The sequence below is a fragment of the Protomyctophum parallelum genome (genome assembly GCF_964188405.1).
Source record: "Protomyctophum parallelum genome assembly, chromosome: 4".
Lineage (NCBI taxonomy): Eukaryota > Metazoa > Chordata > Actinopteri > Myctophiformes > Myctophidae > Protomyctophum > Protomyctophum parallelum.
In genome coordinates this window covers 10303762-10447940 of record NC_139700.1, presented here as the reverse complement: position 1 = coordinate 10447940, position 144179 = coordinate 10303762, and the positions used below count along the sequence as shown (strand labels likewise).

Genomic DNA, 144179 nt, shown 5'->3' with positions numbered 1-144179 from the left:
CCGAAAAGTGTTTTTACCTCTAACTGCACGGATCTGTGGATAACTTTGTATGCCAACTCCCTAGAGGCCAAGGAAAAACCTTTGCCTGGAATTTTTCACATATGCTCTTTATAGCGCCACCAGGAGGCCGACATATGTAAAACACATTTTCTATTATTACTCCTTCAGATTTTATCCAAATTTCACGCAAATCGGTACACATGATCTCCATAGTCATGTGATCAAGACAGGTTTGTTTGATTTCTCATATTCCATCCTGATTGGCCACGATTGGCTCCTACAGTTTTCAGGAGTACCCCGCTTTGTACAAATCGCCACAACTCCTCAACGCAGCGTCCGATTGCGATGAAACTGTGCACGCATATTCCCACTAGGCTGAGGAAGAGATGCCACTTCACAGTTTTCAACAGCCTGATGGTGGCGCTACAACAAGCCAAGTCGCGTCATGCGTCATTTGTGTTGCCCTGCTACCCAACCACCAGATGAAGGCAAGCTGCAATGTCCTACATTCCTATCCTCCTGGTGGAGACCTGTGCCCAGAAGGGCACTTTTTCTAGTTTGTCCTGCATTCTTGCTTGTTTTATTTAAGAAAGAAAGGTAGAGAGAGAGGGAGATGATCGGACTGTTTCTATTTTTATGGTGTCTCTACACCAGATGGGAATGATTGTATAGGGCGTATACATCTGTCTACTTTATTGTCTCCACCAGGCCGAAGGCATGGGGGAGAGTCTGGTTTGCACTCCGTCTGTCCGTCCGTGTGTCCGTCCGTCTGTTACCAGCTAATCTCCGGCACCGTTAACCCGGTCGATGCCAAACTTTGCACACACATTCCTTGGATGCCAACGACAAACCTCTGCCCCAAATTCTCCAGAACGGCCTGTTATAGCGCCACCAGGAGGCCGAATTTTCTCAAACTAAAATCCTGCAAATCGTTACACAGTATCTCTATACTCATGTGCTCAATTAAATATAATTAGTTACTCATCTAATCTGCTCTAATTTACAGATTGGAATTTAACACTTCGGGTGTGTGATTTATGATTGGATCACTTGATTGTTTTGTTCTATTGAGTGGTTCGAGTAGAATAGTACCTCTCAGGATACGTCCCAGTTGGATCCAAGCGATGTTATTTTCGTCCTGAATCTGTGCGTTTCTCGTTTCTTTAGCTTCCAGTTCTGGACAGAGAAAAACTTTGATAATTGATTGCACTTTATCATATCATATGATACATCTTGAGCGGAGATAATCCCAATTAAATCATTTCTAAAAGATGACTGTAGTTTATATTTTTATTGATTGTTTATTTATTTCCGTGTCCTGCCCAACCCTCATGGGTTTATAAGACACCATTTTACAGTTGCATTTACAGCATGTTTACATTACATAATTCAATATATTACAACTCAGATTTATACAGAGTACTCTGTCTTCTTTCCCAAGCTTGACAAATAAAATCTGCCTCAACAAAAGTCCCTTTGGCAAAACATATCTCCATTTTTACATAGTCATTTAAATCTAGGAAATCCCCACAGATATAAGAAATCTTATTAACCAAAATATCCCTTAAGTCGTCATATTTAGAGCAGTAAAACAAAAAGTGAACTTCGTTTTCAATTTAATCAAGATCACAGAACAGGCAAGATCTCTCTTCTTCAGGAGTGGCATTATAAACCTGCCAGTCTCCAGTGCTAATGGTAATGTTCTTGACCTTATTTGTGCACAGAGAGATCGTTGTCTTTTGTTTAAATTATACTATGTATATTATATACATATGTACTGTATGTATATAATATAATGTATCTTAAGAGTAACGAATGAAGCGGTAGAACATGAAAGAAACAGAGGGTGAGCTGAGGATGAAGGAGGGCGAGTTGGAGAAGTAAACATTGCACCGTATGGGCATGAGAAGAGATACCCTGAATGAGGAATACAGCAGCGGGGGCAGACATGAGGAATTGAAGGAGACACCCTCTAGCATGCGTCATAATACACGAGTGAGGCGGCATAGAATATGTGGGGATGTTGGCTGATATCATTCCCTGCTCCCCAGGCGGAGGAGGTTTGAGGGAACACTTCTTTCTATACACAGAATGACGTAGGGATCGAATCCAAACATAGGGCGGGGATTGGAAGCTGGGGGTGGCAGGTATGGAAGGGAAATCATGAACCCAAGTAGACCATGGTCTTGAAATAGGATGGACTGCAGGCTACAGTATTACGCAATTATTGTGAGGTATTGCACCAGGCAGCTATGCAGAAAATCATCTGAAGAGGCAACCCTCAGCCCACACAGACACAGGATCCTGGAAATGAAGGTGCTTACTGTAGTTCCCAGCGATAGTGCCATGGTGAGAGAACCCCTGACTAGTTTTCGGAATCTATTTCATAATACGTCCAATACACGCCCAGCATGAAGCAAAATACTGTACTGGTGCTTGTCACATTAAAAACAACAGACGCATTTAAAAAGAGTCAGACATAATATAGAGGGAGTGCCAATATTGTTCTCATCCAGAGACTTATATAATATAAGTGCACAATAAAAGTATAGTTGCACCTCTCAGTTCGCACTGGTGTGATTTCTTTTAGAGTGGTACAGACGACACAAACACAATTTAGTAAAACCCACCTTTTCAGACTCCATCATGGCCCATAGCACTTACCCTACCCCCTTAGATAGCATTTCTGTAGACTTAGATAGCATTTGATAGACTTATAGCATGTTATGTAGACAGCACTATAATTGCATTGTATGTAGTCATAGCACGCCATAGTACATATGTATAGCATAGTAGTATATATGTATAGTTTATATGTATAGTTTCATTATATAGATATTCCACTGTTACTTTCTTAGCTTACGCATGTTTCATGATAAATGCTTTTATGTGATGTATTCCCATGCTTTTTGTTCTTGCTTAATGTAAGTCGCTCTGGATTAAGAGCGTCTGCTAAATGCCTAAATTGTAAATTGTAAATTGTTTGGCGCAGTAGCAGATGCGTACATCCTCCCAGGAAGAGAGAAGACAGGCGAATGAAAGCTAGAAGAACCAGTGTTGATTTCGTCCACTTAACCTATTGACTAAAAAGTAAAAACGTTTGTTGACTACCTTTTTTCACTGACGAAAACTAAATACAAAACTAAAGCTATGATGACTAAAATTAAGATTTATTATAGTGACAATTTCATCAACAAATAAAAACTAGGCTATGTTAGGGAGGGACAAGAGATCCATTGGAACTAAAACACAAGTAATTTTATGCTTGGTTGCATGCTGATAGATCTAGTTGAATCTACAAGCTCACAACGCATCGTATCTGTGAGCTTGTAGATCGGTTATTTTCAGCATGCAACAAAGTATAAAATCAGGCATTATGACGCCATCAAGGCCCACACAAATATTTATTTTGTCGACTATATATCAACGACATTTCAGATGACTAAAATATGACTAAATGGACTAAACAAAGACTATGAATAAAATGAAATCATAATTAGCTGTGAAAATTAATACTAACTAGAACTAAATCTAATCAATATAAAAATGTATTAAACCACAAATTATTTTATCTTGTTTTTATTTTCATTTTCATTTGTTTCTTTGTTTGATTTTTGCTCTCGCCTTTTTCATGGAGGGACAGACAGTAGGCTGACAGGAAATGGGGAGAGAGATGGGGAGGGGGAGGGGGTGACATGTAGTAAGGCCGTCGGGATCGATCACTGCCAGACTGGATTACCAGCCAAGGTGCCTGGACCACTGAGCCATGGCCATTTGTTTGATATTTTTAACCCATTTTGAGTGGGAACCCCTTTTGGTGGTTACATACATTATGTTATTGCGAACGCAGTGAGCCACTTACTATGACAGCAAGGGCTGAATGTCTGTGTGTGTGTGTGTGTGTGTGTGTGTGTGTGTGTGTCACGCTGTTACACCACCGGCCCGCCACCAGAGGGCGCAGCTGTAGCACACACACACACACACACACACACACACACACACACACACACACACACACACACACACACACACACACACACACACAGGGCGCAGCTGTAGCACACACACACACACACACACACAACCACACACACACGAGCTGCGTTCGCTTCACGCGTTTGCGCGTCTTACTTGTAATTTAGCTATTGAAAAAAATAGCAGATCTACAAGCTCATATGAACTTGTAGGTCTGCTATTTTTGAAAAATCGTTAAAATGTGCCTCAAATCTTTCGGAAAATTGTCATGATTTAGAAAACTTTTTCTTTTTTTTCGACGTCAGGCCTGAATGATGCTGCTGGATACAATCAACTTAAAGTGAAACATTCATTTGTATATAAATATTTGTATAAAAAACAAACCAAATCTGTTACAGGGTTGACGTTGCACACAAATCACGTACCAACGTCTAATGCCAGAACCTGTGCCTTTATCAAACACCTGACATTTAGAATCTGATGTCTCACCTAACTTAGATGATGTTCTCAGTTGGCGGCAGGGTGGTCTAGCTGCATAGAAAGTAAGGGCTAGCCAGAGGATATGTCATGCATGGGGTCACGACAATCAATAGGTCACCATCCTCTGTGGCACATCCAGCCTTCATCGTCTCTCTTCTCACCACCTCAGATAATATAACACTTAATTGAGGCGGGAGAACGTAAGAATGAGAACACAATTTCTATTCACATTCTCACCTACTACTATCAGACCTCTTTAGTAGTGCTGGGGTGCCTGGAGGCTCAGCCATTTAATGCAACAGAGACCATTATCGTGCTCTTCCTATACACTCTCATGTCTCTGCTCTGTCTCTGCCCTTTTTGGTTTTTGGTGTCCTGTCATCTACACAATTGTGAAAAATAAATCTCAAAGGGAAAGAAGAGGTGTAGTACGTAGGTGTATTTGCAGGTCTTATTTGGGAAAGCATGCATGCACGGTGGATGGCTTGTGAATTGCCGTCTTCGCCCCGAGCCCCGTTGACAGGTGAAAAAGGGAGGGAGTTTCTCACCGGCTGGGTTATGTAAGATATTAGTCATCGACGGGAACGATTTACTCCCTAGTTTTCTCCCCCTTCCTCCCGTTCTCCCCCTTCCTGCTGCTATCCCCTGCTTTCATCCGTTTCCTCCATTAATATCCCTTAATCTTTGTCTCCCCACCTCACTCTCCATCTCTTTAACATAACTCTCTCTCTCTCACGCCAACTCATTCTTAAATTGGCTTGTATGAGGGATGCCAGAGGCTGTTCTTTCTCCTGTCGGTGGAGGAAGGGTAGAGTCTGGGCCAAGAGAATTTAAACTTTTCTTTCAACAAAGGTTCATGTTTTAGGTTATTGGAGAAAGTAAAAGATGAGTGTTGTTTTATTTTTTCATTTGCTGCATTCTTTCGTTTTAACTATTTTTGACAGGGGGGCGGGGCATTCCAACAAGTGGCTAAACATGTCATTTTTACAAAATATTCAGGCAATTTTCCTTATTATTATTATTATTATTATTACAGTAATATTATTATTATTACAGTAATATTATTATTATTACAGTAATATTATTATTATATTATATATTATTATTATTATTATTATATTATATTATTTATTATTTTTATTATATATATATATTATATTATTACTATTATGATTATGATTATTATTTACTACAGTCCTACTAGACCCCAGGAAATTACATCTGGTCTCAAAAGATCACAGGATCTACTGAATGTGAAGGGGAAGTGCATAGTTCACATAGCTCAATCACACAAATCCACATAAGGAAGTATTAACGTAATGTTGAGGGAAGGTAGTCCAGCATAAAGGAAAGGTAGACTCATTTAGAATATTGTGACAAGTTCTGTCATGTGCTTAAACGATATTGATTTTCATGAGAGGTGAATTGTTGTCAATGCTGCATGCCTCAAATCTATACTATATTGCAGTAATATAACTGTAACCTTAGCTGAAGTGTTACCATTAGGGCTGGACATATTCTCCTGAGCCATGATGAGGTGCTGAGTGTCTATTCTGCACTGCTCCTTCACGTCTGGCATTTTGATCATGGTTACTGACACTTGCAATGTTTTCGACTGAGAGTTTGGACAACAGCAGGCGTACATGAACATGTATATTCATGCTTGAATTGTACTTTTTCTCAAAGACAAAGCCGATCTTCACTTTTGAGATAAAGCGTGATAAACCTATAATTTCCCTATACTGGATATTGATCCTGTGATGTAGGAGAGGAATGGTGAACTTGAATCAATCTTTTCTCCAAGGACTATTTTAGGTCGGACTTTGTAAATCAATCTGTGCAACATACGTTTGACAAATCACGGCACCATACAATGTAAATCATTGTGCCTATTTTTCACTACTTAATTATTATATTTTTTCATTCATGGAATTCCTTCAATTGTGTGTTTGTTTGTTCTTAAAATTTACACAATTATTGTACGTGTTTATAAAAACACTTTTCAAATATACATACTTTTTTAATTACATTTTTGAGTGGTGCAACCACTCCAAGGAACAGCAATGTCCGTGACTCTGTGTCCGCTTATGTGACGTTAGCCTATGTGACGTTAATGAGCACGAGTATGACTATTAGTACCAGTAGGAGCGCTGTTGTGCCAGAAACAGAGAGAGAGATAGTGCTGTACTGTTGCCTGCTAATGAGAGAGAGAGAGAGGAAGAGAGAGATGGGGGGGGGGGGGGGGGAGGGGAGAGGGGAGTTGCACCACTCAGTTCACATGGGTGTGATTTTACTCTAGTCGTGACCCATGGAAATGGGTGTTTGGTAAACCAGTGCACTCTACAGTACGGCGCTCCGTCTGAGTCACAGTGAACACAGTGGGGTTTCCACTAAAGCGCAGTGCAGTGTACCACTACTACCAGTGGGGTTTCCACTAAAGCGCAGTGCAGTGCACCACTACTACCAGTGGGGTTTCCACTAAAGCGCAGTGCAGTGTACCACTACTACCAGTGGGGTTTCCACTAAAGTGCAGTGCAGTGTATCACTACTACCAGTGGGGTTTCCACGAAAGCGCAGTGCAGTGCACCACTACTACCAGTAAACACAGTGGGGTTTTCACTAAGGCGCAGTGCAGTGCACCACTACTACCAGTGAACACAGTGGGGTTTTCACTAAGGCGCAGTGCAGTGCACCACTACTACCAGTGAACACAGTGGGGTTTTCACTAAGGCGCAGTGCACCACTACTACCAGTGCTACTATAGCAAATGCTCACTGAATGCTGATTGTGCTGCTGCACCCCCCCGCCCCGCCCCACCCCTCCCCTCCCCTGACCACAATGCTCTGCATCCCTCTCTCTCTCTCTCTCTCTCTCTCTCTGCTACCACCCTGACATCATCATCATCATCATCATCATCACTCTGTGACATAACCCCTCTCTCTCTCTCTCTCTCTCTCTCTCTCTCTCTCTCTCTCTCTCTCTCTCCTCTTCGCTCCCATTCTGATGTAACAGAGCACCGCCTGCCGTGGGCCAGCGGGGGCATCTGAATGGAGAGGAAATTATTATGAATGAATCCACAGTCATTCTTAATCGCACCTCGCCTGAATTGCCATCCCCCCCCTCTTTCTCTCTCTCTCTTTCTCTCTCTCTCTCTCTCTCTCTCCCTTTCTCTTTGTTTGTGTGCATGGTCTCTTTCTCCCTTGCACACAGTTGTTTCTCTCGTGATCTGACCGTTTCATTTTCTCTCTTAAGCACTCCCTCTCTGTATCTCTCTCTCTCTCTCCCCGTCTTTCTAGTCTAGATCAAGTTCTATCACTGTGGCTTTTTATGTTCCCTCTATGGCTTTTTCTTAATTCCATCATCTCTCTGTTGTTCATTCACTGTTCCCCTGTCTCTCATGCTTCCATCACTCCATTCTCACCCTCCATGTCTCTCTCTCTCTCTCTCTCTCTCTCTCTCTCTCTCTCTCCCACACATCCCCTGGCTGTGGTGTGGAGAGGGGGTTGTTGCTGTGCAGATTATGGGCTGTATAATCCTCAAGATGTGTATGTGTGTGTGTGTGTGTGTGTGTGTGTGTGTGTGTGTGTGTGTGTGTGTGTGTGCGCGCGCGTACACATTATGTATCTGCATTCTGCAGCATATGCAGATCAGCAAATGTACATCCATGTACTGTATGTGTGTGCCTTCTTATTTATACACGTGCATCTATATATTATGCAGGTGTGTGTGTGTGTGTGTGTGTGTGTGTGTGTGTGTGTGTGTGTGTGTGTGTGTGTGTGTGTGTGTGTGTGTGTGTGTGTGTGTGTGTGTGTGTGTGTGTGTGTGTGTGTGTGTGTGTGTGTGTGTGTGTGTGTGTGTGTGCGCGCGTGTGCGTGCGTGCGTGCATGCGTCTTCACACAGGCCGGATGTTCCTGGTTGGTTTTATGTCATGGCAACAGCATCAGCTCTTACATAACGAACCCCTCCATCCTGACTCTCCATCATCTTCATCCTAGCATCATTTCCAGGCCAAATGACGGACGGGTACAGGCCAGGGTTACAGCACATGTGTACCAGCTGACAGAGAGAGAGAGAGAGAGAGAGAGAGAGAGAGACATCTGACGAGAATGATGAGCTCTGGGAGAGGGCACGGAGGCTGTGCAGGAGACATGCCGTCATCGCCATGCTGGTCTGTTCAGTCGGAATAACAGCTAACCTAGGATGAGACAGGAAGAGGAAATGAGAAAACCAATCGTGCTAAATATGCATGTGTATCTCCATACAAAATAAGGTTGTATAAAAGTACCACAGACTAACAACAGTCTAAGTCCAAATTTCATTCTGACCCCTCCACGAAAAGGCCTCGTTGTCCTGAACCCTTATCTATCATTTTTATACATTATGGATCAATAGTGTGGACTTAGACAGTTTTTCGTCTGTGCCATTATATTGCTCTGTACATTTACGGATTGACTGATTTCCTTGCTCCATATGATCACATTCCTGCCTGTTACGGCAGAATCTTTGCATTTTATAGTCTGGTTTGGGCTCATATGGGACACATTGCACCTCTGAGGCATGCATATTGTGGGTTTGATGGGACCATTTTGTATTGCTCATTGTACATTTTGATGTACCATTAGTTTCTTTCTCTACAAATGGTGTTCTACAATGTAGGTTTTATAGGAAGAAAAAATAAAATAAAAACTTCCAGAATCACAGATATCTTTATGTTTGACATCCTTAGCTACTATGCACATACATAGTTGCATGCCGGCAACAAAAAATACTGATCTACAAGTTATCATTGCATCGCGCTTCAAGTTTGGTCCGCCCCACTTCAAAAATGCCATCTGCACCCTTGCCGCTGCATGGCAGTGGATTGGGTCATGATGAAGCAATCTACGCGGAAACGGCAGAAAAAATAGATGGGCATACAGTGGACGATATGGACGCAGCTCGTCCGGGCCTCTGTGACTGCGGCTTCGCAGATGACCTCGGTGACTACTACTAGTGCGGAAAGGAAAGGTACTATGTTTACCCAGGGTAACTGGACTAAGCTCAAGAACTTGTTTACAGCCAGGCCCTGCTCATAGAACATTTCATGGTAGGGGTTCAATGCCTTGTCCAAGGGCACTTCAGCGGTGGTAATTTTAACGTGCCAGTCCGGGGATACGAACTAGCGACCTTCCGATATCAAGACCGCTCCGCAAACCGTTCGGCCACCGCTGCGGCTTCGCTGATGACCTGCGCTCTACTCTCTCTTACACCCAGCAGTGGACGCAGAAAAGGACGAGCTCCATGACAGCCAACTCGGCTCACTCACTGATGTGAACCCTCGCTATGAGTCTGGCCGCGCCAGGCTAGGTCTTATAACATCCACAGAGGGAAGAGCAACGTCCTGAAAGTCAGCGCTGCCACCACGTCGTCGCCCATCACGCTGGAAGGCAAAGCACCGGAGCTCACCTACCTTGGCAGCATTGTCAACAAGCAAGGGGGGAGCTGATGTGAGAGTCAGGACTGGCAAGGCCATACATTTGAGAGGGAGAGACAGGGCAGGGAGAGAATTGATTTTTCACCATGGACAATGCATTATACTGCACTCCTCCATGTGTTTATACATTTTTGTGTGGGTGAGAGAGAGTGTAAGTGTGTGTATTGACTGCTGGGCTATTATGCATAGAGAGAGAATGAACAGGAACTGGAATGACCTGATTTTTGTGTGTGGACATAAGCTGTCTACATAACTACTCACTGCACACTAACACACGCGCACGCACGCACGCATGCACGCACGCACGCACACACACACACAAACAAATCAACCTAACAAGAGAATCAAGAGAAATTTATTTGTCAGGTAGACTGTCAAGCGAGACTGTGCTAACGCATAAATGGCAGTAATACTGGATGTAATGAAGTAAATCAAAATAGACAAGATAGAAATAAAGTTAAGTTAATAAAGAACAGGACAGGACACGGGTAGAATGATTGATATAGGTATGATATACCTCTGTAGATGGGTATACAATATCTTTCAGCAGCAAGTGCAGAAGGCATCTGTTTGTACTGTACATGTTTTGCAGCATTGTCAAGTATGCAAAGAAGCAGAATACATATCACAATTACTTGCCTGTGTATTGTACATGTAACAAGTAACATTTTGAGCAGCCGTATAGCAGTATTCTTACAGTTGTTTTGTTTTTGTAATCTTTTGTTGTTTTGTGGTTTTTCCACCTCATTCAGGGCATAAAGTTTGCATAAAGTGTGATGTGATGCCTCTGGAACTATGACTGGTGGCCTTCTGTTGGCATTGTTTCTTTATTGTCAATGTACTGTGTGATCTGTTTGTTTCCATATGTTTTATGTATATCCTGATGACTGCTGTGCACAAAACAAATTTCCGAAAGGACAAATAAAGTATCTATCATATCTATCATCTATCATTTGACAGTCACAGGGGGAAAGAATGGCATAATGGCACACAATTTTCTACTAAGCTGGTGTTACCTGTTTCTTTATAATATCTTTGTTTTTGCAATTTCAGCTTTCTAAAGCTAAGCAATTATGCAAAGCAAACTGTGTGTACATTCACCCAGGTGAAGTGCATCAACACCCCGACAACACCTCCAATCACCATCGATGGAGAGAATGTGTTGAAGCTTTCTAAGCAGCACTTTTAAAGTGGAACGCAAAAAGACATCAAGACGCGTTTCAACAAAGCAAGAGGTGCTTTCAGCCAACTTCGCAACATCTGGAAGTCTAAACAATATATCCTCCAAACCAAACTCAAGCTCTACAACAGCAATGTTGAGGCTGTCCTGCTATATGGCTCTGAGTGCTGGAGAGTAGGCTTTATGAAAGAGGATATGAAGAAAGTTTGACGTCTTCCATAATAGCTGCTTACGTAAAATCTGCAACATCTTTTGGCCGAATAGAATCTCAAATGAGGAACTTTGTAGGAAGACGGGCAGCTGCAGCTTGCATAATATGTCCCTTGAGATGAAGCAATGCAGGTTAAGATGGCCCGGTCATGTATTGAGAATAACCAATGGCAATGATCAATTTCTTTTCCTTGTTTATTTTATTTAAATTTAAATTTGTATCTCTATTGTTTGTCTGCTTTTAATGAATGTAGGTGATTTATAATTTAGTCTTAAAAAAACAAAGGGACGCTACAATGTAATGATGACAAGCACATGTGTGTGTATACTGTAAATCTATTTAATTAACACATACGGTGTTATGTTCGTTATGTTCGTTGGGCTATGTTATGTTATGTTGATGTAGATAGTTACAGCTATCTAAAATAAATAAATAATCATAATCTTTTAATTAATTATGTAGGCCTATGACTTATTCAATCTTAGTGTTAGGCAATCCTCCAATAATAAGCATTACATCCCATATAGACGACACTCAACAAACATGCTGACTTGGAGGCTGTTACTATAGACCATGCCACTAGAGGGAACTGTTGACTCTTGACTGAATATTATGTTCTGTCAGAATGTCATTGGATTTTCTCACTAACAATGTAAATGGTCAATGATTTATTACTGTTATTATTACACACCCAAACATTAATAAACACGCAAACATTATACAAACTCTACAGAATGAAATCACATACATACAGTAGCCTACTATAATATTATACTACCAGTCCAGTTCTACCAGTGCTCAAATGTGGGTGGTCAGCCAGGTCAGGACGTCGGAAGTAAATAGCCTCAGCCTGTAGTAAATAGTTTTCTTTTACTGTTCATTGGTTTGACTGAGTGATGGCACACTGTCTAAATCCAGAGCAATATTTGGTGAGCATGAGCAACAAATATGTTGTGTCGGGTTATTGACCATGATTCGATACTCCCACACAGTCTGTCTGACTTTTAGAACAAAACCCTGTCGTTCGAGAGAGAGACAGACTTTTCTCTTATAACTACCTTCAAACTTTAACAGTTATTTTGTAGTAATGTAACTATTCTTTAAATGCATGGTAGCGTGATATGTCCCATTTCCTTTGTCGACCATGTGTCATACACTACTCACTACTGTGTACTGTAGGCTACAGCAAGACATCACACTAAGAAGCTCAAGCTTATACTGCCATCTAGTGGAGAGTTACCAGGCAGCATGGTGGCCTCGTGAACTCTTGCAAAAAGACAGGAATAGAGATGTAAATCAGAATAACCAGCGTTATTTGGCATATTATGCATTCAGTTTCACACGCACGCACACACACGCACGCGCGTGCACACGCGCACACAGGATAAATCCGTTTGTCAGTGACTATAGAATGCAGTCTATGACAATGAGAGCAATATCTGTGCAGCATGTTGTAAGTGAGGTTGAGCATACATACTGTTTCACCATAGTGAACAGAGACAGGGGCGGCACCGTCAAAAGATTTCTTAGATTTGGTATTATACTGTCTATGACCATTCTTACCATGCTATATTACTAATGATGAAACTACGATAATGATTCAATTATTATGTTATCAATCAATGCGAAACATTACTCTTGCCTTGGGCGGCGGCCCAGTGTCAGTTTGAACTCGGGCTCCCCCAGAGTTAGTGTCGAAGTGTCCTTGAGCAAGACTCTGAACCTCTAATTGCTCCTGATGTGCTGGTTGGTGCCTTGCATGGTTTCCAACGCCATCGGTGTATGTGTGTGTGAATGGGTGAATGTAATGCACAATCTATATGTAAAGCACCTTGGATAAAGGCGTTATATAAATGCACCATTTACCATTTACTCAAGATATTTCTTGCGACACATTTCTAAATTCCTCCGGGAACATGCCAGGGTTTGTCTGGGTAATTACATGCAAAACATTGTGTCTGCCAGGTAAAGACATTTCTTTCCAAAAATGGATCCATAATGGTCTTCAACCGCAACATGTTACTAATGTAACAGTCTTCTGATAAATGTTAAACTCCTCCCAGCACAGTCAAATGCAGTGTGTCTGACTGAGAGCGTAAAAATGCACCATCACTGGGTCCATTTTTTACACTGAGTTAAATTAAAGCTGCAATCCAGAATTATTATATAACACAGGGATTGCGTCTTGGATGAGCGAGTATATACTGTAGACATTTTGGCTGTGCAGGGTAATAAATTGACAGATTGCAGCTTTAGCACTAGCTGGATCATGCCATGATGATCCAGAGACAAGACTGTATCTTATATCTTCCTCACGCCACTGTGCTCCACTGATCCTAAGTGATCACTGCGGTCTTGTCCATTGATAACAGTCGAAACGGGTGATATGGATCCACACAAGGAGGAAGAGGTGAAAAGGTGACAGGACCTCAGAACATCAGCATGATCAGCACTGCAGCAGTGGCCCAGATGACTGATACTGCTGGTCGACTACAAATTATGAGACAGACAGATGGGAGAGGAGAGAGAGAGAGAGACAGAGAGAGAGCCTTCTGATTGGTCCCTGACTGACTAACCAGCAGGATGTCTCTGCCTTGTTCCGCCATGGTTCCGCCTTGTTTATGTTGAATCTGCTAAAAATCTTTTTGGGAAAAAAACTATGATATGCCCAGTCACCATGCTGCACCTGTGATGTTCCTTTTTACTGACACCAAGTTTAAAATAAGAATTGAGTGCACAGAATATCAATATGAAGCAACTGAAAAACATGTTATTTCAATGGTAGTGGATGGAGACTGGAGAGAGAGGATTTTTGTCCAACCACGAAACAGCAACCAATGGGTTGCCGGGGGCACAACCAAGGGGCACAACCACGGGTGGGACTTGACAAAGGGTGACACAAAAACTTGTCACAAATTTGAACTTGGCACGGCAGCTGATCTACAAGCTCACAACATGTCACATCATGTGTTGTGAGCTTATAGATCTGTCATTGGTTTGTGGCATGTTCAGGCTTAAAGATATTAAGATAATTTAAGTAGGCTTATCTCAAATATGTGGGAGTCCACAATAAACTGTGAGAACAGCTTCAATTTATCTTTCTCTCCAAATACAGCATCTGACTGAAACCGTAGGTGGGAAATTAATCTGACACAGTATAGGCCTATAATTGGTGGGGAAAATGACACCATTTCAATCACAGTAAATTCCATCTTTGCAGTATTGTGTAATGGCACTGCACTGGAAACGTGAAGGTCTGGTGGCTGGGAAGTGCACAGTTCACGGTTAATAACGCATTTCCATCCTTGTCAACCCATTCAAACAGATAGAGGCATTGTCATTCTGGAATAGACATCACCACATGAATTACTCGCTTAAGACGAAAGTGGACAGTCAGACTGGTTTGGTATATTGCATACAAATCCAAAGATGCTGGATGGATCTAAACCATGTCATAAAATTTAAATTACACATTCCACCTCATGGGCCTATTTTAGTTCAAATTAGAAATTTCAATTCAAAATAGGCAGCCCTTCATAGTGTCATTTGCCTACAAAGGTTGTGTTTGGCTACTCTTAACATTTCCAGGTATTAAATTCACAACCATACAACATATTTTAAATATTAAAAAGAAAATCTAAATATAAACTGTAACCTACTATACAGTATGTCACAGAATATGCAATTCTAGTTCAAACTAATTATTTAGAAACATTTCAACAATGTCATATGTCATAGAAATAACTTTAACCTTTTATGTTATTAGAAAATAATAGCTTAATACTTCATAATACATAATTGATGTCAAAAGTAAAATGTGACAAAAAAAGAGAATCATACAATGTTGTCATTAAGGCATCAATACCACAGTTCCTCCATCACAATATGAAACATACCATACAGCACACACACACGCACACGCACACGCGTACCAGGGAGTTGCATGCACATTGCACACACACGCTGCACAGCTGCCAATAATTAGGCCTAATTACCATCAGACCGGCTGAAGTGACCGTGTATCATGGGTTGAGATTGGTATGTTTCCTACTTTCCTTCAATGCATTTTGAAATAACACGTGGACTTTGTGGGTTTCAACAACATATCTGTTATTCTTAAATAAGTTAATGTTAAGGTTTGTCACCCGTCGCTCTGCAGTAGCAGTAGGCTACTGTCTTAGCCTATGTCTGGCACGCCTGTTTTAGACTTGGAACGGGAGGCATACTTTGGTTTGTAGTCAAATTAACGTTACTATTTTGAAATTCGGTCGGTGCGGTACCGTACCGGGGTAGGCTCATAGAGTATATATACTCTAAGGGTAGGCTACGGTAGACTATCGCCTTCCCTAGGGTGTTTCCTCCGAGATAGGTGTAGTGGGAAAGCCTGTGACGCGAGGTTTGGCAAAGTGCCATGATATGATCAAACACAATATATTTAATTGTCTTTTTAAGGACTTTAGTTTGCACCCAACATGTGGACATGACATAGCATATGATTATGTGTAGTATAGTACAATGTTTTTATTGGTATTATATTAAACAGAATGGAGGGGCCCATTAAAAATATTGTGAGTGAAATTAAATGAAAATTCAGTGTGTCAGGCTGTCCTGATGTGGAAGACATTTTAAAATAATGAAAATTGTTATATTTATGGGCACTCAAAATCTGTAAATATTTTATTTTGTTGTGTCATTAAACTTAATGTTGACAGTCACATGGCACTGACTATCTAGACGTCCCCTGTCAGTTCAGAGTTTGAAACTTTGAATGAACAATGATGTGCATAATGTAATTAGCCTACTAGTCCTTACCCATTCATATGAACACCAAATTATGTACAGTGTGGGCCTGTGGGTACAGGCTAGCGATGTAACAGATCCTATTGTTGATGTAGGCTATGTATTTTGAGGTAGGCTGTTGTATAATCAGTCTGCTGTCAGAGGCAGTTGCCTGGGGTGCATGCATATTGCATACGTTGGTTAGAAATACTCCTACATAGTCCGGCAGTCGTGGACGGGTGGGAAATTTGTTATATAGTCTTTTTTATTGGCCTAAAAATATTCTCTATATAGCCTACATATATTCATGAATCCACTTGCTGACCAGCTGTCGGTATTGGGCAATTTCTTTATAGGGGTTTCTTGTGACCCTACCATGCGGGCCTGCGGCAGACAAAATATGTAAAACTTTCCTTTTGCTTTAAGTAGCATGTAACATGTCAAGCTAGAGGGTTTTCATGGTTCTGAATCCATTCCAAGCATTGCACAAAATACACTCCTTGGGCTAAAAACAGCCATAACCACAATGCTTGGAATGGATTCAGAATGATGAAACCCCCCTAGTTTAACATGTCACATGCTACTTAAAGCATAAGGAAAGTTTGATATTTTTGACAATTTTGCCTGCCATAGGGTGTTAATGAAAGAAAATGTGCCCAATAGTGACAGCAAGTGGATTCATGAATGTATGTTATAGACAATAAATATTTTTTTCGCCTCGCTCAGCGGTGCCTCACGTGGCTCAAGGCCACCAGAGATGGCGCACCTCTGTCATGGTCACAAAAAGCAAACGCTCCCATAGTTTCACTGGGTTTCCCCAGTATGTTGATTATCACAGACCGGATGTATTTTCTAAGGTGCTGATCACGAACATTCTCTTGATTCAGGGGTGATGACATCCGAAGCGGGTGCGGCAATGGCCTATATGGACGCACCGGCGCTGTGTGGAGGACACCAGTATAGGTGAGTTGAAAACTACAGCACCTGTTAGCAATTACTCAAGCTCATTAGCTATAGGCCCAATATCCTATAGTTATTACATGGTATGTGTTTTATTGTTGTAGTGTTGAATTTAAATAAAGTTTTACAACAAATGCAAGATTTTGCATTGACAGCATGGCAGGTGCATTGATGTTGTCGTTTCATACAACATAAGGAAGCAAGCCCAAATAAACAACTACAATTTAGAAACAAAAAAATGCAACCCGCAACATACTGTACGTTGTGCACTGCACGTATGTGTTTCACTAAAACATAAACTAAAACATAATACTTTATCTGGTTCCCAAACACTGGGTCACGGACCAATTTCTATGGGACTTGATCATGACTCAAGTAAAAATCCCATTTTCTTTTCCTTTTATTTACAACAAACAAACAAACTCATCAAACACCGCACCATGACAGTTATGAAGTATTCACCCAATATGCAGCAGCCAATGCTATGTCTTATATAACAACAAGTAGATTCACTGATAGTTGCTGTGGAAGTTAAATACTATGTCAGCACAAATTAATTTGTGTGTATGCAAATGTGTGTGTGTATGTGTATTGAGTAGCACCGTGTAACCTAACAGTTTTAGTGTTTGTGAAGTCAACAACACTCTTCAATCTTGTGTTGCCTGATAAAATGGACAGAACTTAAAACGGCTTTGGTAAATTATAGAAATGCAGACCGTGACCGTTGCCCGTCTCAGCCTCAAGCAGGTGATTGATATAGTAAGTGAGGATAAAAGGAGGACTGTTCGGAACACAGCTTGGTCCAACATGGCCTTCTTTTGTTCATGGCTTCCCTGTAGTGGGGAACATGCAAAGAGAAACTGTACAAGGTTCTTTTATATAGTTCTCTGTAGTAAATGTGCCCTCATCTGAAAAAAAAGAGTCAATTCTTTCAAGTTGTCTCAGCGGTGTAATCCCTTTCAGTTTCTTTATCCCTTTTGATTCTCTGATTCTCTCAAACTCTTTTGCAAGGAGCGAAGGATTTTTCTCAAGTGAATTTTATGTAATTCTCTCTGTAAATTCGCTCAGAGGTTGCATGAATGCATACTGTATTATGTTGGTTTTGTCTGAGTAAAGAGACGTTTGATTTTTTTTAATAAGCATCCATTAAGCAACCACCTCTTTTCCCCCATCAGAAGAGCATTATCCTTCATACTAGTTGAATTCACATATTTATTTTCTGTCAAGTTTCCTCATAGTTACCTTGGGCACAGTTACATTATTTATTCATTTAACACCCATTTTGGGCAGGAACCCCTTTTGGTGTTAGCATTATGTTATGCTTTAGCTATTGAAAAATAGCAGATCTACAAGCTCATAGCGCGCCACCGAGTGGCACGCTACGAGCTTGTAGGTCTGCTATTTTTGAAAAATCGTGAAGAATCTTTGAATATATATTCTTTGATTCTGGAGGGTACCTGGAACAACATATTTTCAGATGGGGGTCGGTGGCCAATTACATATAATTTATTGGGGTCAGAAAGATGTGGTTTTCCAGAAAAGAAATACATTTTAAAAAGACATTTAAAAAAATTCGACGTCAGGCCTAAATGGGTTAAAAAGCTGACCCAATGTTATATGCCAGCAGGTGATAAGCAGACCACCTGACATTTGTTATTGCTCTTGGTATCCAACCGTTTACAGTATATACTATAAATACATACATTCTCAGAACACTGTATTACCATGAGATGTTGCTGCAGTGTATCATAAGGCAGCCACGCTATACACAAAGAACTGTATTCACGTGAATACACATGTGTGTGCGTGTGTGTGTGTGTGTGTGAGGTGTGAGCACTACTCACGTGAACTTGGTGGCCATGGCCTTTCATTCCAAATAAATGAACAATAATGTGAAAGTCAACACATAAACATTGTATTCATAAATACATAAACTGTGACCTGTCTGACATTAAGAAAAGAGGAACAAAAATACCTGCTTTACAAATAAATAAATTGTATTCATATCAGTGCCATGCAGTCACATTTGTCTGTCAATATCCATGGCTGCCTGTCCTCGCAACTATACAACTCCCACTCCCACTACCTTCATCTACAATGGAAAACACAATATGGGAATAGAGCCCAAATATACAGTATAGCCTTAGAATGGATATCCATATACAGCCACAGAACACTCGATACCATTTTTTGTGGAGGGATTTGTTGCACTTCTGTGTGTAACTCACCCAATAATTGACCTCGGATTCCAGGCTTTTCTCAGAAAGAAAGCCTTGGTGTTGAAGTGAAAAGTGGATTGAAAGAAGGGGTCTGGGCCAGTGTTGACATGTCTGCTTATTATAAGTGACTTTAATTATTAATTATTTAATTATTTAATTAAAATTAAACCCTAAACGATTGCATTGCACCAGACAGTCAGGGAGACAAACTGATAGTTGTAAAATATTAAAACAACTCTGGTTTTCGGGACAAACGTGACAGGATTCCCCGTGCCGTCCCGAGTTCTTCGGGATGTCTGGTCATCCTATTAAGCCATGGCCAGTTGTAATACACACACATTGTGCACTGAGCCTGAGTCAAACCAATGTGATTAGCTGGGTGTGACTGCACTTCAGGTGTGGTTGAGATCCATATCCATCACTGTTATAACATTTCATATTTGTCATATTTTGTAGTTTTGCTTCATACCGATAATGATTGTAATATTGATAATGATAATAATACAGATAATGATGGTGATGTCCTCATTTTACATTCTCATCTCAGCTGTCTGGTGACAGCTCCTCCTTCACAGCTGTCTTTTTCATGTCCCGTGCAGACATCAGGGCTTCGACAGACATGTGAGCTTCATATGATCTCCCATATCAAATCTCCATTTTCCAAACCAAAAGCACCTGAAGCATCGCTTCGACTTCCAGTCCCAACACTACCTATTCTCAATGGCCAGCCCTCTCATGACAAGCCCTCCATTTACCGTGACATGGGAGTGGATGGATTTCACGTTACCCTGCTTTGCTTGCAAATGGTTTCACGTTTGGTATGTGGAACACTCTTCAGCTGATCTTGAAGATCCTACAGTGTTTATTTTATCAAGTTCCCAGAGTATGTCAGATTCCCCGAGCATATATATTACAGTAAGAGTACAGCAAGAATGTCCCATCAGAACTGCCCCTGCCGTTTTTGTCCTGGACTGATTTCAGATTATATTTCTAGCAAGATATGCTTTGTACAGGAGCCTGCGTAAAAACTAAAGGGGCATTTCAGTTCAATTTTACGAAAGTATCAAATCACAACAAGTCGTCTCACCCTTGCAATCGGCCCCGGGAACAGGCCCGCAAAGTCCCGTAGACAAAACAGGAAAGGGCCTAAGGCAGTAAATGAGTAAAAATGAGAAAAAGGCTGCACACTCGTAGCCACGATGCTGTATATTTTTATTGACAAGAATCCAACGTTTCGACCTAGGAGGTCTTCTTCAGGGAATTCCCTGAAGAAGTACTACTATAAGAAGAAACTATTATGGCCAGTCTCTACACACACAGGTGGTGTTTTTAAGTTTAGTTTTTTAGTTTGAAAAAATCACCAGAAAATAGAGGGTGGTAGAGAAAGCAAAACAGCCCTGTAGCCAGCTGTGTACACAGCTCCTGCTGTTGAGCCTTCTAAAAACCAATGAACAACATAATTTCATTCACTGTAAACAAACAGAAGACATCTGCTGGTTGAAGTTCAAAGCATTTCATCATAGCAAGGCCAATAGAAGGGTAAGATAATTTCCTCACTGATGAAGACCAACGGTGTGATAGTGGAGAAACGTGACTTTTTAAAACAAGTGAATTATCTCCCTATAAATTGTACCACGAAATGTCCCTGAACATTAGATAGATAGATAGATAGAATACTTTATTGGCAGTTTAAGAAAATTACAGAAATTGACATAATTTTTTTAAAACGCCAAATGGACTTAGACACAAAAAAGCCTTTGCTTGTTTCCATTGTGGTCCACTTTGAAACATGAAACTATACACATACATACTGTACAGACAAAAACAACCATGGAACATATAATAAATAATCCTTATATATAAGGCTGGGAGCTATATACATAGGACAAGAGGTACCCTGAGAGAATAGTCCTGAGCATGGGAGATGGGCTATCCAGGGTCGGAAGCTAACTATGACCAGTGAGTGTGTAGATGGAGCCATGATTTCAGGTCTTTCCTAAATATTGCAATAGAATTTAGGGATTTCAGGGCTTGAAGACACAATGAGAGCTGAGATACTCTCTCCTCCACCCTTAGCCATCCCAGGCTACTAAAGTGGGCAGAGGTAAGATGAGACCTGGGGTTCAATTTTAGCAGTAACCTCACAAGCTTGTTTTGGGAGGTCTGCAGCCTTGTTTTCAAAAGCTTGGAGATACCTCTGTACCATGAAGTACACGCATAGTCAAAGTGGCACTGGATGAGGGCACCGGCCAAGGTCCTCATATGTAGCTCTGCTGTTGACATAAGGGGATATCCTGCCCAAGAAACGAGTTCTCTGGTTGACCTTTGAGATCACTTTCATTGCCATCTTTTCACCCGTGAGTTTGTTATCTAGTATAAAACCCAAGTAAGTGACCTCTTCCCTATTTGTGACCACACTGTCACCCACTCTAACTGAGAAGCCCAGGGACTTGTTGAGGTTATGACTTGAACCAAACAAAATAGACTCAAATAGACACATTTCGTTGGTACAAGATCCTGCCAACATTACAGAGCTGCATGACATGACTGCTTTCATTCCATGTGCAGAGCTCAACCCCTTCCCCTGAGTTCCAAATTGTACACACAGACACTCGCAGACAGGGCCGGATTTACCCTCCAATGCTCCCCGGGCTAGACAACATCTCAGGGCCCCCCTGGGCTTCGCGGTGCGTTTCGATCGCGTGGCCGGAAAATAATGTGGGTAATTTGTTATCATTTCGCTGTAATTTTGGGGTACCCAGCCCCCCCCCCCCAAAAAAAAAGAGGCAGGCAGGCAGACAGACAGACAGACAGACAGACAGACAGACAGACAGACAGACAGACTAGTCACTGAAAGAATGCAGCCACTAGTAGCCAGTAGTGCACTAATGCAGTTTTACAGCAAAATATTTCACAATAAAATCACAGTAAGAGAGATGAGCAATAAAGAAAGAGTAAAGCCACTAATAGTGCACTAATGCAGTTGCCAGTTTTACAGCAAAATTGGGGGTATATTGGGGGTATTTTAATTTTGGGAGACAGACAGACAGACAGACAGACAGACAGACATGGCAGGCTTTAGGGCTTTCCAGAGCTACCCCACAACACAGCCCACTGTTTGCAGTGCAGACAGCAGAAGCTCTCAATGTTTTCATTATAATACTAAATATACAATAACTAAACATAAATCTCACATGAATTGGATTGCAATACTTTACAATTTCAAATAATTTCTGATGTCTGATGTACGAGCCCTTGGTCAAAGGAGTGCTGATACGTTTGACACTTGCTTTGGCAATGTAGTAAACGTATGTTTTCTCATACCAATAGAGCTCCTTTGAATTGAATTGATAAAAGATGCTGCCCAACTAAAATATAAAATGATCAGATCTACATGGAATGGCCAGGTCTCTGCAATGTCTGCCTTGGGTGATGCAAACCCATACAGCCTTGGGCAGAGGTTATACAATATAGAGGCCAAAGATGTTATGAAAAATGTCAAGCAAGTTATAACGTTAAGAATACAAATGATAAGGTGTCACCGTTACTGGTGGAAGGAGTACCACAGCAAGGGCACTGGATATAATATATGAACTGCCTATATACGCTATTTCAACAACCTTCGAAACTCCATTTCTTCAGAATACAAGGACAAAGAACGGAGGAAGTATGCAGAACGAACAATGGCGAGCCACTCACGGAGATGTGTATTTGGATGGAGGTGGGATGATCTTGACACCCTCCTGGACAAGCTGATCCTGAGGAGAAGAACATCCCTGCCCACAGTGGGTAAGAAAACAGACCTACTGTACCTTCCACTACATCTGTGAACATCCTGGATGTACCCAGGGACCCATACACCTCAACATTATCAAAATCATTCTCAAACATTCTCAAATTCTATTCTATCTATCTATCCATCTATCCATCTATCCATCTATCTATCTATCTATATTACTCACTCGCAAATATTACAGCGGCCTACACTGAATGTCAAATAATACACCAGCAGCAAATGGGCATTTAATTGCTGAAAAATCCCATCCATTCTCCCTCAATATCTTTTTGCCCACCCCTATGAATAGTTATATCAATCAGCATGGGCACACACTGATGACATTAGGGAACTCCATATGGGAATAAAAAGTAATTTTCGTAATTTGGCCATATCGTCACATCGGCGGGGGCACGTAGGTGTCGAACTCTAGCTGTGGCCCGAACGTGTGGGCTGGTGCAACACCGGCTGATAGGAGAAACCGTTTTTTCCATGAAAGGCATGAATAAAAGTACTTTTTTTTCACCAGCTACGGAAACATGTGTATGTCAATACGTGACATGCTGAGCCGGGAAAGATATCTTTCCACGGGATTATAGAGCATGTGCAGACTCCAGTCGAACTGCATGCAGCATTCCACATCGGCTTACATTTAGCCTTTCCTTTAGTTAGGCCTAAGTAAGCCTTGCCGAGCCATGAAGCCCGTAGGGCAGGAGCCTATCTCCTGTTTCTGTAGAGTGAGGCAGCTTTGATGTACAAGTACACCCCCTGGACATGACGCTTTTATGACACTAGACATGACACTGGAAATGTAAGAAATGATGAGGGGACATTGCCCATTAACTGCTTTATATACTGTATACCGGTACTTCAGTGTGTGATGGATAGTGAAAATGTCTGAGATTGTAGATTGTAGAACAGCCAGCGCCAGATCAAAGGTTGTGGGCTCTTGCTGTTGTATTTTATGCTTCAGTGATTGCTCCAGCTTGCATGTCATGTGTGGGAATGAAACTTATAGACCATGTAGTTATTAGTGTGGCAATAAAAATCAGTTTGTATTGCATCTATTGTATTCTAATCAGTATCCTTGCATGCCACTATAAAAAACTGCAGATATTTGAGTGTTCTTGGGTATGGGTGGGTATGCATTTTGTGTAAAGTGCCTGCAGGGTGCAAAGGGAATTCTTATTTCCCGTCCCTGGAAGGGTAGGGTAGTCTTGAAGAGTGAAATCAGGACATTATCAAATCCCATTAGCATGGACAAGTACCCGACTTCACCCTCGGCTCAGGGCGTGAGGCTTAAGGGTTGTGTCAGAGGTCATGTAGGATGACAGTAAGGATTTAGACAGCTCAGTGTGACTGAGGACAAGAGCAACTGTCTCTTAGAGCAGGGGTTCTCAACCTGTGGGTCGCCAAAATATTTTGGGGTGTCCCCCCCAAAAAAAAAGAAAAAAAAAAAAAGATAATTTTTATTTTTTTGTAACTGAATGGCTGAAAAAAGGAAATTAAGAGTTTACATATAGTACACATAGTACATGCATACACCTTCCCTAATGTATATCTGGTTTCAGTATTTATTTATGGTGTATTGTCTCTATTATTAAGGTTATTGTAGCAGGCAATATTGGGTGTCGGGAGGGGGCCAAGGCCAAAGCATTTCCGGGGGTCCCCGGCCAAAAACGTTGCCTCTGTAGCGTGAGGCAGCTTGATGTACAAGTACACCCCCTGGACATGACGCTAGTATATCGCAGGGACTTACCCGCAATCCAACCCTTGATGCTGAGTGTCAAGCAGGGAGGCACTGGGTCCCATTTTTAGAGTCTTTGGTATGACCCAGGCCGGGGATTGAACCCCGACCTCCCAGCTTCATGGCGGACACTCTAACCACAATGCCACTGAGCTGCCTTCACAGAGCTCTTCCACTTTTCACGGTCAGCTTCTGAAGTCCTCACTCGAGTCACACGCCTCCTGGTGGTCTTTGGTCTTCCTTTTCTTCGTTTTTCCCACCACGTATGTCAATCATTCATTGCTATGTTGTGGCCATTGTTGTGGTCCGGTCGTATTTTGTGTTCAATCATCTTCCATCTATGCAGCTTCGCTTCCTCACTCAGCGGCTTCACCTCGGCTCTTACAAGCAGGGCTTTAGTACTGTGACATGGTCTTGCCAATGTATACGGAGTATTCTTCGTAGGCATCTGTTATGGAACACATCGACCGCCTTCGTTACTACCGGATACACAAATATTAAAGTGCCAAAAGAATGGCTGGGAGGTGCTCTTTGGTGGGAGAGAAATCATAAGCCGAAATACACTCTAGTAGTCAAAATCCCTTCATATGTTCACAATGGAACAATTCAGAAAGCTCTGGAGCGTACATTGACTTTGCAAGGGCACTTGAACTTTTACTTTAGACCCAAAGAAGGTGGTCTTTCGGAGTGGGGTAATGATTTGACAAGGTTGCTGAATGGAGGATTGGAGGTGAAAAGTTGGAAGATGCCACAACAGCCCATAAGTATGACATGTCGACATCAATTAATCACTGTATTTTCAGAGTTCAAAACAAATTAGGTGCTGGTATACTGTAGCCGGTAATGCTTAATTTGAGCAGGTTAGGCATCACATAATGCTCTATCAATAGCTTCTCTTTCTGGCTGACCTCTCTTGTGATGTGTGTGTGTGAGCCTTTTTGTGTCCGAGTTGAAAATTGGTTGAAAATTAATTATGGTGTTGTTGCAACTCTCCGACAGACTCGCATTCCAAGACATACTGCAGGAATCTGCAGAGCATGCAGAGGCGTCTCCATCACAATGAAAACGAGAACGGTAAATACCTATTTTTATTGAAACAAAATATGTACATTTTGTGAAGACAAAAAAAAGCCAATTTATACTTGCATTATACCGTACTATACTTATGTCGCATGTCAAAAACAACTGTTGGGAGGGGGTGAGCAGATTTAAAAAATGCGAAGGGTGTTTCAAGTAGCCTAATCCGACTGGACGGTGCATGGACAATGGATCACTGAGTATTAGGAGGAGACCGGAATCAGGCAGATTGTGACAACATGCTTTAGAAAAGAGGAAAACATGAACAGCTGGTGCATGCACATATAGTCATATACAGTACTGCAGGGGTACTCAACGTGTGTGTGTGTGTGTGTGTGTGTGTGTGTGTGTGTGTGTGTGTGTGTGTGTGTGTGTGTGTGTGCAGCTGGTCCAGCTAGTGCTCGTTGATGGTTAATGTCATGGGCAATTATGTTTATGCACTGTCTAATATGTCTACATCTATTCTAAGGTAGCATATACCTATTATAATTATTATCCTGCTCATTACGGTGCACAAATGTATTATATACATACATCTTCGTGTTTGAGCACAAAATGCATTTTGAGAACCCCAAAATGTTCTGTGGGGACACATTTTTTTAATCTGATCTCAGGTCAGAATGGGTTAAGAGGAAAAACTTCAGAAAGACCTGTACCTGAATTCCATCCATGCCATCTTGTGTTTGCACTGAGCTTCAAAAGTAGTCCAGGAGGAAATCATCTTCCTAATCTCATTTTGGAATTTCTTTATGAAGTTGATTACATTCCTGAGAGGAAAGTTACTGACACTGTAACAATGTATCTTGTTGAAAGTTGTCCATTTCACAACTGTCAGTGCCATGTTTTGCACAGATTACAAAGCAATATACACGACTAAATGATGTAACTTGTTGAGAGAGGCTGACATATTGTAGATTAATTGATAGTATATTGCATGTGACGTGCACTCATCTCAACCCATGGGCTCTTTCGTCACACTTGATGAGACATATGACCGCTAAGGTCTTTCACTCGCTCGGCAGCAGAGAGAGACGACAGACCTTCGAGGGCTGGAGGGAAATGAGAGAATAACTTTTACCATCCAGTAAGCTTTTGGTTACCCTGGCAACGTGAAAATGCGACGTGATGACGTGACGACGTGACCCGGCCAATCACACTCTTGTCTAAAGTCCCTGTGTGGCCCTCTCCAACTTTCAACATCAGTGGGCGTGTGTGTGTGTGTGTGTGTGTGTGTGTGTGTGTGCGCGTGCGTCCACTCTCTTCCAGAGAAGTCCTTGGGTGCCACGGTAACCACCACCACCAACTGCATGTGTCTTACTGGAGTGAGCCGCTATGCATCACTCCGCGGATCAGAAAATTGAGCTGGGTCACAGAGACAGTCAAGGGACAGTGAACCCTGCATTTGGGGTAAGTGCCATGTCATGCTCATCCTTAGATAGGGACTTCTGTTACCTGCATAGCTTGGGCACGTTGCACAGGGGAACCGGCTAGCCCTGTTTCAGAATGGACTCGATCCAGACCAGAACAGACACCCTGTGTTTGTAAAAATGAAATATTGTGTATTGTTGTGTTTATTTACTGGCTTTTTGTACTGACATGTGAGGCAAATGGAGATTATGTAGTAGCCTGCAAAAGCACAGTAAAAGCTAAAAGTAAGCTGTTGTGGAATGTGATTTGTTTGACCGGTGCTCTATAAGAGAATGTATGTGGCCAGAATTAGAAAGCTTCTCTTTTCTATAACATGAAAGAATCTGCGACCAAAATAATCAAAAGGTTATTGAGTGAATGAAATGAAGTTGTGACATGACATTGGTATTTAGAAGGGTTGCTGGCTAAACAGTATGAGACCAAGAAGTACAGTATACACAGCTGAGGTGCAGGGCTGCTTTGCTTTCTCAACCACCCTCTATTTTCTGGTGACATTATTTTCATTCATGGAACAGAAACAAATATGCCAAACGTAAACACCACCTGTATGAACAAGATGGGAACAAAACCTCCACATCCTTTTTCCATGTTGACATGAACTTTACATAGGTTTTTTCCAAATACAGTAAAGCAGCTTCTTTTGTCATTCATGTCAACTTTTCTTCAATCACAGCAAGGCATGGCTTAGATTTGGCAGTAGGCTACAGACAGACGTCTCACTAGATCTTTTAATAAATGGTATTGCTTGCTTTTCTTTTATACATTGAGTAATGATTCAAAAGCATATACACCACAGCCAGGGCTTGGATTTGGCTGTAGCACATTCACACATTCATGCAAGTCATGTATTTCCCTTTATAACATCAGTTCCATTCACACTACAAAGTTCCTTATGAAATACATGTGACTGGGCCCAGTCACAGTATGAATGCAATGCTAATGCTAATCTAAAGCATAACGTTTACATTTTACAACTTCAAAATGACTGAATTTCTCTTCCTATACTGTAGATCACCAATTACAGCTTTTATACAATCGCAAGATTGAATAGATCTCCAGCATAAAGTACATGTAGCCTATAAAACTGAAATCTTGAAAAGCGAGGGTCAGAGACATACAGTAAGGTATTGGCATAATTTGTTACCATGATCTGAGAATAATAGTGAAAGAAGAACCGAGACAGAAGGAATGAGACAAAAACGTCTCAATGACAACGACAATGTGACAATGTGTAAATCACTGCAATGATGTAAGGCACCTTTAGGTATTTTAGTTGTACGTACAGTAAGACAATTGAAATGTCTTCTTTGTAGAGCAGTTTCCATTAGTTCAAGGATCTTTCTGGGAGAAAGGAATGTCAAGAAATACAGCATAGAACTCCATTTGTGTTAGCATAAAGTTAACTTCTATAGTTCTAGACAACACATTCAACTTCTGCATGTTGGAATCAGGGTTTGAATGTATGACAAAAACAAATAGTATTTCTTTGACAAATGTTGTACAATAGACTCACTTTAGATTATATTATTTTATTTAACCTTTATTTAACCAGTAAAAACACATTGCGACTGCGTCTCTTTTACAAGTGGGAACTGGCCAAGAGGCAGAAATAAAATGTCACTTCAATACCACATCATAAATGCCACATTTTGGAACAGCAAATAAAACATCCATAATACACCTCAAAGTAGCCATGAAATAAATACAACAAATCACCAAAGTCCAATTTTTTTAGTAGCAGGGCAAAATACACAATATACAAAATCTAAACCAAAATAATAAATATATAGGCATGATCATAGGCTAGTACATATCCAAACGGGGTGCATACTTAGTTTAGAACTTTAGAGTCATTGGTTAGACATGGGTTAAGGTTAGGTTTAGGTGTGCTGCCCCGTGGGAGGTTAGGGTCAGGGTGAGGGTTTGAGATAGGTTGTAGTTGTAGGACTAATGACTGGTCAAACTAAACCAAAAACTGTCTAAACTAAGTACTGCACCCATCCAAACATGTGCAGATGTTGGACTGTACATCTAAGATGATCCTTTTGAAACTTCTCAAGGGAACTTGAAGCCAATTTTAGTCTGGACTGTAGGTCGTTCTATGACCAAGGGCCTTTACGGAGATAATTACATTATTTTGTTGACAAACATCCTAAATTGGATTCACTACTTATTTTTAATGTGGTTTATGCCTTCATAATTAATGATCTGCAGAGTGCAGAACCAGCAGTGAATTGTGTGCCTGAGATTCAACGCACACAGCCTATCCAAACCACGGTGAGTGTGTAGAATGCAACACACTGTAATCTATTTATGTGATGTGTGCTTTCAAGGAGAATTCCACCTTTCTTCTCACCTTTCTTTGTAGTCGTTACGTCCCCACCAAAGAGGTCCAGGTGTTTTTTTGTGCAAAAACTCCTTATTGGCTATTTCCCCTACAGTACATAAGCCCTCAATGAATTGAATGGGGCTATGGGGTGTTGTGCTAATTCACTTATTTCAAAATATATATAATTTTGAGTGATGGAAATAAGATAATTAGCACAACGCCCCATTCAATTCCCATTCAATCATTTAGGGCTTATGGTAGGGGAAATAGCCCATAAGGAGCTTTTGCACAAAATAACACCTGGACCTCTTTGGTGGGGACGTAACAACTACAGAGAAAGGTAAGAAAGCCTTTTAGTATGGAATTCTCCTTTAAGCTGCCCCTTTTCGTCATAGTTTTTGTTTTTAGTTTTAGTTAATTTTTTTATTCTACCACTGAGCTTATACCTGCTTGCTTGGGGAACAATTCCATTTTGGCCTTCAGGTAAAAAAATGTGTCAATCCAGAAACAGGATCGTGTTAAAGGTCATGTCATGTAAAGTAAATGTAGACGAGCAGGTAGACCAAATATAACCACCCCAATTGTATATGTTATTGCATTAAAATACTTTACCATACAGGACATAATGGACAAAATTATTTAAACATTCATGTGATAGTCGCACGCACGCACGCATATATATATATATATATATATATATATATATATATATAAATGCTTCCTTTGTTTTCACTGCCCTGTGGTTTGGATGGAGACTCATTAGTGTCATAATGTACTGTAGCTTTTGAGTGCAGGAAATGGGCTGAAATGACCAGGTTCAGGCCGAACCCTCATGGTAATTTCAGCCCATAAATGGGTTTCAGGTGGCAGTTGAGGCTTAAGGTGAGTGACGCCTCCAAATACTGTACAGATTCTTCTGCAGAAAAAGATTGCAGGTTAGGCAAAGCTTCTGTGTCTGCAAGCAAGCAGTACAACAGTACAGTACATTTCTCCTCTGGCTGAAGGTTGAAGTGTATTGGAGATTATTATTATTATTAGCTTTTTAGATTCAAATTATTCTTGTTTTTGGTGCCGCAGGACATTATTTTGACGGTTTTATATTTGGCTCCTGCGATTATTATGTTATTAATCTTATGTAATAGGCTTATGGTTATAATAGTCTGACTGCACAACAGAGTGTATCTATCTCTATACAGTAAATCTGCAAAAGAGTGACAGAAAATATTGTGTAGAATGACTGACTTAATCACCTTGAGCTGAAGGGACATATAACCTTTTAGAATTAGATTATGCTGATGTGAGTCCGTTTCGGCTAGACCTTCCGTACAGCTTGACCATGTGAAAGTTTATGTTGTACAATTGTGATAAAACCGCTAAAGCCCTTTACTTGGAACCTGAGCTAGCACGGGGCTGTTGATTTCATTTGACTTGTTGGTGAGAGGAGGGGGTTCAAGAGGGGCCAGTGCATCTCATTAGTTTGTGGGCCTACACTATACAGTATAGTATACGGTTAAAGGCTCAAATAGGTTGAAACATTCACTGCAGTGTGCATGAAATCACCCATGAATTTCTAAGCTAGAAAACACAATATAGGCCTATAAATTATTACCCAGTGTAGGGCACGGGCTGCCCCGTGACAGAGAGGACATTTTGTCCAAAGGTGGGTGGTCCGCCGATGTTGGATCTCAACAGTCCCCTCTGGAGTCTGATTTAGTGCCAAAGCCAGCCTGTGTCCCTCTTTTCTTACAAATTACCATTCCCTTAGGGGGAATGGTAATCCATGGAATCCATGTAGAACAAAACTCAAAAAGTGATGTTTTTCCAAAATGGTACTGGGTAACACCTTAATGGCTCTCTTAAACAGTTGCTCTATGGGTTTGATGGTTGTGGCACCAGTCTGTGAAACAGTACTCTATATGAGATGGGATCATTGTGATTTGTTCAACCTATTTAGGCCACATATTTTATAGACCTTTTTTTAATAGAAATTATGTGTCCACAAGATGATCGCATATTTTGGCAGGTCACCAATTACACCGTCATGCTGGAGTGAGCGACTGAGCGAGTGGACGAGAGGTATCAGGATTTAAGTTTAATAGTAATGGTGTAACATTCCTCAGGAGCCTTATAGTTAGCCAGGTTTGAGTTTGGTTATGCATTACTGACTAGGGGATGGTTTGTCCTATCTGTTCAGCACCGTCGCTACGTATAAAGCGCATTATGTATGTAGGGCAACATGCCGAGGGGGGCAACAAAATGTGCCAACAAGTGCCAAGCCGACCTTCATAATAACACTTTTCTCTGCGACTCCGTGGTGTCATAATGCGCGCCTGTGTGCGTCCTCTCACACGGATGTAGCCCATCTGCATAGGAAGGAAAGCGCTCTTGTCGGGAGGGGGGCTGCACAAATACAGTAGGCCGAGTAGGGCAACCAAATGGTCAGTGACACGTCCCTGTACCTGTTTAAGAGCAGGCATGCTCTAAATTAGTTTTTATAATATGCCTTGTGTTGTCGAGTGCTGTTGGTAATTTATGCATCGTTGTTACATGCTGTGTGTCTGTGAAAGTAACTAAAATTTGGCATATTTACATTTGCTAATGTGTATGTATTATACGTGTCTTGTGTTCCTCAAAAAAACTGTCCTGACCGAGGGATAAATACATTAAAGTTTCAGAATTTATAAATTTAATTCATGTACACCTATAATGATAACCGATAATTAATTAGTTAATAATAAGACGCCTAAGGGCGAAAAGCGACCCGGCAGACTGCTGGGCGAGCGCTGGCGCTTTGGCATGGGGGGTCAGATCAACATGGAATGAATTCTGTTACTGGCCATATAAGGAGCATGTCTTGAGTGTACAGGTTTTGATGAGGTCAGAACAGGTCAGCTCCATATATGGAGATCTAAGGGTGGTCGGCCCAGGTAGGGCCGGGCCTTAATTTTCGCCGGCTGCCGGGCACGGCTGCACTAATAACTTTGGGGCAGGCCCGTCTAGAGTTCTAATGGACAGGTATCAGTTAAAAGGGAGACATTGAAGAGGAAGGATGGATGGCGAAGGATCAACATATGGAACATGCAGAACAGGTTCTGACATATATCCATATATGGAGATCTAAGGGTTCGAAGTTTGAGGTCAGATGTAGAGTTGCTGGCCAATGTTGATGACATCAGGGATCTCCATATATGGGCTTAATTGCAACAGCATGTCACATTTACTATGACATCAGGGAGGTCCCTGATGATGGCACCATATATGGGGGGCATTCCTATGTGAGTGACTGACGGGAAATGTACCATTTCATAGTAAATGCGACTTGCAGTCGCAATAATATTATCTGGGACTTACATTATATAGTGCTTTTCGTAGTACTCAAGACACTTTACATGTGTGGGGGCCAGGAGAGGGAACATAAAAAGGACAACTTTAAGAAACAAGTCAAATAAGAATTAAAACCAGTAATACAGTACATGTAACAAGTTAAAAACAGGTCAGCTTGGGAAGGCTATACTGTAAAAAAATGTATGGATAAATGAAAACATCACTTTGTGTTCTCATATTGAAATGACGATGGTGAATGTAATGTTACTGACCCCTGGGGGACACCAGGTGTAAATACAATTACCGGCATATCATCATCGTTTCTGAGCAGGGGAAGTTCATATGATCTTCTCCCTACGCTTAAGGGGGGGACATAAATGTGTTATAGGCCTATTATGCAGCCACTACTTAGTGGAATGCCGTCCCTTCAGTCCTGAAATCACTAAATTCCCCCAGCTGTTTTTTTTTTAAATGACCTTAAATCATGCCTTCAGTGCATAGCCCACTCCTCTGACGGCATTGGATTAATCTCTTAGTGTACCACTTGGCCTATATGCAATGTTCTAACTTTATATACTGGTAGAAGGATTGCATTTTCTTTGTTTTAACCCATTTTGACCTGAGATCAGATTCTAAAAATGTCTTCTACATCCTGACAGTTTTCTGAAAAAGCTAAGTTTCTATGTCAGTCGTTCTTCGATTTTTCAAAAATAGCAGACCTACAAGCTCGTAGCACGCCACTCTGTGGCGCGCTATGAGCTTGTAGATCTGCTATTTTTCAATAGCTAAAGCATAACATAATGCTAACACCAACGCCTGTTGCGTTTTGTTCTATGTCTCAAAGTGGACCACAATGGAAACAAGCTTTGGCCTTTTTTTGCAGGGGTGGAAAAAGTACTCAAATGTTTTACTTAAGTAAAAGTATAAATACTGCAACGTACTGATTGTAGATGTGCTCCATTACAAGTCCCGTATAAAAAAATCTAAATGTGTACAAAACCTTTTGAATAAGTAAATCTACTTAAAGGACAACTTTAGTTTTTTTCAACCAAGGTTCATGTTTTAGTTTGTTATTAGATAAAGTAAAAGATGAGTGTTAATCTTTTTTCATTTGCTGCTTTCTTTTGTTTTAGGGATTTTAGCTGTTTTTGACAGGGGGGTGGGGGCATTCGAGCATGGGGCTAAATATGTATTTTTTAACACAATTTTATGGTGATTTCTTTTTTTATGGTTTACTATAGTCCTAATAAACGCCAGGAAATTACATCTGGCCACAGAAGCTCACAGGATCTACTGAATGTGAAGGTAGCCTACTGGGGGAAGGCTTATACTGTGTGTATAGGCTCAATATGTCAGTTTGTCACATTCAATAGATCCCGTGATCTTTTGTGGCCAGATGTAATTTCCTGGCGTTTATTAGGACTATAGTAAACCATAAAAAAATAAATCACCATAAAATTGTGTTAAAAAATACATATTTAGCCCCATGCTCGAATGCCCCCGCCCCCCTGTCAAAAACTGCTAAAATCCCTAACACGAAAGAAAGCAGCAAATGAAAGAAAATAACACTCACCTTTTAGTTTCTCTAATAACAACCTAAAACATGAACCTTGGTTGAAAAAAACTAAAGTTGTCCTTTAAGGCGAGACACCCCAGGTGAATAGGGAAAAAAAGTTACCGGTAAATAATAGCTATCACAATGAAACTTCTCCATTTGATTACTTATATTAAAACTAAGATATTTTGTATTACAAGTTTTCTGAAATTATGTTTAAAAATGCAAATGAGGCATTATATGCGCTAATTTGCATACATTTCGGGACGATAAATCTGAAGATCGGATAAAGCCAGGTTCAAAATGATCATTTCATTTTGTTGACACATTAGAGACAAAGAAAATTACAGATGGGATTTTTGATATCTCTAATTATCACTCCACAAATCAGAAAATAGTGTCAACAGGCATAAAAAACCCAATTTTCGGCATGTTTTTAGGTATAAAATGTGATGTAAATCAGGCTGTGAATGATATCAACAAATCCATCTGTAAATGTCTGCGGAATATAGTTATGAATAAGACTGGAACGTTTGGTGTATGTGAGTTCAACTGAAGTGGAGATTCTTTGTCCCAGGTATGAGGAAAACTCATTTTGAGAAAACGGCCTTTAAAGATTTGTATTGTAAAATTCCAAAACGTTTTATTTGAAGCCACTATTTTGAGACAAAATATCTCATATATCATTGGAAAGGTCTGGACCTCGAGCTGACTGTGGTCTGATCCAAATATGGTCACTTCCTTTGTACCAACAACCAATAATGAAAATAGAGATGGTGGATTTTCACCCAGAAAAACGAGCTGTCGTTGGCTAAAATAAACTATCAAAATAAACATCTAAATCTGTATTTTTTATGTGTATTTTGCTTTAGTTTGAAAGAAAACATGTTTAGGAAGCAAAATAGCAAAAAGAAAATGCACCTGTAGTGTCTCGCCTTAAGTAAATCTACTTAATGGGTTTTTCAGAAAATTGTCATGATTTAGAAGACATTTTTAAAATGTTGACGTCAGGCCTGCCAATAAAAGTATTTTAACGATTCTGACAAGACCCACCCAATCACAGTGGGTTCTGACACGATTCTGACAAGACCCACCCAATCACAGTGGGTTCTGACACGATTCTGACAAGACCCACCCAATCACAGTGGGTTCTGACACGATTCTGACAAGACCCACCCAATCACAGTGGGTTCTGACACGATTCTGACAAGACCCACCCAATCACAGTGGGTGACAGAATGAAGGCACATCCAACGCAGCCAACACAAGCCATATCCTGTATTATGCAGTGTTGTTTTTGGCAGCAAATTTCTATTTTAGTTTTGGACTGAAACTTAATTTAGTTTTAGTCACATTTTAGTCACCTGGAATGTCTTGGTGTTAGTCTAGTTTTAGTCGACTAAATGTCATAAGATTTTAGTCGACTAAATCTACAGTTGATTTAGTCGACTAAAATGTATTTTGGCGGGCCTTGATGCCGTCTTAATGAGTGTTTTTACACTTGCTGAAAATAGCCGAACTACAAGCTCACAACGCGTCGCAATGCGTTGTGAGCTTGTAGATCGGCTATTTTCAGCATGCAACCAAGTGTAAAATAACTTATACTGGATCTCTGGTCCACTAGTCCCTTCCTAACAGTTTAGTCTAGTTTTTGTTTGTAGAGGAAATCGTCAGTATATTTAGTCTTAGTAGTTTTAGTCATCGTAGCTTAGTTTTCATTTAGTTTCCATTCGTTTTTGTCAGTGAAAAAAGGTAGTCGACGAGCATTTTTCGTCTTAGTTTTAGTTGACGAAAACAACACTGGTATTATTATGCTGCTAAGCCAAACAACGGAGCAATAATATTGACTGAGTGGTTTTGTCCATACTTTGAACTTCCTCATGCTAGGAAAAACCTTAGAGATGGAGTACTTTTTCCTCTTATGTACCTGTACACAGATATGTAACAAAAGTACAACCTTGAACATTGAACCTTATTATTGCACAGAGAGTGACATACGCAGAGCTACCAACCTGCACACATTTTGTGTACCAACCACGCAATTCTAGGTGTCTATACGCCTAGAATTGCGTGGTTGGTACACAAAATGTGTGCAGGTTGGTAGCTCTGCATACGGTACATACACACGTACGCATGCATGCACTCTCAGTGAGACGGATCTCGTTACAATATCGTTTTGCAATCTCATCACAGCTATAATAACAAGGAAATGCTCAAGTTATTTTTCTCGGCCACAGCTAAGGAATGTGTGGTCACTGGGTGCATAGGCGTGCGTGCGTGTGCGTGTGCGTGTGCGTGTGTGTGTGCGTGTGCGTGTGTGTGTGTGTGTGTGTGTGTGTGAAATAAAGCCATATACAATCCAGGAATAAGCAACCCGCTATGAATGTCAATGTCATGGTGGGTTGCACACAGCATGTTCCCACAGTGACCAGGGTGAGGAAATCAGTTATATCTACCTTGCCCCAGACAGTGTGTGCCGTGTTGCACATCACTGTAATCCATGCTGTAAGATATAATGTATCTTTCTTCCTAACAATTATGCCGCTTGTTTACATAATGACAAAGCAAATGAGTTATGTATCCTTGAATAACTACTCTAGTGGCTCTAAGAGGACTAAAGCAGAGCCAAAGTGAAGCAAAGTTCTAAACTTTACTTTCAGGCAGATGCCCAATATAGATCCCTTGGGACTTAAGGGTTTAAGTTATTAAGTCAGTCCAAAAGGTTGAACTTCAGGTGCATAACCAGCAGATGGCAGGAAATGACCAGTGTATGATGCAGAAACATCAGCAGTTTAAATATCCTCTCCTATGGTGATTCCTTCAAAACAAAATATTATGACTATGACAATGGGTTGATTAAAAATCCCCCTTTTTCCCACAAATGTAATTGTTTTGTTTTCTGAATGACAACAAAATATATTTTAAGAAAATTGTGAAAATAGCCGATCTACAAGCTCAGTTGCAATGCAATCCATCATTGTGTGTAGCCCCCAGCCAAGACCCAGCCCGCAACAGCCCTGCCAATCGGGCTCAGCCCTATTGGCACGGTAGGTTGTGCGTTGGTCTGGCGAGTGGGAGCCCTGGGTGAAGGTGAAGAATTGAAAGTGTTCTGACTGGAAGTTTCACTGGCTGGTTTGGAAGCTGTTCTGCTCTCAACCGCTCTGCAATGGAGAGGGTGGTGCTGACAGCACAGAACATCTGTGGGTGTGAGCTTCCCTCCATCCAGAATGTCGTGACACAGCAGCCGCACCTGATCAAATACAAGCCTCTCTAAACCAGTGGTTCCCAAACAATGGGTTGATTAAATATCCCCCTTTTTTTCCCAACGATTGAATTGTTTTATTTTCTGAATGAAAACGAAAAAGTATTTTAAGACAATTGTGAAAATAGCCCATCTACAAGCTCAGTTGCAATGCAATCCATCATTGTGAGCATGCAGATGGGCAATTTTCACTCTTAAATAGGGCTTAAGTAGTTAATTCATAATGGATTTTTGATTGATGTTTTTTGAGCCAATGCTCTTACTAGAGTCTAGACCAGGGGTCAATGTTTTTCAGGCCAAGGACCTCTTAGCTGAGAGAGAGACGAAGTAGAGACCCCCACTATATTGTATAAAATTGTGTTGCATACAATTTTGAGAAATCTTTATAAGAGGCATTCAAAGCTATCTTACCGTATTTTGTTGATTGTGTCACCAATGTCCCAAAACAAACTGTTCAGGCTACTACTTGGCCTCACTCCCCGAACCCACCTCACCCCTGCCCATTTTGATGGGGTGGAATGACTTAATTAGGGTTGACGATAGAGTAGCCTACAGCATCTTGCAATGGGTCTGGTCCACAAGATTCGCTACTCCAACAAGATACCTAAATACTTCCTTAATGTCCACACCAACAACACCAGGGGATTCGACTCAAACAAGATACTAAATTAATTTTGCTTATTTGTCTGATAACCTCAAATAAAATGTGTATATAAAATATGTCCAGCATTACTTTTGTCAACACATATACATAAAAAAACGATTTATATCATTTTTATTGAATTTTTACTAGGCTATTGAGTTGCATTTAGAGCTGGATTATAGTGTCGGCTGACTCAGCCAAACTTTCACGTAATGATGAAAATAACATGCCTAACATGCCTAATGCCTCCATTGTGTCATGGTATTAATTTATAATACTGTAGGCTATACTGTATATTGATCACATAATAGCCTAATAAGTCTTACAATCTGATGAGGAAACAGTGGATGAAATCTGACTAGCTGTTCCGACATAGAACTGTGATTAATCCAAAAGATGCATTTCCCTCGGTAATCAATAAAGCTCTGGTACGGTATGGATGAAATCTTGCCATGTACATTAGTCCATTTTCTAATTCCGATGTAGTGGGACAGTGGAGGATATGTTCATCCGAATCGCCTCAGTAATCATAATCAATAAAGCTACTGATAAAAATATATAGGCTATCTGATATCCCTTTGCCTCTGCAAAGTGAGTGAGCAGCAATTGTTCAAAGGGCTTTTATATTATCCTTTTTATTAATCACTCAATCTTTATTTGTCACATACATATTTAAAAAAGTACTATCTTTAAAATGCAGTGAAAAGTACGTAGGTCAGCCCCACAGAGCAGTGAGCAGTAAAACAGGACAATAGGACTAAAAGCTACAAATAAAATCTACCATTTAAAGCACTTCCAACCCTAAAAACAGGGTCAGTATAGACTATACTTTATTAACGTCCAGTGGATCCATCGTGACGCAAAGCTGATCTATACAAGTTGTTATGTTGTGGTACGGTATGGTACCCAAGCGTTGGTACCTGGTAGATCTGACCATTTTGAAACGTGACGACGTTTATTGTGACTGCTCGCAGTTTACTATGAAAACCTGCATTTCATGTCAGTCAGTCTGTCACGCCTTGTGACACAGAAATTATAATGTTGCAAGCCATTAAAAATCAGCATCCTTAATACTATCTCTTCTCCCCATTGCCCCACTTGCATGCATGTCTACATTCTACAAACGCAAAACATTGTCATCAGATGCCCCCCAGACCGCCACGCACAGAAAGATCATCATCTGTATCCACGGCTGACATGTTTCTTGTAAATGTGGTGAAATCCTGCCTCTTATTGACACCTATTGAGGATAATTACTGCTATTATATGTAATTGCTAATCATTGACACATTGGTTAGTACTCACTCAACGCTTTGCGGCCATTGGCACTGCTCTGTAATGAGTGTGGTCATGGAACAAGTAGTTTCATTTGAGCTTTCCAACTGTGTATAGCAGCTGCCAGATACCCATAAATCACAATTATTTATAGGTTTATTTTGCTGATACAGAACAGAGCACACTGTGGTAGACTTCAGAAGTCTTTTGTTCTTGTTCTTGTTGCTGTTCTTTTGTTACTCATTGTTGCGGCGGTTTAAAGGCCGCCGTGAGGAGCTAAACATGAGAGTAAAGAGACGCTTGTATGACGCAATGAATTCAGGTCCATTCCAGCTGTAGGTTTTATAGTTTATTCAGTCACCACACGTAAGTCACAACAGTTCCCAGGCGTTTAGCTATAACTAAACGTGGTTGTTAAGGTGATAAAAGGTCTGTTTGATGCGGTCAACAGAAATGTCTTCTCCCACGCTCACCTCCTCTCTCTGTCCAACTTCCCTCACCCATATGACAGGTAAACGCCATGAAACTAGAGTGACAGCGCCCCAGCCCCGGTGACACGCCCATTACCTGTGCAGTGCCCATTAAAGTGACATACATTACGTCAATCACAGTAGCACATTAGAATGCAAACACATTACGGCTCCTACACTCATGTTACGACTGCCAGTTGAGTACTTACTGGGAACTCCTCTTAAGATTTCCCAAGGAAGTTCCAAGTTCCTATGAGTCCAGATCTCTGGTGATCTCAGGTTGCCCAACCACGTCTCTTATCACCTCAGGCAGCTAAAGAAATTTGGCATGGGATTCTGGGATACTATTGAAAGTGAAACAAAATTAATTTCACCCTTTTCTTTTTACTGTAAAGCATATTAAAGTCCTCCCATGATCACTGCTGCTCTCAATCAGTTTCTTCATGATTATTATTAGTATTCTGGGAATGGGTCAAAAAGTGATGCTGGCCAGTAATTTGAGAAGATGTGCACTTGCTGTCCGCTATCTAGGGTGTATAGAATTGTGGTCCCCTGCGGGCAATGATAACGGTTTTGCCAGTTATTTTGGAGCCCACTAATCAAATCACTGCCCTATACATATATACCATTTAAATAAAGTAGTGTTACCAAATAAATAATCAGTGACTCCCTTGAAACGCTCAGTTAACACCACAGAATACTTGAAGGCCTTCCACTGTAAACACAGTTACACTTCAAACAGTCACGTCCACAAAAGGGTTTGCACAAAGCTTATGGAAAGGGATCCGTCCCATGGGGCACGTGTTAACTCATTTTGGGCGGGAACCCCTTTTGATGTTGGCATTACATTATGCTTTAGCTATTGAAAAATAGCAGATCTACAAGCTCATAGCGCGCCACCGAGTGGCGCGCTACGAGCTTGTAGGTCTGCTATTTTTGAAAAATCGAAGAGCGACTGACATAGAAGACATTTTTAGAATCTGATCTCAGGTCAGAATGGAAAACTGTCAGGATGTAGAAGATTTTTTTTTTAAAATCTGATCTCAGGTCAGAATGTGTTAAGAGGCACCTGACCTCTTTGCATTTGAAGACAGCGCCTGTTCTCGTATATCAATAAAGCTCCGCGGGCCATTAGGCCCTGTTTACTGTTGATGCAAAGCTACAGTACCACGGCCGCCCACACACATCGGGCCCCATTCCCTTTCCCGTTATTGTCCCCGGCTATCGTTTTGCCCCCCAGAGGACTTTTATGTTTTTCTTCCTTTTGAGGCGTTGATCATTCCAAAACGTTGTTACCTCAAAAAATCTAGAAAAACAAGAATTGATGAACATCAACAATAATCACCAGCTGCTGCCTTATATGTCCAGAACTGTGCTATGAAATGTAAATATCTGCATCTATGTGTAGGATAACAGGATCTGTCCGGATGACTTTCATAACAATGAACTCTGAGACTGTAGAAATGGACTGTTATGGGTCCATTTCGTTGTATTTGTACACTCTCAGGTAGCCCATTCTCCAAACCATTATATATCGCATCTCACGCACAGCTGTCGTTTGTAGTGGTGACATTGGCTTTGCAGCTATAAAGAACATCCGTCATATGTGTCAAAATCGCGGCGGTCCGCGGTAATCTGCATGGCGGTCCGCGGGTACAGTGGGGGTCCCCGCGGAGGTCGGCGCGGGGGTCCGCGGTAGTCTGCGTGGGGGTCCGAGGGTACAGCGGGGGTCCCCGCGGAAGTCGACGAGGTAGTCTGCGTGGGGGTCCACGGTAGTCTGCGTGGGGGTCCGCGGGTACAGTGACTGAGACTCAAATGTGTTACTGTTACCCATTAAATCAGCGGGTGTGCATGTGCTCAACTGCTCATGCAGGTCTGCTCACTGTTTAGCTGCGCTGCACTGTTATGCTCAAAGTAGTTACCCTAAAGAATTCTGAGGCAACATGGCGGCCCACGAGGCAGCCAATCAGGACGCCAGGTCCTAAGTACGGCATCCAATGAGATTTTGGTCGCGGAAGCCTTCCCGAGAGGATATAAGCCCAGTTTGCTCTTCAAGCAGCTGGCAAAAAAACCCCTCAAATTATTGCTTTCTTCATTGAAGGTACCTGCATTGGTGTAGCTTCATTATATCAGAAATAATGGTATTATTTGATTAAATAATGTGCCTAATTTGTTTCCTAGTGGGGATGGTATCCTCCTTTGTCCTCGACAAAATAGTGACGTTGTTAAAGGACCACTTCACCTCTTTTCAACCTATCTTCATATAATAGGTCCTCACTAATAATCATAAAAAATGGCACGATTCTTTTCTACTCAGTCTGTGTCTCATAAGACGGCTGTGGGCAGTTTAGAAACCGTCTTCCAGTGACATCATCATTAGGCAGATTAGGCACAACTTTTCAGGACTAGAAAGCCTGACGTTTCTATTAGCTTGTATTCCCCATCAATGATGTCACTGGAAGACGGTTTCTGAACTGCCCACAGCCCTCGTATGAGACACAGACCGAGTAGAAACAAATCGCACAATGTTTTTCATGATTATTAGTGAGGACCTATTATATGAAGATAGGTTGAAAAGTGGTGAAGTGGTCCTTTAACGGCGTGTGAGAGTGCCTCTTGTTTTTGTAGTGAATAGTGGTGCCCCTGGAGGCCAGACAAAAATGTTGCATTACTCACCTGTGCACAGTGGTGACTGCATGCATTTACAGTATAACAAGAAAGGTGTGCTCAGGAGGCACGCCCTCCTGCCCCCATCTTTCTGTGTGTGGGCGGAATCTGGCGACAATGTGTTGTGGACGTTTTATGAAAAGGCACAGACAGGGGTAGTAGAGGCCAAAGGCTATATATAATGCTGTTAATGCATTGGGAACACAAATCAACCCGGGAATGTGAATGACAGTGGCCTCCGACATCATTCCAGATTTACATAAAAAATATGCAGATAAAAGCATGAAGACAAAGTGTGTCAAGCAGCTGATCAGTCTATGGAAGAATCTCTCAGCCTAGAAAAACTTGTTTCAGGGAGCTGGAGCAGCTGGCCTCAGCCCTGTTTCCAGTTGTAGAAACATGGATAATAACGAATGACCAAACTGTCAGATTTGCCCTATACTACAATAGTTTCTGCAATATAATTATTACTATTTTTACCAGTAAGACGCAATAAAGGGCGAGGTCGTGTGCACGCATCAGCATGGGTGCATGGCAGAAGGCAGACTGCTGGGCGAGCACTGGCGCTTTATCATGGTGAGGGGTCAGATCAACATACTGTATGGAATGAATTCTGTACTGGCCATACAGTATATGGAGCGTGTCTTGAGTGTACAGGGTTTGATGAGGTCAGATCAACATATGGAATGTCAGAACAGGAAGGACGGGTGGGGAGGTTCAACATACAGTGTGGGATGAACAGGTCAGCTCCATATATGGAGATCTAAGGGTCTGAGGTTTGAGGTCAGATGTAGAGTTGCTGATGGCTCCATATATGCAGATCTAGTTGATGTCTCCATGTATGGTTATCCTGGGTTAGATGAGGTCAGTGTCGTGATCTTCATATTGGCCATATATGGTGGCGTGACGTGTCACAAGGTGTGATGTCACGAGGCGTGACCATATATGGAGGCGTGATGAATATTATAAAACTTGTAAAGCATCTGTGTCATTGTCTCCACCAGCCGCAGATATGGGGGAGAGTATGTTTTGCACTCCGTCCGTTTGTGTGTCCGTCTGTGGACAGCTAATCTTGTGTGTGTGTGTGTGTGTGTGTGTGTGTGTGGTGTGGTGTGGTGTGGTGTGTGTGTGCCCCAGGTGTAGACATAGTCAAGGATGTCTATAAGGACTCATTTTATCTAAGTGATATGTGGCAAAAGGCTATATAAAGACCTCTTTGCGTGTGAGATAGAGATGAGTTAAAGGACCGCTGACACGCCCCGAAATGAATATGGGTGGTACAGCACATCACGTGGTCTGACTGAAAACAGTTTGAAACAGTTTGAAACAGGGCTACGGCGCGCTAGCAACAAGTGGCTGCTAGCTCAGGCTAGCGTTTTTGACGGTACATTTAGGTCATATTTGCTATAAATGTAATTGAAAAAAAAAAAGAATCGCTCGAAAATCCTCGTTACAATGACATTGAGTTGACGTGTAAGTTTTAGGGTAAACTGTTGCATAATCGCAATTTCACGTGACGAGTTCCATGCTCTCCGTCTCCCCCCGCTAGACAGGCAGTGGTAACCTGTGAAGCTCCGTGCTGCGGAGCCCTGTTCAGCACTTAGCCGTGTTTGAGGCCATGTCAGCGGGGGGAGACGGAGAGCATGGAACTCGTCACGCGAAATTGCGATTATGCAACAGTTTACCCTAAAACGTACACGTCAACTCAATGTCATTGTAACGAGGATTTTCGAGCGATTCTTTTTTTTTTTTCAATTACATTTATAGCAATTATGACTCTAAATGTGACACCAAAATAGTAGCATAAGTTGCTATGCTACTACGGCCACCAAGCCCAGCGAGCCCGCATAGAAGTCGATGGGGAAAACTTGTCACACTCTGACGTCAGAATCATGATAGCATTGTTTGATAGCCGTTCTTATCTCCCGAGGGGCGTGTCAGCGGGCCTTTAAGAAAATGTCATCGTGATCTAAATGGTGCATTTACAAAAGGTGAGAGATGGGTAGCCATTTATCCCTCCTTGAATGGAAGTCGTATGTTTCCTGGTGGGACACCATGTATTGATAAAAGTTAGGCAGAACTTTTTAAACATATACCTGTAATCTACAGTACTTTGTGCCATAGAAGATTATCGAGGAAAACTCTTTAATGGAGGTAGAATGGACGACGCCAGATGTTCCAGCTCATGCGTGAAGGAGCACGAGAGGTTTTTAATCTCCTGTGTGTATTACAGCAGTTATTGGTCATCATAACCCTGCCTTTTTTGTTTCTGTCCGTGCAAATTACAGAGAAGTGCTCGGCTTGAGTTAATAACGCTAATCTATTCCATACACGATAGCATGAACGATAAGTGAATTATTACTGTATTTATAGTTCAAGACCTGCAGAGTGGGCAAACGTGGCTCCTGCAGTGCCTTTGAAACTATATATGGAAACCGGAACTGTCGGTAAAACAACATAGTCTGAGTGTCTGACCCTTTTTTTCCTCCTTTCATTCCTCATTTAACAGAAGCCATATCTGTGCTCAGTTGCTACAGTATGGACATCGTGCTGTATGGCTCATTTTGGAGCAGTTTCCCTGCAGCTGGCTCTCTTTTCCCTCAGAACAACGTGAATTATCTGGCAATAGTTTATTATGGTCATAAACAGTATAGTCCATAAAATTAACTCATTGTACATATACATACGTACATATATTAACGATAATATCCCTTGCCGTGTCCAATATTCAGCTACTGTATATGACATCTAAAGGAAGGGAAAAGTATACCCACAGTTATTGGATCTTAGGCTATGTGATATTTTTTAGTCTGATATTATGACGACACAGTTTGTTTGGTTCTAAATAAAAACGTCTGGGTTTCTGAGGCTAATCGCCAGAGGCATATATTTAACCCAATATAGGGACACGGAATTACGTTAATGTCTCCTTTGTTTGTTTTTATATCACTTTGCTGTGTGTGTGTGTGTGTGTGTGTGTGTGTGTGTGTGTGTGTGTGTGTGTGTGTGTGTGTGTGTGTGTGTGTGTGTGTGTGTGTGTGGTGTCACCCAATCAATCAATCAATAACGTAAGTTAGACAGGTCCTGACAGGAACCGATAAAGAGAACCGAAATTGAAAAAGGGCCTTTCTCGGCCCCACCCCTCTCCCATTCGTTTATATTGTATTTAGGATCCAAGATGGCCGCAGCACCAGGAGGGGGTGGGGCGGAGGTGAGTGGGCGGGGTTGACATATGACCTTACTGGGCTGCATTCAAGACACTTGCCTTGTGTCCGACACATGACATGTGTCTGAACACAGCTTTGATGGATGTGTTCTGCCCCCCTTCCCCCCCCCCATATCAAACAAAATGTTTGGTCAAACGATATGGGCTTCCATTGGAAATGCATTGGAGCGGCCATTAAACACAGACACAAGACAAACACAAGAAAGGTGTCTTGAATGTGTGAACGCAGCCCAGTTGGGCATATGTCCGCCCCACCCCCTCCTGGTGCTGCGGCCATCTTGGATCCTAAACACAATATAAACAAATGGGAGAGAAAGGCCCTTATTAGTGTAACGGCTACCCAAGGATGTTCGGTTCGGTACCAGATTGGTCCCGAGGTTCGGGACCCAGCCCTAATTTCAACTGACTGCTAGCAAGAGACTAGTCTGTATAAGAAGTTTTAACACTCTCAGCAGGGAGACAGCTACCATTGTGACTCAAAACCTTGAGGCTTGTGTAGGTTCAAACCTAATCGCATTATATCTATTGTCTTGTATGGCTTCCTGGACCGCACCTCTGAGACACCTATGCATAGCAGATGATTATTTTGATCTGTATGTAAAATCGGTATAATCCACTCAGTCTGAAGGTAAAAGGTAAAAGGTAAAGCTTTACCTTTTCAGAGGGGCCAATTAAGCAACCCCACCCCATGTATTCACCTCTGTTCTGTGAAAGTATACATTTTCATTGTAACTGTGAAAAGAGTTCAGTCTAGCATCCTTATCAGAGCCTCTGGCCGGAGGGCGCACCATTGTCTCTGTACTTTGAAATAAATGCTTTAATACTCTGTTTTTAGCTTAAGGAAGAACTGTAAATATACCACATCAAATCAAATCGAACAAGACAAGTATATCTCATGTTGCAGTCAATCATTGGACTTGAGAGTATAAGGAAAACGTTGGATTCGTTCTGTTGTGGCTGTAAGTGTGTATTCAGTGATGGAAGAACAAATCACATTTTGGGAACAATATCCAGTGTTGTCCCTGAACGCGTTCAACCCTTTCATATTTTGGGTGTACGTGAACTGAACGTACACGTATGCCTGTTCAAAGTTTGCATTTTCTTTTTGTTTCCTTTATAAGATTTGTTTTTGGCTTTGATAGTTACAGTTACAGTGAAGACGGACATGGTAGATGTCCTCTACAATATTGCCAGGTTTTGCAAAAAACGACTGCACAGTCAAGCCAGAACTGCTATTTTGGAGAAGAGGAAGAAAAAAAACAGTCAAATACAATAAGTCAAGAAGTCCCTTCGGGCTTTCCCCTTAAGAAATAACCTGTGGCATCACAAATTACAGGTATGGTTCTGTGTGACATCAAAGTTAGGAAATGCAGATACTCAAGGTAGAGTTTCCTTTTGAATACTAGATTAGATTAGAACTAGAGACTACAGCACAGTGCACACAACTGCAAAACCTACGTCAAGGGGTGAAGTCACTCTCTGTAAAGGTCTTTGAACACTGCACGTCTGAAATGTTCATATGCGTTTTGTCATATCCGTTATCCAAGGACACTGAGCCACTAACAATCTTGTTGACAGATGTGAAAAAATGCAGAAAATCTAAACTGTTCTGAAAATTATTTTGACAGATGTCACTATCAGAGTTGGTTTAAAGTTAACAATAATCCGTAAATGACAAAATATGAGCTTGTATTTATTTCATCGCACTTGAAATTTCCAGGTGTAACATTTGGACTTCTGTGCAAAGACCTTATACCAATGTGCCATCTTTTTTTTCTTCTTTTTCAAATCACATACAAAGCAGTTTGTCACACTTCATCTGAGCATGACAGGAGTGCTCGTTATTCATTAAGGATGGAGTCTGGTCTGTCGTAACCAAAGAGCCTGAAATCAGTCTCATACAGCTTGTAGAGTTCCCTCCGGGCCGCGAACCAGTCAGCCAACCTGTTGCTGTTTGTGATTTCCCTTTTATGCGACATGGGGAACTCCACCTCACCATCTACCCTCAGCTGACGCAGAAGCTGCTCCGCATCCTCCTGGACCGACTCCATATGGCCCACAAAGTCATACTGGATCTGGCAGGGGTGGCAAAGCCGGTACATCTACCGCCAGTGCTCTTGGAACGGGTTGTACTTCTCTGTATGGGGTTCCAGGAGATACTGGATGAAGTGGGCAAAGGATGGGCGAATCCCCATGGCGAACGCAACAGCCACGGAGGCAGGGGGCGTCATATTAGCGTAGCGCCACAGCATGTTCTGTGCGATGCTGTGGTAGAAGCCCTCGTTGAGTTTCTCAAACTTGTTGCGGTAGCCAGAGATGAGTCGCACAAAGCGATCCCGCACAAACAGGAACTTTGTGTACTTTTTTAGCTTCAGCTTTGAGAAATAAGCATCACAGAAAATGCAAATGAGAGGGTGATAGGATTTGTAAAAATGCAGCGCACCTGAAATTCTATACAGTTTACATATTCTTGTAGGACTGATAGCTCAGTGACAACTGTACTGATCTTTTTAGTTATGAAATTAAGCTCTGGAATGATATTCTTCCTTCAAATAAGTGATTTATGATTTATTACATTTCAACATATTGATAATGATGTATTTATTCATTAGACCAGCTACCCGTATATTATGTGGAACTGCGTTGTGTTGACCATACAATGGTCAAGCTTTCTGAAAGGTTGAACTGACGTGAGAACTCGCCGTAACGATTCTAGAACTCGTCAAAGGTGAAATGCATGCGCGGGTCGTGGGCCAGCTCATGGGGGATAGCCTGTGCATCCGTGTAGGGGACACCGTCCTGCGCTGCAATCCCACTCAACACTATCATGACCCGCTTCCAGTTACTGCACGCCACCTAGACGCGAGGAGTAAACATTTCGATAATTGTTGGAGGGGCGCTATTTACAGGTTTAATGTTTCTTTTTTAGTTCAATGTTTGTCTTAAAAAACGCCATTGACAATGACGGAAAAGATTACGTATATTGTCCCTCATTACGTCATATTGTCTCTTTATTGTTAATGACATTTAATGTTTTTGTTGGCACCGTTTGTTTTACATCACCATCACCTAATCAACATGAGTTAGGCTTTAATCTATTAGCACCCCTTACTTCACACGGGCGTGACTTTTTTTAGTTTGTTCTAAGGATTTAGGATTAGCAGCAAGTAATCACGGGAAGAGACTCAGTGACAGTGTACTTGCAACTCTGTAAGCTTGTGTATCGTTTCCCCTGTCCTGATGACAATGACATTGCAAGTTGCCATAACCTGCATTTGTGATACATTATATAATTTGGAGTTCCCGTCCTGAATGGGTTAATTCAGGAGTTTTCAACTGATTGTGATCGAGGGACCACCACCCTGACTTAGAATCAACCTGGCCACTGTTGTTTTGGTTGGGGATATGGGCTAAGATTAGTGCTTTTGTAACACAAGTTTGCTATGCATCCCATGTGCAATTGTGCATACCATTGCTTCTCAACCAATGCTACATTGTCAATGACTACTAATAATGTCCTAATAATAATGACTCAACCAGACAATCCGGTGCACTTCCCCCTCTTGAGATTCTATAACTCCCCTTTTCTGTTAAATTTCATCATACGTCACCAGGTCATTCAGTTCACTGTGTCTCTGTTTCTCAAAAAATCCAATCAAATACTACAGAACTACATGCAATACATCCATTGACCACCAGTGGGCCACGGGCCACCTGTTGAAAACCCCTGGGTTAATGAAGGGCTACTGTACATGTATACAGTACCTTAGTAACATAGCAGTAGATGATGCCGTGTACGTCATCCACTATAAGGTTTTCCAGTTCCTCGTAAGGGATGTCATGGATGGAGCGGTTCTTCCCAGGGTACACCAAGCCATCGCTACTGCACATCTCCTTAAGCAGAAGCTGTCTCTGCTCCTGTCCGTTCAGTACAGTTACAGTCCAGGAAGGTTGTCTCCACAATTCAACTCTGAAGCTGTCCATAACTTGACTCAGTTATCGTTGTTTGTGTTTGTTGACGGTGAAAATAACCGATCAACAAGCTCAGAAGATTTGTACGTGTCGCTATAATATTTAATTGACAACATCTGACCCAAAAGGGCAGTGGTTAAAGGGATTGTGACATCAATTATTTTTTTATTAAGTGACCAAGCACCTCCCATTGTTTTTGTCTGTTTTTTTTTCTTCTCCTTCTTCTGCCAAAAATAGCAGTTCTGCCTGAACCGTGCAGTCGGTTTTCGCAAAACGTGGCAATATGGTAGAGGGCCATGCCGAACGGTGACTATGAGAAGCCCATGACCATTGGCCAATGGTGGCGCTATAGCGCTCAATTTAAAATGCAAACTTTGAACGCACATAGCTCATGAACATATATGCGTCTCCTCATGCTGAACAACTTTCGTGCGCTTACTTTTGACCTCTGACCTTTAGATCACCTGCTATTAAATATTAGCGGGTTGTGTTTAGTTGGATCTGAGCCGACCATCCAAGGTTCTCAGATAAGAGAGGTTTCTGTGACACCAAAATACTTTTAACTTATTTCAGTTTATTTCTCCATTAATCCATGAGCCATGGTTTCTACAAAGCAAAGCAAAGAAGTGGAATTCATTAACTAGCATTCAAGCAGTAGTACATAATGAACAATAGCAGTAGAACAAGGAACAAGGACATAACATGGTAGGCTACAATGGTAGGCATAGCAAGACAACTATGTAACTCTGATCAACAGAATAAACAAAGCCAGGTTGGCACTGGGCATTTAAACACTAGAACATATGAAACAATAAGGACCATATGGAATGACAATATACAATTATGAATGATAAGCTGCAAGCTACGTACATTGCAAAGCAAATATATAACTTGAATAAACAGGTATCAATTAGAACTTGGCATGTAAACCCTAGAGACAATATATTGTAAAATGAAGTATAACAACTCAGAACATAGAACATGTGGCATACAAAGGATATACTCGGGTCAAAGCAGAACAAAGGCTTACATGGTTACAAGTACACATGGCTGGAGTAGTGGGTAGACGCATTGAGATGTGCAGGTGCTGCATGTGGCCTGAGTGAAGGCTGGAAACTGAGTGAGGGCTATGCAGTGAGTTGCAATGAAAATTAATGTCATGAAACCTGTCTGTGGGTTTCTTTTAATTTAACCGATTAACATTATGAGCTTGTGACTAAGTAATAACTAGGCTATATTGCATTAATTGCAAGGGGTGCGCACGCTTATCCGACATACTATAAAACCGACATGTGAAAAACGATCGGATTAAGGTTGGCAAACATGCGTTAAGGTTGGCGACCGGATTAAGGTTGGCGAACATGCGTTAAGGTTGGTGACCGGATTAAGGTTGGCGAACATGCGGTAAGGTTGGCGAACATGTGTTAAGGTTGGCGAACATGCGTTAAGGTTGGAGACCGGATTAAGGTTGGCGAACATGCGGTAAGGTTGGCGAACATGTGTTAAGGTTGGCGAACATGCGTTATGGTTGGAGACCGGATTAAGGTTGGCGAACATGCGTTAAGGTTGGCGAACATGCGTTAAGGTTGGCGAACATGTGTTAAGGTTGGCGAACATGCATTAAGGTTGGCGACCGGATTAAGGTTGGTGAACATGTGTTAAGGTTGGGGAACATGTGTTAAGGTTGGCGAACATGTATGTATACATATACATATACATATGTATATTGCATAATCATTATGCAAATAAGTTGCAAATTGCATTATGCCATAATGCAATTTGCAACATATCCAAAACGTTTTTGGATAAGGCAGGTTTGGGCAACTTTGAGAGGGCCACAATGCATAGTAAAAAATAGCTGATCTACAGCTCAAACTGCGACACGTTTTGTGCTCGTAGATCTGCAATTATTGCTATTGTTAAATAATTCTTTTGCCATTTCTGAATTGTCCTGAAAATAACATTTTTATTTAATTTCAAATACATTTATATGTTCTTATGATAACTTTATTAACTTAAATGCAAATACATTGGACATAAAAGACTAGTACTAGTCATTAAGCTACTAATAACCCAGACAAAAAACCCAACTCTTATAATCACTTTGCCATTTTGGAAAAATATAATCTTTTGAATTTTGAAAACTTTAAAAAGTTTGCCTGTGCCTGTTTTATGTATAAATGATTTAGCTCCTCCTCTCAAGGAATGTATACATAAAAGAGACAGACAGTGGGTATGACCTCAGGTCTGCATCCAGGGGTGACTGTGAGGTCCATGGCAGAAAGTCTACCTTCAGTCACCAGTACTGTCCATGTATACATAAAAGAGACAGACAGTGGGTATGACCTCAGGTCCAAACAGAAAAGTCCTGACTGATTGCATTAAACAAGGTTAAACTCACCAACATTGCAGCTGTACGAAAAGCTTGAATTATCCTCTTTCTATCTGCAAAGTTTTTGTTTCATAAAAATCCACCATAGAAACGTTATGAGCTACTTTCTGTCAAGAAATGCCCTGTGTCAGAGTTTGGAAGTGCTTGTTTTCAATAACACAACATTTTACTGCCTTCTGCATTATGTGACATTTAGAAACAGGTGGTACGCAGGACGGTTGAGTGACTTTCAACGAGCGCTTCCAAACTCCAACACTATGCTGCTCAATGTTTTGCCACTCAGTCTAGATGAGGGGGGCGTGTCCTGATGGGAAAAGCATGCATGTGCATACTCTATACTGGAATGAGCTCCCCACTTTCACAGCTTTTAAAGGACAATTGAAACGGTCGCTAAAAAACCAGTCTTGTGATCACGGGATGGAAAATAGCATCTCTGCTAAATCCGGTGTATTTACGCTACAGTTTTAATTAATATGCTCTGTCCCGTCTAAATAAACAAATATAGACTGAAGTAATTAATGCGGGTCATGTTCGCATGTTTGGAATTGTAACAGCTGAAATCAATAATATATCAGTATACCGATATTAACCTGTGGGATGCATTAAGTGAAGGTGGGGGCCTCCCGTGCATTTTGATCAAAGATCCTGGGAGAAGATGCATTTTAACTGATTTTCATATAATTCAAAATGGCGGGTGATCTAGAGGTCAGAAGACAAAAGTAAGAGCACGGAACTTGTTCGGTATGAGGAGATGCATGTGTGTGTCGAAGTTTCATTGCCGACGGTCAAACGGTTCATGAGCTATGCGCGTTCAAAGTTTGCATTTTCAATTGAGTGCTATAGCGCCACCCTTTGGTCAATGGTTGTGGGCTTCGCATCCTCACCGTTTGGCATGGCCCTCTACCATATTTCCAAAAACCGACTAAGGTTCAGCCAGAACTGCTATTTTTGGCGGAAGGAGGAGAAGAAAAAAACAGACAAAAACAAGGACTGCTTCAGTTTAAGAGCCATAAACGTCAAGACGTTCCTCTAATCTGGTGTACAGGTGATGACATGCACATTACATGCATAATAGAATTACAATTTATTTATTTCTTTATAATGGGAGAATTGGCACTCAAAACCTAAACTGGTGACCACCAGGTGGCACTTAAAGAGTTTAATAATAGGCATGAGTCATGACAGCAACACAGTTATGGGCTTCTGTATTGCACAAGCACATTAAAGGTTACTGTTATTAATAATAATTACATAGAATCTAACCTGTCTATCGTGGAGCTTGGCGTGCAGGCGTGGCGTGACACCGACGTCGTCCCGGTAAATGATGATCAGGAGGATCATGAAGGCAGAGCCCAGGAGCATGATAATACGTAGCCGTCTGGGAATTTCCATGGCGCCAAGGCTGGGGACAAGTGAATTAATATTCACGATTATTTCAAACGCTTTGAACACGGTTCCAATAAAGTGCAAAATAGCAGATCTACACTTGTACCTATATCATTGACCTCAGCACTGGTTTATTATTCATCTACAGTTTTAAGTACTTAAATGATGGTCTTTTGCATTGGAAAATGAGTGCCTTTCACATGCACTTTCAGGTATGAGGCCCCTGGTCTACAGCAAAGCAATGATTGCTAAGATTGAGCTATTTAACACTTAATTAAATTGTATAATTTATGTTATCAATATAAATATCATTAGTTGTACCAATCAATATAAATATCGATACGATACAAATATTATAAATATTTAGAGGAATCGCATTTCTTTAATATTCAAATATTATTTACATTTAAAAATATCACATAAAATCGCCTGATGTGCAGGATATTGACCCTGAGGGAAATTCAGTTCACTAAAGATGAAAAATACTGTAGATACAGCAGGTAAGGTTACACACGTAATTAATTATAATTATCACTTACCTGAAATTCCTTGATTATATCCTTGAGTCCTCAATTGTATAACTTTTTTTTTGTTGGATTAACCTGTTTCTTGATATGTACTCTCCTGTGTGCAGTGGTTAAAATGTGAGCTGTAAACTGTGTAAGCTTGAATTTGTTTGGAACTGCGCAGCAAAAATTGTTGCTCCGCGTCCTTGGCCAAGTCAAAGTATTTATGTTCGTTAGGCTTCTCTTAAAGACTGAGTGCCATGATTTTTTCCCACCCTAAAACATGATTATCAGGTGTACGGTATTTGTTAAAATGTTGTTTTTATGTGGGCAAAATTGAATTTATGACACCTGCCCAAAGGTGCGGATAATGACTCTTGATCTTTTCTTTTTCTTTTTTTTTTAATTATTTATTTACCCAGGGAAGTAGCTGACAGGTGCTCATTACAGCCACACACACACACGCACACACATTTCTCACATAACTGGCTCTTTGTTTTCAGAATTTAATTATGTAATTATGTTATATTAATAGAAAGGTATGACATGTGAAGCCGGTCTGGGACACTTATGTGAGAATGTAAAATTGTATCACGCTCACAGAAGAAGTTCAACCAGCTGTGCCAAATAATGATGGGCCTACAGTACATGGGCCTTATATGAGTCATAGCACTGAGAAACCGAAACGTTTGCTAGTTTGAACCTCACTTTGAGCACAAAGCACTTTATTATGAGCATTCATAATAGAGTTCGTGTCAGAGTTAGTGTTGAAGTATCCTTGCGCAAGACTCTGAACCCCTAATTGCTCCCGATGTGCAGGTTGGTGCCTTGGTGTATGAATGTGTGTGGAATTATGGGTGAATGTAATGCACACACAGAGATTAAAATAGGGTGCATTTTGCATCCCAAAACGCAGTTTATAGTTAAGGGACCATAGACTGTAAACAAATATGGACAAAGCGTTCTCCGGGTCTGATATGGACGTAAGATGAAGCCTGTCAGTAAATCGCCATCTTTCTAGATCTGTTTGGGCCCAGCTGGCCATTGGCTGGCCCAGACAACGAGGCGGGACTGCCCCCCTCTTCGTTATGGTCATTTTTTTAATAAATGGGACCATACTTTTCCAAAAAGTATATTATGACATGAGAAATGAGACTTTAAACTAGTGACTGGAAGCAGAAAGTATTCATGACCATGTTTCCTTCAGTGCCACATGACGCCCTTCGACGCCTTTCCAGTGACGCCCTCGTTGCCATTGGCCATTTCGAAAATTCCTCTAATCTGGTGTTCAGGTGATGATATGCACATTACATGCACAATATAATGACAAATTCTTTATTTTATTTATAATGGGCTTCAGTGGCAACGAGGGCCAAAACTGGTGTGCATGGTGTAAGTGTTAGGTATGGGCATATGGTTTTCAAAAACATTTGAAAACCTTATGACCATACCTAACAGCATGCCAAAATTCAAATTACATTAATCACAGTTTATACAGTTTATATGCATTTTAGCTCCCGGCAGCGTCACGTAAAAAACAATTATGCACTTGGTAACTGCTTTTTGAATTTTGGCATGCTGTTAGGTATGGGCATAAGGTTTTCAAAAACCATTGCAAATTAATTTAGCTCGCCCCCTAGTGATCGGTTTGCAATGAATATGAATAATGAATATGTTTGTTTTTCGTAAGAATTAAGTATGTTATTTAGCACACCCACTAGTAACATAATCCATTGAAAAATCTCTATCAATTATTTGGGGTTTCAAATACTGACATATCTAATAGTGGTTTAATTGCAAACCGACCACTAGGGGGCGAGCCAAATTAGTTTGCGAGGGTTTTTGAAAACCTTATGACCATACCTAACACCATGCCAAAATTCAAAAAGCAGTTACCAAGTGCATAATTGTTATGATTTTTTACATATTAAATCCCAGTTTATACTAGGCATTTTAGCCACCGTGGACACCATCTTGAAAACGATGCCTTTCCGGTTGTTTGTTTTTCCTAAGATTTTAGTATGTTATTTAGCACACCCAATAGTAACAGAATCCATTGCAAAATGTCTTTTATCAATTATTTTGGTTTTCAACCATACCGATAAGTGAGTCTGTGTAAACAGACCACTAGGGGGCACTCCCAATAATACGTTTGCACAGCTTTTTAAAATCATTATACCCATACCTAACACCATGCCAAAATTAGAAAAACAGTCCCCAAAAGCCGTATCTTTCCAAGTGCGACCCCAGCTATAGTCTCTTCAAAATGAGACAATTTGCCATCTTTGAGACCTTATAAAAGTCTAAACTTTGATCACGCTAAGAAAGTGAAAGCAATCCGCGGCGATGTATCCCCTGTAATGAGAATCTGGCTCAAATATGGAAGGCTATGGCCTCACTCACACCTTTCGATCTAGCATACAACATTGATGTATGCTAGATGTAAGCAAGATGTACAGTAAGTGTCATGGCCGCCCCAATGCATTTCCAATGGAAGTCACATGGTTTGATACAACATTTTGGACTACAAGCTGTTGTACGGCTTTCGGCTGTGTTTCGACTGCCCCCCTCCCCCTCATACAACACAAATGTTGTGACTCCCATTGGAAATGCATTGGGGCAAGATGTTTCACACCCTTTGTATACAACAAGCATACATCAGTCTGTTGCGAAGGTGTGAGTGAGGCCTATCACATCCGAGGCAGGCGGAAGTGACCCGTCTTGTAAACTCATATCGCAGATTTCTTTGGCACTGGCGCCACATTGTGGATTAAAGTGGTGGGGCAGCCTCTTGGAAATGTAGGTTCCCACACAGAGATTCCAGACTAATATCTAGGCAGTAACATTGGTCTGGCCATGCCAGGCTAAAATCAGCATGACACACGCCAAGGACGGATTAACCCCCACGAGGGCCCCTGCATGGGCCAGTATTTGTTTGGGGGCCCGCATAGCGCTCGTGCGCGCAGCATTTTCTGGGTTTTAACATTTTGTATCATCTGATAGGTATTTTTCATTTGTAGATCTGTTATTTTGGTGTATGAAGCTCATGTTGCCCTGTGACTTACATTTTATGCCCTGTGTCCCACTCATTTCGGCCCCAGCGTTTAGATAGTAACACTTCTCCCCTAGCCAGCGTGGGTAGATAAGAATTGTTTCGTTTCCGATTGCCATAACACCCAGTCTCTGAAACAACATGTTTTTTGCCCTTGAAGTTAGTATTCTCTCTAGCAGAATGGTATTATACTAACTGCACTCATAGTGACGTCCATGCCCTGTCTCCCGGTTCCACTATTGCATATCCGGACTATCTCTGCCCTGTGAGATAGTTTCTGTATGCAATACACAGTGACGTCTTGCATTATCTGTCCATTTGTAAACAAATATGTTTTTTGGGCTTTAGACTTCCATAACTCCAGTTCCCAAAAGGCCCAGCTGGCCCCAAAACTTGGTCTGTGTTCTTAAGCCCTAACCACACCAAAGGGTCACCCTGCAACTCCTTGGGTCCAAACGGTTGCAAGGAGTTACCGCTAAAGCCGTCTCGACCCTTTGGTGTGGTTTGGGCCATTGAATTCCATGCGTTGAATATAGGGTCAGCGTGGGTCAACAAGACATATCGCACCGCAGGGACAACACTAAAGCCGTCTGGACCCTTTGGTGTGGTTAGGGCTATAGACCCACACATGGTACTGGACCTGGTTTTACTAGGAAATGATGATAGACCCCTACCTCCGAACACAATGTCGCGCAGGTTCTGTGGACCATCGCTGCAGTGTTATAGCAGTGTTTATCACTTCAAATGGCCATACACACATCGGGGATTAACCCATTTTGGTCGGGAACCCCTTTTGATGTTATGCTTTAGCTATTGAAAAATAGCAGATCTGCTATTTTTGAAAAATCGAAAACATAGAAACATAGCTTTTTCAGAAAACTGTCAGGATGTAGAAGACATTTTTAGAATCTGATCTCAGGTCAGAATATTAAGTATTTATATTCTCTTCTATTCCATTTTGTCCGCAAGAACCCACAGAGCATTCTACAGTGACATAACCAATCATCGGAACGGCACATTTATACACTTACATGGTGGTTTTCATTCATTTTCCTTCTTAGTGGGTTGGACATGTGCATTGACTAAGCAGATTTTTTTACTTTTCCCCCCAAATATAAGCTGTTAATTAGCATTGTTTTGTTAACACTAGCACGTCGGAGCAGCCGTTCTGACCGATTTTGAGATTTTAAAGTAGATTTTCTTAGCCCATGAAGTCCAGAGAAAGTTCCCCTTGCATGACTTTGTCTAAATATTCGATTGAAATCATCTCTGTTTTTTTTCCTCCCATCTAAAACGTTTTGGAAATATGATTTTAGGCATAGATATACCTACTAGGTCTGGCTATTTCGGCCAAATCGACCGCTGTCCCCCTTTCTCCCCCACTCGTCTAAAGATCTTCACAGTTCACACCTCCCTCTCCAGCTGGAGACGACATTGTTGCCTGCACGCACGCACTTTTCTTTTTTTCTTCCCTCTCTTATAAATAAATTATTATACACCCAATGAAAATTTACACTTCACGGATTATAGGCCAATTGGAATTAGAACAATCGGTTGAAAATTGGCCGAGAATAGCACAATTTAAATATCAACCTTTTTGTTGCACTACTTGATCATGGTGGCCGCACCGAATATGGATCATCTGCAAGCTCACAAAGCGCTGTCATGCAACACTTGGAGCTTTTAGATACACGGATGACAATAAACATTTCACAGAATATATACCACTTTGCATTAAAACAATTGGTTGTGCATAGGCTGCATAGGCACTTGTGAAACTATAGCCTAGATTTATGGATGTGGCGGACTGGTGTTGCGCTGTTGTGAGGTGATCTTGGCGTGCGGAGATCTGCAAACTCAACACGGTGAACACGCATATAATAATATAAATGAGGGCTGAGGCTGATTAAATTTGCAAATAACGGCCCGTATGTAGGCCTGCTGCTGTGGATTAATTTGTTCCACAGCCTATTCTGGCATATAAATATTGCCAGCTCTTTGTCAGTCAAAAGAGTTCTGTCCGTCCTTCTTTGTCTGTAAACTTTCCTACAAGCGACCCGTGGAACTGATTTCCACGCACGCACGGCTTTCCTTTTTTCTCTCTCTCCCTCTCAGGGAGGCATGTAAATGTTCATGGATTCAATAACTGCGCGATGTTATAAACAGCAGCTGAGCTGGGGTTTCTCCTCAACAGTGGAGACAAGTTAAATCCGTCACATGCCCAAGGAATCGACAGTGATGTCACATCACTGCCGATTCCTTCATAATGGCGTTCTGTTTCTGCTGCTGTGCTTCATGCTACTTCCTTGTTGCATAGCAGTGACATCACAGTCTAATCCTTGCTTCCTTATCGTAGCATTTCACGTGTGGAGTTTATATTTTTTATCACCAGGCTGCAGACTGTATGTAGCCTATATTTTCGTTCGCGCTGATGAAACACCAAGGGAGTATAATTTATAATGCCAACATTCAGGTTGAAATCATGATATAACTTTATGTTGTGATAATAAGCAGCAGTAGCCTCAGTCATGAATTACATGTCTTCCGTTCCGTGTGCAACACACTGCCGCCGAATGTGACATTTACAAGACAATGGTAAAGTCGGGGGGGTTGACGACTTTACCATTGTCCAGCTGGAGAGGGAGGTGTGAGTGAAGATCTTTAGACGAGTGGGGGAGAAAGGGGGACGGCGGCCGATTTGGCCGACTGGCAGACTGAGTAGGAGTGAATTCTTTTCAGACATGCTAGTTAAGGAAGATTGATGAGTGTTACTGTTTTTTCTTTTTTTTTTAAAGGGCCCCGACAAAGGTACAGACCCCACAACTGCAGACCTGGAGGACAGTCCCACAGAGTCCCTGGACGATGTCGATAATAGTCAGAAACTCGTTTACTCTCTCAACGACAGACCGCCGTGGTACCTCTGCATCCTGCTAGGCTTCCAGGTACGTTCTGACTCCTCACACCTTGCTCTAGGACGCTTTGATTGGATTAGTGGGCACTTGACACAGTCGCCCACTGGTCACTGTTCTAACTCCCCTAACCACAGTAATAATTCTCAAGAAAAGCCAACAAGCCCAACATGTATAGACTTTATTAGAGAGAGAGAGAGAGAGAGAGAGAGAGAGAGAGAGAGAGAGAGAGAGAGAGAGAGAGAGAGAGAGAGAGAGAGAGAGAGAGAGAGAGAGAGAGAGAGAGAGAGAGAGAGAGAGAGAGAGAGAGAGAGAGAGAGAGAGAGAGAGAGAGAGAGAGAGAGAGAGAGAGAGAGAGAGAGAGAGAGAGAGAGAGAGAGAGGTGGAGGTCGACACTGATCTGCCATTGCATTCTTCCAACTATTAAAAGATTTAAATATTAATCTGGCAGCTCCAAAAATAGCAGATGCAGACCTGTCTATCAAATCATGTACTTATAGTTATAGTCATTGCCTACATGCATACCATTGTTAATAGGCCTACGCCTACTACAGCTTCATACTCCACAGAGAAACGCACAATTTGCGCAACACAACGGTCCAACAACTGCCTGCGTTCAGCTCATTTAGCCAGCCAGGCACCATGAGCATTATGGTTTATGCATCATCACATTTGGCCAAACCAAATAGTTTAACTCTTTATCTTTAGTCTATTACAACCAGTACGCAGACAAGAGTAGGCTACATCATTGGCACCGCGGCCAAGTACTATAGTCTCTGACGCACACACCAACATTGCAAGGGGTACAGTGTGCAAAGATGCACATCACGGCCAGCCAGCCCTACCTTTTAAATCAATGAGCGTCTGTCTCGTCTGCGCTTTTCTCCGCCACCATGTCGACGATGCGTTGTCCAAAGACGGTATAGTCTCTTCCATCAAAATGTTCCATATACCATCAACATAAAGGCAAGGTGTTCCTGTGATGTTTTGCTACTTTCTATTTGGAGGAACTTCGTTCACAAGCAACTTGGGTCACCAACAGTAACTTGTAAGAAGCCTTCTAAGCCAAGGTTATATCGTTACGTCATCCACGACCACGACCTCAGCCGCGACATTATTATTATTATCATCTCAGTCTGACATTCTCCTGACTCGGTGAAGCCGCGCTGGGTGAAACCGAAACACCAGCAGCAATTGGTGCTGCCAGTCTGCTTTCCACATCTTCCTCCTCTCTGACACCGACAACACTCGCTCTTTTCAGTGCAAACACCGTGGTTCATAACTTCAAACATTTTTCGCTTGCATTATTCTACTGGAAATGTCATGAGACATGAACGCAGAATCAATCTATCTCGCGCCACCTTGTTTCGAACTGAAGTGGCTACGTATCTATCTCGCGCCACCTTGTTTTGAACTGAAGTGGCTACGTAAGTCACTGAGTCAGACCTTTGCTGGTAGAACAGATCTACAAGCTAACAACGCGCCACCAAGCAACGCGTTGTTAGCTTGTAGATCTGTTCTATTTGCATGCGCAGTTGCGCACACATGGAAGATACCAAGTACACTCGCCACACAGGGTAAACTTTATATAGATAGGGGATTAAAACACTATGAAAAACAAAATCATCAAAATATTTTTTAAATACAAAATTCAGCAAATTAAAGTTGTACAATCCCCCCAAGCCAAATTTAAAAAAACATATCCCCCCCTCAGGCTCAAAAAATAATTTAATGACCCCCCCCCCCCCCCCCCCCCTTTTTGCACCATATCAGTCCCTTATATGTTTATTTGGACAGGACAATGCATATTAATGGACGTAAATACACCGGATATAGCACAGTTGCTAATTTTCATCCGCAGTCCTCACAGGAAACACGAAACGGAAAAACACACCTAAAATAATCATAAATGGTTGCAGCTTTGGTTTTCAAGCAACCATTTTTGCAGATTGTATTTAAGAGGGAAATGTAGCACAGTCCCTTATACGCAGAGGAAGGCCATTCCATGCTACACAACCCTGTACTGAGAGGACATTTTGGCCGAATGGAGACCTGTGCTCCGAGGAGCACAGGTCTAGTTGCTACTGATTCTGGCTGTTAAACTGGCTGCTACTGTATATAATCCTACCCTTGTGAAGTGTGGCTTGAACAACACTTCAATAACGACTTAAGTTGGCAACCACCTTTTTCACTAGCCATGGTTCATGACTCTCGTATTCATACGAGAGTCATGAAGAAACTTCACCCTGTTTTTTGCGCTCGCTGCATTTACAAGATTTCCGTATATATAAACATTCAGATTTCAAATATAAAGTACTCACAATTTGTCCCACGGGTGTTAGTTAGTAGCAGCTCCAGCGATTAGAATTTCTGCATCCCGCGTTGTTTAATAAAAAGCATTTTTATCCGAGGTGTTATTTTGCCATTGGCTTTCAACTACGCGCCCCTATCGGTCGGGAGGAGGGTGGCACTCGGTGTGTTCGATATAGGTACGCTGACCGCCCTGCCAATACAGACTAATAGGCGAGTGCGCTCCCGGTGTGCAACTGTGGATTTCCCAAACGAACCCCGTTTGAAAAAAGTAGCCGGGGAGCTTGGACAAAAATGCTTTTTATTAAACAACGCGGGACGCAGCAATTCTAATCGCTGGCGCTGCTACTAACTAACACCCGTGGGACACTTTGTGAGTACTTTATATTTGAAATCTGAATGTTTATATATACGGAAATCTTGTAAATGCAGCGAGCGCAAAAAACAGGGTGAAGTTTCTGCATGACTGTCATGATAATCATCATGGCAGTCATGTTCCAGGGCTACTTTTTCACGTTTTGTAGCTTTGCAGAGTTTTGTAGCTTAGTGTTGAATGCAGTATTAGTCTACTAGCTGTGTCTAGCTGTGATGTATTATTTTACTGTTGTTGAGAGTGAAGAGCACGAGAGGTGCGCAAAACTATGGGAATACAATAGTTTGTTTTTTCTGGGGACGCGTTTCTGTGACTCCCTATGCTGCTGTCTTCTGAAGACCAGTAAGGCTAGATCACACAGAAGGAAATTTATTGCTTCAAGCGGCATCCTATGTGGACTAATAATAAGTATGTCACGGAGACGCTCAGAAGGTTCTGGGTTGAACTTCACAGCACAACAGCCATGAGATGGGACTCATACAGTAATAATTAGTTACACAGGATCTCTGCAACGCGTGTTCAAGCACCAGCCATGCTGCCTATATGGGCTCAGAAAATCTAAAATAATTGCATTTGTTTAATAATATGTCAAACTCATTAGTATTTTTTTGTAATTCAATAAAACATTACCTCTTTAACAAAAGCATGTCATGCCAGGACTAGAGGTTCTATTGTTATATGGCTCAATGGGAAGATTGCGATACTAACATTGTCGGAAAGGATACTGGACAACTTAAGCAATAAGCCACGAGAGGTCTCAGATTACCGGGTATTTTACACTGCCTGGGAGCGTAGGCAGACCCGACGCGCAGCGGAGGGTCTTCTACCTCCCAGCCAGTGTAAAATACCCGGTAAGCTGGGGCCTCGAGTGAGTGGCTTATTGCTTTTCTAAAACGGTTACAAACATATAGCAATATTAAAACTATTAAATTCACAAAAGTATCTACGCTTTGTGCCACCAGAGCGAGCAACCCAGAGCCAAAACACTTCCTTGTTTTGCTCTGCAAGTAGCCTATGTGACGGGAGAATAGCGCTTGATGTATTTACGGGGCTGCCTGGAGCCACACATTCACAGTCATATGAGCCGGGCGGTGCTTAGACGCCCGCACGGCATGTGTTTGTAAGGCAATCAAGCGCTCCCCTTCCCCAGTTCAGCTACAAGGCTGCAGTTTGATACAAAGTGATTGAAGGAGTGGGTTGTCGGTGAAATTTACACCGGTCACGTGACGGTAACCAGCCAATCAGAATGAAGTATTGGGACTACCCGTTTTAGAATCGCCATTTTACCATCTCGCCGCAGCGAAGGTTCTTCATCAATGTCTTCATCGTTATGCTAACATGCTGTCTTCATCAGTGTAGTACTGTATGTTAACAGTTGTTATAGTTCATTTCCAAAGTGATACAATTATTTTGTGAAATTAAATGGTCAGCTGTACGATGATAAACGATGCTTTTCCCAGCAAGCTTAATTATGTTACAGCTACAGATGTATATAGTGACCAAAATAAAGACTTCTCTTCTGTCTTCCTTATATTTCCTCTATGAAAACACTATTGTCATTTATCTGTTTTCACAGCACTATATACTAGCCTTTGGAGGCATCATTGCAATCCCCCTGATCCTGTCGGAGCCTCTCTGCATCGGCGACAACAACGCTGCTAAGAGCCAGCTCATCTCTACCATATTCTTTGTGTCGGGGTTGTGCACCCTGCTCCAGACTGCTGTAGGAACAAGGTAAAATGCACACATGCACACACACGCACGCACTCACGCAAGCACATGCTTTTTACTAACACTAACATTACAAAGATGCCCAGAACATCGAGATGAACCTGTGTAGTTTATGGCTGCTCCAACAGTAGTGGCAACATAAAAAAACCCCCAAAAAACGGAATGTCAAAATATCCACCGCGGTAGCTGAGACCAGAGCCATATAGTAATGGTTGAGACAAAGCAGTGAAAGATGCATAACGTCACAGTCTTACCCAATCTTTCTGTTTTATGAACACAAGGCTGCAGTACTTTATACCTCATACTAATTATTAGTATGAGGTATAAAGTACTGCAGCCTTGTGTTCAGCTACGTCAGTTCCGCCTACAGAAAATACATAAGCTGCGACCACGAGACCCATTTCTGGATTCGTCTATATGTTATGGGGGGGGGGGGGGGGGGGGGGGGGAGTTTTGGGGGGGTTCCGACACTTTTTCACAAATAAATTAATATCAATTAAACTATTCAACATTTCTCTTAGCAATGAGCAAGCACACCATTCCCGATGAAGCCGGTCGATTTGACATATGGCTCAAGTTCTGTTTTGGAGTAATAAAGAAGCGAATCTGGTTTTTCCAACAAAAGTCTCTCCAAGTCAAGGAATTAGTGAGACATGCTAGTGTTAACCACAAATCTAGCTGATTGGAAAAAGTAATAATACATTTTATTGATATTGCACTTTACATTTGAAATAAATCTCAAAGTGCTACAGTACAGAAACAAATACATTTGCTTTTAAAACAATCTAAAAAAAGGCGGTTTAATTATTAGGCTTTTGAGTGGTGCAACCATAGGGTGCAGCCACTCCAATGCCCAGCTATGTCCCTCCCTCCGTGTGTGTGTGTGTGTGTGTGTGTGTGTGTGTGTGTGTAGGCTACATTTGCCCATCACTCTAAATAATGGAGTCAGTCAGAGTTTCAGAAACTTTTTGAACGGAGGCCTCACTGCCTGCGGAATAAACACTTTCACTTTGAGTCACCCTGAGGTGGTTCATCTTAAGACCCCGCTACAAGATCGGACAAAAAGAGGGGAAATCCCCCAATCTTTCCAAGAAGAGCATCAGAATATTTTCTTCAGTGAGGATTCTTTATTGACACTTATTTTTTATTATTCTTGTGGTTTTTTTTTTACGAAAAGGAATATTTTATATTATTTATAAATGTTTATTGGGTTTTTTACAGAAGCATTCGTTGTATTCAGCCTACCACCATGCAACCATTGAATGTCATGTAACCAGTTACTTTTCTCTCCTCCAACAACTAAACTCCACTGCCAGAGGGTGGCAAAATCAACGTGTTACTAACTAACTGCCATAACCTACTCACCCACAGCAATGACATAACCACACAGTGCTGCGTACCATGGAGTGGTTTGTGCAGCAGGTTCATGCCCAGACACAGCAAGGGTTTGGCTGAGCTGTATTTGCACACCTCTTGGGTTATAGGTCAGCTAAGCTCATATGAAGATTTGCACGGCTGTAAATCATTCAGGCCTGCCAGACGTGGGTCTAGTTGAGACAGCACACATGCATTTAGGTGGTTTTGAGCAGTGGTGGATGTGCTCCCATTTTATTTTTTTATTTTTTTTACTTAAAGGACCACTTCACCACTTTTCAACATATCTTCATATAATAGGTCCTCACTAATAATCATGATAAAATACCACAATACCACCATGTGTCTCATGGGAGGGCTGTGGGCAGTTCAGAAAAAGTTTGGGATTTGTTCTAGATTGTAATGACCCTGGTACCGTTCCATCATCTGGGTGTGTTTTAATGTGTGGTTTTGAAGACTATTGTGCAATCTGGGGGAGCAGCCAATGGGTTCATGAGACAGGGCCTCTGGGAATATATCTGGGAATAACGCGTCTATAGCATAGTACACACACACACACACACACACACACACACACACACACACACACACACAGTACACGCACACACACCATCACTATCAATAAAATGCTTTCACACATAGACCAGTGGTCGCTTTTTTTAGGAATGTTTTTTGAGTGGTGCAACCACTCCAAGGAACAGCAATGTCCGTGTCACCTATGTGTTCACCCATGTGGTCACCCACCTATGTGTGTGTGGGGGGGGGGGGGGGGGGGGGGAGAGAGGGGAGTTGCACCACTCGGTTCACACAGGTGTGATATTCTTTTGTAAATGTTTTGAAATAGTAATATTTAAAAACTAAATGTAGGAAACCAAAAATAAAGGGACCCATAAAAATGTGTCTGCAACCCACACATGGGTACCGACCCTGTGTTTGGGAACCAGTTCTGTAGACCGGTAGGATACATCATGCTATTCCACACACACATTTACCACTGGCCTACAATATGTATGGATGCACTGTACACGAATGCTTCTTTTGAATTACCCTTTTATATTTTTAGATGGGATGGATTAGACAGGTTTTATATACGTAGGCCTAAAACCTAAAACATGTCCATCTCCATCTCCATCTCAAACCGGAGGTCATTCCAGTCCAGTGAGTGCAATCATTTGTTATGAGAGTCTCTGTCACTGAATAGCAGCATTGATGCAGTGTCTTCAGTCCAAGTTCATGGCTGTAGCCTATACTACAATTCATACTCGTAATTCTTCTTTTAAATACATATAATAATTATAATAATAATAATTAATAATACAGCTGTTCCAATTGCATGGTCATGAAAGTTAACTTAAGTATAATTAAATCCATTTGAAATTAAATACAAGTTGCTTTTCACGATTCCAATTCAAAATATAATGTATTTGTTCGTTACTGTTGTGTGACATAATAGAATGACTAAGTAGGCCAGGGGCCAGGGCATGCATGCACGAAAAAGTTCAAATATGCAATGTGGCCCCTGGAATGAGTTTGGAAATATAGTGGCCCTCTCCATCAACGTTGCCCAACCCTGGTCTAGGCCCACTATTTTTGCAGTTGAGTGTCTGCTGGTGTGTGGCCCCTACGAAAGTGCTTTGTAACAGAAATGTAAAATATTTTTTTTTACAAGCTACATTTTACTAGCCAGTTAAAGCCAGTTAGTTAGTATTTGACGCTAATCGGTCTAAAAGCACCAACTTTGGCCCAGAGGACATGTTTAAGACAGACAGCACTCCCTGCTGTCGGCAGGGAGTGATTACCAAACCCTGAAAACGGCATTGAACCAAGAGCCTGACTGAAAGAAGATGATAAAATGCAAGTTATGAAGATCTTGTGCCACCCCTTACCTCTTATTTTTATTATTATTTTTTTTTACTATTTTGAAATACCTTTTAAAATAGTTCAAATAGCCGATCTACAAGCTCTCTACGTGTCGATGTAGATCGGCTAGTTGAACAATTTTACTATTTTACTATTTTTTACATGTGTGTGTGTGTGTGTGTGTGTGTGTCAACATTTGTATTTTAGTTCAATCTCACGATAGTCTACAATGTTTTTTTTTAAACTTTTTAACAGGTCCTTTTTATTTTGGAATGTAACCAATAATGTGTCACACCATACGATGAATGTGACCTATTAAGACCTGAGGTCGATTCTACAAATGTCTTCTACATTGTTTTTTGATAAACTTATGTTGCTATATCAGTGGTTCTAAAACCTTTTTATGGCAAGGACCCCCAAAATGATATGTATTCGGCCGCAGACCCCATCGCAAAATATGTTGTGCCAGGGACCCGCAGAAGCAACAATTTGAGTTAAGCATAGATGTCTGAGATATACAGTATATTCAAAGATCTTTCAAAAATAGCAGATAGCGCAGCATGAAGTGACACGCAATGATCTCGTTTATCTGCTATTTTTGAATAGCTAAAGCTGTACAATTATGCTTTTTAGCTCAAATCTGTTTTAATTGCTTAAAGGAGCATTCAGTGATTTGGGTGATTTGGAAAAAACCCCGGTCCGCCCCGGTAACAAGATGTGCACATGCACACTCACTACAGTGGGGGGACACGCGACAGGCCAACAGCATGCACACCGCCCCCACTCGATCGTGATTGGCGGAAGGCCCATCTATCCTGATTGGATGAAGGCCCATCTATCCTGATTCTGGCCTCCTTGCAAAGGCTCCTCCTCCTCGGCACATAGTTTGTCTGTTTTGGCTTGGGAAATCTAGAGCTAGAAAATCTAGAACTAGACCTGGGAAATCCAGCAACAGCTGTGCGCATAACCCTTGCATCCACTGATGCCTGAAGCTCATCTAACAGGGAATCAAGGGCCTGTGATATCTCTGGCTTAATGGATGCGAGCGTGCGTGATCGTAGCTCTGTGCCATATCGCTGCTTCACCAGTCTGGGTAACTCCTCATGCAGTAGGCGGAGTGGTGACAGTTCCTCATCTTCTCTCACAGCCTCTCCCATATCATATGACTGATACCAGAGTCTTTGTGCAACAAATTGTCCTCCATAAATGCCATTAAGCACTGGAATAAGTCTTCTGGTCTCTCATTGGGTTCCAATTTAATAGCAGAAAAGTCAATGAAGTGTGCTCCTGTGCACTGAAATCCATAGTGCTGGCGGATAGCTTGCCATATATTGTCAATACATGTAGAATTTCTCACGATGCTTTGACGTGAAATTACAGGGCAGTAATTGGCTATTTGCCCCAGCATCAATTCCAACATGCTCACTTTTTGTTCCTTTGTGCGGCGCTGAGCGCGGGCTACGTCATCCTCGTCGTCAGTGAAGCCTCTGTGTGGTGACGCTCTAGTCTTCTTCTCCCAGACTGCGCCGTCAACAAGGAACGGAGCGAACTCACTGTCCAGTAACAGCGTATACAGGAGATTCTGTCGCCAGTTTTCAAACGAGTTCACGTTCTCTATTTTTGTCAAGCACCATTGTTTAGGCGCTCTGTGTGACGTCGCCATAGATAATGATCCTCTGGCGGTAGAAGTATATCCACAGTGCGGCTGTCTCTTTACTTGGTATACGATCCTCTTTCGGTGCGAGACGTAAGTCCGATCGCCAGTTTAGGCACAGGGATATCCAAAGGAGCCACAGACACGAGAGGAATGGTAACGAACGTTTAATGGTAAACTGACGGGAGGAAATGACGGTACACAATAGATCCGGTCACCTTGGGCTCAGGTGCCTACAGTATATGCTGTTGCCATGACACTGTTGCCATGACAATACCCAACCCATTCCTGGCGCTGGGCCACCTAGCCAAAAATGAAACCTAAGGTTTTTTGACCCCAGGGGTTAACTGGGGACAGGGAGGAACTCCTTATAATGGTCAGCACACTCACACACAAAAAAAGAAGTGATATTTGAATTAAGTGAAATCACTGAATATACCTTTAACCCACTAAATGTGATGATCCACAGGTTACCAATCCTCCAGGGGGGGACATTCAGCTTCATCACTCCCACATTAGCCATCCTTGCTCTTCCCAAATGGCAGTGTCCGGAGCCTGGGGACCCTGGGGCCCCCGTCATGGTGTCCGTGCAGCTGGAGAATGGAACCAGCGCCCCGATGCAGATTAGCTCTGACGAGGTGTGGATGTCACGGATGCGTGAGGTACCTCATTTTCTCATCATTTCCTTCTACTGTTTAGGTATATATGTAAAGTTACATTAAAGGAGTATTCCGGATTAACCATTTTCTTACCTTATTGTTATTATGTCTAATAATGACTAACGAGTTAGTTAGTTAATGGAGCTCATACATTTTCATTGATAACGAGCACCTTATCGTCGATCAGGCTTATCGAGCCGGGTTCTTCTCGGGGCCACTATTGAGAATTATTTATTATTTTGTGGAAAGACGGGAGACGACAAATTCTGAACAGAACCAGTATCTTTTACTATGGCCTTCAAATTCAGTAGCTACTTTACTAACAGACGGAAGGCAATTGAAATTTTACTCTTCTGAAATAATATTGAAGAAACTGTTAACTGGTTAATTGCGACTGCACGTTGTATTTTCTATGAAATTGTACGTTTTTTGTCCATCAGTCAGTCAGTGTATCACTCAAAGTCCCTATACCCTCATCAAACCCTGTACACTCAAGATACTGCCCCCGCTGCCACCCTTAGATCTCCATATATGGAGCTGACCTGTTCTGACATTCCATATGTTGATCTGACCTCATCTTACCCTGTAGTGTACACTCAAGACACGCTCCATATATGGCCAGTACAGAATTCATTCCATTATGTTGATCTGACCTGGCCCCCCATGCAAAAGCGCTCGCCCAGCAGTCTGCTGTCACCCAGGCGGATATGTTGATCTGACCCCCCATTTCAAAGCGCTGGCGCTTGCCCATAGTCTGCTGTCACCCAGGCGGATATGTTGATCTGAACCCCCATTCCAAAGCACCAGCGCATACAGTCAGTACAGTATGTAATATGCAATAAAACAAAAGCAATAATGTATGTATTTTCTTGTCACCTAAAGATCCAGGGAGCCATCTTGATCTCGTCTCTGCTCCAGATCGTCCTGGGCTTTACTGGACTCGTGGGCTTGGTGCTGAAGTTCATCGGGCCTCTCGCCATCGCTCCCACCATCAACCTCATTGGACTCTCATTGTTCATCGAGGCTGGGAAGAAGTCCGGAGCCCACTGGGGAATAGCAGCCCTGTGAGTGGAAAGTGCAAGTTCATTGCAGTGTCTTTAGTACAAGCTATACTTCACTGGAAGCTCAGGCCTTACAAAGAATAATCTCTAATAGAGAAAACTACCACTCACAGATCTGTCCTTTAACCCATTCTGACCTGAGATCAGATTCTAAAAATGTCTTCTACATCCTGACAGTTTTCTGAAAAAGCTATGTCAGTCGTTCTTCGATTTTTCAAAAATAGCAGACCTACGTAGCGTGCCACTTGGTGGCGTGCTATGAGCTTCTAGATCTGCTATTTTTTAATAGCTAAAGCGTAACATAATGCTAACACCAAAAGGGGTTCCCACCCAAATGTTTTTGGCTGGGGACCCCCGAAAATGCTTTGGCCATGACCCCCGCCCCCCTCCCCACCACCAATAAAAAAATACCTCTACAATCACCTTAATAATAGAAAAAATACATCATAAATAAATACTGAAAACAAATATAATCCTCCTTGACAGCCATCGACCCCTATAGGGGCTAATGGTTTCTTTATTCGTTTATTATTGAAATTAACAGATCAACTCTCGGCACAGCCTGTCGGAAACCCCCTTGAAGTCTGCATCCTGATCCAGCTGGAATACAAGCTCAAATGCTACCGGCTGAAGCTAACTCCATAGAGATAAATAGGCTGGCTGTCTCGACCCCTGAACCCCTGTAGGGCAGGGGTTCTCGACCCCTGAACCCCTGTAGGGCAGGGGTTCTCCACCCACGGGTTGAGAACCCCTGCACTACAGTACGATTAACGAGACGCCCACCATACAGATCGCCCACGGCGCCATGATAAAATGTAAGCTTTACAGATCTGGTCTGGATTATTTCCTTGACATCTTAAGCTCCATACAGTGACTCATAATGCTAGAGCCAATGTACAAAATACATACAGCCTTTCTGCAGTGGTGTGATATGAGCTGGAGCTCATTATAGCCTTGAGCAACCCAACCGGAAAAACTATAAATCGATGAGAACCGATAGCTAGATATGAACAGTGGAAGACCCGCCATATACTGTACATCAAGGCCGATATCTCACAGACATCCTGCAAGAAGATATAACGTGACAAAATGCAGGCTTGAATGACGTACTAGATCATGCAAGGACAGCATTGTAAACTTATATACCGGGCTACAGTATGTGTAGGCAGGCCACACCATAAAGCCTTGAATAGCTTATATTATTATATGAAACATCCAATAATGGTATACTAGTACAAACTAGGTGGATAGAGTACAGTTCAAGATTTCAAGGTTGTAGCCTACTATATTTTTACAGCTTGTGTACAGGTACCGTACATACGTATTTTAATTTGGCTTCCTTCAGACAATTCAGTAGCATAGATAATAACAGTAGAATAATGATACAAAACGTGAAAAGATTTAACCCATTTTGGACTGAGGTCGATTAAAAAAAGGCTTCTACATTTTTCTGAAAAACCCATGTTTCAGCGGTGTCAGCAGTGCTCAACCTTTTTCATGTCAAGGACCCCCAGAATTATCTCTATTGGGCCACGGACCCCCATCTCAAAATATGATAGTTCCAGGGACCCCCAGAAGCAAATATTTTAGTTAAAAATGTTCGCTCTGAAATATATATTCAAAGATTTGCACCACATTTTCACGATAAAAAAAAAATAGCAGACCTATACAAGCTCGTAGCACGCCACTCGGTGGCGCGCTACGACTGTACCAACCAAGCCTGTTCTAAAACATGCCAGCACTCTCCTGCAGCATTTCCACCAGCCTCCCTCAAACCTTTTGTTATGCATTTAAGCAACTTAACAAGACTTGGTCACTATTACCGGCTGGCGGCTGACTGTCTTACAGGCAGTTTTGTGTGAATGTGGCAATTCAATTCATTTAGACAAAATTTGGGTTCATTAAGCCGAAATGCAGTTGGCTTAAGTAAACTTACGTGGGAAATCCACGTGGTGGCGAGCATACCGTAGGTATGGAAATGCTATGAATAGATTTTCAAGAGGTGTGTGTGTGTGTGTGTGTGTGTGTGTGTGTGTGTGTGTGTGTGTGTGTGTGTGTGTGTGTGTGTGTGTGTGTGTGTGTGTGTGTGTGTGTGTGTGTGTGTGTGTGTGTGTGTGTGTGTGTGTGTGTGTGTGTGTGTGTGTGTGTGTGTGACAAATCTACAGTATAGGAGCTTGGAGAGGATAGCCAGAAGGCTGACAATGTGCAGATTTTGTGCACATATTATTTTGTCAGTGGTGTGTCATTGAAACCTTCATAGATCATATATTGTAAGAAGAAGAACTTGTGTGACACATTTTCACAGAATCATCTTTGGGCCTTTTGGACAAAAATGTGAATTACTCGCCGGCAAATATATCGCCTCATTCAAAACTATTCCTAGTTGTTTACCCATTCATACAGATTGAGGCGGTATGGATTTTTAGACTTGTGAACCGGCTGGTATTTCTTGGCTTGTTTTGCATTGATAACCGCCTAACACTGTATGTGAAAATGAATTACGGTAGCAATGTTGGGGGGGCAGCCTGAGGAGCATTATTACTCATTCTAAGCTGGTGGGACTGGGAGGGAGATACTGCATATCAATTGTGCAATTGTGATAAATGTGAGTCCAATAGTTTAATCCATAGTATTTAATCTTCATGACGCTGCTTTCCTGGGAGTTGCCCTTTTATTTACCTTTGGCCATTAGCCAACTCCAACCCAACCCAATGGTGAAATTTGTCTTTGTTTTCCTACTGCCGGGCCCTGGATAATGTCATTGAAATACATTGAATGAACCTTTGTGGGATTTAAAAGGGTCAGTTCGTCCAGTCCCTGCCGCCATGTCTGTCTGGATGATAATCGGCCACATCCTTCTTAACCCTTTCATCACCCATGCTCTTTCCCACCACACAGTCAGCTCAGCTCAGAGGCACATTGTCTTATCTCATATTTCTGAAACTAGTTCTGCTCTGTAATATGTGGCAATTCAGGGACAGAGGTAATATGTTCATATTATTTCAGGAATAATACAGTATGAGCACGCTGGCTGTTACCGTTACGGCTACCTGTCTGCCACACAAAATGATCAGGGGGTCCAACACCTCTGCCACCCTCTGAACCCTCAACACAGAACTGAACCCCTGCTGAGTTGTTGTTTTGTTGGACTGCATGGCCACGCAGGTAGCCTGGAAACCAGACAAATCTGCTGGTGCAAAAAAAAAAAAAAATCTGGCCCTGCTCGGCCGTGATTGTATTTCGCTTCCCCCAAAGTTGTGGGGCACCAATCAGAGCCCAGTATGGTTTATCACCGGAGGCATTTTTTAAATCCACCCCTTGGAAATGCACCCAGGTTCCACACAGAGATTCCAGAGTAATATCTAGGTAGTGATATTAGTCTGGCAATGCCAGGCCAACGCACAGGTTCATCTTAGTGGTCAAGTTCTCTGATAATACGGCCTCATCAATTAAGTGCATTATGTGGAGAACCTGACACAATTGATGATATTCAGACCGCGGCCATCTTGCCAGGTGCTAACTATAGGTGCAACTTCCTAGCCTGGGTTCCAGATTTGCTGCGTTCCGCAGGTCTGAAATGTCACTTTGCAATGCACACCACTCAGTTCACACGGGTGTGATTCTTTTTGTAAGTATTGGAGTTTGGCTGTCAATGAGAACTTGCTGGCAAGATGGCCTCGGTCTGAATATCGTCAATGGTGCCAGGAGAACAACCTGGGTCAATGTCAACAATTTTGGTCGACACTGAGCAAAAGTCACACCCCCATTTACATCAATGCTTCCGCAGTGGAGAGGGTCAGTGACTTGGGTCATATGAGCTTCCAGGATGTACGTTGGATGTCATGTTATCAAAGATTCTAGCCACCCCAACCTCTGGCATTAGTAAAAAAAAAAAAAAATCTCTTCCCTGACAATCAGGTGTATGAAAGAACAGGCTAAGATAAACAAATAATAAGCTTGGGAAACACACATTTCCAGAAAGGTACGTGGGACCAATTGGTGATTCAATCACACCATATACTCTACACTCATATTTATAATGCACCCTATACAGTACATGTAACGTTTTGGAATGAATCCCCAAAGCACTGCTTTAACTCCAAAGACTGGTTTATTGACTTATCTTGATAGCAACACATGAATCAATGCAAGAGTGAATGAATCAATGTGCTTCACCGACAACACATAACATACTGACATCTGGGCCTTTTCTTCAGTGGTGTCACTAGTATTCTGAATTTCTGACATGCCAATATCAGGCAGATATGTGTCCATATCTGCCTGTACCAGTGTCACCAAGACAAGTACCCTGCTTCTTGGCGAATACCTTGATTCTGGTTCTGTTTTCTAAAACATCTCTCTCTCTCTCTCTCTCTCTCTCTCTCTCTCTCTCTCTCTCTCTCTTTTCCCTTTGTTTTTTGTAACAGGACAGTGTGCCTGATCCTTCTGTTCTCACAGTACCTCAGTAAAGTGAATGTTCCAATGATTGCTTACAAGGACAAGAAGTGGAAGGTCTTCCAGTATCCCCTGTTCAAGCTCTTCTCGGTGAGTCACTCTGAAGCTTAAAGTCTGATTTATTAGTTGTCCTGTAATACGACACATTGTGAGCTTGCAGATCTGTTTTCACCGCTGAATATTGTACTGTATGTCGTCGGTGACTGGACGTCTCTCAATCACTCTCACTCTCTCGTGTGTGTGTGTGTGTGTGTGTGTGTGTGTGTGTGTGTGTTTGTGTGCTCTTCTTTTGGGCACGTGGAGGCACAGTACAGACTGACAGCAGCGCGAAATAAATCCAAGTCAGACATTTACAATAGCCTTATACTGTATGTACTCCCATTGATGATCCGATCATCATATAACATTATTATGCATATGCATTTGAAGTATTTATATTCTCTTATATTTAAGAAGATGAAGAAAATCCCCACAGACAGACAGACAGACAGACAGACAGACAGACAGACAGACAGACAGACAATTATGTAGCCTACACTGCAGTGTTTTATGTGTTTCCTTAAGCAATTGATTAATGTGCTTGTCTGACCATATTTCGATGAGTCTCCTCATTCGACCACGTCTATCAACGGTAACGGGACATCTTTGCGCCGCGTAAAATATAGTATAGTTCTCCGTCTCCAACTGTGTTTACTCCTCATTCATTCACCACTGTTTGCTTCATTTTCTTTATTTGATGCAGTGAATCGAAGTCAGGTGCGCAAAGCGAAACACAACTGGGAATAATTTGCTTTATTTTAACCAGAATTCCTTGTTTCATATATTGTCAAGTCAAGGTTTAGAGACTGTAGATTTGCATTAGGGGACATGACGTAACAAGGTAGCCTACATAAGTGTATTATACGAGCAGGTGCAAATGAATCCATCCATCCATCCACATTGTTGTGGTACGTCAACAAGCAATAGGCTACTTTGTAGTGTCTACGTCCAGGATAGAGGAATATCACCTTTATCCTTTTTTCTTGTCAAAATGGCAATAAGTGCGCTATAGCCCCGGTGCAGAGGACCGTATACAGGCCCGGCGCCACGGTGGGGCAAAGGGGGTGTTTACCCCCCTAAATCAACATCTTTGCCCCCTTAGATCAAATAGTTACAGACAAAACTAGAAAAAGTGCCCTTCTGGGCACAGGTCTCCACCAGGATAGGAATGTAGGACATTGCAGCTTGCCTTCATCTGGTGGTTGGATAAAAGGGCAACAAAAGAAAATTATCCACAGATCCGTGCAGTTAGAGGTAAAAACACTTTTCGGCCAGTTATAGCGCCACCTTGAGGCTGAGTTGAAATTGTTCATGTGGCATTTCGTCCTCGGCCTAGTGGGAATGTGCGTGCACAATTTCACGGAAATCACGTGATGTGTTCATGATTTGCAGCATTTTGTTTGAAACTGAGCACTCCTGTGAACTTTGGAAGCCAATCTTAACCAATCAGGATGGAGTCTGAGAAATCTGAAAGATCGGTTTCGTTGAATGGCTCTAGAGAGACTGTGTACCAATTTGCGCGATGTTTGGACAAAATCTGTAGGTGTACTGTGCAAAAACTTGTTTTGCACAAAGCGGCCTCCTGGTGGCGCTATAACAGGCCGTTCTGGAAAGTTTGGGGCAGAGGTTCATCGTTGGCATCCAGGGAGTGTGTGCAAAATGTGGCATCGACCGGGTTAACGGTGGCCGAGATTAGCTGCTCACGGACACACACACGGACGGACACACGGACGGACGGACGGACGGACGGACGGACGGAGTGCAAAACATACTCTCCCCCCATGCCTTCGGCCTGGTGGAGACAACAATGGTACATTTCCGAAGGAAGCCAACGAAATCGTGCGCCACTGCCCTGTGAACTAGATATGCAAATGTGGCGCATTGTCTTCATGTCCAATACCTGCCCCCGATTGCCCCCTCTGTCATTTCATCCTGGCACCGGGCCTGACCGTATACGTAGGGGTCTAGTAAGTACTGTAAGTATTTATAAAGCACTTTTCAAAACAAAGTTACAACGTGCTGTACAGTGGTCAACAAGGTAATAAAAACAATCAAATTAAAACACAAGATTAATAACATGACAAAAAGAAAAGCAAAACAAAACAGCAAAACATTGACCTACACAAATAGGCCAGGTAGACATTTCACAGCCCAAAATGCAAACGAAATAAATATGTTTTCAGCAACTTCTTAAAAATGTCAACAGACTCTGCATTCTTTATGGAAACGGGGAGGGCATTCCACAGTGTGGGAGCAGCTCACATAATTCCGGTAGCAGGGTAAGATTATGACATGAATATAAGATATCAGCATGATATATATCAGGCATAAGAACAACATGGCACCAGCATTACTTATTATATATAATATCAAAAATTATCAAAGATCATGAACGTGTCTGACACCTTGATGCCTGCAAGGTTTTATAGATGTACTGTGCACAGACTATAGACTAATGGTATACATTGTACACTATAGTCACTGCTAATTAAGTGGAGCAGTAAAACCACCTGCATGGGCTGGATTAAGTTGGCTACAGTTTTGTGCAAGCCGTCCCAACCTAGAGGGACATTTATTATGTAGCAGATCTTTTCTTCAGCAGCATGACCACAAATGTTTGGTTTGGCATCACGAGAACAATCAAGCAGTTCTATAGGTAATGAATGAAGTGGCACTGCTAAAGCATTCCTTCATGAATAACTTAACCTTAACCTTCTGTAATGTTTTTCACCAAAGGATTAAGTTGAGGCAACTTTCTCTGAACCACATATTGTTTAACTTTAATGTCACAGATGTCTGTCGACATGTGCCGAAACTATTTTAATGTACATATGTCAACACAGATCATCGATGTCAGTCATTCGAAATTCCCTCCAGCAAATGCAAGCCCATGCGAAACCTTTGGAGGGGTGAATGACACTATGTACAGTATAGGTGAGGTGGTTGTGACGGCTGCAGCAGACAGGACCTATTTCTAAGCCCCTCAGGTAATAATATCTCTGTCATCAGGATTTATCAAAGTGTAGGCTTTGTGCCCCCGATTGAACCTGAATAACTGTCGCCTGACTGGCCAACCTGTCTTGTCTGGATGATGTTTGTGACCATGATCTGCTATGTATATTGACTATATTGGAGTTTTATTTTTATTTATTTTATATATTGTTTTTATTGTTTTGTGTTTTGAATGTTCTTTGGTTGTCTTGATTTGGAGTTTGTGTTTTGTTATTGTGTGTGTTTTAGTTTAGTTTTGTATTTGTCACTCTGTTTTTATTTCTCAATTTACTTCTATATTTGTAAAAACAAAAAATGAATAAACAGAACATAAAAAAAAAAAAAAAAGTGTAGGCTACCACCAAGGTGTTGGGTTGAACACCCATACTGTCCTTCAAGGACCACCCACCCATGTGTGTACCTCAGTGTTCCACTAGTAAGTAAGTAAGTACATTTTATTTATGTAGCACCTTTCACAGAGAGGACTCACAAAGTGCTTTACATACAATACAAATACAGAACAAAGTAAACAAGCAGACAATGCAGATAAAACATGAGCTGTACAATTCAGCTCAAACAAGACAACAATATGATCATCATAAGTACATAATAAAACAAAAGGTAGGTTCATTAAGTCAGGAGCAACTGACTGCTGGAATGAATCATCCAATTTCACTGAATGATGTCCCTTGCTCAAGGATAATTCAATCATGCTGATGTATAGTGTTTTTCATTAGGATTTCCTAGCAATATTTATTATTTTTACATTATTATTATTATTATTATAGAAAACTATAACTAGTATTAGTCACTAGACACAAACTAATAAATCTATAGCCAAAGAGGCTCGCTCCACTTAACATATATTTTGGAGCCAGACAGACCAAATAGGGTTATTATAATATACTCATCATATTATGATAATTATGTACAGTGATGTTCGAAAACGTTTCCCACGCATTTCCCTTCAGTGCATCAGTCTTTCTCTCCCACGTCCAGGAAAACTTGGACAATCTAAAAGCACATGCACGCACGCAAGCCCTCGTTTCAACAGCTGGGCCTACAGTAGGCCTGTTACTGTACATCAACAACAGCGACAACACCAGGAACGACAACGACGACGACCATGCGATGGGAATCGGCCACACTGTACATGCAGTGAATGGATATAATAATGGAAGGTGCAACAGTTTTAAAAGCGGCATCAATCAACAAACTCATTTCAAAATGTAAGCTTTCAAACTGAATACGTTAATTTGCTTCAGAATACGCATTTGAGGGGTATCTCTGATGCTCATCTAGACAGAAGACACTTTATACACTCACACAAGACCCTATTTCTTGGCCTCGCTCGATGATGTTGAATTCGACGAGGAAGTAGAGCAGCGACGTCGCCCAGATCCTCCTGCACAGGACCCGTGCCACAGCCACGTGCTAACAGGCAATGCTAACCTTCCCGAATGAAAGCAGTGTGCACACTCGGTTGGCCGCGAGACCTACAGTTCGCCTATACAGTTAGCACACCGCAGGTAAAAGGGACACTTCACGCTTTTTGCAAAAATATATATGTTAATGACGTTTAGAAGCTTTAGAACACTTTCCCGGGGGTCTTTATGTGTGTAATATGTGGTTTTAGATATTTTAGATTGTAGCAGTGAGCCCAGTGTCTCTGATGTCATGGACACTGGTCTCACTTCCTTCCTGGACTACAATTACCAAAATACTTTGGTGCACTGCTCCTCCTTGTGGAGTACTGAGTACACATGTAGTCCAGGAAGTAAGTGATCCCAGTGTCCATGACATAAGAGACACTGGGCTCACTGATACAATCTAAAATATCTAAACCCACATATTACACACATAAAGACCCCCAGGAAAGTGTTTTAAAGCTCCTAAATGTCATTAACATATATTTTTTAGCAAAAAGGGTGAAGTGTCCCTTTAAACAACCAACAGGCTGCGGGTCCCCAAAGCACCCTTGTCGAACCAGCACTTCCTCAGGAGGACCCACCTCCCCTCCCCCCCCCCCAGCCTCCCTGGCCCGCTCTTGGGGCGATATCATGGACGATGTGGAGCCCGTAGAGGAACTTCCATCCTACCAGGAGGATCCTCTCCCAGATTACGGTGGTTAAATAATCCTCGATGAGGCTGCTGTATACGCGTTCCCGCCCCTCAACCTGATCAAGCCAGATCAGGACTCGACGGTTGTCTCTGCTCCTCGTAACCCCAGTCTGGGGCTCCTGGAGGTCATAAATAGCTCCTCTCCTATACGACCGGCCGTGGCAGCACCCACTTAGACGGGACCTGCTCCTCAGGCGGGGTCCAAGATATTTCACCCGGACCCAAAGGCCCTGAGCCTCTGGCTCTGGCCCGTGAGAGGATGGTCACTTCCGTCCTGGACTACAATTCCCATAATGCTTTGGTGCACTGCTAGTTCTTGTGGTTAGGGGGCTGTCTTACTGAGACAACATGTAGTCCTGGAAGTAGGTGAGCCCAGTGTCCATGACATCATGGAGCCCATAGACACTTTTAAATGCTAAAATATCTAAAAACAGATATTACCCACATAAAAACCCCAGGAAAGTGTTTCTTGTCTCCCAAACATAATTAAAATAAGATCTGGTTGCAAAAGGGGTGAAGTGGCCCTTTAAAGGACCACGTCACCACTTTTCAACCTATCTTCATATAATTGGTCCTCAGTCCTCACTAATAATCATGATAAAATGCCACCATTTTTTTCTACTCGGTCTGTGTCTCATAGGAGGGCTGTGGGTAGTTCAGAAACACGTCCACCAGTGACATCATCGATGGGGAATCCAAGCTAATAGAAACTGCAGGCTTTCTATTACTGAAAAGTTGCAATGCGAAATTGGAAGCCATCGTTCTCACGATAATACAAATCTAAACATATTTGTAAAAAAATCTTGATTAAAAAAAACTCGATGATGACGATGTCACTGGTCAACTTCCCACAGCCCTCCTATGAGACACAGACTGAGTAGGAAATAATTGTACCATTCTTTCATGACCATTAGTGAGGACCTACAGTATTATATGAAGATAGGTTGAAAAGTGGCGAAGTGGTCCTTTTAAGTGCTCAGATGGGTGCATGGTCCACGTGCATTTTCAGAGCATGTTTATTTCCTATTTATTGATGCCACAATATATTTTTTACGCTATTAAAAAAAATATATATTATCGTTAATTTGCAGCTATTATTTTGTGGCCCACTTGCAATATCCTCATGGCCCACCAGTGGGCCCAGAGGGTGAGAATCTGGAGAGAGAGAGAACTTTTACTTACCGTGCACTTACAGCACAACCTCCTCTTTAAAGTTACTGACACATCATGTACACATTTTGCCCCCGGCCAGTTTCTAGGAATCAGGACTGAATGAATGAGAAATTCCTAGAAACTGGCCGGGGGCTAATGCTAATGACTCAGCACAGCAGTGACTCACAACCACATCAATTAAATGTAACATGCACATTCTTTCATACTGGTCTTTACTTTACAGTTTACACAGGGGTGCGGTTTGTTAAAAACTGAGAGAGCAGGTGCAACATCCCCTCACCCCCCCCCCCCCCCCCCCCCCCCCCCCCCCTGCACGCACGCTCACACGTTATTTCATAATACGACAGGGCCGTGCAGAGAGCACTGGGGGGGCAGGGGCTCAAACTCCAGAAAAGGGCACATGTGTGGGGCTGGTCTTTTTGTGGAGTCCTTCCCTCCCATTTCATGTCATTGGACAGTAAAATAAGCAATATGTTCTCATTAGTCTGAAACTAAAACTGACTGATGGCAGATTAAAAGATAATTCATTATGATAGTGGAATTTATCATTACTTGTCAAATGTTCGTCTTGAATTGCCCCCCCACACAAGCCCTTATTGCCCCCTACACAAGCCCTTATTGGCCCCCACATAAGCCCTTATTGCCCCCCCACACAAGCCCTTATTTGCCCCCCACAAGCCCTTATTTGCCCCCCACAAGCCCTTATTAGGGCGAGCGTGTGTCAAGCCAGGGGCTTTAACATCAAAGCTCCACGGGTAGATAGCTATCAGCCTTTCTTAGTAAGGCCTGTTCACTCGTTCCCACGTATTTTCTACACTCAATTTCATTCATGAGCGCTCGTTGTCACCCAAGGCATTTGTCATACAAAAATGCTAAATATTTATATCCTCGCACTTTATAGCCCAAGAAGTTGCAGTGAAGACAGCACTATAATTGTATTGTATATAGTCATAGAACGCCATAGTACATATGTATAGCATAGTAGTAAATATGTATAGTTTATATGTATAGTGTATGTACGTATAGTTTCATTATATAGATATTCCACTGTTACTTTCTTAGCTTACGCATGTTTCATGATAAATGCTTTTATGTGATGTATTCCCATGCTTTTGTTCTTGCTTAAATGTAAGTCGCTCTGGATTAAGAGCGTCTGCTAAATGCCTAAATTGTAAATTGTAAGGAATTTCACCCTGCAGTGATTTTGTGTGGCTCAACAGCGCGATACATGGTATTAGCACAATTTTTTTTGTTTAGTTTTACTTTAAGTTCGATTACTTCATTTATCCGGGGTTGTCATGCAGCCCTCCAGTGCTGTATGCTTTATTGTTAGATTTTTGGTCTATGTTTTTTCTGTCTCTCGGCTGCAGTTTAACACAGTTTAACGATATTGCGGTTATTCTGAAAGTTACTGTGAGACGGTAAATGTCTTCTCTCCAAAATTGACATGATAAAGCTCCCTGTTGTCAATTTGTCACACAACCAACATGGACATTAGAATTGACTTCAGTCAATTGACTGAAGAAACATTACATGACAATGCGATCACAAATCATAGTTATTGGTTACAATATACTGTAGATGCAATCGAGCTGTAACAGACAGGTACTGGAGATGCGAATGTTAAGCAGGACCTGTCAGTAAGGGTAGGACAGAATAGGGGGAATTGCCAGAATAATCAGGCACTGGTACAGGACAGGTACTGTAGATTATTATTCCACAGATCAGCAGGCGTACAGAACTGCAACATCAACGGGAGGATGCTCTCAGTAGATGAAAATTCGCTGTCTAACTATAGAAGCTGGCCTAAACTGTCTGTCTGTGTGTCACACTGTAGGCTTTCTAATGACACAACCCGCCTTTGTTTTGGTGAGTAGCAAAAACGTTCTTTGTATTTACGCTAAAGACGAGAGGCTGGTCTGCATTCATGCGAGCCCCGGAAGTTGACAGTAACATAGCTCTAAATGCAATGCATTAGAGCTATGGACCAGAGTTTATGAGTGTCATGGCAAATTAGTCATGAAGTCATTAATCAATATTAATAATCAATTATCAATTTTAAAATAGTTATCAGTTGGAAACTGGGGACGTTTTCACGTTATCTCCGTGTCCCCTATAGGGTAGGTACCCTCACAAAAAAACATGCAGTAATCCTGGTCTCTATACTGTTCCTTCTACGTCCAACCGGGGAAACTCCCGCCTGTCAGATGAAATGAAGCGGCTTAGACTCCTCATGGCATGCATTGAAGGAAACACGAGGTCAGTCCGTTGCTCTCCCCAGGTTGGCAGAGGGAGTGTAGTGGCCAGGATTACATAAGACAATTGACACTGGGTGAAAAAAAAGTGGGTTTAAAAAAGACAGCAAAGGAAACTGCTGACAACCAAAACACTGACATTGCAAAATAAAACGAGGGGGGAAATAACAAACTAACAGCAAAGCACAAGGAAGTGTTCATGTTCTCTTCTCCTCTCTTGGGTTATTTGTCATTACTCATTATACAGATTTAAACACGATGTGAAATGTGTCCTCTGCTGAGGGGACACCATAACAGAGTACATTTGAACTCCTGAGTCCTTGTTGCTGTTAGAGTGAATATAATATCCAAGAGAATATTTTTTTATTATACCTGTTTTTGGCTTCTCGAAATTGCAGCAGCAAGAGAAAATAGCAAACTAGAAATGCAATTCACAATTTAGGCATTTTAGCAGACACTCTTAATCCATTAGCGATTTATGGTAAACAAGAACAACACATGTTAATACATCAAATACATAATAGTCATCAGGAATCATACGTAAGCTACAGTAAGAACCTAACATCCGTCTAACAGTGGAATCTCTAATGAATATTATATAGAGTGCTATGTCTACATAATGCAGATCACATTTGTATGCCTCTGTCTGTGTCTTTGCAGCTGTACTTTAGTAGTCGTTGCACCCGGGGTGTTTTTGACTTGAGAGCTACTTGACCAGTCAAGTGACCAGCTCAACAAGATGTACCCACCCAAAAAATATATTATTATTTTTTTACCCGAGGAGGCTATGGAATAGCGGCACTGGCGTCACAGAACTAAAAAACATCGCATGGATGCACCTGGGACGTATCCTCAGTGATGTATCCCAAGGTCATCTATGTTTTCGGGTCTCGCAATATCATACCCCTCACTCAGGTGACCCAGCCAGAGTGATCAAGTCCTGACACTTAATTCAGGAGTAGGCTCCACCGGCAGGGAAACGGTGGTGCTGCAGGCTCCGCTTGCGGCTTGAATGGCCCTCCTGAATGCAATGGGAGTCGCATGGTTTGACCAAACATTTTTGTTTGATGAGGGGGGAGGGGCAGAACACCACCAGCAATCAGCAATCAAACACAAATGTTTGATCAGACCATGTGACTCCCATTGGAAAAGCATTGTGGTGGCCCAAAAAACAAAAAGAATGACCAAACATTATCTTGATTGGTGTTTGGTACGTGTGAATGAGGCCTTAGTGATCATTGTGCCATTTTAACGACTCGAAAAACAATCATTTCCACATGATTTGTAGTAATTAATTAGCCTGTTTAATCTACTAGTCCTTACCTGTTCTGAATATATGAACAGCAAATGATGTTCAGTGTGGGTAATGCAATGTAATAGATCACATTACTGATAGGGGGGGGGGGGAATTGTTTACAGATGGTCTAACAACAACAGGGTTTTAGTCACACTGGGTGCGCGCAGAGCTGTAACCTGTCGTAGTCAGTGTCCAGGCTTTCAGGGTGCATGTAGCCTATATGGCACAGTGGTTGAGGAGGGAGCGGACAGTGTGGTGTCGAAACAGCTCGTGTGTTCCTTAGAGTATATACTCTAAGGTGTGTTCACGTTAACATGCCCCCGTCCAACTGTCAGAGCTGGCTTTCAGGTGCCTGTGCCACGCAACCCCCGCGTTGGCCGCGATGCTTCCCCAAAGAAGAAGTTCTGTCGACTGACGCAAGAGTAGCTAGTAGTATCAGGGTCTAAGTTGTTTTCCCTGTGTGGGTCTGTTACACGTTGATTTGCACTAAGCATGCCCCGACATAAAAAAAACTCAATATTTTACGAACAATACCACTAAACTCTGGAATAAATACAAACAATTATTATGTCCAATTCTACTTAAAATCTTGCAGAATTGTATTATATTGGTGGACACTTTAAAGGTATATTCAGTGATTTCACTCAAAAAACCTTAGGTTTCGTTTTTGGCTGTGGGACCCAGCCTTTCGTCCAATCAGGATAGAGAGTCAAAAACGAAACCTAAGGTTTTTTGACCCCCAGGGGTTAACTGGGGACAGGGAGGAACTCCTCATATGGCCAGCACACTATAGTAGGGAGGATTATCACAACAAAACAAAAAAATAAGTGATATTTGAATTAAGTGAAATCACTGAATATACCTTTAATTGACATTTCGTATCAACTGGGTCTGTTTGTAATACAATTGCAGCAGGATCTCAGAACTAATTCCAGCTTTGTTTTCCGTTACTGACTCAACCCCTTTATGTTAGACCTATTTATAGTGTGGAGATCCAAAAACATTGCCTGGATCCTTCTCTTTTAAGGCTTGCAGGCTTATTGCTCATACTGTATGATCATAATTTTAATCGGGGGTCTCCAGACTAATTCCAAAAATGGAACTGGAAAACAGAATATATTGTGATGAATCAAAATGGAGCTTAAGTTATTAAGTTAAAATGTAGGAAGGGTCTGTGACCTATGCAACGCATACTGTGTGTACTGCAGGACCTATACGCGTTTCGACCAAAGGGTCTTCGTCAGGGTCTGTCTGTCTAGTTGTATTTTTAGACCAACCCAGTTGGTCTAGTTGTATTTTTACCTATGTTTGTATTGGGCTTATGCCTGGTAATAAATGTTATGCCGCTCTCTTGGCCACATCATTACTGTGATTTGTGTCTTAGGAACCCTGCATGCGGGTTGTGTGTGTGTGTGGGTGGGTGTGTGGGTGTGCGTGTGTGTGCGTGCGTACCTTTATTCTAGACATAATGGTTAATGCATCTCTGCTGCTTTGAATATTTATTCTAGTCGTAATTGTTAATGTATCTCTGCTTTGAACCTTCATTCTAGTCGTAATTGTTAATGTATCTCTGCTTTGAACCTTCATTCTAGACGTAATTGTTAATGTATCTCTGCTTTGAACATTTATTCTAGACGTCATTGGTAACGTATCTATGCTGTGAATCCCACTCCTAGGCCTTGTTTGGGATGTGCGGGGGCTGGCTGGTCTGCTTCCTGCTGACCGTGTTTGATGTCCTGCCATCAGAACCCGACCGCTATGGTTACCTAGCCAGAACCGACACCAACTTGGACGCCGTAACCAGCGCTCCTTGGTTCCACGTGCCTTACCCAGGTATGTAAAAACTAATGATTACTGTGTTTTACGGAAAAAAGAGATCAACCAGGTGCTCAGTGGAAAAGCTTTTTTACTTTAATAAAGTACCCTGATTTTACATCCACCCTCTCCCTCCTCTTCCCCCCCCACCCCCCCTAACTTTTTAGAGTGCTCTTCTTTCTTGATGTTGTGTTTTGTTTAGCTCTGTGAAAAGAGAGTGGGAGGTTTAGGAATTGTTGTCCTATGCACCTGTTGCCGACCTTTGAGGTGCCTCAATTCTTCTAAATAAACGGGACGGGGCTTTTTCCGCGGTGATATTCTCATTATGCTGCATCCGCCTCGCCGATGTCCGCGAGTCTGAAACCTGAACAAAACATTGGCAGTGATGCTGGAATCAATGTCATGCTTATGCCAAACCAAGTGCTCTGTATGAAATAAAATAATAATAGTATTTTTTTTCCGTTTCCCTGCTTTGAAATCTAAACATGCAAACGCACAACCCTGTGTGCCTTAATTCCGTCACCGTGTCGCATCATGTACGTTCTGAACGTAGCCAAACCGCCGTAACGTCGGAAGACAATGAGCGCTGCTCATCTTGATACGATAAAGTAATTAAGCAAGGTTTCAGCCTGATCGGAGCCACATTGACTTCCAACGGTTCAATATTTCTCCCCCAAAAAAGTATAAAACACAAAAAATATGCCCTGGCAGAGTGCACAGGAAAGTTGCCGCTGATTGATCCAGCAGGTTGTGAGAATAACTTCGGACACAAAGACAAAGACAAAGATAACGCAGTCCCGCCCCCTTTCATGACCACGAGCGGCCCGGGAGAGAATTTCCAATTCATTGCCCTGTGTGTGTGCATGCAGAGAGAGAGAGAGAGAGAGGCGCCCTGTGTCAGTCTCGGGTCTCGCGCTTGTATGGCACCCTGCACGTACGTACTGTTAAGTGACAAATTTGTCTTGGAGACAGAGTCACAGCTGCATATACATATATTACATAAACATTCACAGAAAGAAAAGAAAAACACCATGAAACACATCAACATAAAAAACTGAGATATTGCACTCATTCCCTTGATAAAGTGCAACTAGTCAATATAGTGCATCTAGTCAGTTACGGTCACTGCCATTCGGCAATCTCTGATTGAGCATTTTGATTGACAGAGGAACAAATTAGTGCTTAAATCTATTATAGTCACACTGTGGCGTTCTATATCTCCTACCGGATGGCATTAGCTTGTACTCTCTGTTCAATACATGTAAAGGGTTACATTTAGTTCACCCTGAAATCATTTTGGTATTGTGTGCACTGGTGACATCATGATGATTTGGCCACTCGTGTTGAGGAAGGCACTGATGTATCACAGGACTTATTGGGGGGGAAAGTATGCTGTAGAAAATGCATAGAGAATTCTTTATAGGCAGAGATGGTGTACATAAAGTGTGATTTATTTATACTTAGGCGAATGGCGTGTTGCACGCCAAAAATAACAGATCTACAAGCTCACACAACGCATGCTATTTCAGCACACGACCATGTCATGTGACTATACTGTATATACAGTAGTATAAATAACAGTGCAGATGAACTCCCATGGTGCATTCATGAAGACAGCTTAACACAGTGACATGTCGAGTATGCCTCATCAGATGAAATTAAGCATGCTCAAAACATTACTGGGTGTTTTATTTAACACAATTATTAGTGCCGGCATTTCTTCAAAATAGAAGCTCGGGGTGCCTGGAAGATCATTTATGCCCCCCCCCCCCCTTACTATAGGGGGTTGCCAGATGTGTTATACATGTTCAATATGACAGTTTGTCACAGATCCCCTTCACATTCAGTAGATCCTGTGATCTTTTGTGGCCAGATGTAATTTTACGGGCTCTAGTAGGACTATAGTAAATAATAAAAAAATAAATCGCTATAACATTTTGTAATAAAATACATATTTAGCACCATGCTCGAATGCCCCCCCGTCCCCCGTCCCCCTGTAAAAAATTGCTAAAATCGCTAAAACGTAGCAAATTGAAAAAATAATTACATTAATCTTTTAGTTTCTCTAACAACCAAAAAATGAATCTTGGTTGAAAAAAACTAAAGTTGCACCTTTAAGCCACACAGTTGGTCTGCACACATGTAAAGCTTCTGGGTAACATGTAAAGCGCTATAAGCCCAAGATATTATTATAAATAATAATAATAATATCTGGGACTTATATAGCGCCTTTCTAATACCCAAAGACGCTTTACATGTGTGGGGGCCGGGGGGGGGGGGGGGGGGGGGCGGGGGGGGGACAGGAGAACCTATAAAGATAGGTTGACTCAAGTACAGAAAGCTTGAAAGCATAATACTTCTAGGAACTCACTCAGATTAGCTGTGCTTGCTTACACAGCAGCTGGTAAAAAAAAGGTTTTCTGGAAGTTGAAGATGTGTTCATAAAGACGTATAAAACCTGTCAGCAGTAGTCAGTTACCCAGTCCTGTCCCACCTATTATCTGCTTAAATTTATGCACGTTAGCTGGCAGACATCTGTCAGACATCTAAACCAAGCCCCATAAAAGCACGCCCGCCTGCAGGCACGCACGCACGCACGCACGCACGCACGCACGCACGCAGGCACGCATGCAGGCACGCACGCACACACCTCCATCTCCTCCTTGGTGGTCCGTCATTGTCGAAGATGCAGACGTACGTAGCTTTCTTGTGCTGTGAGTTTGGCATTAGGCCTATAGTATTATAGTATTTAGCCTAGTATAAGCATGAGGAACGCCAGAGTGGATGATTAGCTGACTCCAAATCATCCTACTGCCATGCACACTTAAAGGGGACTATTATTAACATACCTTTGAGCTGAAATAATAAAAATGTCCCCCCCCATTCTGTGTTTCCTAGAACTGGAGGTCTGAAAGAAATCATTACTCCATTTTGGGCGGGAACCCCTTTTGGTGTTAGCATTATGTTATGCTTTAGCTGTTGAAAAATAGCAGATCTACAAGCTCATAGCGCGCCACCGAGTGGCGCGCTGCGAGCTTGTAGTTCTGCTATTTTTGAAAAATCGAAGAACCACTGACATAGAAACATAGCTTTTTCAGAAAACTGTTATCTTTGAAAAACAAAGAAGGGTCCCGCACACTGTCAGAAACTTGCCAAAAATGTTGCTCTTTATTGGTCAACGTTTCGGTCGATTAGACCTTCATTCAGGACAGACGATAATTTGTCTGTCCTGATGAAGGTCTAAGCGACCCTTCTTTGTTTTTCAAAGATAACCTTTTTAAGTATGCTTTATTGCCCTACGCACCTGTCACTAGCCTTCTGAGGTGTGCATCAGCCTTTTGCCAATCTGAAAGAAATCATTAACATCGTGAATCTTAGCCCCATATGTTCCCTCTCCCTACGCTCATTCTGTAGCTCCGAGATGAGGTCACACACTGGGCCCCTCCCACCGCGTTTCAGAAACGGTGCAAGTTTCCGAAAACATAGTCTCTTATCCTTACCAGACCATTAATCCAAAACGTGTAGGGCCGATCCTGGTTTACACTAATTCAAACCTAGGATCGGCCCAGAAAATCCAAGTCGCCATTTGAACCGAGCCTTTACGTCCCGTCTTTTGTCAGTCGCTTCCATGTTTATCAAGGAAGTGTGAGTGTGCGCGTGCATGTCGAGTGAACTGAAGTCAGTTGGAAATTTTCGACTAGGGGAGGCGCCGGGGAGGCGCTAAAGCTTTTCAACTTCCTTGATAAACATGGAAGCGACTGACAAAAGACGGGACGTAAAGGCTCGGTTCAAATGGTGACTTGGATTTTCTGGGCCGATCCTAGGTTTGAATTAGTGTAAACCAGGATCGGCCCTACACGTTTTGGATTAATGGTCTGGTAAGGATAAGAGACTATGTTTTCGGAAACTTGCGCCGTTTCTGAAACGCGGTGGGAGGGGCCCAGTGTGTGACCTCATCTCGGAGCTACAGAATGAGCGTAGGGAGAGGGCACATGGGGCTAGGTGAATCTCATCTTGATGATGTGATCAAGATGTGATTCACCATGTTAATGCTTTTTGTTAATGTGTTTCATTCTGTGTTAATGAAACACAGAAATGGGGGGACTTTTTATTATTATTATTAACAGCTCAAAGGTATATTAAAGCTTCCATAAGCAATAATACAGTAAATCCTCAAACACATTCCTTCCTTCAATAAAAAGCCGCCCCCCTATTAATTACCGGGGGTGGCGTTGAATTAAGTATATAAAAACTGTCTTTTATTAGCCGGGTTGTTTTTCAAGTGCCGTATATCTGTTACCTTCTCTGCCCTGGCTGGCTGTGCCTGTCACGTCAGTGTCCAGATGCCGGTGGTCGCGTTGCTCGCACTCGCGCACAACAACACAACAAACTAACAAACAAACTTCGGGAGAGAAAGCCACTATAAGCACTTTTCATGGCCACGGACAATAAAACTAATGAGAGCCGCGGGTTGAGTAGCACTGCACTGTCTACATAAATGACATAAGTTGAGCCTCTGCATACGCCGGTAAGGTCGTTGAGGCTAGTGCAAGTGCTACGGCAAGTCTACTCTATGGAGGGAATCCTCAAAGTGACACATGTTTTTTAGTTTAGTTTTTGCCATTCATGATTCAAACACTGGTGTGGTATAAATGTATGCCTTGACTGTTTTAGTGTCATTATTATTTAGTGTATTTGTGTGTGGGCGAAATTGGATGGTTTTAATTCACCACCTCTGTGCCCAACCCACTTGAACAAGTACGTTTAGACATAGCGGTCATGAATCAAACTTCGCATTGTCAGTGGATTATCGCTGACTCTTGCACATCAGAAAGACACATACATAGCAATGAGACAGAGAAAACACTGTGCTGTGTAATTACTGTGCATGATACGTTAGAGGAGTCTAGAAGGCCCACTAAGTCATGGTTAGTAGTACCACCCCCTGAGCTGAGCAGTAATTAGATTCTGAGGAGCATACTGTATCTGCGTGTAGACACAAATCCAGAACCCGTGACACGTGTAACACGCCACGGCACCACACGTGCTGCTTTGTTCCTGGGGGTGCTGGCATTTTTTGAGGGGCGCTAGCACCTCCTATGTCCAGCTTTTAGTGTGCGTGTAAACACAAACTTTGTCCTAACACCAACATTAAATGCCATTGATAATGAATGAAATGGCAGGGCTTGACATTAAGGGCTGTATTTTGCGTGTCTTAAGTACCCTAACTTGAGTAAACTAAAGACCTGGATCAATGCTCTTTGGCCACTCAGAATAGCCAAATGGCATTGATCACGCCTCCAGGTCTTTAGTTTACTCAAGTTAGGGAATAAGACCTGGTACTTAAGACACGCAAAATACAGCCCTAAGGCTTGTCCGGGTGTCCGGGACAAGTAATACATCTTCAGTGCATTACATTTTTACTTGTCCGTTGGACAAGTGACTTCTTGGTTTCACTTTTTCTGTGACGCTCCTAGCAGCCAACAATATTGTCTGGCATTATTGTTTGGCTTTAGTAATAATCACCTTACCAATATCATTAATTGCCCTAGAATGTCTGTGATCTTAAATACTTTTCATGTATTCCAAATACCTAGCCATAGATCAGTCCTATCTGTGCACGACACGTTTAGCAGACTGGCCCACGTCAGCATTTAAACTTGTAGCACTGCGCGTGCACTCACCCAATAATTAATTCCTAAGACTTGGAGTCAGATATTGTCTAGCCTGGGGTCCACCTATGTTTTCTATGGCATAGGCAGCTCCCGGCAGGATCTGCCGGGAGAATCTAGACATGACATGAGACTAATTAATTACAGCGACAGAGATCGAGTGTGTGTCTGTACGTGTTTGCGTGTGTGCATCAATTTAACGAAGGTGCAGACGATCAGAAATCAGCAGAGTGATCGACTGTATGCCGTATTGAAGTGGACTTGGACCCAGACTTTTTTTTCTCCCTGGAAATAAAAATGTCTGTGTTTCCGAGGCTAGATATTGTCCTTTAGTTTCGTATCCATTTGAAAGTTCTGTCAGAAAACACATGTTAAGTAAAATATGCCACTATATATAATGTCGCCACTTCTCCATGAGGAAAAGCTGGAATAAAAATATGAAAACTTCCTTTGGGTACAGTCCCCAAACGTATGGGGCACACAATTGACAGGTGTTTTGCAATTGGTGTGGGGTAATTGATTACACCACCTATTTTGTGTGCCCCATACATTTGTGCTTCCTAAAGGAACTTTTGATATGTTCAGTACTGCACTCACCGGAGAGAATGTCGTCCGTGTGCAGCTCGTGGAATAGTGGAGATATTGACTAAATACAAGTTTTCTGCCAGAACTTTCAAATTAATATAAAAATATATAATATATAAGTCTCCGGAATTAATTATTGGGCGAGTGCATACGAAGTGCGTGCCTGTGTGTGTGCGTGCGTGCGTGCGTGCGTGCGTGCATGCATGCAGCAGGCCGACAGGCTTTTAGTATTGGGCAATTTATTTTTTCATTAACATCCTATGGCAGGCAAAATTGTCAAAAATGTCAAGCTTTCCTTTTGCTAAGTAGCATGTGAAACTAGGGGGTTTTCATGATTCTGAATCCATTCCAAGCATTAGTGTTGCACAAAAACCACTCCTTGGGCTAGAAACGGCCATAGACGTCATGACAAATGTGATGAGGTCACCACAAATGTTCAAGTTCAAGTTTATTGGTAATTTAAAAGAAACACACCTTATACAATGTATTCGTTTTTTTGTTGACCAAAGGGGAGTGTTGGCAGAAGCCTCAGCATATAATGCCTGCCCTTTTAATATTCCAATAGCTATAAAGTATGAAAATAAAACAAAACTAAAAAAACAAAACTAGACAAAACAAACAAAAAAAAGGCAAAAACTAAACGGAAAAGGACAAAAAAAAACAATAATAATAATAATGTGGCTATGGCTGTTTTTAGCCCAAGGAGTGTATTTTGTGCAAAACTAATGCTTGGAATGGATTCAGTCAGAATCATGAAAACCCCCTAGTTTGACATGTTACATCACTTACATGCTACTTAAAGCAAAAGGAAAGTTTGACATTTTTGCCTGCCACAGGATGTTAATGGTAGGGTCACAAGAAACCCCTATAAAAACAATTGCCCAATATCGACAGCCGGTCAGCATGAAGAGATGAACAACAAATTCCATGTCGATAGTAGTTTTCAAGGCATCTTGTTTGAGACTCAAGTGTTGGACAGACGGACAAACCCCTCTGTAGAACCCCACCAGGAGCGGAGCGGGGCTAAATACCCTATATTGGCCTGAATATAAGACTACGTTTTTTTCAAATGGAAATATCCTAAAAAGCGCCGTCATATTCTAATCGGGGACTATAGACTATTTGACATTCAGGCTTGGATTTTGAAGATGCGTTTTACAATGGGGTAATACTTATATTGCCCTCGCTCTGCGCACATTCGTATTATGAAAGGCATTTCATACGGCGTTCCTGAATATTTTAGCATTGTGGGAGTGTCCATATGTTAATTATTTTCGCTTTGCGCAATTTGCTATTAAGCCCCTTGACCTAAAAACACTCAGCGCATAACGATTAGACGTGGGTCTGACCACCTCATAATCGCAAAAAGCACTGTTTGATTGTACACTTGAGCGGCTCTGGGAGGCTGCTAGAGTGTTGCCATGTCTGTTTATTATAAGCGGCTTCTTTTTCTGTAAAGTTGCTTGTAAATATTGGTAGTTGTACTATTTGTGGTTGCTTTTCTTGTTTCTAAAGTGGTTATTTGGGCTTTTTTCCTAATGTTGTTTAAACCAGTGATCCTCACACAGCACATTCCCATGTCAAGGATCCCCAGATGAATGCATTTGCCCAACTAAGGACGGCTAATCCAAAAATTAAATTAAAATTTTCCAAGATTACTTTTGAAAATAGCAGATCTATACCAGCTCACAATGCATTATGCATCACATTCATTCATTAAAACTATGAACTCTGACTGCAGGGGGATATATATAATGATTATAACAATGTGCAAGAACATATTTAAAAAGAAGGAAGAACTTTATATTTGTGGACAATCAAAATATGTTTTTTTATTTTAATGTGGTGTCATTAAAATTAATCTGGATATGGCAGACTCACTATCTAGAAAATAAAAACATGGCACTTCATTTAAAATAGGTTACAGACCCCTGTTATATGCGCTTATTTTTAGACCTATTTACTTGTTTCTATGAGACATGGCAACAGCCTCTTTTGCGTCTTCTTTTTGTAAAATGTTGAGATTAGAAACGGCCATAATTCTTTAATTTCTCAACCTTAAAAATAAATAAAAACATCTCCATAATCCGTGCGAAGTTTGCTTTCATATGCTGTATCACACCCGATTCAAGTCTTCTTCAATAAAATGCTAAGAGCGAAGACCATATACCATCGGGGCCACAGGCACAGCATTAAGCAGCAGCATTCAACTCATTCCTTCATCATGACTTGAATGAAATAAAATATAATAAACGTTGCTTTACTGGTGTTTTTCAATAGAAACAAATTATTTTGAGGCATAAAAGGTGACAGCATGCAGTGCAATAGGAATAATTAACCCAAATGTGACAATGTCATGTCTTCTATGGTGCCAGCCTGAAGAAATGTAATACCACGATCCCCAAAGTGCGCATTCCGTATGTGACATCAGCTGACTGGTAAAGAGAATAGTACGGACATGTTGATTGGGTACGTCTCAAACACGCCTTAAACACACCCATGACTAATTCAAGGCCGTTTTGCGCAATCCACGGGGTGTCGAAAGCGCTTCTTAACATGCCCAAAATTGCAATATGACATACAACACGCCCCCAGCTCATAAAACTGTATGTATTACCCTATTGTAAAACACATCTTCAAAATCCAGCCCTATATGTTCTTTTTCAACAAATGAGTCTTGGAAAAATGGGGGTCTGTCTTATAATCAGAATAGTCTCATATTCGTGTGTGCGCGTGCGTGCGCGTGTGCGTGCCTGTGCGCGTGCGTGTGTGTGCGTGCGTGTGTGCCGCTTGCTCGCTCGCTCGTGCGTGCTATTAACACCAACACCTCTTGCCTCCCCTACAGGTCAGTGGGGTGTTCCCACTGTGAGTGTGAGCTCCGTGCTGGGCATGATGGCGGGGGTACTGGCCTCCACCATGGAATCCATCGGGGACTACTATGCCTGTGCCCGCCTATCCGGCGCCCCTCCCCCGCCCACCCACGCCATTAACCGCGGCATCGCCGTGGAGGGCATCGGGTGCATCCTGGCGGCCCTGTGGGGCACCGGGAACGGCACCACGTCCTACAGCCAGAACATCGCAGCGCTCGGCATCACAAAGGTACTGCCCCGTACTAATTATGTCATTAACCCATTTAGACCTTAAAAACATTCAATGTTCAAAGATTTGCGCCACATTTTTACGATTTTTCAAAAATAGCAGACCTACAAGCCCATAGCGCGCCACCGAGTGGCGCGCTATGAGCTTGTAGATCTGCTATTTTTCAATAGCTAAATTATAACATAATGTTTAAAACACCAAAAGGTGTTCCCGCCCTTAATAATCATGTCATAAGGTATATTTATAACCACAAGACCCTCGTCCTTTATTTTATAGTAGTTTTAACAAGACTAATAATACACACTCCTGAACACTCTTTCGTTATTCTTCACTCTACTTCTTTAAAACATGGATTCATGTGTCCTTTACTTTATAATACTAATAGTTTAAAAGCTCTACTTATTGCGACCAAAGGTCGCAGATAACTATGAAATCTTGCGTTTTTGTCACATAACCCACAATTCCCGACGCTCTGTCATGAAGTCACAATTCCCGTCATACACCTGTGTGTGCGTGTGTGCGTGCGTACGTGCGTGCGTGTGTAAAACGTGAATTTAAAAATCACACCTGTGTGAAATGAGGGGCGCTCTTGTCATCGTACATCATTTGTGGACATTTGACATAAGGTGGTCCCTTATTGGCCAAGCGCTCCCACACCAACATGTGATTGGTTAGCCGATTTGCTCGTTTACATAAGTTTTCCCTTCAATGTCAATGGCGTTTCATCTTTTTATGTTTAATTTACATCATATTTAGCGGAATTATCAGCTCTAATCACCATACATCATCATGCATCATCTCATACTGGCCAATCAGAATGCCTGTTGCCTGTGATTGGTTAGCTGATTTGCTTGGTTACATATGACGTAAATTTTTAATTTGCATCATATTTAGCAGAATTCTGATGTCATTTCTCGTGTGGGGACAAAAGCTGTTTATTTAAAAAAAAGGAAAATCCTTGTTATGCCCAAATATGGAGATCCTTGACTGTGATCAATATTACGCCCATATATGGGAATGCCAATATATGATCATATTGTGATGATAACCACTGTGGTTACTACTTACTACTAGAATGTCACGCATTCCTGAACACTTATCTCATCATTCTAATCTAACCGCCATCAACACGACAGGATTTATGATGTAAAAATCAACAAAAACTGTGTTGCCATGTTTCACATGAATGTTTTATTGGGCACGGCAGTTTCTTCCCTCTCCCCATCTATCAGGCTGCTTGTGTGTGTGTGCGTGTGCATGTGCATGTGTGCGTGTGTGCGTGCGTGCGTGCGTGCGTGTATTTGAGTTTGGGATGACGAATAGTCTCAGTGGCTCTGCTTTGATAAATGAGGCCCTGGTTGTTGTTGTTGTTGTTGTTGGGTGCCAGGTTGGCAGCAGATTGGTTCTCCAGACAGCGGGCTTGCTGATGATCGTCCTGGGGATCTTCGGGAAGTTCGGAGCGGTCTTCATCACCATCCCAGACCCTGTCATAGGTGGCATGTTCCTCGTCATGTTCGGAATGATCGCAGCGGTGGGAATATCCAACCTGCAGGTATGGAACGAAGAAACGATTCTATTGAAAACAAATGGGAAGCCATACATATTCATAATGCTTTATGAGAATAATCATAACATGTTATGAAGCATTTTATATCTTTGAGTATTTATTAGGAGTTCTTATAACTATAATTGTAGTGTATAACACAATACAAGTATGTTTATAATGCATATTATATATTATTTCCACACTCACTCCAGAGGGCCACTATGAATGAATGAATTAATGAATGAAAATGAATGAAAAACTTTATTCTGAACATAACAAGTCAAAGAATTAACAGAAGTACAATATAGAAAAAATAAAATAATAATAATAATATTCCCAAAGTATAAACAACAAGAAAATAATAATAATAATAAACAAGCCACACTGGCCGCGTAAGTATAATTGTTTTTTTTTCTCTTCTTTTTATTAATATTTATTTTTTTTATTTTTTTTTATTACTTTTGTATGTTCAGAAAGGAGTAGGTTGAAGTAAAAAACTTATATAACCCTACCCCTTTATAGCTTAATTTCAGCGTCATCGCTTGACGTCATCACATAACTACCAACATAGTATAAACAAAAAAAAAATCAACAGAGAAACCAAGTACATTAAATAGTGTAATAGTGTAAGTCATTGTATATGCGCTATAATATATTCTATTCTATATATCATATTATGATCAATAAAAAATAATTTATATATTTCATATAATACATACATATGGTATATTCTATATATATATATATATATATATATATATATATATATATATATATCAATTAATCAATTAAGTACAATTATCTAAATGATAAGTCAGTGTTTTGTAACTCTACCTCTCTATACCTCTTAATAATGTATTCTTTATATATATTTTTAAACTGGTTCACACGCTTGAGTTCCACATGCAAACTGTTCCATAGTTTTACTCCACAGATTGAAATACAAAATGTGAAAAAAACTATATTTCCACACTCACTCCAGAGGGCCACTATATTTCCACACTCACTCCAGAGGGCCACTATATTTCCACACTCACTCCAGAGGGCCACTATATTTCTACACGCACTCAAGAGGGCCACTATATTTCCACACTCACTCCAGAGGGCCACTATATTTCTACACTCACTCCAGAGGGCCACTATATTTCCACACTCACTCCAGAAGGCCACTAAATTTCCACACTCACTCCAGAGGGAGTATTATATTTTCACACTCACAAACCTCTTATACTTTCTTCGCCATTGGATGTCACAAAAAAGTACTGCGACACGTTTAGAGTTTGTAGATCTGCTATTTTTATATACGAAATGATTATTAATTAATCATTTCAAATGCATGTACTTATAGCCTATTTATGTTAATGTTATTATTTATTAATGATACTATAGACTGAAGTAATTAAAGCAGGTTTTGTTTGCAATTTGCATGGAATTGTTGTTTGGAATTGTAACAGCTGAAATCAATAATATACTGTATCAGTATAGACTGGGTATGCGCATGCATGAAGTCAATGGAAAATCGAGTGACAAAGTGAGTGACAAAGTGAGTTTAACGTTGTTTAACTCAATCAGATAGGACTTTTCTGTTGCATGGGTTGTCAAGTAGGCGTTTGTCAGTAGGCGTTTCCGCTTTACTTCCGGGTATGATGCTGATGTCACACGCATACCCTCTATTCCGATATTAACCTGCGGGCCGTTAAGTGAAGGCGCCAGTTGTTTGACCCATGTATGGTGTGTATAGTGCAAGCAGGACATTGCAGGACATATACATTTAATGGCATTAGACAACATACATAAGTGAGTGAGCCACAGGATTGAAAACATGTGATGACTGAAAAGAGATTATGCCGCGACCACATGGATGCAGCAATTCCAGGCTGGTGGCCTGTGATGTGTCTCCTTACATCACCCTCTCTGTCCTCCTTGTCTTGTCTCTCTATACTTCCCTGTGAACAAAGCAAATACTGACCCCCCCTACAGGCAACGATGTTGCCTGTAGCAGTGGTTCTCAAAGTGGGGCCAGTTTGTGGTAAAATGCATGTTAATTTTGGGGTCCCTGACATTAAAACGTTTGACAACCACTGGCCTATAGGAGTTGAACAAAAGGTTTGTTCATTGTCTATTCAGACTATAGAGCCATATATTCAGTTTTATTTTTAGATTTATATGTTTTGATCATGTTATTGGTTTTTATAGCTTAATTAATGGTATAGCACCTGTCTCACTTATCAGAATGTCTTGTCTTCCCCTTTATAAACCCAAATGTGCCCTATCTTATCTTCTTCTGCAGGCCCTACAGCACCAAAATGACCTTCCTTGTCCATGTGTCATTTGATGACTCTAAACCAGGGGTTTTCAACTGACTTAATATGAACCAGGGACCACCACCCTGACTAACTGATTTAATATGAACTAGGGAGGGACCACCACCCTGACTAACTGATTTTATATGAACCAGGGACCACCACCCTGACTAACTGATTTAATATGAACTAGGGACCACCACCCTGACTAACTGATTTAATATGAACTAGGGACCACCACCCTGACTAACTGATTTAATATGAACCAGGGACCACCACCCTGACTAACTGATTTAATATGAACTAGGGACCACCACCCTGACTAACTGATTTAATATGAACTAGGGACCACCACCCTGACTAACTGATTTAATATGAACCAGGGACCACCACCCTGACTAACTGATTTAATATGAACTAGGGAGGGACCACCACCCTGACTAACTGATTTAATATGAACCAGGGACCACCACCCTGACTAAGAAGAATCAATCAATCAATAGGAAGCACTGTTGTGTTGGGAGGGGGGGATATGGGCTTGGTGTTCGGGGGGAAAAAAGCTTGAAATTAAATAATTACTGTTGAGGGCTTGATTTAATTTGTTAATTTGAGGTGAATTAAATTATTTAACTGAGATATACTAGTGGTCCAGAGCTAAGAATAGATTGAGCCACACCGATCTATTAGTTTCCCATGGTTGCCCTTATTCTTAACCTTCTATATTGAACTCACGCAACGTCTGACTGAAACTTGTGACTGAATTTATAGGCACATGTCCTAATAATGGTGACACAAGCAGGTAATCCGGTACACTTTCCCTTGAGATTCTAACTCAATTTGCTGTGGAAGTTTTTGATGTCTGACTTCCCATGCGGTAACTAACTGACAACATTGACGCGTCGTCATGCTGTAGGTCACCAGGTCATTTAGTGCTAGTGTTTCTCAACTAAGTGGGCCATAAAGGTGAGGTCAAAGGTAAAAACAAAGAGCTTCACTTTTTGCATTACTAAATGCATGGTCAGGGACCACATGCAATACATTCACGGACCACCAGTTGAAAACCCCTGCTCTAAGCAATGCTACTCATGTACAGTGCGTATGACAGCTACAGCTAGCTTTTAATAAAAATGAATTTATTTTCTTTATTTGCCCATGTCCTACAGTTTAATCTCATCCATTCAAAGAAAATGGATACAGCAAAGCCATCTGTTCTATCACTGTCAAGTTCAACCTTTCACTCAACTTAATGACTCACTCGTTCTCTATTCTCGCTCATTCATTACTCATGCCCACACCAGCCTCTCTTGCTTTTATTCGCTCCCTTATTCCCATTCACTCTCTCCCTCTCTCCCTCTCTCTCCCTCTTGTGTTTCAGTATGTGGATCTCAACTCATCCAGAAACCTCCTCATTCTCGGTTTCTCTACGTTCAGCGGCCTCGTCCTACCGACCTGGTTTCACTCCAACCCTGGTATCATTGACACAGGTGACTAACTAATGCACGCACGCACGCACGCACGCACGCACGCACGCACGCACGCACGCACGCACGCACGCACGCACGCACGCACGCACGCACGCACGCACGCACGCACGCACGCACGCACGCACGCACGCACACACACACACACACACACACACACACACACACACACACACACACACACACACACACACACACACACACACACACACACACACACACACACACAGGCAGATTTGGTCATGTCAAACAAAATTTCAATTCAGGTTATATTGTTATGCAAGAAAGAACAATGACTTCTATTTAAGCATGCTGACTTTCCAGGTAAAGATATAGAGGATATAGTAATATTTGCTTGGAATCCCCACTGATGGTAGACAGGTTTCTGAACTGTCCATAGCCCACCAAGGAGAGTGAGTAGACCGAATCTTGAGCATGACCAAGGATCACTTATATTGCATGTAGTTCAGTTTCCTCATCAGCAGATGAAGTACAGTGTGCCACAAGAATCTGATCCCTGCCCTGTGTCTTTACGTGCTTCTACTATAGGCCACATTAAGATGCAGGCAAATAAGATGGGTAGTCCAGTTACATTTGAACAGCTACGAAATATCAAAAAAGTATTTTGTGACTCCTACTAACCTAGAGAAAGTCTCCCGCGCTTGCATTTTTCCTCCTGTCGATTACTGCTGCTCAACTGTAAATGCTCTGGCATAAAAAAGAATAACGTATCCCATCTCATCACAGCGCAGCTGCCAGCTGTTAACTAATAACAGAAGAGCAAAGCAATTATGTTGTCCTCACGCTACAGGCGTTTGAAAATCATAACCGATTTTGAAATTGTTGTTGCTACACACATTTGTGAATCTTCACAAATGTTATTCTCTATAATCTCAAACATGCACACTACACGATTAGAAAATAATTGCCCCCTCACACGCACTACACAGAATAAGCGGTCGTGTGCGGTCATGTTCTTGACAGGCCTTTCCTCCATTTCAGCCGCCCAACGTGCATTGGCATCCATTAAGTCCAACTCATCCGCATTTTAAATCCTAAAATATTACACGTTTTCATATTGTCGGGGCAGCCCAGATGTGTCTCTGAGCAGACCAGGAGTTTAAAGATTGGATCTTTAAACCCTTCAAACTACAGAATTTTTTGGGAAGATCAGTGTAATGGTTTCCGGTTCGATCCCTGGGTTAGTGTCAAAGTGTCCTTGAGAAAGACTGGCGTGTTTTCAGTCATTACAGTGTCTCCGTGTATACACTGAATTAAAAATGAGAACGCAACAGGACTTTGCCATTTGCTCTGGAGCCCGTTTCCATCTAGTCTACACTGAAGACAAAAGGAGAACAGGGGTTCTCAACGTTTATGGCCGGGGACCCCCCGAGATGCTTTGGCAGTGTCTCGGGACCCCCTCACCGCCCCCTCCCGACCCCCAATATAAATTGACTGCTACAATAACCTTAATAATAGAGACAATACACCATAAATAAATACTGTCGCGAGACATGGCCAAAGCATTTCCGGGGGTCCCCACCCAGCCAAAAACGTTGAGAACCCCTGCTTTAATACATACAGGTGTTTCTTACACTTATTTTCATTATGGGTGCCTGGTGGAGCCTCTACAGCGGTGCCTGTTAGGCGCTGCTGTACTTGGAACGATACAAGCTGGAAATTAAGTCCCCACCCAGATATTATGTCTGTGTCCCTATATGCCCATATATGGAGTTCTTTGTCAGGCATGTCCAAATATGGAGTCTATGCAGACATCAGAATGATGGCCAGCTCCATATATGGACACTGGACAGGGGCCCTGTCCATAGCCTGGGCAGAGACCTTTTGGGGCGGTTCTGGACAACCGTGGACCGACTCAACGCCGGGCACTGCACTCCCTGTGGGGGTGTGAAACGCGTGCGAACGGTTCTCGAGTTACGTGGACACGTCGTACACACACAGAGAGACTTGGTGCATTTATAGTTATACTATGTCCATGCAGTCTAAATCAGCCACACACTCAAATGAGAACCATATCATGACAACTAACTTCCATCTGCTCTCGTTTGATTCCAGAGCTGTACGGAAACGTACATCAAGCTGCTTGCCATGCCTTATAAGTATTGGACTCACTAAAGTGACTTTATCACCACACATAACTTCTGGAATCCAAGGACTGCAGATGGAACAACTTGTCATGAGTGTTGTGATGATGTGGCTGATTTCCTGACAGGAAATCCATCCAGCTAATCGATGCAGATGGATGCACACAGGAAAGTGCATCCATCTGCATTGATTAGCTGGATGCACAACAGATGTGTAATCACACGCAGCTCCTTATCTCCGCCACGCTGAAGGCCGGGCGGGGGTGGGCGGGGACAATGTTTCTCCGCCACGCTGAAGGCCGGGCGGGGGTGGGCGGGGACAATGTTTCTCCGCCACGCTGAAGGCCGGGCGGGGGTGGGCGGGGACAATGTTTCTCCGCCACGCTGAAGGCCGGGCGGGGGTGGGCGGGGACAATGTTTCTCCGCCACGCTGAAGGCCGGGCGGGGGTGGGCGGGGACAATGTTTCTCCGCCACGCTGAAGGCCGGGCGGGGGTGGGCGCGGACAATGTTTCTCCGCCACGCTGAAGGCCGGGCGGGGGTGGGCGGGGACAATGTTTTGCGTGTCTGTCTGTGTGTATGAGTCTTGCAAACCGCTAGACCAATGCAGTGTCAAACATTTGGTTCAAGTTGTCAGTACTCTCTCTCTAGGTCGTCCTCAGTCGAGCCCTCCCCGTCGTCGCTTCCTGTCATCGCGGTTTGGTTCACCCTTGGCATTCCATCATACAGATTCTTGTTGGTAACAACTCTTGCTGATGTTAACTACTGCACGCAACATTCTGGTGTAGCACCCATCTATAAATCTCTCCAGGGAAGTGGTCAGGTGGCACGCGGTCCCTCAGCAAGACACCACAGCACAAATCCAAATGCTCTCTCTCTCAGACACACACACACACACACACACACACACACACACACACACACACACACACACACACAGTCACGCACACACACACACACACACACACACACACACACACACACACACAGTTAGGGCTGCATGATGCATGGAAAACAATTAAAATTGCGCTATTTATGCCAAATATTGCGACATTTCATATTCTATATTTTAAGTGTTGCAACACACACGTGCGCACGCGCACACACACACACACACACACACACACACACACACACACACACACACACCCACACCCCCCCTGCTTATGCATGTGTGCGTGCTTGTGTGTTTGCATAAGTTCCTGAGTGAATGTACTCACTGTGTACATGGGTGTGTGTGTGTGTGCGTGCTTTATACGTGCCTGCAAGTATTGTGTACGGGCACTGGGCATGCATATTCTTGTACCGTATATGTGTTTTTAGATTAAGGTTGAGCGTGGAGTCTGTATAAGGTATAAGGGTTAAGCATGTGTCTGTTAGCGCTAAGGTAATATAAGAGCTTATATACTGTAATGTAGTTACTGTACAGTACGTCAGCCTGCATACCAGCTCAGGGTCAGATGGGTGGAGTTTGCCACGAGTGTACAAAGGATTGATTGATTGATTTAAATATTTATTAACAGTTTGCAGAATTACAGTACATTTCAAGCACAAACTCAATACAAAGACTGTTAACTGTGAGTGGACGACCCAATTAAGCATTACACTTGCCGCTCGACTACTGACAAATACTAAGAAACGGGACCATATCACACCAATAGCAGATCTGCACTGGTTGCCAGTGAGCACCAGATGTGATTTTAAGATTGTTTTAATCACGTTCAAAGCCCTAAATGGGCTGGCCCCTATTAGTCAAGGCAGGATTTCAGAGAATGTGCTCATTTAAAGTGCTGAAGGCAAATCGTGTTAATTTATGGCATACATGTTTTCTAGGGGTATTAAGGTCTGCTGAATCCAAATCTGCTGTATGCCAAACTCAAAAATGGATGCTAAGCCCTCAAAATGGACCATTTAAAGATGGCGGCCACCATTATGCTGAAACATAATAAAACGCCTAAACAAGGTAGAAATATAGACTTTTATGTTTTCATATATGGGGAATACAATTCAATATTCTGATTTGAAATCAAGTGTGAGGAAATTGCTTAAAATTCATACATATTGTGAAAATTGACATTTATTGGCGAATATCTTTCCAACCAACTTTATGCAATAATTGATGTTCCCAATAAGTATATGTACATAACGTGTACAAGGTAACCAACTCCATAATACTTGTGAAGAAACTGCTTAAAAATAATATTGCATGCCTGTGGTATAAACTACAATATCAGCCACAAACGGCTTGCTGCTTCTCTATGAATGGTCCAGGCCCTTAAGGAGAACATCAGTCTAATCACCAAAGTTTCCCCATATGTAGCCATGGTTGGACAAAGACAATAATTTGGCCCGGACATTTTCGCGGAATTTGGCCCAGACTGGCCCACCACAACCAGCACGCAGATACTCTACTGACTTTTCAGTGGTCGAGACTCGAGGCCCATACAAATACTTGAAATACAAGCCCTTAACACCTACACATTTAACAGTAAACAACATAAATGATACACAACCAACAGACAAGTTGAGACAACTAATTTAACATTTGGCCCAGACCGGCCCACCAGAGGGTCAGCCCACCGGGCACATGCCTGGTATGTCCTGTGGCCAATCCAGGCCTGGATGTAGCCCAGGGCATGCTCTAATGATTTACTTCCGTCCATTTTGAGGGCTTAGCATCCATTTTTGAGCTTGGCATACAGCAGATTTGGATTCAGCAGACCTTAATACCCCTAGAAAACATGTATGCCATAAATTAACACGATTTGCCTTCGGAGTTCATATATTTGGGAAAGTGACCCAGACTATATTTACATCCGTGAGATGCTATCCCTCCCCAACTCCATGCGCACCCTCAGATTCTCGGATAAGGCCCTCCTGGCTGTACAAACCTAGTTACCCGGGGTGACCGGGCTTTTTCCGCTCGAGCTCCCAGACTGTGGAACGCACTGCCAGTGCACATTAGGGTAGCCCCATCCGTCCCCCTATTCAAGTCTCGTCTGAAAACCCACCTTTATACAGAGTATTTTTTAACTACTTAATTAGCCAATTTGGACATACATGCTTGCTATTGTTTTGTGTGCCATTATGTTACTGTGTGTTTCTTGTTGTTTTTATCCTGTTCTGTGCAGCACTTTGGAACTATGTTTTAAAAAGTGCTATACAAATAAAGTTCATATCATTGTTTACAACAGGGTCCACCATGTTCAATTCATCAAAACATTTAGAGACGTACAAATAGACACTTCTATATAGTTAAAGAACAGAACAGGAATTTATCATAAAGGAAGCAAATAGGGAAAAGAAACATATACAGTGAGGGGAAAAGGGTGGGGGGATTCAGATTTTACGGGGGCCAGTTTCGAATTGCAGCCGTCCGTAGGTGCCCTTTGAGAGCGGTTTTGAAGGAGTCAAGGGATTCACATGTCTTAATGACTGTTGGTAGGTTAGTCCATTGTTTGTGCCGAATCTGGGTTGTACATGGTTTGTTGCACTCCCTCTGGTGTTGTGGGTGTGGACTTCGTTTACATTAAGGAAGTATTTAGACAGGTACATGGGTATCTTGGTGGTGTATCGAATCTTGTGGACCAGACCCAATGCAAGATGCTGTACTCTGTCGTCGACCCTAAGCCATCCCAGCCTGGCAAAGTGGGCAGGGGTGAGGTGGGTTCGGGGGGTGAGGCCAAGTAGGAGCCTGACCAGTTTGTTTTGGGAGGTCTGGAGCCTTGTTTTAAGGGCCTTTGAGGTGCATGCATAGTCAAAGAAACCTTGTACGAGGGCTCCTGTTAAGGTCTTTAAGGTCTTTTTGTTGACCAGTGAGGAGATCCTGTAAAGATTTACTTTTTTGATTACGTTGGTGGCCATTTTATCACCGGAAAGATTGGCCTCCAGGATGGAACCTAGGTAGGTAATTTCATCTTTTCGTGTGATAATATTGTCACCCACTCTAACCAAGAAGCCATCTGCCTTGCTGAGATTGCTACAGTATTTGATCCGAAGAGAATGGATTCAGATTTTCCCAGGTGTAAGGATAGTTTGTTATCAGGGAGCCAGGTGCAGATTCTACCGAGTTCAGAGCTGAAGGTCTTGTTCCTGTCCGAGACCAGCAGTGCTGAGTCATCGGCGAACAGGAACAAGTTGGAGCTGGAGATGTTTATAAATGCACCATTTACACAATAACCTGCAATAAACAGTGCAGGACATTTTGACTGTAAAAAAGAAACCCCAGACCATTCTCAATCGCAATAGTTGACAGCACCGGCGTGACAACTTACTTGTGGTTTTGATGCATCGTTGACAGTCACAGAGAAGAATGCAGAACAGTGAGGCAGGCAGAAATAAAAAACCCAAGTTGGTTGGTTTACCACTAACCCAACATTGGGTGTTTTAAAGGCGCAGTGAAACGGAAATGGTGAACAACATGAAAATGGTGTTTCCACATGAAACACCGGTCTGAAGTTTCTGAACCAATCAGAGCGTCGCATCCCTTCAGGCGATGGGACGGTAGCTAGGGACGGTAGCTATGCTAAGCGCAACAGAGTGGTGTTGTTTGTTTATAAATCATAATGGTCAGCACAACCAGTTTACTGTTATGTGGCTTATTTCTACCCTATAATGTTTTCAGATACATATTATAGCGTGATGATTAAGTTGAAACCGAGTAATACACTGTCTGGATGTTATCTGGAATGGAAATAAAAACGGAGTATTATGTAATCAATAGCAGCTGTGATGGATGGATGCGCAATTATGGGAAATTAATCACGCAGCACGTTTTCGTTTTAATAAATAAATAATGCAATCATTTTTATGGACCTTTGATATAAAAACACACAGAAATGAGAATTTTCACATTCTTTTGGCATCCATTGTTAGGTATGCCCATATAATGACCACGGATATGCTCTAAAAGTGTGAAAAACGTCTTTTTCATTTCACTGCACCTGTAATAGTTCCCGTAAAGTAAAGGAGCAACTTGGACACTCAAGCATGAAGGAAGCATGAGTTAAGTCCGTTGCTCTCCCCAGGTTGGCGGAGGGTGTGTAGAGCCCAGGATCACATTAGATGATTGACACAGGGGTGAAAAATGGGTTACAAAATCGTGGGATAAAAAATATATATATAAAAAAAAAAAAAGTTCCCGTAAAGGGGAAACAAGTAATAAAGACAAGCCATGATGCCACACAAGACCCTGACACAACCATGAATGACCGTTGTCATATAAACGTTGTGGGCGGCCTCGTAAATCTGCCGACATCCTAAAAGTATATCCGGACCAAGCAGACTGGGCACCAAGAATCATTTGTATATTCGTCGTAAACATTAAAGTTTATTTTATTATGCATCCTTAAAGTAGAGTGTGGGAACTTCACCATTGTGAGTGACATGGAATGTGATTATACATAGCATTTGGCTTAATCAACTCCCTTCGTCGAAGCAAATAATCCACTACTCTCACAAAGAAACAAGCTCGGTTCAGATGATGTGGGAGTCAATAAATATTCCGTGTGAACATAATGCGCTCCTCCGCTCACTTTGTGTGGACACATTTTGTCAATAACGTAATGCGCTGCTCCGCTCACTTTGTGTGGACACATTTTAGGATATGAGTCATAGTCTGACATTATATTTTGAAAGAATATGACATCACATTCTTTGGAACGGCTTGCGTCATGAGAACATTCAAACACAATTACATAGTGATAACTTCTTTCTATTCATTCAAGCCCAACACTGAACACTTCTTGACACTTAATGACTTGCATGCAGTCAGAGATCCATGTGGCTTAAACACTTAATTTTCCAAAGAATACATTTATTCCCTGGTGTCCACTTTTCCGGTTACAATTAAGGGATACAAGACCAAGCTAGACAAGACAGTAAATTAGTCAAATCTGTTTCTGTGACAATAATATCAACAAAATGTTTCAGTATGTTAGTGGATCTTCTGATTATAACCATATGGGGCGGCAGTGGCTCAGGGGTAGATTGGTTCAGGGGTAGATTGGTTCAGGGATAGATTGGTTCAGGGGTAGATTGGCTCAGGGGTAGATTGGTTCAGGGGTAGATTAATTCAGGGGTAGATTGGCTCAGGGGTAGATTGGTTCAGGGGTAGATTGGTTCAGGGGTAGATTGGTTCAGGGGTAGATTGGTTCAGGGGTAGATTGGTTCAGGGGTAGATTGGTTCAGGGGTAGAGCGGCTGGTAGAGCGACCGGTTGGGAACCGTGAGGTTCCTGGTTCGAGCCCAGGCTCCCTCAGAGTTAGTGTCTAAGTGTCCTTGAGCAAGACACTGAACCCCTAATTGCACCCGATGTGCAGGTTGGTGCCTTGCATGGTTTGATTGGTTTCCTCCGCCATCGGTGTATCAATGTGTGTGTACATGGGTGAATGTAATGCACCAAAAATATATATTAAAGCGCTTTGGATAAAAGCACTATATAAATGCAGGCCTTTTTTTATCACAGCTAAAATCACAGCTGAAATTTGCCTTGCCTTGCAATCTGATCTCGACAATGGCAGATCTGATTACATATAACATTTGACCCCATCTTTTCATGCCAAGGTGCCACAATTTGTAAAAAATAAAAAAATAAAAAAGGTATAATGTGTGTGTAAATGGAAAAAAAGGTATAATTCATGATATTATGCCGTATGAGTTGTGATGACAGGTTGACGGTGTGCATACAATTTATGACAGGGTCCTCTCATTTAGTCGTCACCAGAGTAGTGACTTCACACACACATCCTCTCTCTCTCTCTCTCTCTCTCTCTCTCCCTCAGACAGACAGGGGAGCACCACGCTCCTTTCTCCTTCTCCGTTTGTGTATTCATATATTTGATCCTACGGAGCAGTGGTTCCCAAAGTCAGGTGATGTCACAGGGCGTGACCATACGTATATGGAGGTGTGATGTCACGTGGGCGTGACCATGGAGGTGTGACTAATGGACAGGAGATGCAGGTTTTCATAGTAAACGCAACCTATATGGTCGCAATTAAAGGTAAAACCAACACGTGCCAAAACTCCAGCGCTCGCCCAGCAGTCTGCTGTCACCCAGGCGGATGCGTGCTCGACTATCGCTTACAATAGTCGCTCATATTTGATAGAAAATGTAATTTATTTGGCGGCAGTAACGTTAGCCTTTTCTTGTTCTTCGTATCCGTATCTTAGTCAAACCGCCGGGATCAATTGTTTATATTTGTTATATATATTTTATGTTTATATTATTTGTTATAATATCAACATCAAGTAGGACTAAAAGGGTAAACACGTGAGAAAAAGAAAAGCCCAAGAATGTGTAGACAAGAAGACTAGTCCCCAGACATAGTCCCAGTGTGCATTTACTGGAAGGTACAAGTGATGCGATCCTGACCGAGGTCATATGATGTTGTTTATTCCATGACTGTATGTGTTTTTAATCTTCTCTGCGCCTCCGTGGATGTTTGTGGTTGTCTCTGTGTGTGTGTGTGTGTGTGTGTGTGTGTGTGTGTGTGTGTGTGTGTGCGTGCATGCGTGCGTAATGGGCTGCAGGTGTGTGTGCTTGGCTGATTGAGTGCATGATGAAGTGTGATGTGATGTGACTTCTATAAAGTCACACAGAGTGACAGTTTTGCTGGCAGTCTGGCTTGGGAGTGCAGAGAGGAAAGCCCGCAGGAGCTAGGGAAAACCTGGCCTTTTAAATCCACCGCTGGGAGACTGGAACCAATCGGCTCCCTGGAACAACATACTGTACACATTCAATCATCCACTCCATACGCCATGCACACCCGCAGCTCATCACACACACACACACACACACACACACACACACACACACACACACAACTACAGGCACAGTGATGGTTACAACACTCGTCCCCGAAACATCCACATGTCACAGGAATGAAAAAACGTCTTTGTCTTATGCTGAATTCCATATCATATGGAAACAAACCTGGCCTTTATCCCTCGTCCATTCTCTCCTGTCTCCATTGAGACACCATCTCTCCTGCCTCTCCCCCGTTCGAACATCGATATCCACAAAATACGCGAACGAATATCCACAAACTACGTCTCCAGCTCGCAACGTGTGGTTAATTGAATCCATTACAGAGGAAATTACTGCAGTGCACCCCCTGCCGTTTTGACAAATTACGGTTCTGTGCTCGTCCCCGTGGCATCGGACTGCTTCCGGACGTTTAGGAGAGTTGCCGTTGCTAATGGTTAGCTGTGATATACTAGTGGACGTGTCTCTGATCTCCTGCTGAGGTCTCAGTGGCCAAAACCTTAGAGTATTATATTAATAGAGACGTCACCGGATTTTTCCTCCCATCCACTTTAAGCATTAAGTTGCTCAAAAGTGCATGAGGAAAATTCACTCCTCCTTCCGGGTAGGAACAGAGTGCATTCTGGGATGGATTGCCCCAATAACATGAACGCGCTGGCCGTTGACTATTATTGCGCACTTTCACATATGAAACATTCATTCACGTGTCACGGGCCCAATAACATCAACGTGCGCAATGATAGTCAACGGGCTCGAACTGCAATGACAAATTCGGCCACTATGTCCATTTGGCCTCAGGGTTTCCTCCGGGTGCCGTCTCTATTAATATATACTCCCAGCCTGGTTTGCATATGCGCTGGCAAAGAAATGGCATTCAATCGTTGGGTTTCTCTCCTTAACTGAGGTTCCAAATTGTGGCACCTTGGCATGAAAAGATACAAGGGGTCAAATGTTTTATTTTATTTTTCATTTTTTCTCTCTCTCTTTTTTTAATGATCTGCCATTGTCGAGATCAGATTGCAAGGCAAGGCAAATTTCAACATTTCAACAATAAGGCAATGACAAAACATTGTTCGGTTAATGGAGAGAAAAGAGAAAAGAATAAGTTAGGCCAAAATAATGGAAAAATAGGGAAAAAATAACTAAAGCAAAAACATAAGAGTAAAAGAAAAATTCAATGAAAGGCAGTAGCAAACAAAAAGGTTTTTAGCTGTGATAAAAAAAAAAAGCTAGCATAGGCTACTTGCAGTTTTCTGGAACTGCAGTTTGTTACTTTACAGATATGTGGTGCATAAAAACTGAACGCAGCTTAATCTACACGCTTAGTTTTGATTGTAGGGATAGAAAGCAGACTCCTCCACATTTGTTCTGCCACCTCATTAGAGGTTTTTAAGTCCCTATTGAAGACTCACTTTTTCTCTGTGGCCTTCGACAGTGCCTGATTATTATGTAAATGTTATACTGTCCATAGCTCTATTTTCTTTTCTTATTTTGTCTCTCTGTTCCTCCATATTGTTGCACTTTTGTTATGTACTGTTCTGTCTTTTCTATTTTTATACCTGTACAGCACTTTGGTCGACCATGGTCGTTGTGATATGTGCTATATAAATAAAGTTGAGTTGAGTTGAGACCTTTCCTATAGTGGAAGATTTAAGGCACATTTGACTTCAAGTCATGATACAGAGAAACCCTTTGGCATGGAAGTACCTTAGGGTCATATGAAAAGATTTATCCAAAGAGACAAGCTGCATCACCCTTCATTACTGAAATATGCACGTTTTTCAAAATGGCCGCCGACAATGAACCACTATTACACCAGAGCCCATATCTTTGCTTTGGTTAGAGCTATAATAATAATATTGGTGTCAAAGTATACATTTTTAGGGTCAAGGAATCCAATTAAATAGATTTCAAGAATAAAAAACCCAATAGTTTTCTCGTTACCATGACAACAGGGGTAAAATTTGCTAATTTAATTCAAAAGAATACGTTTTAACAGGGTAACTTTACCCCCCCTCACCCTCTAAAGCTTTAATTTAGTTTCCTCTTTGGCATGGAAGTACCTTAGGGTCATAGGAAAAGATTTATACAAAGAGACAAGCTGCATCACCTTTCATTTGTGAAATATACACATTTTTCGAAATGGCCGTCACCATTTACAGCAATACAGCATAGCCCGTATCTTTGCCTCTGTTAAAGCTATAATAAAAAGATGTATGTCAAAGTGTACATTTTTGGGGTCAAGGAATCCAATTAAATAGATTTCAAGAATAAAAAACCCAATAGTTTTCTCGTTACCATGACAACAGGTGTAAAATATGATCATTTCATTAAAATAAACATGTTTTAACAGGGTAACTTTCCACCCCCTCCCCACCCCCCTAAAACTTAGTTTTCCATTTGGCATGGAAGTAACATTGCAAAGAAATTATTCAAAGAGACAAAATGAGATCACTCTTCATTTCTGAAATATATTCCTTTTTTTAAATGTCCGCCATTTACAGCAATACAACATAGCTCATATCATTCTGTTAGAGCTATAATATTGGTTTCAAAGGAATTCAATTGAGTAGTTTTCAATGCAAAAAATAAATACAAATAGAAATCACTAATTACCATGACAGTGGGTGGACAAATGTGCAAATTTCATTCAAAAACAGGGTAACTTACACCCTCCCACACTTTACTTTTACCTTTGGTATGGAAGTACCTTATAGGGCAATAAGAAAGACATTATTCAAAGAGACAAATAAGAACACTTGATTTCTGAAATATATGTGTTTAAAAATGGCCACCACCATTTGAAGTAATACAGCAGATGCAAAGGTATGGGACCTTTGCTTCTGTTAAAGCTATAATGGTAAACTTCAAAGTGTACATAGGGTCAATACCATGACAATGGAGTTGCAAATCCTATTCACATAATGTATCTGCAGACAAGTATCTGCAGAGAGCCATGTATGCTCTGACATGCAGCATTCTCAAGGTGCCTTACATGGGGCCCTGTATGGGGCACCTGTTGTGGGGGATTCCGTAGTCTTACTGGGGGTCTTCAATGCACGTGGGCAATGACAGACACTTGGGAGTGGCGTGTTTGGGAGGAACGATCTCCCTGATCTGAACCCGAGTGGTGGCTTGTTATTGGACTTCTGTGCTGACCATAACAGTTATGGTCAGTATATGTTATCCCGGGAGACTCGGGACAGCCAGTTAAGAAACTCCACAGTGGAAAAGCCCCAAAGGTTGGTGAGATCCGTCGAGAAATGCTGAAGGCTCTGGGTGTTGAGGGGATTGGTTGACACTTGACACATATTTTCAACATAGGGACAGATAGGGTGAGAAGTTCAGTCATGTGAGAGAGACTCAGAGTAGAGTCGCTGCTTATTCGCTTGGAAAGGAGTCATCTTAGGTGGTTCGGGCATCTGGTTAGGATGCTTATCGGGCATCTCCCTATAGGGAGGTCCTCGATGCACGTCCCACTGGGAGGAGACCCCTGGGAAGACCAAGGATGAGATGGAGGGATTACAACCATTCATTGGCCTTGGAACGCCTCTGGATCCCCAGGTGGAAGTTACTAATGTTGCTCTGGAGAGGGAAGTCTGTAGCATGGTGGAGCTGTTGCCCCTGTGACCTGACTAAGGATAAGCGGTTGAAGATGGGTATTTTCAATATTGCGTGGAAGTCTGGTACAGTGCCTAAATAGTGGCAGACTGGGGTAGTTGTGCCATTCTTTAAGAAAGGGGACCAGAGGTTGTGTGCCAATTTTAGAGGTATCTCATTGCTCAGTCTCCCTGGTTTACACCAAGGTACTGGAAAGGAGGGTCTGGCCGATAGTCAAACCTCAGATTCAAGAGGAGCTAAGTGGATTCCGTCCTTGTCGTGGAATAACTGACCAGCTCTTCACTCTTGCACAGATCCTGGAAAAGGCCTGGGAGTATGAATATCCAGTCTACTTGTGTTTTGTGGATACAGCGTGCAGGAATATGGGGTGAGGGGGTCCTTGTTGAGGGCCATTCAAACTCTGTACACCCAAAGCGAGAGCTGTGTCCGTGTGTTGGGCAGTAAGTCAGATTTGTTTGTGGTTGGGGTTGGCCTCCACCAGGGCTGCACATTGTCACCTATCCTGTTTGTGATTTTCATGGAAGGATCTCGAGACGCAGTCGTGGAGGAGAGGGTATACGCTTCGGGGAGCTAAGGGTTGCTTCACTGCTTTTTGCAGATTATGTTGTCGAGTGTGTGGTGGACATAGGAAGAGGATCAGCATCTCCAAATCTGAGGCCATGGTACTCAGCAGGAAACCGCTGTATTGTGCAATGCTGGGGGAAATTTGATGTCACCTTGTTGAGACTTATTTGATTAATTACATATGCATATTTTACCACAATTGTGATTGTAAAATTGTAATTTAGCGGTGCTCCTATATGCACAGCTTTGTGTGTACGTGTGTGCATGAGCACGGAATGTGCTCAGTTGATTGGCTGATGATGTATAATGATATGAGTGGAAATTAGCAAAATTTTATAACAGAAGCAAAAATATTAGATCTGTTGTATTATTGTAAATGGTGGCGGCCATTTTGAAAATGTGTATATTTCGTAAATGAAGGATGATGCAACTCGTCTCTTTGGATAAATCTTTTCCAATTGCCCTAAGGCCCTTCCATGCCAAAGGGAAAACTAAATACAAGTTTTAGGGGTGAGGGGTGGAAAGTTACCCTGTTAAAACGTATTTTACGATTTAAATTAGCATATTTGACCCCTATTGTCATGGTAACGAGAAAACTATTGGGTTTTTTATTCTTGAAATCCATTTAATTGGATTCCTTGACCCTAAAAATGTATACTTTGGCACCAATATTATTATTATAGCTCTAACAGAGGCAAAGATACGGGCTATGCTGTATTGCTGTAAATGGTGGTGGCCATTTTGAAAAAGGTGTATATTTCAGAAATGAAAGGTGATGCAGCTTGTCTCTTTGGATAAATCTTTTCCTATGACCCTAAGGTACTTCCATGCCAAAGAGGAAACTAAATGAAAGTTTTAGTGGATGAGGGGGGGGTAAAGTTACCCTGTTAAAACATATTTTTTCGAATGAAATGTGCATATTTGACCCCCGTTGTCATGGTAACGAGAAAACTATTGGGTTTTTTAGTCTTGAAATCTATTTAATTGGATTCCTTGACCCAAAAAATTTATACTTTGGCACCAATATTTTTATTATAGCTCTAACAGAAGCAAAGATACAGGCTATGCTGTATTGCTGTAAATGGTGGCGGCCATTTTGAAAAAGGTGTATAATTCAGAAATGAAAGGTGATGCAGCTTGTCTCTTTGGATAAATCTTTTCCTATGACCCTAAGGTACTTCCATGCCAAAGCAGTTCTCTGTATCATGACTTGAAGTTAACGGCAAAAATTTCGGCCTTAAATCTTCCACTACTAGATTACCTGAGATGTAGGGACGGTTCATGTAGCACATATCAGGGATGTGTTTTGCCCCTAAACAAAAATACGTATATGGACCAACAGTAGTGTTTTGAAATTGATTATTTGAGCCAGTGTAAAGATTTAAGCAGTGGAGTGCTCTACTTAATTGGTATCAGTATGGATTCTGGCAGCAGCGTAGTTCTGAATCAACTGCAGTCGTCTGATTCAAGCGCTATTCATATTTATGGATTTTCAGTGGTGAGGTGACCACCGAACTACAACATGTCACTGAGGTGACCACCGAACTACAACATGACGTCACGAGCCGCGGTGAAGAGCAAACCACCGCCACCGCTCCAGCCCTTCTCTCTGTTTTTACTCACCACCGCTCAGCGTTATTTCAGCTCCGGTGGTCACCTCACCACCGGAGCGGTGGTCACCTCACCACCGAAACTACAAGTTTCTAAATCTTATATTTAGATTTGGTCTGGTTTAATCTAGTCACCTCTGAGGTTACTGGAGGTCAAAAGCTTAAAGTGTGAGGGGATTAAGCATGTTTACCTACACCTATAAGCTCTGGTCCATAGCTCTAGAACTATGTTACTCTCTACTTCCGCCGCTCGCATGAATGCAGACCAGCCTCTCCTCTTTAGCGTAAATAAAAATAAAGTTTTTGCTACTCACCAAAACAAAGGCAGGCTGTGTTATTAGAAAGCCTACTGTCCTTAGTGGACGCACTCTGAGCCCCCCCACCACACGTATAAAATTTTCTTTTTGGCCAAAAGGGGATTTTGTTTCCACCGAAAAAAAAATACTTTTAGTTACTCCACTGTCTGTGTGGAGTTTGCAGGTTCTCCCCATGTCCCCTATAGAGTGTCGCAGTCCCTCCCCCTTTCAGAACAACGAGTGGCCCAGGAAATGAATCGCAATGCATTTGTCCCATATAGGCATTTCGTGCTTTATTTATTTAAAGACCTTTTAAGCGTCGTACGAAGCCAACAAATCATGACAACACACACAATATTTCGGGCCAAACAAAGAATTAGAAAGTAGAAAAAAACGGCAGGTTACAACCCTTTTTTGTTGTTTTTCTTCTTTGTAATTATTTGTTTGGTCCAAAATATTGTGTGTGTTGTCATGATTTGTCACGACAAGAGTTGGCTTCGTACGACGCTTAAAAGGTCTTTAAATAAATAAAGCACGAAATGCCTATGGGACAAATGCATTGTGATTCATTTCCTGGGCCACTCGTTGTTCTGAAAGGGGGAGGGACTGCGACGCTCTACAAAAACATGCAGTAATCCTGGTCTCTAAACTACAAGCATTTAACCTATAATATTGGAGATATACATATAAGAATTATAATGTGCTATACTGTCTGATCCTATATAGGAGTCAGTTAGTCTGATCCTGGCCAAATGAAAAAGTCTGCGAGTGACAAGAAGTTATTATGAAGGCAGGATAGCTTCATAGAGCCAGAGTTAATGTCAACGTAGATTGCAAAATATAATATTTTGACATTTTTTAATTAATAAACAAACGTTTGCATATGTTTCGATGCAGCCATTTACCACAATTGACCGTTGGCTATATTCTCATGTCAAATTGACGACGAGAATGATAGATGCCGACGTTGCATTGAATTGACCGAATTGCCCACGTTTTGGTCATACACAAGTTTGATAAATGAGGGTCATTATGCTGTCAATATTCTCTGTGCACCATGATGTTTTGTTAGATACAAGCATTTAACCATTGTCATGTGTGTATGCATAAAAAACATGCTAAAATAGCCAATAGCAGACAATGTGGAATCCAAGGGTCGTAACACAAGTATTGTTTTTCATCAATTATTTTACAGAATGTAATGGAAGGGGACAGCATTCCTTACGCAAGGGCCCATTCCCCTGTTCTACTCTGTGTGTTTGTGTGTGTGTGTGTGTGTGTGTGTGTGTGTGTGTGTGTGTGTGTGTGTGTGTGTGTGTGTGTGTGTGTGTGTGTGTGTGTGCGTGTGCGTGTGCGTGTGCGTGTGCGTGTGTGCGTGTCATTTTGATTTATATAGCACATTTAACAACAGGAGTTGACAAACGTATCAAAATGTAATCATGATAATTGTATGATGCATTATACACTGTAATAATGCATTATAGTGTGATTATTTTGTTATTGTACTGTAAGTGGTCAGTGGGTGCTTTATAGGACCACTTCAAGTGGAGCATGAAATGCTCTCGAGAGTGAAATTATTGTTAAACATCCGCATTTACAAGGAGTCTCTGGCGACTTTTCTAGTCATGCATTGACAATTGTCATTGTCATTACTGCAATGCACTTTTTTCAGGACTGCCTAAGAAAACAACTGACAGATTACAACTTGTCCAAAATGCAGCAGCCAGAGTTTTAACTAGAACTAAGATGAGAGAACATATTACTCCAGTTTTGGCATCACTGCACTGGCTTCCGGTTGTTTTTAGGATTGATTTTAAAATTATTTTAGGTATTTTACCTACATGACTGCCTGCCTAAATAATTATGTCCCAAACCTCCCCCTAAGGTCTTCCACTGCTGGCCTGCTCGCTTTGCCTAAAAAAATGGCAACTAAAAAATACGGGGAAGCAGCTTTTTGCTTCTACGGGCCGTCGGCATGGAACAAGCTCCCACTGTACCTTCGTCAGGCAGCCTCTGTAGACATTTTTAAAGCTCAGCTCAAGACCCACTTCTACAACATTGATTTTAATTGATCTTTTATTTTTTTGTTATTCATGTCCTCACTGTATTGCATTACTGCTTGTTTTTTAATGTCGTTGCCTTGCTTTTCTTTTATTCTCCATTGTTCTGTAAAGCACTTTGAGCTGCATTTCATGTCATGAAAAGTTTTATTATTATTGCGACGGCAGGTCGCATTTACTATGACCCCACGCCTCCATATATGGTCACGCCTTGTGACATAACACCTCCATTATGGTCACGCCTAATGACATCACGCCTCCATATATGGTCACGCCTCGTGACATGTCACGCCACCATATATGGCCATCTCCATATATGAAGGTCACAACACTGACCTCATCTAACTCACGATTACCATACATGGAAAAGACTGGATCATCACCTAGATCTGCATATATGGAGCCGGCCAGCAACTCTACATCAGACCCCAAACCCTTAGATATCTCGGTACACTCAAGACACGCTCCATACTGTATGGCCAGTACAGAATTCATTCCATAATGTTGATCTGACCCCTAGCCAGTGCTCGCACAGTAGTCTGTCGTCTCCCAGGCAGATGTGTGCACGCGACCTCCCCTTTAGGGAAACACTGGAGAGGAGAGGAGAAGGTGAGTCAATGGCAGGTCCACAGAGGAGAGAACAAAGCACAGTAACGGCGTGACGTTTAACTGTCTTAACTCTAAACACTGAGGGCCTGAGTCTGGCTGTCTAACTTTACCAACCATAGACTGGAGAAGAACTGGCGCCGAGCAGCAGGCAGGCATATATATATGGCTCTTGTAGCCTCTGACACTGATTGCTGACGTCGCCGAACAGGAGTGGAGAGTGGAGCATGGGAAACACCTGTGCTGAGGTGTGCTGTGGAGTGCTCTGCGTCTGTAAGGGTTGAGAATGTTCCGCGGTCACAAGAGCGGAAGTGCTGACCAGGTGTAACTCCTAGCTTCGAGAGGAGTATAGTCTTGACTAAAGGCTTGCCGAGTAGATGAGACTTCGGGTTTAAAGATGGACAAGTTAAAAGTTAAGCTTAGTTTTAAGGCTTAGGTTTATATTCTTATACGGACTTGACTGCAGTTTATAATCCGACAGAGTGATTCTGGCACGATGCCTTATAAAAGGAGGAGGTGACGTAACGACTAGGTAGTCGTGACGGCAACCCTGACAGCGTCCCTCTGGTGGCGCTGACGGACACAGAACCCTCACAGCACATATAGATGTGGAGTCGATAGGGAGCGAGACGTGACAGCACTGAGAACTTGACCTGTCTGGTCATTTCAGGTCTTCTGGCTGGGCTACTTACCTGAACAAATCCTCTTGGCTATAGTAGCCTCCCCACTGCACCCGCCAACGCTATCCTGTGTCACTGTGTGTAATCTGCTGTAATCAGCATGGCCGGGACAAAGCCGTTTTGACGGCGGATCTCTTCTACACGAACACGCACGCACGCGCACGTGTACAATGCACCCACAGCAAGGAGGGGTAGAGACAGCTGGAGTTCTATGAGAGCATAAGTGGATGTTTTCTGTTCAGACCAGGAGACATTGGCTGCGTGTGTGTGCAAGGGTATAGAGTTTCATGCAAGGGCACACTTTTACAGGAGAGCTAAAAAGATTTGACGGCAAGCCTACTTTCTTTAGTAGCAAGCCTACTAGAGCCCGACCGATGTCATATTTTTGGGTCCGATGCCGATACCGATTTTGGAGGGAACTACACCACCGATGCCGATACGATGCCGATGTTTTGGACCGATGTTTAGTAATTCATAAAAATTTTAAAAAATACATTTAAAAAACTTCTAAACTTCAAAATACGTTTTTTCTATTCAATTTAACAATAGAATACATTGAAAAAATTTAAATAAAATGTTTTGGCACATAAGGCTTTTTTTTTTCAAAATGAAATGCACCCTGACCTAAATTTGTACTAAGTCATACAGCATAAAATGACGTAAAGCACGTTGAAGTCAATTTGAAGACTAGAAAAAAGGGGCCTCATGAATGCAGTTCATTGATTTACCATAATGTAAACTTTATTACAAGTCATGGCAGCCCAAATGAGGTTGGCTCGCCTCATACTGACAAGAGAATGGTTGGAGAGACCAACCTGTATACACAGACAGTACAGTATCCATGTGTAACTAAAACAAAACATACATTAACTAATTTAACTTCAACTTGAAATGATCAAAGGAGTGTGTGTGTGTGTGTGTGTGTGTGTGTGTGTGTGTGTGTGTGTGTGTGTGTGTGTGTGTGTGTGTGTGTGTGTGTGTGTGTGTGTGTGTGTGTGTGTGTGTGTGTGTGTGTGTGTGTGTGTGTGTGTGTGTGTGTGTGTGTGTGTGTGTGTGTGTGTGTGTGTGTGTGTGTGTGTGTGTGTGTGTGTGTGTGTGTGTGTGTGTGTGTACACACTGTCCTTGCCACCGGTCAAGCCCGGTGGGTGCACACACACTGGGGGGTGAGGCAGAGACACTGGGGCATTCTGGTAAAACGAATTGGCAGAATCCTTTCAACATTTTTAACAAAAGTGTCAGTGATAAAACTCAAACCGTATCTGTAAACTTGCAGTATGTCTGCAATCTGCATGCATTCTGCAGTATGTCTGCATGCATTCTCAATCTCTGCTACAGTTGAATGAAGAGTAAACACTTCTTTTGTTTTCTACGCTTTGTCAAAGTGCCGTGTTAGGCTCTGCAGCATGGTGCTCCTCAAGGTCTGAATGCCCCTGGTGTTTTCACCCTCTTGCTGCAGCTGCAGCTTCAGCACTGCCACAATAGGAAGGATACATGAAGCAGAGGCCTCTGCTTGGCTCAATTCCTTGGTGATCTTTTCAAATGGAGTCAAAGTGTCAACCAGCTTTGAGACAATGTCCCACTCTGTAGCAGTTGGACAGGTGAAGTTCCCAAACTCAGCCGCATAAAGAGTGAGTGCACGCCTTTGCTCATACATCCTTTGGATCATGTAGAGGACAGAATTCCATCGAGTTGGCACCGCTTGTAGTATGGTGTTTGGTTCAACTCCAAGCCACACTTGAATGTTGTGCAACTTTTGCTTGGCCAGCACCGAATGACTGAAGTGTGTTGCAATCCGCTTCATCTTTGCAATAAGATCTCCAACCATTCTCTGTGCTCCAAGGCCATCATTGACAACAAGCTGCAGAGTGTGAGCACAGCAGCTCCAATCAGGGAGTTCGATAAGTCTCATGCCTTTGATCATGTTGGCCCCACTGTCCCGAAGCACCAGTAGCACACGCTCTTTATCTATGCCCCAGAACTGTTCAAGAATGTGTCGCCAACGTATTCTGCAGTGTGGGACCCTGACATTGCTTGAGTATTTAAGACGACTTGCTGTCTTTCCCAATTGTTGTCAATGAAGTGTGCAGTCAAACTCATCAGGGATTCTGTGGAGCCTGACCAGCAATCAGTTGTGAATGACATTTTGTCACCTGCATTTTCCTTTGCAACAAGGATCTTTATTTTCCCTTGAACCCGTTTGTGAACTTCATCTAGCATCACTGTTCTGTAGAACTTTTCACTCTTGAAAGTGTAGCGTGGTTCTGCTTTAGCCAGCAACCTCTGGATTCCAACGTGCGAGACGATTGCAAATGGCTCCATGTCAGTGGCGATCATTTCCAAGACAAGTTTATCATATTCTTTTGATCTTTTATCATCTGGTGTCCATTTGGACCCTTTATCAAATACTGAATGTAAAGTGGGTTGGCTTGTTTTGGTCACAGACAGGGTGCTAGTCTCCTCCTCGAGTCTTTCTCCATGGGCCTCCTTATATTCGTCTTTGTGGTGTGCTTGCAGGTGGCCCCACAAATTGCTAGTGTTCCTTTGGGAAGCTTTTGCGGAACCCTGGCTCACTGTCTCTTCACAGAGTGTACATGTGACATCATCATTCACTTTTGTGAAATAGTTCCACACTTTGCTTTTCTTTCTCTCTTTTCCTCTTCCAGGCATCTATAACAAGATGAATATATAAATTCATATATATGTATATAAAATATAAATATAATATAATATAATATAAAATAAATTAATAATTGTATTTTATTCGAACTACATCATAAAGTCCATTTAGCAAGCTTCTCTGTACATACAATTCTGTGGTTGGAAAAAAGAAATACTATATATGACACATGACTAAATTGCACCTTGCAATAATAGCCTACATTACAGTAATTTATTTGACACAATGACATTATTTATTCTGGTTTTGAGGGGCGCTCACTTCCCTCAGGTGTGATTTTTTTTTATTCATGTTAAGTTGTTGGTTGGTATGAATGAGGCCATGGATAGGCTGTGCAATAAGTGAATAGCACTTATTGTACAAGTATCCTGCCTAGACGATTAAGATTGTAGTGTGCACACAAAGAAAAAAGGAGCCTCGCGTCGCAGCGCATCATTAATTCATTGGGATTATTATGTTTTCTGCCCCTGGATGTCCCTCAGAGCCCAGGAGGTTGGGGGCTTTTTCCCCCGTCCCATGCGACAAATGTCGAATCGTTTTTCTCGGCTTATTATTATTTCTCGGCTTATCTAGAACTCTCTTTGGGAACTTGGGAAGGCATTAGTCATAGATAACTTTAACATCAGTCAGTATAATCGAGAGGTTGATGAGAAAAACATTTGTGGATTATAAATATACACACCTTTTGGCTTTACCGGTGCAGACTCAAGGAAGAGGAATTGAGTCAATGAAGAAGCGCATGTTGCGGGTTGAGTCCACAGTCTGTTGATATATCTCCCTCGGCTGGATAGTTTGTGTAAATGCATTTCAACGTTCATGTGCATGTCAAACAGAGAACATGTCACTGACTATAAACATCGGGACATCGGATTAAATAAACACCGATGGCGGGCATCGGCGCCCAAAATGACCGATACATCGGTGCGACCGACGGATCGGTCGGGCTCTAAAGCCTACTTTCCTTAGTGGACGCACTCTGAGCCCCCCACCACATTTTAAAAATGCCCTTTTTGGCCAGAAAGGGATTTCTTTTCTCGGGAAGGAACATCTTGTCTATGACATTTTTCTCTTGGCAATATTGGTAGAGGGTGCAGTGGATTAACTAAAAGTTTATTTTTATATATATATATAATTTTTATCCCACGATTTTTGTAACCCATTTTTCACCCCTGTGTCAATTATCTAATGTGATGCGCCAACCTGGGGAGAGCAACAGACTTGAACTCATGCTTCCTTCATGCCTGAGTGTCCAAGTTGCTCCTTTACACCTGACAGGGAGGAGTTTCCCTGGTTGGACGTAGCGCGTGGAAGGAACACGTTATTCCAACCAGTTCCTTTCCCCTCCATCAGGCGCCCCGGCTGGCCAGGGGGAGGCAGTTTAGAGACCAGGATTACTGCATGTTTTTTGTGAGGGTACCTACCCTAGGGGACACGGGGAGAACATGCAAACTCCACACAGAAAGGCCCTTTTGCCAACCCCGCCTCGTGTATGGGCAAAACGGTTTTAAGGTAAACCACACAAATTAGTTGCATTGGTGTGGTTTACCTTAAAAAACGGTTTGTCCCAACCCGACCATTTGGTGTGGTTTGGGCTTTAAAGGACCACTTAACCACTTTTCAACACTAATGTTCATGATAAAATATATTTTTTACTGCAGCACTTGGTCTATGTCTCATAGCAGGAGATGAGGGCTGTCGGCAGTTCAGTTGCAATGCAACAATGGAATTGTATCGTTTTCACAATAATACAAATCTAATATATATTTATGTTAGATTTGATTATTATTTTATCATGAACATTACGAGGACTTTTGCCCCACATTACAATTTACATGTACCCTGTCCTAGGCTATAGTGGTTCCCAAACTCTTTAGCACGTGACCCAAAAGATACATTTGATGTCTCCCCGTGACCCAAACTCAAGAAAATAGCCGATCTACAAGCTCACATTGCGACACTTTTCACGTCGCATTGTGAGCTTGTAGATCGGACGGCTATTTTCAGAGAGTGTGTGCCTCTAGGACATTTAAAGTGGGATTGGCTCAGGAGTGAACGGCATAGTCCCCATAACAGCACATCACACAGTCCCCATAACAGCACATCACACAGTCCCCATAACAGCGGCGTCTGTTGTGATTGGAGCCTCTCCAGGGTTGTTAATTTAACATTAAGGACGGGAACCCCTTTTAGGATTTGTTTATACCCTTCAGGACGGGAACCCCTTTTGGGGCTCTTGTTGCTACAGTATGTACTGTACATATACTGTAGCTTAGCTATACATAAAACATTTTTTTGAATAAACATTTGAAGTTTTTCAGAAAACTAAGGTCAGGATTTAGACGGCGTCTATAATAATAATAATAACTTTATTTGTATAGCACCTTTCATGACATGAAATGCAGCTCAAAGTGCCTTACAGAACAATGGAGAATAAAAGAAAAGCAAGGCAACGACATTAAAAAACAAGCAGTAATGCAATACAGTGAGGACATGAATAACAAAAAATAAAAGATCAATTAAAAGCAATGTTGTAGAAGTGGGTCTTTAGCTGAGCTTTAAAAATGTCTACAGAGGCTGCCTGACGAAGGTACAGTGGGAGCTTGTTCCATGCCGACGGCCCGTAGAAGCAAAAAGCTGCTTCCCCGTATTTTTTTGTTGCCATTTTTTTAGGCAAAGCGAGCAGGCCAGCAGTGGAAGACCTTAGGGGGGCGGTTTGGGACATATTTAGGCAGGCAGTCATGTAGGTAGGAAGGTGCGAGACCATTGAGAGCTTTATAGACAAGTAAAATAATTTTTAAATCAATCCTAAAAACAACCGGAAGCCAGTGCAGTGATGCCAAAACTGGAGTATATGTTCTCTCATCTTAGTTCTAGTTAAAACTCTGGCTGCTGCATTTTGGACAAGTTGTAATCTGTCAGTTGTTTTCTTAGGCAGTCCTGAAAAAAGTGCATTGCAGTAATCAAGCCGAGAAAAAACAAAGGCGTAGAATCAGCCTCAATCCTAAATGGGTTAACAAACAACGCGTCCTAATTCTAAGTATCAAAATAAATGTACTCTCTTAACCGTCTTCCTGCCATTGCCGAAGCCCTTCGGCAATTGAAGCATTAATTTGATATTAACGCTTGCTGCCATTGCCGAAGCCCTTCGGCAATTGCTCTTTTATAGTGCTTATGATTGATCAAGCCATAATGCTACTCACGTTAGCCGGTTAGCTAGCAATGTTGTTAGCACTGCACTGGATCGTTCATATTAATTCACCGTCGCCATAAGAATCCATTCTATCCGTTTCTTTCAATCGCCTGTATCTCCTATTCCTTGTCCCAGATGGCATTTTTGGTCAAAACAGCGTTTCTTTGACGGCACGAGCCGACGTTGTGGAGTGCTAAAATGTACCGGCATGATTCGATCATGTAAACAAAGGTTGTCTTGGCAACGTAAAGCTGGCAGGGATAAGCTCACTTCCGGTTGAGGCAAAATGTGGCTTTTCAAAATAAGAGCTCAAATTAAAAAAATGCTGGCATGAATTAGGTCCTAATTTCTCAATAAATGGCAGCAGTAAAAGGGTTAAGACTTAATCATAACCAACAATCCTCTGAACAATTCTCCGTTTTCTCAAGTGATCTAAAGCGACCACTGCGCGAACACACATGTCAGATATACTAACTTCCCAAAACTTCTTAAGAAGAAGGGGGGGGGGGGGGGGGGATACTTTAAAGAGGTTCAGTGAGTTCAGTGAGCATTTCTGCATTCCTGCAAATCATGCATTTTTGCATGATTTAGAAATAATGGTGACCTGGACAGGATTAGCATGATCCCAGATGTGGACAGTGTGTGGAATTAATTACTACTATTATTTAAACAAACAAACAAACACTCACCACTACAAATAATTCTAAGAAACAACCCGTAGTGTTCTCAGAAGTCTCTCTCTACTATACTTCATCAGTCTAACATTGCCTGGGCTGAAGCCAGATAATTAAATTCCTTCCCTTCTACCGGGGCTAGATTTCAACATCTCCGTAATAAATTGCAGTATTTGCATTAGGAAATCGAGAGCTGAATTTGTTTCGTTCATTGATTAATGACAATCAACTGAAATAACCCCTTTTAAATTCTGGAAAATCGAGGCCTTCTAGTGGTTATCCGGGTGACTCAGATTCTGGTTTGACTATTAAATGCATTTTCAGCAGCTTTAAAGACCCATAAATGCCCTCCATCCCTGATCTTTATATATTATCAAAACTTTCTGTTGAATTTACTACAGTAGCTGCTCTATTATTGTTGTGAAGGACCCAGTGAACTACTGTATAATTACTGGTTGGATACGTTGTGTTCGCCATTGTGCATTGATTCGGATGCAGACGCCCATGGTAATAATAATAATAATAATAACTTGCATTTTTATAGCGCCTTTCAAGAAACCCAAAGCGCTTTACAACATAGTACAACAAAACATATGGTGGAGAGAGAGGACCATTTATTCTCCTTAACCCATTCTGACCGGGCACCCATTTTGGTGTCAGCATCATGTTATGCTTTAGCTATTGAAAAATTGCAGATCTACAAGCTCATATCGCGCCACCGAGTGGCGCGATACGAGCTTGTAGGTCTGCTATTTTTGAAAAATCGAAGACACTTTTAGAATCTGATCTCAGGTCAGAATGGGTTAATAATGAAACTGTCAGGATGTAATAGACATTTTTATAATCTGATCTCAGGTCAGAATGGGTTAATAAACGGGTGCTACTGAACAGCAGGGTTGTGTGTGGTTTCTGTACTAAGCAGAATATGTACGTATTCGGGATGTCCCGATTTTTCGCTTCCGATCCTGATACCTCAATTTCTGTGTTAGCTGATACCGATATACCGAATACCGATATAGCTATCCAGTATAGCTATAGCTATAAACACAACACGAGATATATCTCGTGTTGTGTTTATAGCAGACTCCTCACGCAAACTCCACATGCCCCAACATTTTATTACCCCTGTGTCGGATCGCTGGTTAGACTGGCATATTCACCGATACCGATATGACCCGATATATGACAAATAAGGGCCGATCCGATACTTTTCCCGATACCGATACAGTATCGGGACATCTCTAAAAAGTTGGTGGCATTCTTTGTCATACAAGATTATCCTGTACGTTTTTGTCATACAAGTTCCCAACATTTGCAGTTTCAAGAAATAGTAAAAGAAAGAAACTAATAACAAAGAATAAGTGCAAAGTCAACTATATGCTTAAAACAGCAATACAATTATAGGCAAAACCGTCTTCTGGTGCCGGTACAGCAGATCAAATCACAGTCACTTAAGTTGTGCCTGGTTAAAATAGCAGCAGATTTAGAATCACTGTGAACTAGGAAACTAATTCAGATGAAATCATCCATGTTTTTGTCATTATATAAGTGGACAAGAGGTGAAACATAATGGAGTAATAGAATGGAAAAGTTAAAAAGGTGCCCCAAGTAAAGGTTCTATTTGTGTCTTTAAGTGGTTGTTGTGAAGTTTGTCTTTGTACTATGTTGTTGACATTGTTGTAATATGCTGTCGTTTTAACTTTTGTTTATTTGAAAATGTGTCTGTAAACCCTAAATAAAAACATAGTTGAAAAAAAAAAAGAAATCATCCATGTTTTCTGTCCCTCTCTGCTTTCAGGAGTTGCAGAGCTGGATCAAGTGATCGTGGTTCTGTTCACCACACACATGTTCATTGGAGGCTTTTTTGGCTTTGTGCTGGACAACACCATACCAGGTATGACATCACATCAGCCCCACCATAAACACTTCACTGGTGTTCATGACCTACTGTAGCAGTAACCAAGTTGCACTCAGCACCTTCACGCACTTCAAAGAATTGCGCGTTCTTCTTTTCTATTATTTTATTTTTGTTTTTTGTTTGTTTTTTTACAACATGGGCCTTTATTTTGGATCATTTTGGCGAAGGGTGTGTGTATAACAGCCCTTTGAATTGTTGCCACATGTAAGACTTCTTTGGAATAAACAAAAAACAGTTATCACAACACTAATGCAACATAAAGAGCCGTCTCTGCTCTGATTGACACGCTGTTGGACACGCAACGCAGCACGCTCCGCTTCAAATAATCATCCCATCCATTCCATTGTAATCAAGACTACTGGAATATTTTCAGACACATATGTGCCTGTAATTATAAACCACCAAAGTGGTAAAAGAGGCACTCAAAAAGCGGCAACACAAAATACAAAGGTGCAAGACTGGCTCAGATGCAATTTCTCATTTTATTGAACATTTTGTGCATTCCGGCAATCAGCCTTCCTTAGAGCATACTTTTTAATCAGCTGAAACGTGCAAGCGAAACATTCTCAATAAAACGAGAAAATGCATCTATGTAAGCCTGTCTTTCATCTTTTGTTTTGGAGTGCCGATTTTTCCACTTTGATGGTTTATGATTTACAGTAGGCTAAAGGCTTTTCAAAATAAGAGCTCAAATTAAAATAAAAAAATGCTGGCGTGAATTAGATCCTAATTTTTCAATAAATGCTAGCGGGCAATGGGTTAATGGTTGATTATGTTATTATTCATTATGTCTAGTCTTTTAGTTTGAGATTGTCGGAAAAGCCACAATATTAGTTAAACTCAAAAGACTAAAGAACACTCGGTGATGTGGATCACTCAGCGTGGGACAAGCCCAGGGGACGATCATTTCATTGTGGATTAGCATGTACTACAATATGGCTTGGAATTTGCAACAGCAATGGCATTGAACATGATTTGGATCTGGACTGCTTCCGAGAGGGGTGTGAGTAGGCGACGGCGGAACATTATGAATGAAATGAAAAAATGGTCCACAACACTCTCTCTCTCTCTGTCTCTCTCTCTCTCTCTCTCTCTCTCTCTCTCTCTCTCTCACTGGAAAGCAATTGAATGGACTTGCTTGTATATACTGTATATATATATATATATATATCGTTGCTGTCGGAAGGAACCCTCATAACTCCATTTTTGAGGTTTTTGATTATTTTGTGTGTTGTTTCGAAAATATTGAACCAATGGAAAGTAGTAAAAAGTGCTTTGGACAAAAACTCCATTGGACCCTCAAAATGTCTGCAAAAGCAAGTAACACCACCATCTCTCCCCCTCTCATGGAAGTAATATTGACAATATATACAACACCAACTTTGATGAGGCTGTATTGCTTTGTTTAAAAAAAGTATAATGGTTTTCTTAATTTCCTGAGAAATGTATATTTTTTATGTTATGAGGTTTCCTCCCGACTGGAGAGATATATATCGTTTGCTTATTTTTTTAGGAACCGAAAAAGAGAGGGGCATAAAGAGTTGGCGGAAGAAGGTGGAGGAGGAGGGCAAAGGTCACTCTGTGGACCTGTCCTGCTACGACATCCCGCTGTGCAATGGCCTCCTGCGGCGGTTCAAATGCTGCCAGTATCTGCCCTTCCTGCCGTCCTACAAGTCCCCCGAGCAGAGATTACCCGCGTAGCGAGTACTATAGCGACCCCCTGGAACGACCCACTAGCTGTCTGTGGATATGCCAACATATAACAGTATGATCTGTAGCATCTCTGTTCACAACCTGGAGTAGAAGTGAAGTGGCTTTACTGTACATGCTAACACTGACACTTGCCGTTCTCTCTGTGTCTCTCTCTCTCTCTCTCTCTCTCTCTCTCTCTCTCTCTCTCTCTCTCTCTCTCTCTCTCTCTCTCTCTCTCTCTCTCTCGCTGTCTGTTAGCGGAGGGCAGAACAATGCTTCATATTCACTGACATCACTGTGAAATCTGGCATTTTAATGTAACATTGCTATTGTGGAGTGGAGGGGGTGTTCAAGAGCAGCGCTCTCTCTCTCTCTCTCTCTCTCTCTCTCTCTCTCTCTCTCTCTCTCTGATGGTGCTTTGGTTTTACTGTACCGGGTACAGTACCACATGATATGGGCAATGGATTTCCATATCCGCTAACTCAAAGGATTGCTTGATGGACCGTTAGCTTGCTTGTTAGAATGCACATAGCTTACCAGTGAAGAGAAACAATTAAGACCTTAAATCATCCTCTAATACAGATATTAGAGCTACTGTATTATGAGTATGACACTGCTCTCTGAAACTACTTTGTGACCCAAATGTGGGGCCCAACCCATGTTGGTGTACACAAAGTCAATTAAGCAATATAGCATTACTCTGCCAGATTTGGAGATGGAGTTTAATGTCTGACTCTTTTGAGGGACCAGGAGAAGGGTGTGTTTTGGAGGGAGAAGTGTGGGTGAGTTTTGGTCATTCGTGTTGGACTACTGTACCTCTACTGTACCTCTCCAGATGTAGGTTTGCCTATACTGACAAACCCAACCCTCTTTGCTGAGATAGCATACTATTCTGAGGGAAATTGTTTGCAGTGAGCGAAGACCTGCAAGTATCTATATTATAAAAAAAACGATTTGAGCTGCTGTGTAGCTGTATATAGGCCTACAGTCATAATTTAACAACTATAACCTGAAAATACTATAGAGAAATATCGATCTAAAAAAGTATTTTTATCATATTGAGTGACTGTTTATTTCTTTAAAAAAGTGAAGAAATAAATTGTTTGTTCCATAAATGTAAAATAATCGTGTATAAACATTCCTTTGAAATGAGACTGACACTTGATTTCAACATAGATATTGCGATTTTAAGTCTTACGGTAAGATTAATAGACTAAAGGAAACATCTTTTTTTTTGCAGTGTTAAGCATCGCATTCACATAACACAGTTTTATCATACTGTAACTACCTCAGCGAGCAGATTACAGAAACCTTTTTATTATATATTATTACCACCATCTAGAAAACCAACTAACAGTTACTGTCTATGTGGTACATTTAAGAGTTTCCTTCTAAAAGGCATCTCATTTATTTGATTATTTTTTTATTTAAAGTCTTCAATGTTTTACAATAAACTGTAATTTTACTAAATTTTATAGAATATACTTTGAATCGATCCTGAGATGATGCAATAAAAGGATGGTTTTCAAAATAGAGCAATAAAGCCTGTTTCTCTTCTTTTGCACACATTTACTGTGTCCTTAAAAGTCAATTCATGCCACTTCCATGACATCACAAAACCGAAAGAAATGCCTGGCAAACTCAAATGTTGGATCATAGTTGATAATCTATGAATAAGCAATCATAGTATCTCTTAGTTACACCAACATTGTTCTTGTGAGGCACTTTTGTTGATAGTATCCTATCGTATCAGCGGCTACCAGGGGGCATGTATTGTCAAGATGCACTGTTGCTCAATTCCGCACCAAACGACGTGGCACAAACACTGTTCACACTAGTATGAAAAGTATCTGGGCACAAGAAGAGACTACCCAAATAAAAATACTGGAGCACTCGACTGGCAAAAGAGTGTACATGTTATGTAATACTAAGTGTGAGCCAGAACATAGCAGCCAGGAGAATGAGACTATAGCAGGACACTGCCAAAGACAACAAGAACTGCCAGCAGGCAAATCGGTTCTGTGGAAACCACCACACAGGCATCGATAATGAGGACGTCCCACACTAACATCCGTGGATGTACTCAAGAACAAGTACCAACGAATTGGCCAGAACAGTATGGAGAACCGGAAAGTGACGATGGAGGGCTCTTCTGAGGACAAGAGAGAGAGAGAGACTCGACTGGGACTGACATTTCCACTTGCATCTTCCTCAGAGTAAAACGGACAAGAGGAAAGAAGGGAGGGTATACCCTCCCCTTTGATGATGCCAATGCAAAGAAAAGAAAAAAACACTCATGGGAAATGAGGGGCGCCCACTGTATTTATATCGACCACATGATGTCTTACGTCTCATTTCGTGCCCTAAACAAACATTAAAGTCCATAGACTTGGCTGTCAAATTATTTACATCGGTGGTTTTCAACCCTTTTCATATCAAGGTTCCATTATTTATTCAGCATTTAAGCCACGGACCACCATTTGATGACATTTAGCCTCTCAGACCCAAAAACCAAAGAATATTTGGTTATCCCCCCCCCCCCGTCCTTTTCTCCGCCCCTGCAAGCATTCCCAGCACAATGGCCACTTTTCCTTCTCCATGTCAATTCTTGGGACCCCAGCAACCCTACAATTTGCTCTTTCCATTCAAAATGCTTTACACTTAGCCAAGGGGCATCCAGGTACAATTGGCATCCAATAAAAAATACACAGGTGTGTCAAAATTGAAAGGCAAAGGCAAAAGTGGAAAGTTTAAAAGTGAAATAATTAAAATAGAATTAATTAGTAATATAGTTAATAATTTAAAAACTATTTTACGGCTGCCTCTAAACGCCCAATAAAATACAATTATAATTATAAAAACAGGCCGCCTGCAGCAGTGCTTGCGCATGTTCTCTTCTCTCTGGGCCGTATACAAGTTTATTTGTGTCAGTAGAGACTGAAAGTAGTTGCTTTTTAAACTTTTTAAATTAGTTAAAAGGTCACATTGGAAAACAGGTCGTGTGGGGGCCAGCCTGACCTGCGGGGGGGCATGTCTTAGGGAGAACAAGCATCAGCTGATCTCAGTTAAGCCATTTTGAGCGGGAACCCCTTTTGTGGTTACATACATTATGTTATAATTTAGCTTTTGAAAAATAGCAGATCTAGTAGCACTCCGCCACGAAGACTCCTATACTAGATCACCTGATGAAGGTCGCCCGCGTGGCCGAAACGTCGTGTCTTATAACTTATGGTGTTTTAAATAAAACACCATTGGAGTGTGCGGGACTTTCTTCTCTTCACAGTAGACTGAAAGTAGACATGTGAAGGATTATGGACAATCTTGTGTTTAGTTAAGTTAAAGCCATTGTGGCGTTTTCTTTAATGACGCCCCGTCGGAAGGAAAATCTAGGACAGAATGGTCTCAGTACATTGTGAAATCATACACTGGGAGGAGTTTATAGTTGTATATTTGGCCAGCCACTTACTTGCACCAATAGCTGCAGAATTGACCCCAAGAGAGTATGTAAATTACTAAAGACTCCAGAAACGCCTGCTTATAAATCCATTCATCCCTCCCTCCATGACTCCATCCATCCATCCATCCAAATTCACTCACTTTAATGCAGCTTGTATGAGTAGTAGTAGTAGGGGAAAGTAAAGGGGAATAGCACTCTTTTTCAACGTTGTCATTAATATACCTTAGCTTAGAGGTGTTGTGTGGAAATAATAAAAAAGTCCCCACATTCTGTGTTTCCTAGAACTGGAGGTCAGAAAAAAATCACACCCGTGTGAACTGAGTGTTGCAACTCCCCCCCCCCCCCCCCCCCCCTCCTCTCCCCTATCTCTCTCTCATTAGCAGGCAACAGTGCAGCACTAATACTATCTCTCTGTTTCTGGCAAACAGCGCCCCTACTGGTACTAATAGTCATATACTGGTGCTCATGGTATAGCCTGGTTAATAAACCAGACTAATATCGCACGGATCGCGGGATATTAGTCTGGGGAGGCTCAGTTGGATTTCATTTCCAGGGGGGCGGGTTCAAACATTTTCTCTTTGACGCAATTGGTCAGAGCTACTGTCAGTCAAAGCTCTCAAGCGTTGAAAGTCACTGTACCAAAGCCTGCCCATATTGCATACCGTGTCCCTATTGGGCGCCCAATTTCTCTGGTGTAGGAAATGGGCGTACAATTGAGCCACTCCAGACCGTAATCCGCCGGCAGGCAAATTTTTTTTTGCCAACGGCTGATTCGGTCTGGTTTATTAACCAGGCTAACATAGGTACATAGGCGGACACGGACATTGCTGTTCCTTGGAGTGGTTGCACCACTCAAAAAATCATTAACATGGTGAATCACATCTTGATGATGTCATAAAGATGTGATTCACCATGTTTTCACCCTGGGGTTAATCCCAGGACACACCCCAAGCCAGGTGGGAGATAACGGTCCCTTACAGCTCAGGGGTGACCTAATAGTGCTTCCAGCCCCTCTCTCAATATTGTCTCTCTCCCCTCTAATATCAGCATCGTCAACCAAGACTCCATTAGGCAGTTACAGCAGTAACCAAGGATCAGATTTAGTGGACAAAGACAGTGACGGCTCAACCCCTCCCAGGGCCATGGAGCTACATCAAATCAAAGGTCCCCAAACACCTAGTGAATGAACGCCTGTGCGTTCAGTGCACCGCGGCCATGCCAGCACGATCGCCACTGCTCCCAGACTGGATCGGCTATTCTCGAGTCTCCTCCCACCAAGTGGTTAAAGGACCACTTCACCATTTTTCAACCTATCCTCATATAATAGGTCCTCACTAATAATCATGAAAAAATTGTGCAATTTCTTTTCTACTCGGTCTGTGTCTCATAGGAGGGCTGTGGGCAGTTCAGAAACCGTCTTCCAGTGACATCATCAATGGGGAATACAAGCTAATAGAAACTGCAGGCTTTCTAGTCCTGAAAAGTTGCAATGCGAAAATGGAAGCCATCGTTCTCACGATAATGAAAATTGTTTTATTGTTTAAAATAATTTCTGCCTAATGATGATGTCACTGGAAGACGGTTTCTGAACTGCCCACAGCCCTCCTATGAGACACAGACTGAGTAGAAAACAATTGCGCCATTTTTTCATGATTATTAGTGAGGGCCTATTATATGAAGATAGGTTGAAAAGTGGTGAAGTGGTCCTTTAAGAAACTGTTGGACGACCAAAAACACTAGCATTATAATAATAATAATTTTAAAGTTTAAAGTTTAATAATTTAAAAACTCTTTTGGGATTCCTGTGTTGCGTTGTTGCATTGAAATGGGTGACCTTTGAATACGGTTTCGACGGAAGCAGCAGCTGTACCTATTATGAAACAGTCTCGCACAGGGCCCTGCAGGCTTATAGTAACAGTATTAATCCATGCCTGCAAAGACATAACCATTTCCATACTTTGCTAATGCCCCAGATGTTTCACAATTCTTAGTGGAATCACTCTGAGACTGAAACACTATACTGCACTTGGCCGAGACACAGCTCTGTTGTAAGAGTGTTAAGTTGTTTTGTTTTCACCCTTAGAAGAATCCCCTTCTCTGAGGGCAGAAAAAGGTAAGCCAGTGTTCTTGCCCAGACAAGTCCCACCCACAACAACTCTGCCAATTGGGCTCATACTCTTGGCACGGTAGATTGCATGCGTCGGTTTGCGGAGTGGGAGACTGGGGTTCGATCCCAGCTTGGCACGGAATCACTACACCAGCATAAATACAGTATGGGTGCATGGCTAAGCCAGTTAGTGCACTTACAGTTCAAATGTCACTCCACTTATATTGGTTTCCTGTCATGCACCCGCGGGCGCGTGTGTGTGATTTGAGGGTTTCCTCACTGAACCAAAATTACATGGACACACTGTATGATTGGCTTCTGTTCCAACCACGAAACATTTGCTGTCTAGGGCCAATGAAAGTGCGTACGTGCAGTACGTGCATGTGAATATTACTCTATGGAGGGGTTTTATGAATGCTTTTATATAAGGTTTGAACATATTTTATATCTGTTTGAGCTCACATTGAGTTACCTTATATTTGGCTGTTGGAGACAAATACACGTACTGTAGGCCTATACCGCTGTTCCATCATCAGACTGAAACAAGAAGCCTAATTAATTCACCCTTGGAGGCATTAACCCATTTTGGGCGGGAACCCCTTTTGGTGTTTATGTATATGCTTTAGCTATTGAAAAATAGCAGATCTACAAGCTCATAGCGCGCCACCGAGTGGCGCGCTACGAGCTTGTAGGTCTGCTGTTTTTGAAAAACCGAAGAACGACTGACATAGAGACATAGCTTTTTCAGAAAACTGTCAAAATGGGTTAAGGACATCATTATCAACATTCAGTACCTGATGCCATGACCGCCTTCTCAAACTGTTACTGTCATGGAACTATAGGCAGATGAACAAAGGATGTACTTTGACCACATCTTTGTTAACTTGACAAGAAGCTAAACATGACACCCTGCATGGCCAACTGCCACAGTTTGTCTTCCTGTCGAGCGAGCAACCTCCAATTAGCCTCACTATAATCTGGATTGAGTTGCATTGACGCACCGTCGACTTTCTGTAAGGACAATATTCTGAGAATGAGCTTTTGGGGAAGTCTATCGGACTGCCTTTTAACGTCCATTGGGAAGTATCTGCCGTGTGTTGTGATCAGATGTGATCATAACATGTTTGATCATTATGTAATTCAAACTGTTCACTCTGACTGACTCCGTACAAATTAGTTCAATTTGTAGAGTCAGGGTGATTTTCTTCCACGCTGCTGAAGTTTTAACTGTGTTAATCTCCAAATGTGGAGCTCAGGTGTCCTTAGATACTCTTCTCTTGGACATGCCCTATAAGCCTCTTTATACAGCTTTACCGTATGGAACACTATTGAATTAGTTCCCAGGGGGTTGGTTATAGTGTGTTCTTAAATGTGTCATGATTAATTCTGTTCACACTTAACTCTTTCAACATCTGCCTACACTTTGCTCACTGGTCGTCATGCCAAAGGATAATGGGCTGCTCACTCCCTATCCTAATGTCTAAAGATTTTTATCTCCTAAGTCCTAATTGGTCCAAAACGCTGCCTCATGTCTTTTAACGGGAATTCCAAAGAAGTCACATTTCTGTTAATGGGCTAGCGTCAGCAATACATCTCACCGTCTTATGTCCCGTCAAGTTAACTGAGATCAGCTGATGCTTGTTCTCCCTAAGACAAGGCCCCCCGCCTCCTCCCCCTGCAGGTCAGGCAGGCCCCCACACGACCTGTTTTCCAACGTGTCCTAAAACTCATTTTTACTCCTCAGCTTTTAACACAGTTTGATAATAATAATTTAAAAAATATATCTTTGTATTCTATTGTGCTTTTATTTTATTTGTTGACTGTACAGCACTTTGGTCAACTTTAAATGTGCTTCGTGCATAACGATGGATTGGATTTGTCAGTGCGTTCAACATGCCTGTCGTGATTCAGGCCAACCAAAAACCTTTTGGCCATAAACACACTACTCAAACCTTCAGAGCACCATAATGCATGAACACAAGACCAAAATTAGCTTCCATTTAAAAAGCACATTATTGGTCATCACTCACTGACCTCAGTTGGCCATGACATTGGCAGAGCCACGGGACAGCTATAATTCATTACGTATTGGAGTCAAATATTGGCAGCCCATTTAAATTACCAAGACGGAAGGCAGCACAAAACAAGTCATGTCACTCAATCTCCTTTCGGTGCATACAGACACAGTATGAGGTTTTTGCACTGCAGTATCATTAAATCCTAGGCCACTGCACTATGCACCTTCTCTAGAACGAGAGAGAGAGTTCTGATGGGTTAGACTCTAACCCAATTATTGAGAGCTGATGTGATCAAAGTAAAGTTTAGTTTGTCTTGTCCAAGTGAGTACTGTAGGCTGCAGCATTTTGAATGAGCTGGAGTCTTCCAACACTCTGTTATAAGTGCAGCAAAAATGGGCATATTGTAGTAACCTAACCTGTTGGAAACAATTAAATGCATGCACTCAGACAGACAAAAAGACGTGTTTGAGCGGTGGCACACCGTCTCCTATGCACAGCATGTGTCTGTCTGTCCGTCGGTATGTATGTTCCACACTGTGAATACAACTGGTTACAGGTGCATGATGGGAAGCCGAGTTTTTATTGTAACACCAATGTCATTTTTGGTTCTTTTTTATGATACTTTTTTACGTTACACCCAAAGGTCGAACATTCTATTACGTGCTTGACTCCAAAGCCACCGCTCACTTCACATCATGTGTGATGTATTTTTCATCATCCTACTGATGTTAATCTCACTGACTGTCACGGAACGAGGCAGGTGCACAAATTGTTAACTTGACAAAAAAAAAACGAAACATGCGGCACCAACCGCCACAGTTCTCTATCAAGCCGAGCGACCTGAACATCCAATGGGATTAGGAGGCCCTAATCTGGATTGGGTTATATAGACAGATCCAAGATAGTTGATTAAGTGGCATGGTGCCGTTGTCCACTTCAGAGTGATGTTCTGAGCCCCCCAGAATGGCTGTACAACTGACAAAGTGGTCGTATTCTGGTTAGCTTTTTAAGGCATTTGAGTGTAGGGTGTCGTGTTTCCAGATAACACAGCGGCACGTTCCCGGGACGTAAAAATGCGTCAACGCTGACCTCAAATTTGAGACCGCTCTAAACTTTTGCTCGCTCGAGCTATTGAGTTATAACGGTACCTCCGTCAGTCTTCCATTGAGTTATAACGGTACCTCCGTCAGTCTTCTATTGAGTTATAACGCTACCTCCGTCAGTCTTCTATTGAGTTATAATGGTACCTCCGCCAGTCTTCTATTGAGTTATAACGGTACCTCCGTCAGTCTTCTATTGAGTTATAACGGTACCTCTGCCAGTCTTCTATTGAGTTATAACGGTACCTCCGTCAGTCTTCTATTGAGTTATACCGGTACCTCCGTCAGTCTTCTATTGAGTTATAATGGTACCTCCGTCAGTCTTCCATTGAGTTATAACGGTACCTCCGTCAGTCTTCTATTGAGTTATAACGGTACTTCCGTCAGTCTTCTATTGAGTTATAACGGTACCTCCGTCAGTCTTCTATTGAGTTATAACGGTACCTCCGTCAGTCTTCTATTGAGTTATAACGGTACCTCCGTCAGTCTTCTATTGAGTTATAACGGTACTTCCGTCAGTCTTCTATTGAGTTGTAATGGTGCTTCCGTCAGTCTTCCTGCTGCTTCAAACGCCACTGAGCAACTTCTATTGAAATGAATAGCGGTGGGCGGGGCTGTCTGCACTCTATCCTTTATAACTCTATGATGGGAACTCTGTTGGGAGTGGGACACAGCTAGCCTGCCCAGAGGCTCATTGGGAACGTGACCCAACTGACCCACGCTACCGTGCCACTGTTGTGCAAACAGATCACAGTTAAAACTCTGATCTCCCATGACGTCCTCACTGAACGATGGATATAAAATGAAGAAAATGTCTTGTGGGCACAAGACTGGAGGCTAGTATTTTCTCAGTCTTAAATGGGTTATTATGATTGGTCACTATCAATCAGGATCTCAAAATCTTAAATATGTGACATTGCGCGCACACACACACACACACACACACACACACACACACAGGTACACACACACACACACACACATAGAAGTGCCGCCCTCAGAAGCGCACCGACTGCACGGTCTGCCTGCTGTCTGCAGCACGGACAGCGTGGGCTGACAGCTGGCTGCATACATTATTAGATACATGAAGAGACGACTCAAAAAGCGTCCACGTAAAGCCTATAAAAGGTGTCCAGCTATTTTGCAGCGTTGGCCATTTCTTTGCAAAAATGTATGCGACTGCGTATGTTGTGAAAGCATGAATGTTAGTATATTGCCATGTGAAGGTAGGCCTACTCCCTACTGTACAGGTGAATTGACAGTATAGGCCTATCTACATGTTAAGTTGCGGTCTCTTTATCAGCAAAGAAAAAAATAACAAAAGTTGGGTTAGCAGTTTGATATACCTGCATCGCACAATTCCCATTCCTCAGTGTTGATTTACAGTAGGACTCAGAGTTTTGAAAATCAGTTTAAGATTTAAGAATAACCAGAGATGTTATTGCACTGTCATCCCACTCAGTATATCACCTTCATTTATCACATGGTGATAGCCTAAACCTATAAAGCATCCCACTGAGCATGTTTTGGTCTAATAGACAATATTCGTGTAAAGGGCCGTCTAAAATGCTATTAAGAACGGCTAAAAATGAAAGTTTATTAGACGTCTATTCTTTATAGACCGTCTAGACGTTTAAACAACCGCTAATCAACGTCTAATCTAAGGACAGACGTCTAATAAACTTATATTTTTAGCCGTTTTTAATAGCATTTTAGACAGCCATTTTTTTGCCGTCTTTCATCGCATTTTTTGACGCACGTCTAATAGCTGTCTTTTGCTCAGTGGGATGTAGCTATAGCATAAGCAGCACAGTCTACAGTATACAGGAATGCTTTTGCTCATTTCATCTACATTTCATCTATGTGTCTGCAGTCCGTCAAAGGTCACGGCCCACAATCCAGGGAACAAAGTTGCTATCTGCTATCGCATGCTCCTCATCACTGTCAAACAAATATGTAACAAATCTAATACACATTTTTCGGTAGCTTTCACTAAGAATTTAGCTCAACATAAGCTATAGGTCTTACTTTAGAGCTTTAAAACATGCTTTTACAGACGGCTTTTATAAAGAACACGGAAACCACCAATTTGCGCTATAGGGCTGCACCATGCATGGAAAACAATTAAAATTGCGGTATTCATGCCAAATATTGTGATACCGATACGATATTTCATATTCTATATTTTAAGTGTTGCAACACGCACGCACACACACACACACACACACACACACACACACACACACACACACACACACACACACACACACACACAGTGGCCCCTTTTCCACCGGGGTTGAGTTCAGTTATTTTTTTCCTGCCTAATTTTTTACTTTTCAGGACTGGCCCATTAAGTACCAAATGCCGCAAATCATTAAAACACCTTAATTGCCTGGGGTTATTTTTAATCCATTAAATAAATGTGCCCAGCGATTTTACCGACGGCCGGATGTTATCCCGGATGTGCATGTAGCAGCTAAATTTAGCCAAAACACTCTAACGGCGATCGACAACAACGGGAGGTATATGAGGGGACAACGAGACTAGCGACTAGACAGCGGGGGGCCATCTAACACTATACATTTTCTTATAGAATTAGACGGGATGATTTAGATTGCCAGTTATTAACGTTTTAAGATTTTCGGTCTCGTCGGCTAAACAGGGGGGGGGGGGGGGGGACATTTCCGATGACGTCTCACTGTTGTGCAACATTGAGTATTGCGCAACAGGTGATCCTATAGGCTGTGGAGAGATGCGACCGGTTTTGATATTGTTAATCTCCGTCTTGTTAACCAATCTCCGTCTTGGGCTTCAGGGCATATAAATTAACAGGATGGAGATCTCTGTCTGGGGCCCTTAACACAGTGTCCGATTGCGGTGAAACTGTGCTATATAAATAAAGGCATTATCATTATCGTTAATGATCATTTAAAATGTAGGCATTTAGTCACTGCTCTGATTCTTACACAGAATTACAAGGTGCACATTCAGAGGAAGTTCTTCTATTCATATTCCTCATACAACAATATGGTAAATTATGGGAAAGGAACATACCTAGGCTAGCACTAAAATCTATCATCCTAAATAGTTGATGAGAAGGCAGTTTGGTTAGCATTGTGTAGCACTGTTCTAGGACTGATCCATCTTTGAGGCACTGCTGCACTCCAAAGTAGTCTACTTAAATTCAAGATAGATTCAAGATTATTTAGAGTCAAATCCACCAAGATTTGCTGCTCTGGACAGCATGGACATGCTGCACAATAATATAATAAAATGCACAAATTATACCAAACCATATGTGCCCAGCACGCACTGCAGACACAAAACCTGTGCAAGAACCAACTGCCCTAAGAGAACACAACGCTGCACGATATTTAGTCAAATAATTGAAATATATGATGTTATTGTGATTTATATTTTCTGGTATAGGCTATATATTTGTACAGTAGCCTATATCAACATGTGTCGGGCTGCAAAAGTCCTATGCAAATTTGATTTAAAAGACGCACTTTAACCATCATGCAATTAGTCTACTCCAAAGGGAAATAGAGTATGGCAATTGCACAATGTCTCACCAATGGTAACAAACAGTAACAAAGTCCATTGAGTACTGGACTACATTCTTTGAGTATCTGACTTGAGTATTTGTTTTTGTTTATTAACCTTTTTTTTCAACAAATATCATAGTACTTTTTACTCTACTACATTTTTAGGAATAAACAAATCAAACAAATAACTCCTTTGATGGGTAACCACATGTTTATCGAGACCGCACATTAAATACACATTTTGGAGTGAATGTCCTTGCTAAGCCTGATGACAAGTCAATCTTTCTGTCATCAAAATTTCGATGACAGAAAAAAGGAAGTAAAAAAAAGAAGTAGGCTAGAAGAAGGGCTAAAACCTGAATACAAA

The 144179-nt window shown here is 41.9% G+C and overlaps 1 protein-coding gene and 1 pseudogene across 2 annotated transcripts; one reads left to right on the top strand and one right to left on the bottom strand.

Annotated features, from left to right (window-relative positions):
* Nucleotides 1-47735: 47735 nt before the first annotated feature.
* On the bottom strand, nt 47736-54511 carry LOC310858092 (carbohydrate sulfotransferase 12-like; annotated as a pseudogene). Its single transcript, XR_014571041.1, has 5 exons — nt 54345-54511; nt 53683-53821; nt 49821-49973; nt 48769-48911; nt 47736-48533 (listed from the first exon to the last, which is right to left on the bottom strand). The product of XR_014571041.1 is annotated as a carbohydrate sulfotransferase 12-like (transcript).
* LOC310858091 (solute carrier family 23 member 2) lies at nt 53991-131591 on the top strand (the record flags this gene model as incomplete). Its single annotated transcript, XM_083764149.1, has 12 exons — nt 53991-54017; nt 60159-60305; nt 64532-64689; nt 70044-70236; nt 71116-71297; nt 75722-75839; nt 87302-87458; nt 96543-96796; nt 98184-98348; nt 102021-102129; nt 129771-129866; nt 131404-131591. 12 exons carry the CDS (start codon nt 53991-53993, stop codon nt 131589-131591), a joined length of 1794 nt encoding a protein of 597 aa, XP_083620275.1.
* Between the last annotated feature and the right edge of the window lie 12588 nt (nt 131592-144179).